This window comes from Salvelinus fontinalis, chromosome 4 (assembly GCF_029448725.1).
Source record: "Salvelinus fontinalis isolate EN_2023a chromosome 4, ASM2944872v1, whole genome shotgun sequence".
Taxonomy (NCBI): Eukaryota; Metazoa; Chordata; class Actinopteri; order Salmoniformes; family Salmonidae; genus Salvelinus; species Salvelinus fontinalis.
The window spans coordinates 32,881,056-33,025,234 of record NC_074668.1 but is presented as its reverse complement, the minus strand read 5'-3'; the positions used below and the strand labels follow the sequence as shown (position 1 = coordinate 33,025,234).

At 43.5% G+C, this 144,179-nt stretch overlaps 4 protein-coding genes and 1 long non-coding RNA gene across 12 annotated transcripts in view; 4 read left to right on the top strand and 1 right to left on the bottom strand.

Annotated features, from left to right (window-relative positions):
• Positions 1-1,486, top strand: part of LOC129853573 (uncharacterized) — a 3,434-nt gene extending 1,948 nt beyond the window's left edge. For both annotated transcript variants that reach the window (XR_008759155.1, XR_008759154.1), the window contains exon 2: positions 1-1,486. This exon is cut by the window's left edge. This is a non-coding gene — a long non-coding RNA (uncharacterized LOC129853573).
• A 698-nt stretch (positions 1,487-2,184) lies between these two features.
• LOC129853572 (homeobox protein Nkx-6.3-like) lies at positions 2,185-5,514 on the bottom strand. The gene is made up of 3 exons (XM_055919745.1): positions 4,654-5,514; positions 3,687-3,856; positions 2,185-3,545 (listed from the first exon to the last, which is right to left on the bottom strand). Exons 1-3 carry the CDS (start codon positions 5,060-5,062, stop codon positions 3,315-3,317), a joined length of 810 nt encoding a protein of 269 aa, XP_055775720.1. The 5' UTR covers positions 5,063-5,514; the 3' UTR covers positions 2,185-3,314.
• Positions 5,515-8,655: 3,141 nt separating this feature from the next.
• Positions 8,656-11,855, top strand: LOC129852780 (E3 ubiquitin-protein ligase NEURL3-like). Its single transcript, XM_055918437.1, has 4 exons — positions 8,656-8,761; positions 9,765-10,265; positions 10,753-10,938; positions 11,316-11,855. Exons 1-4 carry the CDS (start codon positions 8,701-8,703, stop codon positions 11,468-11,470), a joined length of 903 nt encoding a protein of 300 aa, XP_055774412.1. The 5' UTR covers positions 8,656-8,700; the 3' UTR covers positions 11,471-11,855.
• A 12,549-nt stretch (positions 11,856-24,404) lies between these two features.
• On the top strand, positions 24,405-76,906 carry LOC129853570 (vinexin-like). 4 transcript variants are annotated; one of them, XM_055919741.1, is made up of 20 exons: positions 24,406-24,768; positions 51,726-51,803; positions 52,796-52,990; positions 53,345-53,423; positions 53,947-54,083; positions 54,325-54,388; positions 56,538-56,573; positions 56,676-56,757; positions 57,116-57,230; positions 59,405-59,533; positions 62,655-62,765; positions 63,630-63,688; positions 66,272-66,360; positions 69,791-69,852; positions 71,625-71,671; positions 71,961-72,075; positions 72,170-72,295; positions 74,108-74,694; positions 74,833-74,939; positions 75,121-76,906. In XM_055919741.1, exons 2-20 carry the CDS (start codon positions 51,792-51,794, stop codon positions 75,180-75,182), a joined length of 2,214 nt encoding a protein of 737 aa, XP_055775716.1. In that variant the 5' UTR covers positions 24,406-24,768; positions 51,726-51,791; the 3' UTR covers positions 75,183-76,906. The 4 variants fall into 4 exon arrangements, with proteins under 4 accessions (XP_055775719.1, XP_055775716.1, XP_055775717.1 ...); XM_055919742.1 differs by lacking the exon at positions 24,406-24,768 and adding an exon at positions 28,874-28,977; XM_055919743.1 differs by lacking the exon at positions 24,406-24,768 and adding an exon at positions 30,658-30,761.
• A 10,258-nt stretch (positions 76,907-87,164) lies between these two features.
• Positions 87,165-143,066, top strand: LOC129853569 (PDZ and LIM domain protein 2-like). 4 transcript variants are annotated; one of them, XM_055919738.1, is made up of 11 exons: positions 87,165-87,557; positions 104,753-104,821; positions 104,919-105,050; positions 110,544-110,695; positions 118,239-118,305; positions 120,683-120,834; positions 123,187-123,256; positions 136,695-136,813; positions 140,090-140,238; positions 140,772-140,886; positions 141,279-143,066. In XM_055919738.1, the coding sequence occupies exons 3-11, from the start codon at positions 104,958-104,960 to the stop codon at positions 141,475-141,477; spliced, it is 1,116 nt and encodes a 371-aa protein (XP_055775713.1). In that variant the 5' UTR covers positions 87,165-87,557; positions 104,753-104,821; positions 104,919-104,957; the 3' UTR covers positions 141,478-143,066. The 4 variants fall into 4 exon arrangements, with proteins under 4 accessions (XP_055775713.1, XP_055775714.1, XP_055775712.1 ...); XM_055919739.1 differs by lacking the exon at positions 104,753-104,821 and having other exon boundaries at positions 140,093-140,238; XM_055919737.1 differs by lacking the exon at positions 104,753-104,821.
• Positions 143,067-144,179: the final 1,113 nt, after the last annotated feature.

The following is a 144,179-nucleotide window of genomic DNA, read 5'->3' as shown; positions in this document are numbered from 1 at the left end:
AAAGTATAACATCTACATGCTGCTGAATACTGATGATCACAGCTCTGCCTGCCTGCTACCACACTCTGCTGGGTATACTCTCTGGTGGCTTGTACGTTGACATATTATGGGGTGGGCCTATGTAATGTACAAACATATGCTTCAACTGTAAGGTTAGTCTACTCTATCGGACATCAGAGCAGACATGGGTGGCTAAATACTGTTCCACATTCAGACAATATCAGCACAAAAAGACACCAAGCTTGCTAGATCAGTCACTGACAGGAGTTGATTTTGCTGCTCCCTTATAAGGACATCACGATTATGTAGTCTATTTTCATTTCTGATGCGTATTGCCGGTGGTACAGTAGGTAGCTACGTTCTTGTTACCACGAAGTGGTTTATTCCACAAACTATGACTGGGTCCTTTAAAGTAGCTCCTAAGAGATTCATAAATATGCTTTCATTTGTTTTTAGAGAATTGAAGAGTGTACTAATAGAGATGTCTATTGTTTAAGGGAGCTGACACAATGTTATTCTGTTTTTAATAATGCATCCATTGTTTTACAAGGCAGCATCTTCTGGACTGTTTCAGTTACTGTGATCAATTTGACTGTTTTACTAAACAATAACTTGTTTACCATCCCACTCTGTAATTTGAATGTGGATGTGTCTGGAATGGATGTTTGATACCACAGTCACACATACGCACACACATGCACACCCACGCACATGTTCACACACGCAAAGTTCAAACAATTTGAAGCTTGACACCTATGTATTATTTTGGTTTCCGTTATTTTATTGAGTATCTCTCTTTTTCTATGTTTTATTTTTATTTGTGCTGTAGCAACCTCTTCAGATCTTTGTTCATTGTCCATGTTCTGTTTTGTATGAAATGGATGCATAGTTTGCATCATTTTGCTTTAATAAGAACTATTTCAAAGACTTTTAAAAAATATAATCATGGATTTCTTTATAGTTAATAGTTGTATCAGTGATATTCAGAATGCACTTAAATGATCAATGCCTATTAATGAAGTTATTCAAATGTTGTACTCTTATTTTGATGTAGAAAATGCATCATTTGTAATCGATCTTCCTCTGTAGTATGTGTTGATTGACTGACACTCAATCTGCTGTGAAGAAATTATAGACTGATATGACAAGGATTCATTAGTTCAAATGTATAGATAGATTATCCTTGTAATCTGTACCCTGTCAAATGTCCTTAATTAGTTTACTATCAATAATGTATGGGTCTGCGTGGAAAGTGCAAGGCCCACTCAATAATATACTTATACTAGTTGATTTATGGTATTGTCAACATATTGTAATGCCCTCCAGGGATTGCTCTTGGTTTAGAGTTCAACATGAGGCCAGTAGTATTGTTAGATGGAGTGGACTAATGTCGTTTGTCAAATTTTCTGGTCGAACACACAAAAAAAACACTACACTCTTGTAATGTTTCCAGTTTTGTAAATAAATGTTGACCACTGCAATTACATTACCGTATTATTCTCCCTTAATGAGATTCTGCCCACTGGACACACTGGTTAAATCAACTTTGTTTCTACGTCATTTCAATGAAATTCTGCTAAACCAACGTGTAATATACTTTGAATTGACTTCTGTGCCCAGTGGGTACCTTGTAAAACCAATGTCATTGTTATTGCTGCGAGCTTGATTCTTCTCAGTTGGCATTTTACTTGCACCTCTCGCAGGGTCATGCAAGTGTTTTCTTTGGGTAGGTATCTATGATCGCTATTTGTCTTTCGCTTTCTGTTACACCAGTAATGGCATGCCCTGCCTGACACAAACATTGCCATAAGATTTCAGATTAAGTTCTTAAGAATTGCTTCACTCCAATGTTTACAGCCAGAACTGGATGCACCTGAAATGTAACATACATTACCAGTTTTGGCTGGTACTGTATTTTCGGAGGTTTCGTTTCCCAACCATGGCAACACTGACATCAATATTGCTTTACAGCTTTTCTCCTAGCTTCCTTGTCTCTTCTGTTTACAGTATATAACTTTCAGTGGTAGAAAGTTATCTGATACATTATGTATTATTCTGGGAATATTTCTAATAGTTTGTAGTCTGTAAAGTGTGGCTGTTAACATATCCTCTTTGTCTGGTGATGTAGACATTGCTTGATTGTAGAGCGACCTAACGCTTGATGTTTCATTATCAACAATAGCATCATTGTTTCATCATTGCTGATGAGTCTGATTTATTGGTCTTCAACACAGAACACTTCAGCCAGTTCAGTCACAGCACCCTGGTAACTATATAGATCACAGTGGGATTGGCCTTTGACCCCTCTCTTCTACTCAATGATTGTGCCTCCCTACTGCCGATCTGTCTTAATTGTCACTTGTAATCTCTATTGCTAATATAGACTTCAGTGCCTGTTTTAATGTCAGATCCAGTGTGCTATTAGTCGTTTGTTTTGAGATTGTTGTCTTTTATCTGAAAACAATTACAGAAAAACCGAGGCATGACACAATCCTTTTATACCATTGTTTTCAATAAATAATTCGCCATTTATTTTACAATTCCAAATTTCATTATTTATTTACACTATACTTATGGGACTTATTTTGGATGCGCAGAAACCCTCAAATGTCATGAAAGCTTGCCAACACATTAGTCGAAATAGAATGTTAAGACTTATTTTGAGTTATGTGTGCCCTCAACGCCAGTATGAAAAAAGCATTGCCAGGCTCTCAAGTTAAATGAATAAAGGTTAATTATATAAGTATTCTGTGTTCATAGTTACTGTACAGCAGTTGACTGTGAACAAATTCAAATGGACATTGAATGTTAGGAGTACAACAAGCAAATTCATTTGATAAAACAAAATAGTGTTTGTGTTTGTTCTGTACAAATAAAAGAAGTACTGCATTATCAATGCCTTACAAATCATCTATACAGTTTGTCTCCTATAATGTGTCTTTATACATTAGAAGCAATTTCCTTTCACGTTTGATACAACCATCAGAACAGATTATCATGATGGATTTCCCACATAACAGTAAACCAGTTTCCACATTGCAACTCATTGATATGTTCAATTCTCAATTGAACTGTTTCACCAATCATTACAGATGTAACATCTCTCTGTTTTCATTATACAGTACTGTACGTCAAGGCAACAGTTCAAGTGAACTATTACCCCTTTTTCTCCTTAAACTTACTCTATTGTAAATGTGTCTTTTTTAACATGCTTGAATATTAAATTGTGGGTCTATACTACAAAATGATTTGTTTCATGATACCCCTTGCTAGAACATGCACATCTGATTTGTGTGTGCGCTTGTGTTAGTGTGTCAGACGTGGTGTGGTCCAAGGTGGAGTACAGAGAAAGCCCGGCGGTGTTTACGCAGCAGCAGTCGTATCTTCTCGTCGTCTGAGTCAGGGTCCAGAGGCTTGTTGTACTCCTCATCCTCCACCTCGTTCTCCGAAATCTCCCCTCCATGCTCACCCTGTGTGGCCTGGGTGGAGCTAGGCTCTGAGGCACTCTTCTTCCTCCACTTGGTGCGTCGGTTCTGGAACCACACCTGATGAAATCATTTATTTACTTAGTGGGATTTCTTATTTTAACCAGCTTACGTTACATTATACAATATTGTAATACTTTTTACAACTTGAATTAAGATGAAGTGTATAATTGTTAGTGCATGCATGTAGATCTGTTTTACCTTGACTTGTGACTCTGTCATGCCCAGGGAGTAGGCCAGTCTAGCTCTCTCTGGCCCGGCCAAGTACTTGGTCTGCTCAAAGGTTTTCTCCAGGGCAAATATCTGATGTCCACTGAATGTAGGTCTGGTGTGCTTCTTCCTGCCTGACATATCTCCTAGATGCCCACTGTCTGGAAATAACGTATATATTACAGTTAAGTATTTTTTTTTAAATTGAGTCATTTGGGGACTTCATATTAATAGTGAAGTAAATAATGATGACCTGGTCAATTACATAGATATGAATCTCCTAACTGTAAAATGTTAGTAAAATATTCTTATATTGGAGGAATCAAAATGAATGAACAAAACATAGGACATATATACAACCAATTGTCCTGTATTTTTAAAATGGTTGTTTTAAAGATTATCAGATATAATAGTAGAAAGAATACATTTCTCAATACCTAATTTTTTCACATATATATATATATGATATTTTAAAAGCAATCTTGAAAGGTTTTATGTGACTTGCACAGCATTATAATTGGATATAGCATGTAATCAGGTTCCAAATATTTGTATGTATGTCAAGTGGACGAATTAGTTTTTAAACAATGACACATAAAATAACATTATAGATTACAATATCTAATATTGAGAATTTCAAAGACAACAGTACACTCTATCAACAATATATTTACACCTTTAACTAACAGAACCTTGAATTAAAAACTTGAATGAGATAAATTAAGTTATTAAAATGTTTTAACTAAAATGTTTTTGAATTAAACTGCAATTACAGAGTAATTTACACAATTACATTTATTAATTAGTTTGAGCTTGTAGAAAAACATGATAATAATCTAGCTAATAATACAGTTCTCTGAATATCATGGATGATTGATAAGAGCCAATGTCCTGCCTCAGGCAGTTGGTTAGTGAGTGGTGTGATGTTAAGCTGACTACAGTGTGGAGTTAGACTCACTGTCTGTGCACTGCTGCCTCCCTCCTCTCCACTCGCACCCGCTCTCTGCCCAGCAACTGCCACTGCGACCCTTCATGGGGCACTCAGTGCCAGGCTTGGTGAAGCTGCCCAGGGAGGGGTTATAGTCTGCACAGCTGTAGTAGACCCCTGGGTCCACAGTGCCAAAGCCCCCCATGGTGGGGTATCCAGAGAGCAGGGTGGTGGTGCCTGTAGCGCCCATCATGGAACGGCTGAGAATGTTGCTAATGCCTTGGGCTGTGCCCGCTGCCTGCAGCTGGCTGTTCAGGCCTGGGTTGAGCTTGCAGAAGGAGTTGGGCACTGAGAACTGACACACAGGTGTCTTTAAGTCCGAGGAGAATTGGTTCAGGCTGTTGTTAAACAGGAAAGACCCCGGTATGTTGGGATCCATGGGAAGTGGTCCCGCCTCCAGATTTCACCAACTCACCTAACAAGGTCCAGTCATGAAAAGACCCAGTGTGGCCCACAAAGGTTCAAGTTCACCTCTCTCACCAAGCTGGATGAATACAGGTTTGTTGATTGTGTTCTTATTTCTTAATCCAGTCTTTTGATGTTCAAATGATGACCTATGATGCAAATGCCAATGTCCCCTAACTGAGGACCAGATTACTCCAGGTCACTGGTATCTGCAGAGGTGTCTCTCTAGCTGGCTATGACAGCAGAGGGCAGGTACCAGCATAAAACCTCTTCACTCTCTTCCTTCACCTGTTTTGTGCCATTGCACTGTACGTGGTAATTCCAAAATTAGCATCAGGTGTTGTGGCACCTGAGAAAGAGTGTTCACAGTTGCTCCTCAAGACAAATATCTCCTCCCTGCTCTCTCCTCGGGGGTCATAAATAAGCAGTATCTTGAAATGGAGTGGCACCTTGATAAAGATAGGCCACATTAGAATCCTGCTTAGGATTGGTCAGGGTCTCACAGCTCTCATGTCTTTCTATTGGCTCCCTGGTCAAAGGCAACTATTGGAAAACAGCAGATTAATAGTGTTTTGAAAAGGTGGAGTGGGAACAAGTTGCTTTTTGATGGCCTGACATGCCTGGCCCTCTGTGGTGCTGAGGAAGAAGTAGCTTCGGCACACAGATTTATATTTCCTCTGTTTTAGTCCATTGCATGTGTTGTGATGTTGTGTTGCTGCCATGTTGTGTTGTCATGTTGTGTTGCTGTCAAGTTGTGTTGTCATGTTGTGTTGCTACCATGTTGGGTTGTTATGTTGTTTTGCTGCCATGTTGTGTTGTTTTAGGTCTCTCTTTGTGTAGTGTTGTGGTGTCTCTTGTCTTGATGTATGTTTTGTCCTCCATTTGCCGTCATTGTAAATAATAATTTGTTCTTAATTGACTTGAATAGTTAAATAAAGGTTAAATTAAAAAGAAAGTAAAACAACTAGCTTTTTCATAAGATATTTTGAATAGTGGTTATTCTTATGAAGCTGGATTTCTCTTTTGATGTAAGTTTGGTTATTATGTTGCTGCATTCTGTGACTATTCTCTGTCCATTTTATGCATCATCTCTAATGGAGTCATTGTTCTGTATCTATTCATACTCATTCCATTAATAGATAAAAATCCATTTGTATTTCCCACATCTTTATTCAAATGTATTTAATACTCTATGGAAATATAAATGTAAACAGTGAATTGATTAAAAAAATACATTTGAGTTATTATTTAGGATAAAAAAAGAAATTAAAATCGTCACGGCATGTAGAAGGGTATATTTATTACAAAATGTAAACTCACAAATTATTAGAGAATAATAATTATTATTATTATTAACTAGTCTATTTGTAATATGCACACATATTGCTCTGATTTCTATAATTGTGTCTATATGTGCACATTTAGCAGAAGTCAAATGCATAACACTGGTATTGTTTGCTCTTGCCAGGACAGATTGATAGCAGTCTACGGGAAACGCCAAGAGCGTTGCATAATCTTGTGTAATCCTGACCTGGAGTTTTCCTGAGACAATTTAGTGGGGGGAGGGGAGATCTAACATGTGACTATTAGCTCACTTTTCTCCTTACTTTTTTTATGGTTACTATCAATATGTCCAGTAACTTTCCAAAAGTGGTGACATGATTTTGGAATGTAAATTGGGATGGTCTGTATCCTGTCACATGATGCTGAACCTGCTGATGCCGCAACCTCCAACAGAGGGCAGCCAAATTCACCTTTTTTTCCCTGGCCAATTTGAGCAGTGGGTGACCAGCAGTTTGATTTGTAACCACAAATGGTTGACATGCCTTGTTCTGAATGACCAGCCTGGTCTGAATGACCAGACTAGAGGTAACGTAGTAAACATAAACCCGGGACACTCAAATTAGTATGATATGTTATGTTTGGTATGGTTACATAAGACAGAAAGTTGGTGGTTGGTTGGGGTCTAGCAGCCCAAGGTTGCGTGTTGAATCTCACCATGAACAACTTTAGCATTTTAGCTAATTAGCAACCTCGCAATTACTTACTACTTTTTAGCTACTTTGCAACAACTTTGCATTTTAGAAAAACCCTTCCCCTAACCTTAACCTTTTAACCTAACTCCTAACCCTAACCCCTAGCCTAGCCATCTAGCTAACGTTAGCCACAACAAATTGGAATTCCTAAAATATCATACATATTGCAAATTAGTAACATATTGTATGAATTGCAAATCATAAGATAACATACGAATTGCAATTCATAACATATCATATGAAATGGATGATGGACATCCACAAATGAATACATAACATGCTAAACGTAACATATCCTACTAAATGGAGGGAGACAGATTTAGATTTACTATGTTACATCTACCCATGAGTCCAGGTTGGAATGACATAGGCTTTTTGAGTTACCATTGCACATTTTCAAGATAATTTCAAAAACAACAGTTTGAAAGGAGGTAGAGTTGAGAGGGAAGTGATGCCATTAGCCTATTTTGCAATGAGGTCAACTCACTGCCACCATGTCAAGTCCCCTGTGAGATACCTCACCCTGGCCCTGGCCCAATAGAGACTACTTTATCATATTACCGTCTCACTGAATCAATCATGGATGTTTGAGCTGATGCAACGGTTCAAATGTAGAATTTCCACAGAGTTTTGTAGTTATTTTTTAGACATTTGAAATGGAAAACCCCAACTGATGCTCAGTAACTCACGAGGCAGGTAAGATTGTATATACTTTTTAGGTGGCTACTTCTTTTGTTACTGTTATAAATTATCCTCTCCCCATGAAAAAAAGATGTGGTGCATATAGCGATGGTTAGAAAGTGGAACCTACAATTCTTGGATTAAAAAAAGATTGAAAGAAAAGTTTTATACACAACTTAACTTTTCACAGGAGCTGAACAAAGAAATGATCCAATATAGATAAACATAACCCCAGAAGAAGACAACATTCTTTACCTGTCATCTATATAATTGTATTGCTCTGTTAATGGAAATTCCAACTCCTGATCATCTCTTATCCCCTACAGTATGTGAACCATGTACTGTATGTGGAATATTCTCCAGGCATACAACATTCTGCTGTTTGCATTGTAGGCTGTAGCTACCTGCTTTACATGTGTAGTCATTGAACATGGGGGAATTCCTTATTGCTGAAAGAATAATGTAATTTCTGGTTTAGCAGTGATTATCTTCACATTATATATACCTACTTAAAGAACCTGGTTTATTCATAACTTGAATAATGTAAAATGACAGTGAAACCACTTGGGCGTGATACCTCTGGTTGATTTCCCACAGTTTAGTTGTATCATGCTTTAAAAATATAAAATGTTACTGTTTTCAAAGATCTCAAAGTGTTGGATAAAACAGAAAATGGTGTTAGATAAAGCAAATGAAAACATGGTCTCTTCTGTTAGAATCTAGGTACTTTTCCAGAGTACAGTCCTGCCCCCTAGCCCTCCCCTTTCCTTTCCTTGTGATGAGTAATCTTGTGTGTATAAACTACAGGCACGTGGGCAGACAGAGGAGTATAAAGCCTGCGAACACACCCACCACCTCAGAACTACTCAACCTACTGTAGGTGTACTATGTGGCTATGCATTACATTACAGAGGATACGAAGAGCAACATGTATAAGATGATCAGCAGAAGCCTTGGTAAGGATCGTCTCTTCATTGATGAATGGTGACAACTGTGTTGTAATTGTAATAGGAGGGAAGTCTCCTTCTAGTATATTTTCAGAGATGTAGACCAACCACTTATATTATAATGGTCTTATGTAAAGTGAATCTTTATATCTACAAACATTACAATATTTTTCTTTCAATGTATCATGCACATTTACGTCAAGGGATTCTGGTAGGCACAGATAACAGTAAAGCTTGTCATTCACAACACTGACATACTATACATGGCAGTTACCCATGGATATGGTAGATCCTAGAGGAAGACCAATCTGTCATTTACGATATGCAATTGAATAAGAGATTTTCTGGCAACCAGCCATATAATCTGTTTTATTTAAAAAAATTGTTATTATGGCTTGACTAGGAATTAGATTTACTAGTGACAAGAACTCTGCTATCCAGAGGCTTCTCTGGTCCAGGGTGAGAGGGGGCTAAATTATTATTAATGTGAATGAAAGATTTAATTTGAGACACAAGTTTAGAACAAGTTAATGGGGAGATACAATTTAATGTAAGGCAAATCAGATAATTGTTTAGGGCACTGTAAACAGGAATGTGATGTAAACAAGACTCTTCCTTAATATTTATCTATCAACATAGTGTAACTGCCTTTCTTGCTGGCAGTGTTAATGCAAAACTAAAATAATAATAACACTAATATAATCTCATCTCCTCTTTTGCAGTAACATTCAGTATTTGTATTGATCAGTGAATGAGAATTGCTGTCATTTAAGATTATTTGACAAAAGCCTTTCCTATACCGATGCAATCTACTTTGTTGGCTTGCATAGAATCAATTCCATAAAGCAGTAAAGCAGTTTCATTCTCAGTCACATTCAGATATTCATTTCTATGTTGTTTTTATCATTTTAATCATTATGTCTGTCAACAACAGCTATCTATTTAATCTCTGACTGAGGTACTGTAGCATTCAAATGATTAGCCCTACTTCCCCTTTTCAAATCTTCTTTAGAGCTTGAGCCAGCACATGTTTGTGGACCTCGCTGCCTGGGTCCCTTGACTTTCCATAGGGAGGCGGTGGGGGCTTTGGTGAGCCTGAGCCAGGGGGCTAGACGGGCAGACAGGACTGGGGACACCTTCAGACATGGCCTGGTGTTCAGCAGCCGCCCGATACGGCCCCAGGAGAGGGTGCGTCTGCGAGTGGAACAGTGTGGGCTGAACTGGTGTGGAGCCATGCGTATAGGCTTCACCACTGTACCTCCAATTGCCAGAGCCTTGCCCTCCATGGCCATCCCAGACCTCACAGACATCCCTGGTCACTGGGCCGCTCCTGTGCCTGAGATGTGCTGCCTGGCAGGCTCAGAGCTGGAGTTCTGGGTCTCCTATGGCGGTACATTGTATTTCAGGAATGCCAACGGCCGACAACACAAACTGCTGGAGGGAGTAGACCTCAGCTGGCCCCTGTGGGCCATGTTTGACGTGTATGGGCAGACCTGTTCTGTGCTCTTACTGGGTAAGTTCAGAAATCAATGGAACATGTATGAATGAACAGTCTGTCTGTCCTTCTCTTTTGACCTATTAGTTTAACTTATTTCTGCAGTTGGCTAAATCATTGTCACACAGAGTGATTCTTGGTAGTCGTAAACAAATCTACTTGAAAAAAAAGTATACACCTCACACACATGATTATGGGCTTAAAAAAGAAGACACGTACCATGTCAGTTATAGAGTTTAAAAGTTACATTTTGAGTTTGCATCCCAATATTATGCTATATATACACGTCACAGAAGACTGAAATATAACAAAATTGTTTGGCATAGAAACACTGGATTTTCGTCAGGTTTTTAATAATAATCTTTATTAATGATGAAATTATGAAAAATATTAATAACATTCCACCCATGAGGCCAAAGAGGGCGCTTTTGGTCATTGACTGCAGGAAGGAACTACTGATGTCCAACTGTCAGTGACTAACCGCACATCTGGTTATCTCTTGTAGGTTCGGAGAAGAAATACCTTTTGTGTAATCGGAAATCCTGTCCTGCTCCTCAACGGCATTCCTCTTGTTCTGCTCATCAGAGACATGCCTCGCTCAATGTAGACACATATGTGAATGTGAAGCAAATTTGTCATGACAGCCATGAGAGATATCTTCTTCCATGTCCAGCCAATAAGCAGACATCAAGTAAGTGTCATGATACAACAAACTCTATCTTGTTTTAAAACTTTTAAATGAAAAATATCCTTCATTTGAGTGTAATTACTTGATTTCTCATCTAGCTATTCTTAAAATAATAATGTTCCATACTATTTCAAACCAAACATTTTCCCAAGACTAACATTTTACACACATGTACTATTGTGTAGCTAAACATTTATAGAAACATCTAAGCCATGCTGGTTCAATGACATACTGTAGCTACAGTACATATTAGCCTCACATACGAGTGAGCAACCTTTTGGACACCACACCACTAACCACCCTAACTTCAAAGCCATGCCGAGCCAAGTCCCACTTGACCTTACAGGTCATGTAACTGAGCATATCTGTTCTGATTGCAGACTGTGAGAGCGTGGAGGACTGTGCAGTGTGTATGAGCCAGAAGGCCTGTATCAGCCTGCGGTGTGGCCATCAGTGCCTGTGTCTCCAGTGTGCCACCAGAGTGATCCAAGAGTTTGGATCCTGCCCTCTGTGTCGCCAGAACATCAAGAACTAAACACCCCAGGCACAGACCATCACATGACAAACTGATATGATGATATGATCAAATGCTGTTGAGGTACAACCACAATAAGGCTGAGAAGAGGAAGAAATGAAAATGCACAATCTACTGAAAAGATAATGAATGTAACCTGCTGCTATTGGCATAAATTGCACAAAAAGACTTGACTGTGTAAAGCTATATTTTGTTGTACATGTACTTTACTTGACTGTGATCTATTACTCTATAAGAGTGACTTCCTGTGCTGATAACTATTCTGTTTGATATATAACTGTTTTAGGACCATATATCAATCGCTGCCTTTTACCCATACTGTATTTTTATTGTCTACTTTTTGTATCTGTTATTTAAGACATGTTGTCTGTTGTAGAAATATATATGTGTTTTATATGTGTAATAAAATCCATGAATATAACTGCTACTCGGCCTAGTGTGGTCTGCTCACTTCGTGAAGTAATACTTATGCAGCTCACCATGTTACATATTTCTCATTATAAAATGTAATTATAAAGACATTTAATAACACAGAGTTACTGATTATCTGCATGTCAACATATTTTCTGTTTCTGTTTAGGGCCGTACGCTTTTGAATAGCCTAGTTCTAGTTCATGTCCACATCCAGGCTCAACCCTAACCAGAACCCTAACCCTAGCTTCATGTCCACACTCCAGCTCAACCCTAAACCTAATCATTATTTTATTTATACATTCTTTTCTTGGATCTTTAGTGTGTGTTCCTTTTATTTGCATGATACTTTATGAGGGAGGCTTCTACAGCACTTCATTTGCCTATATTAGCACTTACACTTTTATTTTACCTTTAGTTTGTACCTGTTTTATTTGCATACTTTAAGATCTTTGAATGTGTTTTTTTTTATGTGTTTTCCAAATATATGGGAGGTTTTATTAGCATTTACTACCGTTCCATTAATGCAATTGATTTTTTCACATTAGCACATAACTTTATGAATTATAAGACTTGTTGATTTAGTCATATTTATGATCTGTTTCTTTAAAGCTGCAATATGTAACTTATTGGGCAACTGACCAAATTCACATTGACATATCTATATCATTCATTTCTTTCTCATTGAAAGCAAGTCTAAGAAGCGGTAGATCTGTTCTATGTTTCTATACTTCCCATTCTTTAGTTTCAGCTTCAAACAGCTGAAAATACAATATTTTTGGTTATGGAAAAAGTATTTCACAGCGGTTTAGATTGTACGATGACTCTCTACACGATACTTGATTGTTTTGTCACTTAAACCGAAATTAGTCAAACTATTATAGAATTTTAGCAACCAGGAAATGGCGGAGCGATTTCTGCATAGTGCATCTTTAAGGGTCTAGATATTTACAAATTTTGATTCTGTTGTGGTCTCTTCTCCCAGCAAAAAGGCCTTATATTGGACTTTATTTCCACAGCTCCTGAATGTGTACAATATGAGCTTCATGCATTTGGACCACCTGTGTCCATAGGATGCCATCTAGTGGGCTTTTGTAAACACTACAAAGAGCTCTTTATTGAGTCTGGTCGGAGTATGGAGCTTTCTGTAGGATCCCCACCCATGCACTCTTAACAGCTTGTAGAAATGTTCTTTTAACTAGAGGTTTATAAAATGAGTTGGTCAAGTCCCTATGTGCCCGTGCACCCTGTCCACCTTGTGCATAACAGACCTCAGTCCCCTTATCTAACCCTAATTTCTACTTTAGGCAACATGTTAGAAATTATATTGGGTTAATATTTAATATGACCGCAAAGCAGTGTTAATGAAGAACAACAGTCATCATCCACCAGTGCACAATCATGAATGTTGATTTATTCCAACAAATGCCCACATGGCAGGAGACTTAAAATACAGGGAGGTGTTCAAGGTGAGCCAATGATTTGTCATTTTTAGAACAACATGATGTTAAATAGCTTACAAATTTCAATATGTGAGAACTTCTAAATTCAAGAGGTAGCTCACAAACCCATGAGTTTAACAATCGAACAAAGCCACAACCAGTGGCGTGACTTGAGCCACATTGAAGCCAATGCCATAACCCACTAAATAACTCATATACCTTTTTTAAAGTATGGTTAGTGTGACTCGGGTGATGGTCATGTGCCATGATGATGAAAGTCTGGAACAGTGGGCTTTCTCTGATGAGGCAGATGATGTGGAGAGAGGACAACAGAGAGGGATGTGACCTTTGGTTGTTGATCTCACAAGCTGTTAAATATTTATCTTGGATGGCGGTGGGTGCAGTCAAGACAGAGAGAGAGCCAGAGAAAGGAAGAATTCACCAGTCTGATAGGCCTGAGGAATATCTGAAGACTGAGTCAGACGCTGGGAAAGACAGAAGAACCAGCCAGCCACTCAACTGGGTTGACAGGAATACTAACAGAACTAAGGAAACTCTGTGGACAGACACAAGAGCAATAACTTAATAGAGGCATCATGCCCATAGGGGGCACAAGGGCACGTGCCAACTCAGATTTGTCCTGTTTAAAAAACGTTTTGATGTTGAATTAATTACTAAAATACATTTTTAAGCCCATGATTTATTATCATTATTTATAAAAAGATCTGTCAGCTGTATTTTGCAGAGGGGCCACACCGACTGGACCAGGCAAAGAGTATCCCCATTCCCAGCAAACACAGCTGATTAAACTAATTGCATTCTAAATTGAAGATGATGATTAGTTGATTATTGTAGTTAGATGCAGGGGCGCAACTTTGGTTTTAGAAGTGGGATGGATTCATTATTATTATTTGTATTTTTTTATCCAGTCGGATAAACACTCCGAACATCCTACCCAACCGCTTGGAGGCGGTATCACATTCCAATGATAAAACTGGGGGGACTAAAATGCATTTTCAGAATGTGTGTGTGGGGGGGGGGGGGGGGGGGACATGTCCAGTGAAAGTTGCGCCCCAGGTCAGATGTGTTATCTGGGGCTGGGGTAAAAGTGTGACACCAATCAGGTCCCCTAGGAATGGAGTAGCCAATCCCTGCTCTATTGCATGCAGACACTGGTCATGTCCGAATACCCATACTTGCATCCTAAATAGTAGGCTGTTTGATAAGTTCAATAGTATGCAACATTTTGAAAATCGAGTATACTTTAAATGCCCAATGTCACTCTTTTCAGCTTTGACAAAAGATGATCAATTAGATATGGATGCCCTACCGGAATGCCTTACCAGAATCAACGAATGGGAAACAACGCAATTGCGCATTACGCATTCTCATTATGCAAAAATAATAGGTGATTTTATATTTATTTAGTAAGGTTCAAATGCCAGGATGTTATACTCATTTCTAGTAGAATTTGATGCACACTTTTCCACAATGCATTGTCTTGCGGCCGTGGCATCTGCATACTTTTTACTAAACAGTACGTGCTAAATATTATGTGACGAGGAGTACATAGTATGCATTTTAAGTAGAGCCTGGTTCCTCTCTAGGTTTCTTCTTGGGTTGCTGCCTTTCTAGGGAGTTTTTCCAAGACACTGTGCTTCTTCATCTGCATTGCTTGCTGTTTGGGGTTTTAGGCTGAGTTTCTGTATAGCACTTTGTGACATCTGCTTATGTAAAAAGGGCTTTATAAATGCATTTGATTGAAGTACAATACCAGTCAAAAGTTTGGACACACCTACTCATTCCAGGGTTTTTCTTTATTTTTACTATCTTCTACATTGTAGAATAATAGTGAAAACATCAAACTATGAAATAACACATATGGAATCATGTAGTAACCAAAAAAGTGTTAAAAGAAATCAAAATATGTTTTATATTTGAGATTTTTCAAAGTAGCCACCCTTTGCTTTGATGACAGCTTTGCACACTCTTGGCATTCTCTCAACCAGCTTCATGAGGTAGTCACCTGGAATGCATTTCAATTAACAGGTGTGCCTTGTTAAAAGTTAATTTGTGGTATAAATTGTTTCCTTAATGCGTTTGAGCCAATCAGTTGTGTTGTGAAAATGTAGGGGTGGTATACAGAAGATAGCCCTATTTGGTAAGACCAAGTCCATATTATGTCAAGAACAGCTCAAATAAGCAAAGAGAAACGACAGTCCATCATTACTTAAAGACCTGAAGGTCAGTCAATGCGGAACATTTCAAGAACTTTGAAAGTTTCTTCAAGTGCAGTCGCAAAAAACATCAATCGCTATGATGAAACTGACTCTCATGAGGACCGCCACAGGAAAGGAAGACCCAGAGTTACTTCTGCTGCAGAGGATAAGTTCATTAGAGTTAACTGCACCTCAGATTGCAGCCCAAATAAATGTTTCACAGAGTTCAAGTAACAGACACATCTCAACATCAACTGTTCAGAGGAGACTACGTGAATCAGGCCTTCATGGTCGATTTGCTGCAAAGAAACCACTGCTAGAGGACACCAATAATAAAAAGAGACATGCTTGGGCCATGAAACACGAGCAATGGACAGTAGACCAGTGGAAATCTGTTCTTTGGTCTAATGAGTCCAAATGTGAGATTTTTGGTTCCAACCGCCTTGTCTTTGTGAGAGTAGGTGAGCGGAGGATCTTTGTATATGTAGATCCCAACATGAAGCATGGAGGAGGAGGTGTGATGGTGTGGGGGTGCTTTGCTGGTGACACTGTCTGTGATTTATTTAGAATTCAAGGCACACTTAACCAGCATGGCTACCACAACATACTGCAGAGATATGCCATCCCATCTGGTTTGCACTTTGGGGGACTATCAGTTGTTTTTCAACAGGACAATGACCCAAAATACCCCTCCAGGCTGTGTAAGGGCTATTTGACCAAGAAGGAGAGTGATGGAGTGCTGCATCAGATGACCTGGCCTCCCCAATCACCCGACCTCAAACCAGTTGAGATGGTTGGGATGAGCTGGACCGCAGAGTGAAGGAACAGCAGCCAACAAGTGCTCAGCATATGTGGAAACTGCTTCAAGACTGTTGGAAAAGCATTCCTCATGAAGCACGTTGAGAGAATGCCAGGAGTGTGCTAAGCTGTCATCAATTCAAAGGGTGGCTATTTTGAAGGTTCCATATGTATTATTTCATAGTTTTGATGTCTTCACTATTATTCTGCAATGTAGAAAATAGCAAAATAAAGAAAAACCTTTGAATGAGTATGTGTGTCCAAATTTTTGACTGGTACTGTATGTAGTACGTTAGTATGGGTTTTTTGAGACATTATCATCAGTGGTGGAGGTGAGAAAGTGTCGAGTGACACACACAGAGTTTGATTTGATTTTAGCTGCTGGTGATGTGCAGGACTCGCAGGTGCTATGTGTGTAAATGAATTTGATCCAGTCTATTGAATAAATACATCTAAAATGTTTTGTTGTTTGTTTCTAATACCAGCCACCTAGAAATTTTACGAAGTTTGCTTTAGCTAGCCAGCAAGCTAGGTTCCCAATCTCCCAACCTCATAACTAGCTCCCAAGCCATTTCTGGCTATCAATCGAGTTAGAGTAGCTTGTCTAACTATTTTAGCTGCCATGCCTGCTGGCAAGGTTGCTAGACTTCAGAAAATACAAAAATCACTTTATTTATTGGGTTATGATACTATATACCAGTGTGGCATTAATACAAATGACAATTGAACAGGTAAAGATATATGCTTAGACAACCTATGCAGAAAAATATGATTATATCATTTCCAGCAAACTAGGCATAATGATTATTGCTCTAGAATGCAGGACAAAGCTGCAAAAGCTGCACCCCCCGATGTTCTTCGTGCATTCTCTAAAATAATACACCCCTTACTGTGTACCTGAATGTGTTTATTTTTCTTCAGCATTATTGATACTCTAGAATTAAAAGCATTTACCAATGTGTCCACTGCAATCTACATATTACAGTAGTTTCCTCTGCCACACACTCATTTCCAAACTGGGTGGGCAAGTGAGGCTGCTTTTGCAACATGGGCATGGCTGCTTTTGGAGCAGACTGTGGAAACACTGATTCCTCTCCTCCAGCTGTGGGCATGTGTGTATGTGAGTGTGTGACTAAGTCTGTTAGCTTGAGCCCAGGTCTGGATTTTGAATTTGTGTATTTGTGTGGAGTGTAACCCTAGCCGTGTATGTATTGCTCTGTGTCAACCAACATTGTGATTCAAGGTTTATGAAAAAAAGGCTAGCTGGAGCTCATTTGAGCGGTTGGCTTTTGAGCCCTCACCCACTATGTGCTTAATAATGATCGTTAAGGTTCTGACTCACTATATTCTGTACGTCAAGAACAGTATGGATGCTTCTCAGTCCAGGACTTTTATTCACTGGGTGCCAGTTCAAGTAGCCTCTGTGCAGGCTACAGTGCCTCCCGTGTGAATTCTTTTGTGGAATATAATAAATTAACATATTTGTAGGGCTTAGATGTATTTTTTGTTCTTGGAAATCCAATTTTTTAGATCAATTGTTTTATTATGTTCAAAGCAAGAAATAGGCAGAATAAATTATTAGTGGCCTCAGTCGGCATGGGTTCAAATCCGACCCACTGTCCCTTTGACTCCCCCTCCCTCCCTCTCCTCCTATCTTCCCCTTCTTTCCACCACTGGTCTATCTCTTCAACAAAAGGACTGTCACCACTCCTTAGAAAATACCCTTAAGAAAGAATAAATCATTGGACAAATAACAATTACATTAATTGTGAGGGCACATCCAACATAAAACATGATTATAAATAGTACAAGGTAAGCTAAATTGATTCATAGAACATGCACAGACCTAGCAATCATCAATAGATGCTATGCTAACTGAATCCACCATTGAAAGAGAAAACAAACAAAAAAATAGAAAATAAACTCTACGGTATATGCTGAGATTCAGGTTGGAGATTTTGAGGTGAAATGTAAAAACTCCAGAGGACTTTTAAGCCTCGATTACATTGCAAGTTTTCTCTTGGAGTTCCACCAACGGATCTTGAATTTTTTTAATTCATTTAGATCGCCAATACCAGTCAAATGTTTGGACACTGTAACGATCGTTGTTGGAAGGATTGGACCAAGGTGCAGCGTGGAAGGCGTTCATCATGTTTATTAATGTGAACCAGTAACAAAACAATAAAGAGTAACAAAACAAACATGCAGCTTTGTAGTGCAAAAAAGGCTACAATACAAAAACAAGATCCCACAACCACAGTGGGGAAAAGGCTGCCTAAGTATGATCCCCAATCAGAGACAACGATAGACAGCTGCCTCTGATTGGGAACCATACCAGGCCAACGTAGAAATACAAAAACTAGATTACCCACCCTAGTCACACCCTGACCTAACCAAAATAGAGAATAAAAAGGCTCTCTAAGGTCAGGGTGTGACAGACACCTGTTCATTCCATTATTTTTCTTTATTTTTACTATTTTCTACATTGTAGAAGACATCAAAACTATAGAATAACACATATGGAATCATGTAGTAACCAAAACAGTGTTAAAGAAATCAAAATATATTTTATATTTGAGATTCTTCAAAGTAGCCACCCTTTGCCTTCATGACAGATTTTCACACTCTTGGCATTCTCTCAACCAACTTCATGAGGTAGTCACCTGGAAGGTATTTCAATTAACAGGCGTGTTCATTTGTGGAATTTATTTCGTTCTTAATGAGTTTGAGCCAATCAGTTGTGTTGTGACAAGGTAGGCGTAGCAGTGCAGACGTTGTTTGTCATTCTCCAGTGTAAAGTTTAGCTTTTTATGTCTTTCTTTGTATATATTTAAATCTCTTTTTCTATTTTTAAATTAAATATACCTTCTGGCAACCAACCTCACCCAATGTGATATGGATCTGCTATTTTTAGACCTTATAGCCAGAACCTCCATCAGCAGCTAGCCATCAGAAGCTAACCAGCTACTTAGTCATTATTAGCCACTGCTAGCGGCCTTTACCTGTAACACAAACAGCATCCGCTTTTAGCCTGTTTTTCCTCCACTACAACAACGGATTCCTGCCGTAAGCCCTGGACCATTACTCCTGTTCATCACAGCTAGCTAGCTGTTACGGAGTGGCCCAGCCCCGAAGCTAGCTTTGAGCCAGGCCCATCTCCCGGCCTGCTCAGCGGACCCTATGATCACTCGGCTACACAGCTGACGCCTCCCGGACTCTTCACTAACATGACTAGAATCCACAACATCACAGGATTCTTGCCGTAAGATCTGGACCTTTGCAGCGGCTCATCGCAGCTAGCTAGCGGCTACCGAATGGCTATAATGGCTAACGCCCTTGTCCCGAAGCTAGCACCAGATGCTTCCAGCCAGGCGCATCTCCCGGCTAGCAAACAAAATTACTCCAGCTACAATACCTCTTTTGCTAACTGGCCTAGACCCTTTGTCGACACGGAGCCCCGGCGATCCATCATGACTGGTCTGCCAATGTAATTCCATCCGTTGTGCCCTCAACCGGCCTTTGCCGGACATCGGTGAAGACTCTTCTACTAGCCCCGGCCTGTAACTTTTTTTTTTGAAAGCTGTGTCTCCGCTTGCTAGCGTAGTATCGACTACCTAGCGGCTTCCCTGTTTCATCTATTGCTGTTCACTGGACCCCATGATCACTTGGCTAAATAGCTGATGCCTGCTGGACTGTTCATTGTACTCCATTTTTTAAATTTTGTTTATCTGTCAGCCCCAGCCTCGAACTCAGGCTCTGTGTGTAGTTAACTGAACCTCTCTGCCCATTCATCGCCATTTTACCTGTTGTTGTTGTCTTAGCTGATTAGCTGTTGTTGTCTTACCCGTTGTTGTCTTAGCTAGCTCTCCCAATCAACACCTGTGATTGCTTTATGCCTCACTTTATGTCTCTCTCTAATGTCAATATGCCTTTTATACTGTTGTTTAGGACAGTTATCATTGTTTTAGTTTACTGTGGAGCCCCTAGTCCCACTCAACATGCCTCAGATACCTCTTTTGTCCCACCTCCCACACATGCGGTGACCTCACCCAGCATAACTAGTGTGACCAGAGATGCAACCTCTCTTATTGTCACTCAATGCCTAGGTTTATCTCCACTGTACCCGCACCCTACCATACCCCTGTCTGTAGATTATGCCCTGAATCTATCCTACCACACCCAGAAATCTGCTCCTTTTATTCTCTGTCCCCAACGCACTAGACAACCAGTTTTGATAGCCTTCAGCCGTACCCTCATCCTACTCCTCCTCTGTCCATCTCCAGGTGATGTAGAGGTTAACCCAGGCCCTGTGTGTCCCCAGGCACTCTCATTTGTTGACTTGTGTAACCGTAAAAGCCTTGGTTTCATGCATGTTAACATCAGAAGCCTCCTCCCTACGTTTGTTTTACTCACTGCTTTAGCACACTCCGCCAACCCTGATGTCCTTGCCGTGTCTGAATCCTGGCTTAGGAATGCCACCAAAAATTCTGAGATTTCCATCCCCAACTACAAAATGTTCTGTCGAGATAGAACTGCCAAAGGGGGAGGTGTTGCAATCTACTGTAGAGATAGCCTGCAAAGTTCTGTCATACTTTCCAGGTCTATGCCCAAACAGTTCGAGCTTCTAATTTAAAAAATTAATCTCTCCAGAAATAAGTCTCTCACTGTTGCCGCCTGTTATAGAACCCCCTCAGCTCCCAGCTGTGCCCTGGACACCATATGTGAACTGATTGCCCCCATCTACCTTCAGAGTTCGTTCTGTTAGGTGACCTAAACTGGGATATGCTTAACACCCCGGCAGTCCTACAATCTAAGATGATGCCCTCAATCTCACACAAATTATCAATGAACTCACCAGGTACAACCCTAAATCCGTAAACATGGGCACCCTCATAGATATTATCCTGACCAACTTGCCCTCCAAATACACCTTTGCTGTTTTCAGGTTCTCAGCGATCACTGCCTCATTGCCTGCATCCGCTATGGGTCCGCAGTCAAACGACCACCCCTCATCACTGTCAAACGGTCCCTAAAACACTTCTGCGAGCAGGCCGTTCTAATCGACCTGGGAGTAGGGGTATCCTGGAAGGATATTGCCCTCATCCCGTCAGTCGAGGATGCCCGGTCGTTCTTTAATAGTGTTTTCTTCACCATCTTAAATAAGCATGCCCCTTTCAAAAAAATGTAGAACTAAGAACAGATTTAGCCCTTGGTTCACTCCAGACCTGACTGCCCTCGACCAGCACAAAAACATCCTGTGGCGGACTGCACTAGCATTGAATAGTCCCTGCGATATGCAACTTTTCAGGAAAGTCAGGAACCATTACACGCGGTCAGTTAGGAAAGCAAAGGCTAGCTTTTTCAAACAGAAATTTGCATCCTGTAGCTCTAACTCCAAAAAGTTTTGGGACACTGTAAAGTCCATGGAGAATAAGAGCACCTCCTCCCAGCTCCCCACTGCACTGAGGCCAGGAACACTGTCACCACCGATAAATCCATGATAATCGAGAATTTCAATAAGCATTTCTCTACGGCTGGCCTTGCTTTTCTCCTGCCTACCTCAACCCCGGCCAACTGCTCTACATCCCCTGCAGCTACTTGCCCAAGCCTCCCCAGCTTCTCCTTCGCCCAAATCCAGATAGCAGATGTTCTGAAAGAGCTGCAAAACCTGGACCCGTACAAATCAGCTGGGCTAGACAATCTGGACCCTCTCTTTCTAAAATTATCCGCCGCCATTGTTGCAACCCCTATTACCAGTCTGTTCAAACTCTCTTTCGTATCGTCCGAGATTCCTAAAGATTAGAAAGCTGCCACGGTCATCCCCCTCTTCAAAGGGGGTGACACTCTAGACCCAAACTGTTACAGACCTATATCCATCCTGCCCTGCCTTTCTAAAGTCTTTGAGAGCCAAGTTAACAAACAGATCACTGACCATTTCGAATCCCACCGTACCTTCTCAGCTGTGCAATCCGGTTTCCGAGCTGGTCACGTGTGCACCTCAGCCACGCTCAAGGTACTAAACGATATCATAACTGCCATCGATAAAAGACAGTACTGTGCAGCCATCTTCATCGACCTGGCCAAGGCTTTTGACTCTGTCAATCACCGTATTCTTATCGGCAAACTCAACAGCCTTGGTTTCTCAAATGACTGCCTCGCCTGGTTCACCAACTACTTCTCAGACAGAGTTCAGTTTGCCAAATCGGAGGGCCTGTTGTCCGGACCTCTGGCAGTCTCTATGGGGGTACCACAGGGTTCAATTCTCGGGCTGACTCTTTTCTCTGTATATATCAACAATGTCGCTCTTGCTGCGGGTGATTCCTTGAACCACCTCTATGTAGACGACACCATTCTGTATATATCTGGCCCTTCTTTGGACACTGTGTTAACAAACCTCCAATCGAGCTTCAATGCCATACAACACTCCTTCCGTGGCCTCCAACTGCTCTTAAACACTAGTAAAACTAAATGCATGCTCTTCAACTGATTGCTGCCCGCACCCGCCCACCCGACTAGCATCACTACTCTGGATGGTTCTAACTTAGAATATGTGGACAACTACAAATACCTAGGTGTCTGGCTAGACTGTAAACTCTCCTTCCAGACTTATATTAAACATCTCCAATCCAAAATTAAATCTAGAATCGGCTTCCTATTTCGCAGCAAAGCCTCCTTCACTCATGCTGACAAAAATACCCTCGTAAAACTGACTATCCTACCGATCCTCGACTTCGGCGATGTCATTTACAAAATAGCCTCCAACACTCTACTCAACAAACTGGATACAGTCTATCACAGTGCCATCCATTTTGTCACAAAGCCCCATATACCACCCACCACTGCGACCTGTATGCTCTCGCCGTCTGGCCCTCACTACATATTCGTCACCAGACCCACTGGTTCAGGTCATCTTTAAGTCTCTGCTAGGTAAAGCCCCGCCTTATCTCAGCTCACTGGTCACCATAGCAACACTCACCCGTAGCATGCGCTCCAGCAGGTATATGTCACTGGTCATCCCCAAAGCCAGCATCTCCTTTGGCCGCTTTTCCTTCCAGTTCTCTGCTGCCAATGACTGGAAGGAATTGCAAAAATCGCTGGTTGGAGACTTATATCTCCCTCACTAACTTTAAGCATCAGCTATTTGAGCAGCTAACCGATCGCTGCAGCTGTACACAACCCATCTGTAAAAAGCCCATCCAACTATCTACCTCATCCCCAAATTGTTTTATTTACTTTGTTGCTCTTTTGCACACTAGTATTCCCAGTATTTCTACTTTCACATCATCATCTGCACATCTATCACCCTAGTGTTAATTTGCTAAATTGTAATTACTTCGTTACTACGGCCTATTTATTGCCTTACTTCCTTACGCCATTTGCACACACTGTATATAGACTTTTTCTATTGTGTTATTGACCTGGCCTCCACAATCACCTGGCCTCAACCCAATTGAGATGGTTTAGGATGAGTTGGACCGCAGCGTGAAGGAACAGCAGCTGTATAGCACTTTGTGACATCTGCAGATGTAAAAAGGGCTTTATAAATAGATTTGATTGATTGATTATCTGGTTGGCCATAAATCAAGTGCGCATGCGCATCAGGCCGCTTAGAATCTTCCAGAACTTACTTACTAAACTGCCATATAGCACACTCTCTTGCTGTAATAGTAACATGCACATAATGATAAATACAACCAAGCAATGATTAACTGGCAATTCTGTTCTTAGGAGATGGCATGCATTAGTTACACAGGTATTAAGTTATATGTAACAAGATAACTAACACTAGCAAGGTTTCAGTAGCATGCACTAATCATAAACAACCCCCAACAATATAAAGCCCCTTTTAGAATAAACACTTAAAGCTTGGTTGCAAACCAAACTTGTGTCTTTTTCTGTTGATGACTAAAAACTCTTTGAGCTAGAGTGGGCGGAGCCCAAGTCCAAATGTCAATTCAAGCACCCTGATTGGCTGGAAGGAAGGGCCTTTTTTTACAGTTTAGTTTAGCAGATCTGCATATCTTTCTCTCAAATAGACCTCGGACTCTGAATGGAGCACCACACTATTACTGGATTGATCTCAAACACAAGTCTGCATATTTAGGTTGATGTGAAAATGGCCTCCTCTGTTCCTGCTCATGAAAAACAAAAGGGCGGTTCCACTGAGGCTGTGCCTGCATGGGAATTTCTATTATTTCCAGCTGCAGATGGAAACTATTACGGAGTCCCTGATGAGCTGTAGAGTGGAGTGAGGGGTGTTGCACACACACAAAACACACACACACACACACAAGCTGAGTCACTCGCAGAAGATAAAAGACACCCTGTTGGCCAGCAGCAGTGGTTCTCTCCCTCCCTCCTTCTCTTTCTCTCTCCCTCTGTACTATACCAAGAAGACCTCTCTACTCGGCCTGCGCTGCACTGATCTGTAAGTACGACTCTCTCTGTCTGTCTCTGCTGCTCCACGCCAAGACTAAAACACAAACAGTTCATGTCATCAGACTCTCCCGCTCACTCTGGCTCTATCACCTAGAGGGCTGAAGAGATCAGGAGCGTAATGACCGGATTATACACTTGAACTGTGTTAATCTTTAGTTCTCCATGCATGTCAATTACTTTTTGTCTGAACGTTGTTGTGCAACAGTTGAGTTGCAGCCGAATAGTTCTTGTAGGGTTCTAACATTGTCTTAGGAAGGAGCTATCTGTCTTTGGTTGAGCAGATAGGAATCAGACCTCCTCCACGGAAAGACAGCTTTCTGATGTTGTGGCTGTTGTTTTGGGCTGAGAGCTATGCTGAATGTAACCACTTCAGTACTGCACCTCTGGTTATACTGTGCATGTTCATTTGTACATACTGTATACGTTAATATGTTCATTCCTTCAACACATCAGTGTTTTATCATGATACATTTATTACCAAACATAAAGGGAACTGAACCCATCTAAGGGCTTACAAGGACAGAAGTACAGTAGGATCTTCATTTGATCTCTCTTTTGTTGCTGAGAAAAATGTATCAACCCCTACAAAAATGTCTATTAATTTTAATCCACATAATAATTCACACTTCCTGTTGCTGCAGGACTACCTTACTGCTGTAGCAAACTGGCTCAAATGAAGATCCCACATGTGTATTTTAAACCATCCCTGTTGTCTTCGTTTAGCTGGGCTCTTTATACTGGAAGTAGCTAACCTTGATGGGTTAGCTCCAAATGGGTTTCCTCTTTGGGCCAACATCCACGACAAGCATATCTTCATGTGTCCATTCGTCTACTCTGATACTCAGGGTGCATGAGGGCTGTGAGCTCTGGTGCTGAAAGAGAGAGGGTTCTTATCATAGCTTACCTCCCATACCAGAGGAGACAAGCATTCCCCCAGAGGAGAGTCTAATATAGGCAGAGGTACGCATGTGAATGGTTAGCTTCATCATCAGTCTGTATGGCTCATACGGTTGTGGGATGCACCAACCGCTGACCAGAGTGGTGTTTACATGCAAAGCAACAAACAACCCCCATGGTGCTGTTGTGTCCTTCTGAAAGGCATTTTAACAACACTGTCACTGTGTATATCTGGCTGTATGGGTGACGGTGATGACCATGTAGGCCAGGGGTTCCGAGACTTTTTTTCCCAAGGCCCGCCTTTTTATTATTGCTTACTGAGTTAGCCTATGTTAAAAACACCACAAGCTTGATTTTGTTTAATTTGAGGGACCTAGGAAATGTTGTTGTTTTATGGCTAATTTCCTGCAATTCTACATAGTTTAACAAGATTCATTACATCTTTTAATAATAATGGACAAGGAAATTCAAGTTCAGACCCAATTTCTCCAAATAATATTCTGCTACCAAATATGTTTTATTATAATAATTTAAATGAACCTTCAATTTAATTATACATATTCTCTTTTACAGAAAGTGATTAGATCAATTGATAGTGACAGAGTCACACATTATATAAGATTACTTCCCAAGAGTCAAAGCATTTGTTTTACTCCTCGAATTTAGGTCATAGCTCAGCTTCTTAATGATATTTCCAAGTCTATCAGAGCTGTGTCTTTCTCTGGCATTTTACAGCTTGTTTCTAGCCTAAAGCATTGTGGAATTATGCATCGTTTTAGCTCGGTATAAACAATTGCGAATTATTATGATGAGTATTATTATAACATTTTTCTCAAGGAAGGTCCCGCCCCCTAGGTTGGGAACCCCCTGATGTAGGCAAAGGTCACCTAAGAAAGAAAAACAGATGAACTGACAGTTCTTTCACTTTATTGGATGTCTTTCAGTGTTAAGCAATATTTAGTTACATTATACTCTTAGTTATTAAATCTCTCTAAAATCTGAATGCTTGATTGAAACCAAATGGCTTGTTTTATAGGCAGTTTGTTTCCAAATGCATGATGAATGTTCAGATAGTTTAGAGCTTCACTGGGAAATGTTTTCCCCAACCAGTAGAAAAAGTACCCAGCCGTTAGCCATCCTCAAGTTAGGTAGTTGACTGTTATGTAACAGAGCTTTATGTCATGATGTATCCCCTCACTTGGTATGGTCTTTGGTTGTTGCATGGGATTTTAATGACCCATGCAATGGGTATGATTGCTTCATAGAAACATACTGAACATATTGGAACATAGCACAGAGTCAGAACAGGGTTTGAATGTGTTTGAACGTTGCTAGGCGGGATTTACTAGTCTGGCACAGAGCTGAGAGTTGCTAGGGTTGATTCATTAGAATCCCATCACTGTTACAAATACCACACTATGGACTCGGCGGGACAGTGGAAAAAACAGGCTACAGTTCCCATCCCTCCGAATATAATATTTATCACTGGAGGGAGGTACAGACAAAATGACAGTGATGGAAACAGAAATGTGTATGGGAGAGAAGAAGAGAGGGAGGGGGGAGTGTGTTTGTGAGAGAGGTGCTGGGTCCTCGGCCAAAGCAGCAATCACCTCTTGCACCTCATTGAGCCACAGAGTGACAGGGTGTAGGATTGGGTCACAGCGGGGGACTGTGCCTGCCTGACGGCTCTAACTGGGCCCTATAGCCTCTTCCACTACAGCACAAACTATCCAGAAGCGTTCCTTCTTCTAGGGGTGAAAAAACAAATTTTCCTTTGGCAAAAATAATCTCCGGAGCAGCGGTGCAGACTCAGTAAGTGGACACTGCCTGGTATTTGCCTGAGTTTCACTGTCCCAAGCCAGACCGCTGAATTATTAAAAAAGAGCTGACTCCTTCGATTCCAACCTGAAACTGTCCGAGGCATGGGGCTTGCTTACACACACACACACACACACACACACACACACACACACACACACACACACACACACACACACACACACACACACACACACACACACACACACACACACACACACACACACACACACACACACACACACACACACACACACACACAAGTATTTCTAGTTTTTAGCTGGTCTGATTGGTTAAAAGGTTAAAGTGCAATAAAGGTGAGTGTACCTGCAATGTGAAACATGTAAAGGCTAACTCAGTACCTGAGACATATGAGACAGAAACAGTTATGACAGCATGTAAATCTTCAGGTTTTATCCTGTTCCTCTCCATTGGCAAACACTGCAGACAACCTGGAAAACCTAGTTCTAATTTGCCATGTATGGTAGAGAGAACAACTGAGGAATTTGAGAGCATGTGTTTCACTCTGCTTGTACATTAACACTGTGTAGTTCCGTTTACTGTATTCTCTCATGTACTTGTTCTATGGTCTGTGTGCTCCAAGGGCTACATATTATGAAAGGCAATCTGGATATCTGAATACAGAATGTCTGGATTATTCTGTATATCAGCTGTCAGTGGTTGAAGCAAATTCAAATGGATTCACCTCCCCTCACATATAGTTTCTCTCTAGTCATCGTGCCCCTCAGTCTAAGCTGTTGTAGCTGGATATAAATGATCTGGGGAAGGGCAGGGGATGTGAGAAAGACAAGCTCTGTATGTCTATCTGTCTGTCTGTGTCTGAGTGAGTGAGTCAAGTGGTGGGTCCAGTGTCAGTGCGATCCATGGGGGTTGACCCCCTCAAAGACTAATGATGTCAGGGGACCCTCAGAGAACCCTCCTGGACTGAGAGAGTTATTTTTCTCCCCTCCTCTTCACTCCCGTCTCTCTTTAACTGGAAAGAGACCTAGCCTGTATGTGCCCCCAGAAAAGACACAAACAGCAGCACAAAAGAGAGGGAGTCGTGGGAGAGAAAGAGAGAGTGGGTGATAGAGAGAGGGGCAGTGTGGGGTATTGGGGAGGTGGAGGTGATTAACTATTAGCATTCCCCTTTGGTTAACCCTGCACTGTGTGAAATATCACTATGATGAGCACTCTTCATTGAAGAAGCTCCGCGCTGACAAGCCAAGAGGAGGGTGCCTTTTGAACAGGGTCCAGGGGTTGCCATGGCAATGCCTGTCAACCGGGAAGTCCTTCACAGGAGGAGGTAGTCGAAAGAGAGCGAGAGAGAGAGAGCGAGAGAGAGAAAGACGCAGTGAGTGAGTGAGTGAGTGAGTGAGCGAGGTAGTAGAGTGGGACTGCCCACAACATATTGGGCTTACATGCATCACAGAGAAAATAGAACTTTGAGAGGTGTGTTGTTCCCTGGTATTCTTCATCAGAGGTGAGTAGCCTAAACTTTTCCCATGCTGAGGAAGTAGGATGAAATAACTTTAGATACACTTTTCAACATAGCCAGATATTTTACACAGTAACTTACTATGTGATCATGGGGCTGTGGTAGGTTCTGCTTTGCTCTGTTTTTATTGAAGGGTTGAGTAACCTGCCTGTTTGCCTATGTGCTCCTGGCTTATTTGCTTGCTTCACAGGATTAGTGCAGCAGACTTTCCCAGGAATTTTCAGTGTTTTTTTTAAAGAGACGCAAACTGAGAGGATGGCCACACAGCGAGATCCAGTACAGTGTAGTGTACTTGAAGTTGTCTCATTCGGACAGAACAAGGCTATTTTATTCTGCTACCCTCAGTGATGAGGTCTGTGCTGTGAACTGTCCTAGAGAAACAGTCTTAGTTGTGGTTTGTGAATGAGTGGAGGAGAGGGCAGCTCTGATGCACCCCTGCCACATTACAGGAACACAGAGGGTGGGAATGAGAGAAGGGGGCTGTGTTATTATGGTCACTACTCACTGCTCTATCCATGGGTTTGGGTATACTGTACTATAATCATGGGGGCTACCTTATTAACGGTGTGGAAATAGATATCCCTGTCAGGGACAATGCCCTAGGACACTGCACTTAACACAGGGCTCCTTGGCCCTCTGGCTCCAGACATGTTCACCCTTCATCTTGGGGCTTATTGTGGATGTCAGCATGATTTCTATACCCTGTACTGATCCTATTTGAGCTCTCCTGAGATCTGTTGCTCCATCACCACAGCCTATACTCACTCTGCTTTGCATATATACAAAAAGCTACCCATATGGCTGTGTGAGTGTTTTTGTGTGCACTGTGATGGCATATTTGCCTACACTGTGTAAGGTTGTGATTGTTCTTTTGTAGTTGTGTAAGGGCTGAACTACCTTGCATAGCACTGCGTGAGCTCTAATATGAGTACAGTAACCGCCCTGAAATCTCCAATCCCTCTCTAGTCCAGCAGTCATATTATTATTGGCCCCCTCAAAGTGAGGCTGTGTAGGGTCTCTATTGACAAGTAACACGGAAGCCCTGGCTCCCCCAAGCAGCAGGCTGAGGGGAGGGAGCACCATACAAGGAGGCAGATTTGTTTCTTTCTGATAAATGTGTGTATCCCTCAATAAGCGCATGTAATAAACAGGCCGGGTCCAGGTCCTTGTATGGTCTATGGCAATGTGTTCACATGTGCCAAGTTGCAGTCTGGAGACAAGGCAGGAGTGTGTGATTAACCTTTAGAGAACATCTTTATAATAACAACCTGATGATGAGTCAGCCCCCAGGTTTTTGAAAAAGATCAGATTGTTTGTGATTATCTTCTAACATCCTGTTCAAGTAAAAACATACTAATGATCATTTCAGGTTTATTGCTTTCTTACATAATTTATCCCCTGGAATTTACTACATTGTGTGAGATGATGTGATAAGGCATTACCTGCCTCCCACTCATCTGGAGAGTAGTAGTGGAAGGCCAGACATGAGTATGTTGTTTCCCCCCCAAAATGAAGCATCTCCATTAAAGGACAGGGTTGAAGGGATGTTATGCAGCCTGATATTAAGGAAAGGCCAGAAGTTTTTAGGACCTGTATTGCACTACAAACAAAATCACCACCTTAAGCAAACATGTCTGTGTTTTGGTCTGTGTCCTTATTAGTCTAACTCTGAGCAGGACTTCTCATGGCTGGGAACAACATTATGGAGCCAATGATTAACCTGCTCTTTCTGCTCAGCACAGCCCTACACACAGAAACCAGTGGAGGAGGTCAGTCATAGAAATACAATCAATAGAGAGGATGTCACTCGTTTGGCTAGTTGTGTGCACTTTTTTAAGGGTCAAATCGAGTTATCCATAAAGTGACTTTGCACACCAATTCACTATACTGAAGCTATGATACTACCTTGTACTGTACTTTTTGGTAATACACTTCATTATGATGGATTTATGTCACATAACATGTCAAATGTTTGTATCACTGTACCAATTGTTGAGTTCCGCCCATTCTCTTTCAAGCTGAAACATAGTTCCGCCCATTCTCTTTCAAGCTGAAACATATTTCCATGATGTTTGGTATGAGGACAATATAAAGGGAAAGTTTTGCTATTGTTACTTCACCTGGCCTTAGACACTCCCTCTACCCAGGCGGGGCTCTGGCAGGCTGCCTGTTGTGGTGGATACTGTTGGTAGCAGAGGTTCTACAACTCATAAGGTGTCATTTGTGGCTGTCCTGACGACCATACTTCCTGGGATAACAATGCAGTGGAGGAGATTAGAGCTGGACCCAGTCACAGAAAACCTCCTACCACAGACAGGAGGAGGAGAGGTCTGGGTGACAATGCATAGAGAAACATAGAGTGCCAACTCATTTTTCATAAAATCATCCTGATGCAACACTTGACTCAAAAACACAGCTGGTGAGAGAAATCCTGTTGTGAAACACTTTCTTGTAATAAGTTATTTTTAGGGCTTCCAGATTAGAGTTAATATATTAAACCTGATGAGGATAGAGGGCGCTATTTACACATTGGGGGAAAAACGTGCCCAATTTAAACGGCCTCGTACTCTATTCTTGCTCGTACAATATGCATATTATTATTACTATTGGATAGAAAACACTCTCTAGTTTCTAAAACCGTTTGAATTTGGTCTGTGAGTAAAACAGAACTCATTTGGCAGCACACTTTCTGACCAGGAAGTGGAAAGTCTGAAAATGATGCTCTGTTCAAGGGCCTGCCTATAAATGGGCATGACACGTATGAGTATACATGCACGTCATACACCTTCCCCAGGATGTCAAGATGCAGTGAGAGAAGAAATGGAGTGATTATCTTGGTCTGAGATGGAATACGTCCTCTTGGAATGATGTGTCACCCATTTTATGTTTTTAGGAAGGCGCGAAGTTGGTCCTGGATTTGCCATCGGAATAGCTGTCGTTATAGGCGATTACTATCTCCGGCTTTGATTTTATTTGATACATGTGACCATATCATCGTAAAGTATGTTTTTTCAATATAGTTTTATTAGATTTTTGAAATTTATTCGGGACGTTAGGCGTGTTGCGTTGTGTGCCTTTGTTCAGAAAGGAGAGCTTCGAGCCACTTGGCCAGTGTGCTTGCTAAATCAGGAGGGAAAAACGATGTTCTAAATCCAAACAACGACTGTTCTGGACAAAGGACCCCTTGTCCAACATTCTGATGGAAGATCACCAAAAGTAGGACCCATTTTGTGATGCTATTTCATATATCTGTCGAACTGTATACTAGTAGTTATGCGCCCAGATTTTGGGCACTCTCTCGCTATAACGTAAGGTGGATGTCGTAATGAAGATATTTTTAGAATTCTAACACGGTGATTGCATTAAGAACTAGTGTTACTATCATTTACTATATAACATGTATTTTTTTGTAATGTTTATGAATAGCTATTTGGTCAGAATAGGTGAGAGTCTAATAGAAATATCCGTACATTCCGCAGTATATCCGCAGTATAATGGATAACCACTGATTTCAGCTCTAAATATGCACATTTTCGAACAAAACATAAGTGTATGTCTAACCTGATGTTATAGGACTGTCATCTGAGGAAGGTTTATGAAGGTTAGTGAAAATGTATATCTATTGCTGGTTTATTCGCTAACACTAACGTGCCTATTGCTATCGCTAATGTGCCTTGATGAATGAATGCGGTTGTGTGTAGGCTATTGTAGTAAGCTAATATAATGCTATATTGTGTTTCGCTGTAAAACACTTAAACAATCTGAAATATTGGCTGGATTCACAAGATGCTTGTCTCTCATTTGCTGTACACGATGCATTTTTCAGAAATGTTTTATGATGAGTATTTAGGTATTCCACGTTGGTCTCTATAACTACTCTGGCTGCTTCGGTGCTATTTTTGACGGTAGCTGTGATGGTAGCTGCAATGTACAACTGATTTATACCTCAAATATGCACATTTTTCAAACAAAACATAGATTTATTGTGTAACATGTTATAAGACTGTCATCTGATGAAGTTGTTCTTGGTTAGTTTGGTTGGTTCTTGGTTAGTTAGGTTGGCTTTGTGCATGCTACCTGTGCTGTGAAAAATGTCTGTCCTTCTTTGTATTTGGTGGTGAGCTAACATAAATATACGTGCTGTTTTCGCTGTAAAACATTTAAAAAATCGGACATGTTGACTGGATTCACAAGATGTGTATCTTTCATTTGCTGTATTGGACTTGTTAATGTGTGAAAGTTAAATATTTAAAAAATATATTTTTTGAATTTCGCGCTATGCCTTTCAGTGGAATGTGGGAGGAGTTCCGCTAGCGGAGCGCCTCGGCCAGACAGGTTAAAAGTTTCCCTGAAAGTTATCGGCGAAGATGAAAGCTAATATAGTCATGGCTTTGTTGTAAGTTCTATTTTAAATAATTGCTCGGTCATTCAGTAGGGGTAGCGCCTTCGTTGGGCTTGGTCAATAAGGAACTAATTTCACGCAAAGCCGTAGACAGACAGGAGCAACAGCTAATAGGAGGGACTCCGCTCCTTTCTAACGCGCTGTTGCTCCATCTCACCTCACTAGGGTTCTTCCTTATGAGGTCAAAATACTTCTGAATACTCTCTTCAGGATCCGGTACTTCTCCGTTTTGGACTGTTTTGTTCCGGAACCTATTTGGCCGGATCCAGTGACATTATTTAGCAATATACAAATTTGAACGATACAAGTTCATTGGAGTTGCCTCTTGATTAACCCCCCCCCCCCCCCCCCTAAAAAACGTAATATGAAAATGTAGATTTGGTTTGCAACATTGTAACCGCTGTTTGAGACCAATGTGTGGCCGTGGCTATGTTAGAAGTGTGCCTGTATCTCTCACAGAACTAGAATGAGATTCACTTTATATATCTCCCTCCCTCTGCTCTGATAGACATGAGCCTGCAACTCTCATCGCACTTCATCATTTATTTCCTTATACAAGTATAAACGCGCAAAGGGTTCTGGAGGAGCAGCAGCACCACTGATAAATTAAAATACATTTTCTAAAGTTATAGAATCACTGTTGTCTGTTCAGAAATAAATGAAATAATTCAGAATACCTTACTACTCCACGACAAGGCATATTATATAACCACAGACTATCAATAGCTTCTTTAAAACATGCGTCTAGCTGTGGATTGTGTGTAGCCCAATAACAAGGCACAGTTTACAGTTGGGAACGCAAGGCAAATCTGCCAGTGAACAGCATGCAGACAAAACAGGCCTTTGGCAATATTTCAAATACAATCGTGGGAAAAAAAACAGTTTAGAAAGTAAATGGCTCCTGCTGAAAAGAGAAGACTAATCTGTCTGTAGAGGCTGCCAAAATCTTATATCAAATTCCAAATATTGTTTTACAAAGTAAAACAAGAGAGATTGCCTTTTGGCACGAGTGCATCGGCCATCACCCGCGAGTAGTGCATCATCGGGTGAGTCATTGAAACTGGAAAGCATGTTCAGGATTACAATTTCCTCCTCATATTGTAGTTTACAATATGCGTCTCCACACACCTAAGCTTAGGCTAATTATGGATTCAAGACAAGGTAGTTTTTATTGATCTCAGATTCTCAGTTTGTCAGTGTCAAAGTAGCTTGTAATTTCGATCATTTCTGCTGTATTAAAACCTCTTAAGGATTTCCAATTTTCGGCTAAAATGACATACCCAAATCTAACATACCCATATTCTTGGTACCATTTGAAAGGAAACACTTTGAAGTTTGTGGAAATGTGAAAGGAATGTATGAGAATATAACACAATAGATCTGGTAAAAGATAATACAAAGAAAAAAACAACCGTTCTTTTGTAATTTTTTCGTACCATCATCTTTGGAATGCAAGAGAAAGGCCATAATGTATTATTCCAGCCCAGGTGCAATTTAGATTTTGGCCACTAGATGGCAGCAGTGTATGTGCACGGTTTTAGACTGATCTAATGAACCATTGCATTTCTGTTCAAAATGTTGTGTCAAGACTGCCCAAATGTGCCTAATTTGTTTATTAATAACTTTTCATGTTCAAAATTGTGCACTCTCCTCAAACAATAGCAGGGTATTCTTTCACTGTAATAGCTACTGTAAATTGGACAGTGCAGTTAGATTAACATGCCAGCAGCATACCACCCTGCATACCACTGCTGGCTTGCTTCTGAAGCTAAGCAGGGTTGGTCCTGGTCAGTCCCTGGATGGGAGACCAGATGCTGCTGGAAGTGGTGTTGGAGGGCCAGTAGGAGGCACTCTTTCCTCTGGTCTAAAAAAAAAATATCCCAATGCCCCAGGGCAGTGATTGGGGACACTGCCCTTTGTAGGGTGCCGTCTTTCGGATGGGACGTTAAACGGGTGTCCTGACTCTCTGAGGTCATTAAAGATCCCATGGCACTTATCGTAAGAGTAGGGGTGTTAACCCCGGTGTCCTGGCTAAATTCCCAATCTGGCCCTCAAACCATCATGGTCACCTAATAATCCCCAGTTTACAATTGGCTCATTCATCCCCCTCCTCTCCCCTGTAACTATTCCCCAGGTCGTTGCTGCAAATGAGAACGTGTTCTCAGTCAACTTACCTGGTAAAATAACGGTAAAATAAATAAATAAAATAACAAGAATTGAAGCTTTCTGCCAATATCAGATATGTCTATGTCCTGGGAAGTTTTCTTGTTACTTACAACCTCATGCTAATCGCCTATCTTAGCTCCAAAAAGTTTTTAAAAAGATCCTCCCAAAGTCTCCAGTCATGTAAAATTCTGTACAATTGCATGAAATGCGTTTAGAAAAGGCCACGTTTCCCAGACCCTTGGCTACTAAAAATGTTCCCCATGTGTGCAACTTCCATAAGTGCCTCTACTCCACTGCTTTATGCCACTACGCAAATGTGATTATATGCATGCAATGCTATATTTTAAATGTTTAATTTTCTTTGTGCATTCCGGTACCTCAGAGCTCCTCAGGTCAGCCCCTCTCGTACTCACTTTTTGTTCCGGCACCTCCCAATGTACAAATTAAGCACTGAGGAGCAGTTGCCACAAAGCACTGTACCCGTTCCGTGCACAAACACTGCCTTTTCAATAAAAAAATACCACTGTTGCACACAAGATTTTTGCCAAGGGCACAGAACACGAGTATAACCAAAAGGTGAATCCCTATAATGCCACCAGAGGGGTGCTACAGTCCGTAGCGATTTGGCCACAAGTGTGGAGAACTGGTGCAAATATGCAGTCTTGCCCATGGTTACCAAGGTTTAAGATTGATAAAAACAGGTGGTCTCCTGTCAGAGTGGTGTTGTCAGTAGCGACCGCGACTCGGCTCAAATACTAGAGCAGGAAATCTCCTCTCTTTTCACCTAAAGGGCTATCAGAGCAATACCAGCAGAAGAAAGCCAACTAGGCTTCTACACTCGTTACATTTTGGTTCACAAAAGGACCTACGGGTCCCTAGCAGCTATTTTAAAAAGTTCACGTTCCGTATGCACAACGTGCTGTCTTGCTCCATTCGTCAAGGCGAAGGGTTCACTACAGTTGATCTGCAGGATGCCTATTTTACAATCAACATTTTGCCAGCACACAGGAGATTTCTTAGGTTCGCCTTTCAGGGCCAGCCCTATGAGTATCAGCCTTTCACTAGCCCCACTGACTTTCAGCAAATGTGTGGACGTGGAACTGACCCCTCTGAGGTCCAGGGGGCTCAGAATCTCTACCTACATAGACGGTTACCTGCTCTGTGCCCAGACAAAGCAGCAAGCAGTGAGAAATACAGCTATCCTTGCAACCCTCCTCACAGAGCTAGATTTCAGGATCAATCAGATAAAGAGCTGTTTGGTGCCCACACAGCACATAGAATATCTGGGCTGTTTGGTGCCTACACAGATCATAGAATATCTGGGGGGCAGAATAAATTATATTTTGTTCCAGGCCACCCTATTGGAAAGGCGAGTCACTGCGTTTTGCCAGTGCATCTCCATGTTCAGACTTTGGCATACGGTCACGCTCAAAAACGTGTCTCCGTTTATTGGGTTTGATAGCCTCCACCATATCAATAGTCCCGCTGTAGTGGCTGATAATAAGAGACATTCCGCCATGGGTCCTGTTTGTACGTCTGCGTTGCCTTCGTCACCTCCATCACCAGATAAAAGCATCCCTACCATGAGTTTCGGCTCTCCGCCACTGGAGGGATCCCTTGATCTTAGTCAAAGGCACTCCCCTAGGGGTAGTGTCTGCAAGGAAAGGGTGTGACGACAGACGCCTCTGTCACAGGGCAGAGCAGTGAATGGATTGTGGCCTCCACAACTCCGTGTTACTCACATAAATTACCTTGAGTTGCTTACAGTGCTTCTGTATATTGGAAGCTTCAGCCCTTTGTAGTGGCCCAAATATGGGAGAAATACTGTAAGGACGGTCGTCCCTAGATCTCTTCGCATCGCGTAGAAATGCGCACTACCAGTTGTTATTTTCAATGGAAAATGACAATGTGCCACTAGGGGTGGATGTGCTAGCGTACCCATGGCCAAGGGGACAGCTTTACATGTTTCCCCCTCTGAGTCTGTACCTCCCCACTCTAGCCAGAGTTAGGGAACAGAGGTTGTCTTATCCCGGTAGCCCCCAGGCCAGGACGGCTGTGGTTAGCAGAAATTATTTTACACAGGGAGATTTTCCATCCTCATCTAGACACCCTGGCACTCGGGCCTGTCCCATGAGAGGATGAATCTTAATGCGACAGGCCTACTGCTTAGGGTCGTTGAAATTAATCAAAGCACTTGGGCCCTTTCTACGCGCTCACTGTATGATATTAAGTTGTGTGTGTTTGAGAGATGGTGCGAGCAGGAACGGGCCATTCCCTTTCAGTGTTCTGTTTCAGAGGTACTTTGCTTACTGGAGGGGCTTCTGGACAGGGAGAAGGCTTACTCCACTGTTAAAGTCTCTGGCCTCCATCTCTGCCTGCCATATACTGTAGACTTCAACAATGACACAGTGGGAAAACATCCCCTTATCTGTTGTTTTATGAAGGGTGCACGTTACTTACGCCCGTTGTCCAAACAGCTAGTCCCAACTTGGGACCTATCTGTTGTACTTGAGGCTATGTCCCAGTCGTTGTTTGAGCCACTGGAAAGTGCAGATATGAGACTTCTCTCATTCAAAACTGTCTTACTTTTAGCCATTAAATCCGTAAAGCGAGCGGTAGAGCTGCACACACTGTCAGTTCACCCCTCTTGCCTGTTTTACCACGGGGATATCCAAGGTTAACTAGAAACCTAACCCCTCTTTTGTGCCTAATGTTAGTAGAGCTTATCATTGCCTTTATTTGGAGCTATCAGCTTTTCACCCTGCGCCCTTTTCCTCTCTGTCCAGCAGTGGAGGCTCGTGGGAGGAGCTATAGGAGGATGAGCTCATTGTAATGGCTGGAATGGAATAAAGGAACGGAGTCAAACATGTGGTTTCCATATGTTTGATGTGTTTGATATCGTTTAAGTTACTACATTGTAACCATTACAATGAGCCCGTCCTCCTATAGCTCCTCCCACCAGCCTCCACTGCTGTCCAGTAAAGGCTTTACGACAAGAGCCCTGAGAAAAGCGAGCTCTTTAACTCTTGGGCACTCTCCCACGCAGGAAGGCCCATTTCTCACCAGCGTTCATCACATTGGACACAGTGACTGAGTTCATCAGGAATTGTATAGGGGATGTTGTTCCCACTGTGACTATTAAAACCTACCCAAACCAAAAACCTTGGATAGATGGCAGCATTCGCGCAAAACTGAAAGCACGGACCACCGCAATTAACCACGGCATGGGAATATGGTTGAATACCAACAGTGTAGTGATTCCCTCCGTAAGGCAATCAAACAGGCAGACTGTCAGGACAGAGACAAAGTGGAGTCACAATTCAACGGCTCAGACACGAGTGGACACTGACGTCTTGCTCCGGACAAGCTAAACACCATCCTCGCCCACTTTGAGGATAACACAGTGCCACAGACACCCCTGCTCCCAAGGACTGTGGGCTCTCCTTCTCCGTGATAGTTCCAAAGTAAGATATTTAAGCGTGTTAACTCTCGCAAGGTGGCCGGCCCAGACGGCATCCCTAGCCGTGTCCCCTGAGCATGCGCAGACCAGCTGGCTGGAGTGTTTACAGACAAATTCAATCTCTCCTTATCCCAGTCTGCTATCCCCACTTGCTTCAAGATGTCCATCATTGTTCCTGTACCCAAGAAAGCAAAGGTAACTTAACTAAATGACTATCACCCCGTAGCACTCACTTCTGTCATCATGAAGTGCTTTGAGAGACTAGTTAAGGATCATATCACCTCCATCTTACCTGACACCCTAGACCTACTTCAATTTGCTTACCGCCCCAATAGATCCACAGACGATGCAATCGCCATCGCACTGCACGCTGCCCTATCCCATCGGGACAAGAGGAATACCTATGTGCGAATGCTGTTCATTGACTATAGCTCAGCCTTCAACACCATAATACCCTCTAATCTCATCATTAAGCTCTGGGCCCTGGGTCTGAACCCCACCCTGTGCAACTGGGTCCTGGACTTCCTGACGGGCCGCCCCCCAGGTGGTGAAGGTAGGAAACAACACCTCCACTACTATCACCGCCTGGTACGGCAACTGCACTGGCCGCAAACGCTGGGCTCTCCAGAGGGTGGTGAGGTCTGCACATTGCCTGCCCTTCAGCACACCTACAGTACCCGATGTCACAGGAAGGCCAAAAAGATCATCAAGGACATCAACCTCCCGAGCCACAGCCTGTTCACCCCTCTATCATCCAGAAGGTGAGGTCAGTACAGGTGCATCAAAGCTGGGACCGAGAGACTGAAAAACAGCTTCTATCTCAAGGCCATCAGATTGTTAAACAGCCATCGCTGCTACAACCCGGTTACTCAACCCTGCACCTTAGAGGCTGTTGCCCCATGTACATAGACATGGAATCACTGGTCACTTTAAAAAGGAAACACTATTCACTTTAATAATGTTTGCATACTGTTTCTCATTTCATACGTATATATTGCATTCTACTGTATTTTAGTCAATGCCACTCCGACATTGCTCGTCGTAATATTTATATATTTCTTAATTCCAATACAATTTGACTTGATAGCGGATGCTATTATAAATGATTATAAAAGCAAGGGTGTATCATCCCTAAGGGCTCATTCCACCAGAGGTATGGGTGCGTCATGGGCACTGTTCAAAGGCATCTCCTTGCAAGACATCAGCAATTTAGCATGTTGGGGCACCGTCCATACCTTCATGAGGTTCTACCGACTGGACGGCACTGCACCCTCTTTGGCACGTACATTGCTTAGTTTTGGTGCCTCTGAGGGTTGATTAGCTGGTTTTGGAGAGTATACCAATGCTACTTGAGTTTTCCATATCCCATACTGAGTGACCAAATTATTATTTGAAATGATTTACCTAATGTAATCCTAGTTCTATGATTTATATGTGTGAGGTCTGTCTACGACACACGTTGTATGATAGGAGTTCTTTATTGACCACAACCATTGAAGGCTTAACCCATAGTAAGTGACCTCACTCATATTGTCATAGAACCGGGGTTACGTACAGCAACCTTACGTTATTGGGTCGGTCCCTTGATCTTCGCCGACTACACACATCTATTGATGTGACCTATGGACTGTATTTGCGCATCTCCTTTCTATTCAGTTACGCGGTTGCTATTCTGGGCCGTGAGGGAAAAGTCCCATAGATTTCCTGGGAGTCAGCAGCAGGGTGTGGTGAAGTTCAGTGACCCCATGCTGACTAACACTATTCTGACTCACTACATAATCATCCACTGTCCCTGTAACTAACACCAGCTCTGTCTTCCTCTCTCTCTCTCTGCAAAGTAGTGTGTTGTCTCGACACAATCTAATTAGTCTACGTGTCTCTACTGATCTCTGTATCTAACGATCGTCGATCGTCTCCTTCCAAAATCAGGGGCATTATTATGGAGTTGTTCTTCCCTTTGGTGCTATAGCAGCCTCCACTTTTCTGTGAAGGCTTTCCACTAGATGTTGGAACATTGCTGCGGGGACTTGCTTCCATTCAGTCACAAGAGCATTAGTGAGGTCAATTTTATTGGTCAAATACATATGGTTAGCAGATGTTATTGCGAGTCTAGCGAAATGGTCGGGCACTGATGTTGGGTGATTAGGCCTAGCACGCAGTCAGTGTTCTAATTCATCCCAAAGGTGTTCGATGGGCTTGAAGTCAGGGCTCTGTGCAGGCCAGTCAAATTCTTCCACACCGATCTCGACAAACCACTTCTGTATGGACCTCGCTTTGTGCATGGGGGCATTGTCATGCTAAAACAGGAAAGGGCCTTCCCCCAAACTTTTTCCACAAAGTTGGAAGCACAGAATCGTCTAGAATGTAATTGTATGTTGTAGTGTTAAGATTTCCCATCACCGGAACTATATCAAATCAAATGTTTTTTTGTCAAATGTGCCGAATACAATAAGTGTAGACCTTACTGTGAATGCAGTTCAAGAAATAGAGTTACTTACTAAATAAGTAATATTTACAAAATAAACTTAAGTAAACAAATATACATCAAAAAGTAACACAAGAAAACTACATAACAATAACGAAATGGAGTCTTTAACAATTTTTTGGGCCTTCCTCTGACACTGCCTAGTATATAGGTTCTGGATGTCAGGAAGCTTGGCCCCAGTGATGTACTGGACCGTACGCGCCATCCTCTGTAGCGCCTTACGGTCAGAGGCCGAGCAGTTTCCATACCAGTCGGTGATGAAACAGGTCAGGATGCTCTCGATGGTGCAGCTGTATAACCTTTTGAGGATCTGGGGACCCATGCCAAATCTTTTCAGTCTCCTGAGGGGGAATAGACGTTGTCGTGCCCTCTTCACAACTGTCTTGGTGTGTTTGGACCATGATAGTTTGTTGGTGATGTGGACACCAAGGAACTTGAAACTCTCTACCCGCTCCACTTCAGCCCGTCGATGTTAATGGAGGCCCGTTCGGCCCTCTTTTTCCTATAATCCACGATTAGCTCCTGTGTCTTGCTCACATTGAGGGAGAGGTTGTTGTCCTGGCACCACACTGCCAGGTCTCTAACCTCCTCCCTATAAGCTGTCTCATCATTGTCGGTGATCAGGTCTACTACTGTTGTTTCGTCAGCAAACTTAATGATGGCGTTGGAGTCATGCTTGGCCATGCAGCGAGTGTGATAACACAGTCCTCCGGAACAGCTGGTGCTCTCATGCATGCTTCAGTGTTGCTTGCCTCGAAGCGAGCATAAAGGGTATTTAGTTCGTCTGGTAGGCTCACGTCACTGGGCAGCTCTCAGCTGGGTTTCCCTTTATAGTCCATAATATTTTTCAGGCCCTGCCACATCAGATGAGCGTCAGAGCTCATCTGACGCTCATCTAGTAGTAGGATTCAATCTTAGTCCTGTATTGACGCTTTGCCTGTTTGATGGTTTGTCTGAGGGCATAGCGGGATTTCTTATAAGCGTCCGGATTAGTGTCCCGCTCCTTGAAAGCGGCAGCGCTAGCCTTTAGCTCGGTGCGGATGTAGGGAAAAATATATTGCATTTGTGACAAATGTCCAAGGTTGAATAGAGCACTCCAAACTATATGTGACTTAATCATGGTATCCTTAGTACAAGAAATATCTCGGAAGTCAAGTTCACGGACCTTTTCTCGTTTGGGAAAAAGTCTGTCCTCTGTCCTCTCCCCTCCTCGATAGCCTCCTTTTGGCGTGGAAGCTTAAGTGTATCCTACCTCTTCAAAGAAGAGTTTTGAAATTTGCCACAGCCCCTTTGAATCAGCTTGTTTTTTCCGAAAACATTTTAAAATTATATGTTACTTATTCTGTTATCTATAACATTTCTTGCACTAGCTACATTTGTTTTTATCACTTTATACATTTATTTTGGGATTCCACCCTGTAAACACAATTTGCCTGATGATGCGCGATTGGAGAAGGAGAGTCTTTTTTTATACAATCCCATTTTTGTCCAATTTCCCTCTCCTCACCGCCTCTCCTTGATTACCATTGACCTTTTTCAAAAAGAGGCCAGAAAGGACTGAGGAGAGAGGATGCAGGAGTTGAGTAAATGCAATTGCAAAAAGGCCTTGACATTCCTCTCTCATCTCCTCTCTTGTCCAGGCCTTCTACTTAATCCAGCCCTGATCTAGGATTTTCAACCCTATATATGGTTAAAACCAGACATTAGGAGCATTGCAGATATGTATTACTCATATACTGCATATTGCATTTAGATGAGTAAAATTGTGTCTGTTTTTATTTAATTATTCTATAGTTTACTGTTGGAGGAATCCCATCCATGGTGTTTGCACGTTTGTAATCAGATAAGAATGTGTGGGGTGTTCAAAGTAAACATATTCCAGCAAGCAGCAAGGTTCTGGAGCAGGATTTTTCACCAGATATCACAGCTGATTTTGCCTTATTAGGCTGGATTGTGTTTGGCACTCTAGGAGTGGGAATGTGTTCAGCCAGCTCTGGCTGATTTCTGAGTATTTAGTCCTCCATCCTCCATTAGGGAATGAGAACGGTGGAGGCCAAATGCACAGACACAGAGAAAAGCATAGGCTGGAGATACTTTTAGCTACGGTTTTTATTTTAAATGTTAATGTTGCTTTGCCAAAGATACTAAAAAGACCTAGGCTGGAATTCTATGGAAGTGATATTGTTACTGCCGCAATTGGAAGTGCATTTGAATGTTAAAGACATGCCACACTGGATTCAGACAGCAGTTAAATGTCTAGTTTTGATTTACAACTAATGTGAATTCCAACTAATGTGATTTCATCGGGAAAAGAAGTTGGGTGAACAAAAGACGGAATGCCCTTAAATGTAAGACTTTTTGCTAATCCAATCAGTTTTCCACAGTGATACAATGTCATCACAGATTTTTTTGGTTGAGATTAGGTGGAAACAATGTTGATTCAACCAGTTTTTGCCCAGTCGGGCTCTGGTATTTTGGCGACTAAGAAAGTATTTTTTAAACATTCTGCTTTGTGCTGGATGTTTCAATGTGTAGTTTATATATTTTTTTATTTTTTATTTCACCTTTATTTAACTAGGTAGGCTAGTTGAGAACAAGTTCTCATTTACAACTGCGTCCTGGCCAAGATAAAGCAAAGCAGTTCGACACATACAACAACACAGTTACACATGGAATAAACAAACATAAAGTCAATAATACAGTAGAAAAAGTCTATATACAGTGTGTGCAAATGAGGTAAGATAAGGGAGGTAAGGCAATAAAATAGGCCATAGTGGCGAGGTAATTACGATATAGCAATGAAACACTGGAGTGATAGATGTGCAGAAGGTGAATGTGCAAGGAGAGATACTGGGGTGCAAAGGAGCAAAATAAATAAATAAATACAGTATGGGGATGAGCTAGTTGGATGGGCTATTTACAGATGGGCTATGTACAGGTGCAGTGATCTGTGAGCTGCTCTGACAGCTGGTGCTTGAAGTTAGTGAGGGAGATATGAGTCTCCAGCTTCAGTGATTTTTGCAGTTCATTCCAGTCATTGGCACCAGAGAACTGGAAGGAAAGGCAGCCAAAGTAGGAATTGGCTTTGGGGGTGACCAGTGAAATATACCTGCTGGATGCGTGCTGCGGGTGCTGCTATGGTGACCAGTGAACTGAGATAAGGTGGGGCTTTACCTAGCATAGACTTGTAGATGACCTGGATCCAGTGGGTTTGGCGATGAGTATGAAGCGAGTGCCAGCCAATGAGAGTGAACAGGTCGCAGTGGTGGGTAGTATATATATGCATAATCTATGAGCAGAATTACTGTTTTACCTCAAAAACTAATCCCTAGTTTGAAAGCGACAGTTTCTTGAAACTGCGCCATGCCATTTTCCCTACATTTGCCCCCACGTGGGCCAGCCCCCTAGCAATGCGAGTTCTAGGTAATGAGCTTCAGCCCCTCGCATTTGAGTGACAGCTAGCAAGAGGCTTGCCCAGTGGTATCCAATGAGATTGCAGGGCGGGCCCAACGTCTCAGTGGACACAGCAGAGAGAGGGAGAGATCAATGACCTGGTGCACATATCTGCACATATGTGCACAGGAGAATATCTTTATAAATTAGACTTTTCTAATAAAAGCATGCATTTTTGTAGTGGATGAGTTACATGTGCCTATGCAGTATCCATTGGGGATGGGTGTGCCACAGTGGCTGTTTGACTTGATCCCTCCCTCAGAGCAGATATTGTAGTGGTGTTTGGTTGTGAACTGCGAGGATGTTTGTCTCCAACTGTTTTCTTTCAAAGTCTGTAACAAAACAGTCTGCATGTTGATCCCACTCTTAATGGATCATGATTAGATACAGTATGTCTCCTGCGATAACACAATTTATAATATTTATACATGAAAAGAAGAAACAAAAGACAGCCCAATTACTCCAGCGATTGACGTTATGACCTGAATGGCAGCAGTGTTTGGAACAAAAAGGAGCTCAGTTGTTTGCCATTTTGGAGTATTAGATTAAACAGTCCTCCTGTGTGGAATGACTGTCTGTCTAAAATGTCAATGAATCTGAGAGATGGGATCTCAGAGTGAATGTCAAAACACAGAGCATCACAAAGAACCATCCCTGAGGGTCATAATGACCACAGAGTTTCGAGAAACCAACATGATGTCAAACATCTATAATACTGCCTGCCTTAAAGGCCATTGGAAATGTGAATACTTATGTTGAAATACCACAGATACAACAACCAGAAGGCCGAACTAGTTTACACTGTTGGAAAATTTGATATACTGGTACAGTGTCCCTCACATAAACATCATAGTGTTATGCTGATGAAGGAGGACCCAAAAGCGACGAAATAGAAACAGAGTCTTTATTCCAGTCTTAGACAAAAACGATACTCCTGATATATCTAAGGTAAAAACAAAACAGGAAAACTGAAATCCTCTCGTCAGTAGAGATGAACGACTGGAGACGCGACCACTAGACACCTGCTCACACGCAGCATCTGATGAAGGCAAAAACACGATAGGGCGGAACAAGGACACAGAACAGCAAACATCAAACAAGAATCCGACAAAGACAGAAGCAGAAAACAGAGGGAGAAATAGGGACTCAAATCAGAGGGCAAAATAGGGGACAGGTGTGAAAGAGTAAATGAGGTCGTTAGGAGAAAGAGAAACAGCTGGGAGCAGGAACGGAACGATAGAGAGAGAGAGCGGGGGAGGGAGAGAGGGAGGAGGAGAGAGAGGAATAGAAAGAGGGAAAGAACCTAATAAGACCAGCAGAGGGAAGCACAGGGACAAGACATGAAGATCAAAGACAAAACATGACAGTACCCCCCCCACTCACCAAGCGCCTCCTGGCGCACTCGAGGAGGAACCCTGGCGGCGACGAAGGAAATCATCAATCAACGAACGGTCCAGCACGTCCCGAGATGGAACCCAACTCCTCTCCTCAGGACCGAAACCCTCCCCATCCACTAAGTACTGTTGACCACGTCCCTGAGAACGCATGTCCATGATCCTCCGTTCCTTGTAAATAGGTGCGCCCTCGACAAGGACGGGAGGGGGGGAGGGAAGACGAACGGGGGCGCGAAGAAAAGGCTTGACACAAGAGACATGGAAGACAGGGTGGACGCGACGAAGATGTCGCGGAAGAAGCAGTCGCACAGCGACTGGATTAACGACCTGAGAGACACGAAACGGACCAATGAACCGCGGAGTCAACTTGCGAGAAGCTGTCGTAAGGGAAAGGTTACGAGTGGAAAGCCACACTCTCTGACCGCGACAATACCTAGGACTCTTAATCCTACGTTTATTGGCGGCTCTCACAGTCCTCCCCGCAGACGAAGGCAGACCGGTACTAAAGTCTAAGGCGATCTGAGACCATGGTCGAGAAGGAATGGGAAGCGGTCTAAGACGACCGGCATGAGGAGAGTTACCTGACTTAGTCTGCGCGCAGTCCGGACAAGCAGCCACGAAACGGCGCGTGTCCCGCTCCTGAGTAGGCCACCAAAACCGCTGGCGAATAGAAGCAAGCGTACCCCGAACGCCGGGGTGACCAGCTAACTTGGCAGAATGAGCCCACTGAAGAACAGCCAGACGAATAGAGACAGGAACGAACAGAAGGTTACTAGGACAAGCGCGCGGCGACGCAGTGTGAGTGAGTGCTTGCTTTACCTGTCTCTCAATTCCCCAGACAGTCAACCCGACAACACGCCCTTCAGGGAGAATCCCCTCGGGTTCCGATGGCGACAATCGATGAGAAAAGTAAGCGCAGGGATGGACCTTATCGTCAGACTGGAAGCGCTGGGACAGAATGGCTCCCACGCCCACCTCTGAAGCGTCAACCTCGACAATGAATTGTTTAGTGACGTCAGGAGTAACAAGGATAGGGGCGGATGTAACACGCTTCTTGAGGAGATCAAAAGCTCCCTGGGCGGAACCAGACCACTTAAAGCAAGACTTGACAGAAGTCAGAGCTGTGAGAGGAGCAGCCACTTGACCGAAATTACGAATGAAACGCCGATAGAAATTAGCGAAACCGAGAAAGCGCTGTAACTCGACACGTGACTTAGGAACAGGCCAATCGCTGACATCCTGGACCTTAGCGGGATCCATCTGAATGCCTTCAGCAGACAGATAATCATCGAGAGCCTTACGTTCGGAAGCCGACAGAGAGAATAATCTACCCCGAGGAGAAGTGGTCCCCGGATGGAGATCAATACAACAATCATACGACCGGTGAGGAGGAAGAGAGTTGGCTCTGGACCGACTGAAGACCGTGCGCAGATCATGATGTTCCTCCGGCACTCCTGTCACATCACCAGGCTCCTCCTGAGTAGAGGGGACAGAAGAAACAGGAGGAATAGCAGACATTAAACACTTCACATGACAAGAAACGTTCCAGGATAGGATAGAATTACTAGACCAATTAATAGAAGGATTATGACATACTAGCCAGGGATGACCCAAAACAACAGGTGTAACAGGTGAACAAAAAATCAAAAAAGAAATGGTCTCACTGTGGTTACCAGATACTGTGAGGGTTAAAGGTAGTGTCTCATATCTGATACTGGGGAGAGAACTACCATCTAAGGCGAACATGGGTGTGATCCTCCCTAACTCTCTGAGAGGAATGTCATGTTTCCGAGCCCATGCTTCGTCCATAAAACAACCCTCAGCCCCAGAGTCTATCAAGGCACTGCAGGAAGCAGCCGACCCGGTCCAGCGTAGATGGACCGACAAGGTAGTACAGGAACTTGATGGAGAGACCTGAGTAGTAGCGCTCACCAGTAGCCCTCCGCTTACTGATGATCTCTGACCTTTAACTGGACATGACATGACAAAATGTCCAGCAGAACCGCAATAGAAGCAAAGGCGGTTGGTGATTCTCCGTTCCCTCTCCTTAGTCGAGATGTGAACACCTCCCAGCTGCATGGGCTCAGTCTCTGAGCCGATGGAAGGAGATGGTCGAGATGCGGAGAAGGGAAGCCCCGCTGACGCGAGCTCTCTTCCCCGAGCTCGGTGACGAAGATCTACCCGTCGTTCTATGCGGATGGCGAGTGCAATCAACGAGTCCACGCTGGAAGGAACCTCCCGGGAGAGAATCTCATCCTTAACCTCAGCGTGGAGTCCCTCCAGAAAACGAGCGAGCAACGCCGGCTCGTTCCAGTCACTGGATGCAGCAAGAGTACGAAACTCTATAGAGTAATCCGTTATGGATCGATCACCTTGACATAGGGAAGCCAGACCCCTGGAAGCCTCCTTCCCAAAAACTGAACGATCAAAGACCCGTATCATCTCCTCCTTAAAGTTCTGATAAACGTCAGAACACTCAGCCCTTGCCTCCCAGATAGCTGTGCCCCACTCCCGAGCCCGCCCAGTAAGGAGTGATATGACGTAAGCGATCCGAGCTCTCTCTCCAGAGTATGTGTTGGGCTGGAGAGAGAACACAATATCACACTGGGTGAGAAAGGAGCGACACTCAGTGGGCTGTCCAGAGTAACATGGTGGATTATTAACCCTGGGTTCCGGAGACTCGGAAGACCAGGAAGTAGCTTGTGGTACGAGACGAAGACTCTGAAACTGTCCTGAGAGATCGGAAACCTGAGCGGCCAGGGTCTCAACGGCCTGACGAGCAGCAGACAATTCCTGCTCGTGTCTGCCGAGCATTGCTCCCTGGAACTTGACGGTAGTGTAGAGAGAATCCGTAGTCGCTGGGTCCATTCTTGGTCGGATTCTTCTGTTATGCTGATGAAGGAGGACCCAAAAGCGACGAAATAGAAACAGAGTCTTTATTCCAGTCTTAGACAAAAACGATACTCCTGATATATCTAAGGTAAAAACAAAACAGGAAAACTGAAATCCTCTCGTCAGTAGAGATGAACGACTGGATACGCGACCACTAGACACCTGCTCACACGCAGCATCTGATGAAGGCAAAAACACGATAGGGCGGAACAAGGACACAGAACAGCAAACATCAAACAAGAATCCGACAAAGACAGAAGCAGAAAACAGAGGGAGAAATAGGGACTCAAATCAGAGGGCAAAATAGGGGACAGGTGTGAAAGAGTAAATGAGGTCGTTAGGAGAAAGAGAAACAGCTGGGAGCAGGAACGGAACGATAGAGAGAGAGAGCGGGGGAGGGAGAGAGGGAGGAGGAGAGAGAGGAATAGAAAGAGGGAAAGAACCTAATAAGACCAGCAGAGGGAAGCACAGGGACAAGACATGAAGATCAAAGACAAAACATGACACATAGATAATGATCCCCCGTTTCCCTTATTTTCCCTCTTATGTAATCTGGTTTATCCGGAGGTGAGGAGTCAGAAATAGTGACATCGTTGTCTGGAACCAGGAACACTGATTGGCTCTCTCTGCTACATCGGGTCCTGTGTTGTACTACTGTTTACACACAGAGTGCATATATCTGTCTTTGAGCACTGACCATAATGATTACAGTCTCTAAAGTTCAGTTACACGGGCCACATGGAAAACCCATCAACCCAAATACTGTTGGACAGCTCTCAACCTTACCTTGCCAAGGCCCAAATTGGAGAAAGTTCACCTTTAGAATCATGTATCAATTCTCAAGTCCCATAGTATCAGTTGTAGAGGTTTTCAGGTCTTGAGTTTCCATGCCAACCCTGTTATTATGTATGTTTTGAGCCACTGTGGAGGAGAGGTGCCTCCAACGAGAGTCCCTATCTCCTTCATGTAGAAACAGCTCTCCTCATAGGATTTTCCAAGGTGCCGGTGATTAGGACCTGACTTCAGTCTGACATGGCTCACTTTCTCTCCACTGTCCATTCTCACAGATATCTCTTTGCTTTATGTTATGGAAGAGTTTAGGGAGACTTGTGACTCATTGTGATTGTTTTGAATGGCCTTTGCTGTGGTAACAGGGAAAGGAGGATAAGACAAACTTTCCACTTTCAGAATGCCTGGACAGTGGGTTTATGGAACCTCAGTCAACTCTGCTCAGGACAGTTTTGATTTATGGCAGAAAAGGTTGTTCGGCAGATGACTAATGACTTAGAGTGTTAAATCTTCCACTGAAAAATATGGCCTCAATCCCATAGAGACGCAGCAAAGGACGTTACAAGTTATATAAGACATGCAACGTTTTCTAGACAGTAATGCTATTTTCATCTGGAAAGAGTTCACTCATCTTTAGAGAACACATCATTCTGTGTTGAATGCATGCCTGCTCTTCTGCCGGGAAGTGTATCAAAGTTCAGATCTCTGGGAGTGATTCTCAGCATGCATAACGAATTAACCAATAACTGTTGGATGGAGTGAGAAAGTGGAAAAGTTGTTTGTTGCTGGAAATACACTGTGCTAAAAACATTAGGAACACCTTCCTAATACCGAGTTGCACTCCCCTTTGTCCTCAGATCAGCCTCAATTCATCAGGGCATGGACTCTACAAGGTGTCGAAAGCGTTCCACAGGGATGCTGGCCTATGTTGACTCCAACGCTTCTCCCAGTTGTGTCAAGTAGGCTGGATGTCCTTTGGGTGGTGGACCATTCTTGATACACATGGGAAACTGTTGAGCGTGAAAAACCCAGCAGCGTTGCAGTTCTTGACACACTCATAGCTGTCACGCCTGCTCCCACTCCTCCCCTCCTGTCGAATGTCGTTGTTTTGCCCGTGTGCTGACGCTGTGCCTGTCTTGTTTCAGGACTATTCCTTATTAAATGTTGACTCCCTGTACCTGCATCTCATCTCCGGCGTCGGTCCTTACAATATCGGTACACCTGGTACCTACTACCATCCGCCGTTCAAAAGCTCTTCAATCTTTTTTCTTGCCCATTCACATAATCCATGTCTTATTTGTCTCAAGACTTAAAAATACTTATTTAACCTGTCTCCTTCCCTTCATCTACACTGATTGAAGTGGACTTAACAGGTGACATCAATAAGGGATCATAGCTTTCACCTGGATTCCCCTGGTTGAATGACATTCTAAGTTGCTTTCATTATTGCATCTCCTGAGCTTTTTGGTCAGTTTCTTATCAGTCTTCAATACTTCGACGTGACCCAGCTCAGAGGCATAATGCAATTGTCTCTGGATTAAGAGGGAATTGACCATGAATCTATTTGCCTCCTTTGGGGGTGTAAGAGAATATGCTGCCGTGGTGTGATGTGATTGTTCTCTGCGTGTGAGTAAGCATGACATCAATTATAGGTCATGATCTAACCTTTTATGTGTGTTTTGTTTATCTCAGGTGGATACTTTGGCATCTGCACAAAGACTTGGACGTCAGAGACTATCCACGACCATAACAGATGACATGAAGTCTCAGGTACAGGCATTTTGGCATGCTCCCTAACTCACAAATAATTCAAAATGTAAGACACACAGGAAGAGAGCTAGATCCTTAGTAGAACTGAATTCTATTAAATAATATATTCAGGCAGACTCAAAGCATTGACGGTTTGCTAGAGATGTTAAAAACAAAAAGATTTTGCTCTGTCAGAGCCAATAATTCTTATCTTTGAAGTCTGCCTTGGCAGAGTTGGCGTGAACAGCACACAGAGGGAGGCCTTTTAAATATGCTCAACAACAAGGAAAAACACTAACACGTACAAGGTAGAATGAAAATAACAGCTATTTATGGACGGGTTAGAATTTCCATGAAAATGCCCCAGTCCTGGCTCCACAATGGCATCTCTCTGATTTAACTAGATACAGTTTCACCCTGTGTGAGAGGCACAGGAACTTCCCATGACCCCCAGAGTCCACACTGGAGAGCTCAAACGCCCCACTTATGCATTCAAACACACAGGAGTTGGATAGGATGGGTGGTATTGGGCAGCAAGGGGGGCGGACCCGCTACGGAAAGGAAGAGAGCAGGGGAGGGCTTTGGGAGTATCGCTAACGGTGGTGCACTTTCACTGTGGTCAACATCAGCAACCCCTTTCCGACCCCCTCGGCCTGGGCCACGCCCCCTGGTTGGAGAATACGCAGCCCAGCTGAATGGATGGTTAATGGGTTTATAATGTGCCTCTCCTATTTCAGCCCCCTGATTTAGGTCCTGAATGGGCCTTTTCTCCAGCCTCTGCAAGGAAGATGATGAAGTGGATGGAACAGCACTTCCTTCTGCAACTCTGCTTTAGTTAAATTCGAGGCCTTTTCACCATGAGAGAGAGCGAGAGAGAGACAGAAAGACAGACAAATGAACATAAACATTCACAGAGAGACAGAAGGGTGAAGTGATCATCTCAACATGACATGACCCACTGACAACATGACATGGCTGTATTTAGATATAGTGTTCTACTGTCTCTCCTGTAGCATCGTGTGGAAGTCCGGGACCATCTGAACGGCTCTTGTATCGTCTTCTCTGATGATGGTCCCTCCTCCAGTCAGCAGCATCACCTGTCCCCTCCAGACCTGACCCAGGAGGTGGTGGTCATCTCCCCGGGGCTCCCCACCCCCCCTCTCAGCCCCTTCCGTTCCACAAGACTGCCACCTGTGGAGCAAATTAAGGTAAGCAACACTCTGAAGGAGATAAAACTGGTTATTGTAGCACTGCAATGATAACAGCCGTTTGTCTGAGGTTACTGGTTGGGTTAGGGTTAGAGACCACATGTCATATTCATCAGACAGCTGCTTCTCCCTGTGGAATTGTCTAGTATCACAGGTTCAATGTTATGCCACTGGATTGGAATGTACTGGATATTGATAGAGGTCCTGTCTTTGTGTTGGATAATTCAATATATGCTAATGTATCCTGCACTACACACTAAGTTGTTGTTCATTTTCCATTTGACTGCGACAATACTCACAGTCAAATGCTCTCCAACTAATGCCAATATAGGACTGACTGGGTTTCCATCCTAGGTCTCAGAGGTCAATGGGAGTGGCCCTCTTACTGACCCCCTTCGTTTTGGATCATACTATGGCCCTGCTCAATCAAATGGTAAGATTAGAATTGTCTTGAAATTATAATATAGAGCATCACAGTTTGAGTTTGATTTAAATATATATTATGGGATCTTTGGTGAAAGTAGTACCCTCGAGGGTGACATGACTAATACTGTATGTGATGTAGTCTCTTCCCAGTGTTTAGGCCAAGTAGAGCATGGGTTGAATCTTGTGCTAAATTATTTTTTCATAACTTTGTTTCATGTGTCAAAGCTTTATGTACCACTGAAGGACAGATCTTTTTTATAACCAGCTTCAATCAAGCCTTTACAATCATGTTATTATCACCCTAAAATAAATTATATGATGTGGGATATTAACCGCACAATTAACAAAAGTGTTTCATGAATGAAATCAGACTCCATTTCACAGTGGCACTCTGTGGCCACCCAGTGGCAATGATGGTGAAGACAGCTTGAATGTTCATACTGTTACTCAGCTGACATGTAGAAGAAGAATGAGGACAGTTTAAACTGCCTTTGATAACAGACCTGTGCTGTCCTCTCTCTCTGTAACAGGGGGTCTGTCTAATGGAGTCCAGACCAGGGACTCTTTCACTCTGCCGCGGAGGGCTGCTACGAGGGAGGAGCGCCTTATCAAATTCTCTGGGATCGGCCCAGTGGATGAGACAGGGATGCCCATCGCCTCCAGATCAGTAAGATTAACATAGTGTACAGCACCATTCGTCAGTGGAGCTCAAGAGTCACTATACACATATTGTCCTAGGGCCCAGAGTTTTTCCTAAATTGGTCACTCACGCAGAAAAAACTCCTTGGTCTGCTCCTAGTTGTCATTTACGTGGAGCCAAAATGTTCTAATTTATGTACTCTGAAACTTCTGAGTCTACAATGTCTACAAATATGTTTTTGTCATTTTCCCTTCTTTTCTCACACCAGAGTGTGAACCAGCCCAAAGACTGGTACAGGAGCATGTTCAGACAGATCCACAAGAAGCCAGAAGGTATGACCCCTCCTACCTCGCCCCTTCTCTCACACACACCAGCCCACACAGATAATTCCTTTCTGTCAATGTCAGCCTCCAGAAAGCTGATCCAGAGTGCAGATTATTCCAAGGAGAGGAGAGAACGCTCAAGCCATTTTGATATCTATACCCAGTCATTCCAACTTCTCCACATATTTAACTCCATCCTACATCTTTCATACCGGCCCTCATCTCCAGTTGTATATCAGTATTCTATTCATGGTTATGTGTATGCTTGGTGATACTCAGGGTGAGATGACAGGAATGTCCAGGATGGATCTTGGTTTAAAACTGATTCTCAGGCGTCACCACTCTCCAGGCAGTTGGCTTTTAAACCTCAACAGGTATCACAGCCACTGATCTTTCCTCAGAGGCCCAGTCCCACCACTGTGGGAGTGTAATATTGTGTCTGATCAGGCACCAACCTGAAAATTGTGCAGGTGATGGATTCTTTTGGCAGACCACAGAAAATATTTGCACTACTCGCATATCAAAGATAATTGCATTGAATCAACAACTGAATAGAATATAGCATCATAATTATGAGTTAAAGGTTTGAGATGATCACAAATCAACAGAGCAAATGGGTGGATGTTCCTCATCTACATGACTTTGTCACGTATACTCCCTCTCCGGCGCTCGAGTTCATCAGGCTGCTCATTATTACGCACACCTATCACCATTGTTACGGACATCAGCGCATCAGACTCACCTGGACTCAATCACCTGCCTGATTACCTTCCATATATATGTCACTCCCTTTGGTTCTTTCCCTAGGCATTATTGTTTCTGTTCCATTGTTTCATGTCTGAACACTACTCATGTTTCTTGTTTTGTTCCTTGTGTTATTTGTTATTAAAAGTCACTCCCTGAACTTACTTCCCGACTCCCAGTGTACACGTGACAGAATAACGCCTCACCAAAGGGGAGTATCAGAAATATTTTTTTATTTTTTTATGTGAGTGTAGTTTGTGTGCCACTACCGGAGCTACCGGGGATGCCTCAGCTGGCTCGTCAGGCTTCCATGCCTCAGCAGGTTCGTCAGGTTTACAAGACCTGGTTGTCCCGTCAAGCGTCCATTGCCGAGTCTACTGAGGATGCCTCAGCTGGCTCGTCAGGTTCACAAGACTTGGTTGGCTCGGCAGGCTCCAATACTTCAGCCGGTTTGTCAGGCTCCCCCGCCTCAGCCGGTTTGTCAGGTCCCCCGCCTCGGCCGGTTCGTCACGTCGGGCTCCCCTCCTCGGCCGGCTCGTCAGACTCCCCTTCCTCGGCCGGCTCGTCAGGCTCCCCTTCCTCGGCCGGCTCGTCAGCTTCCCTCGGCCGGTTCGTCAGGTTCCCGTGCCTCGGCCGGCTCGACAGGTTCCCGCACCTCGGCCGGCTCGTCAGGTTCCCGCGCCTCGGCCGGCTCGACAGGTTCCCGCGCCTCGGTCTGCTCGACAGGTTCCCGGCCTCGGTCTGCTCGACAGGTTCCCGCGCCTCGGCAGAAGTGACCGGCCTGGTCCTCAGGACCGTCCCTTTGGTCGGCGTCCTGCGGCTGGAGCTGCGCATCAGGGAGGGGGTACTATCACGTATACTCCCTCTCCTGCACTTGAGGTCGTCAGGCTGCTCATTATTACACACACCTGTCACCATCGTTACGCACATCATCAGACTCACCTGGACTCATTCACCTGCCTGATTACCTTCCCTATATATGTCACTCCTTTTGGTTCTTTCCCTAGACTGCTGCGCCACTCGGGAGCCCCAATAACGCCTAAGGCACTGCATCTCAGTGCAACCGGCTGTGATTGGGAGTCCCATAGGGCGCAGCACAATTGACCCAGCGTCGCCCAGGTTAGGCCGGTTTAGGCCGTCATTGTAAATAAGAATTTGTTCCTAACTGGCTTGCCTAGTTAAATAAAGGTTAAAAATATATTTTTTATTGTTTCTGCTCCGTTGTTTCATGTCTGTACGCTACTCTGTTGTTTGTTGTTTGTTGCTTATGTTATTTATTATTAAAAGTCACTCCCTGAACTTGTTTCCCGACTCCCAGCGTACATGTTACAGACCCCTCAATGGGGGGAGGGCTTACTATGATTACTGTTATCTAAATCCCTGTTTCTCTTTGCTGTCTTTGCCCATTTGATAGAAACTGACGAGGACTCTGAGCGATGGTCTGCTGAAAGTGAGTGCAGTGGAAATATCAGGTTTCATGTTCTGAACTGTAACAAATCTACTCTATTTAGATGACCGGTATTTCCTAACACTAATTTCTACTGATCTTAAGGGAGCCGGGCCCTCGCTGCTGACTCAGCCAGTGGGCAGGAGACTCTGACCCACATGGACAATTATGGAGCCCTCCCTGACTGGTGAGACTGAGAGAGACTGATGAAGACGACTGGGCGAGTTCATGTTCAACCTCCTTATTTAAAACAACAGTAGAATTCCTGTTGAGAATGTTAAGATGTGTTTGTTTCTACTACTGTATAACCATGACTAAGTTCACAGAACATCAGATGCATGTGATCAGTCATTGTGAAACACGAGGTACATGCAACTTTTGCCAATCTGGTAATTGGGTGAATGGCTATATGTGTGAATTCCAACCCAGTTGGAGGGGAAGGAGTCGGGGGAGAGACAAGTTTGGATCTGTTCCTACAGGCTCTGACAATGAATCCATGATTTAAGTTGTTTGTGTTTGCGTGTATGTTGGGGATTGTGTTTCAGGAGTGAGCTGGGGGTTAAAGATAAGCTTTCAGACCGATGGGGGCACCCTCCACAGCCCAGGAGCATATTTGACTTTGAGCCTGGACAGAGCACCACATCAGAGGTCCAGAGTCAGGTAAAGCCTCACACTCTTTTTAATTTAACATGCAGCATTACTACACACTGGAATTTAGATGGCACCTGGACATAGTGTTTGTGTTGAACGGTAGCACTGTTGCACATATTTTCTTGGAGTTAGATTAAAAATTCCTGATTGTAAAAACAACTTGTTTTTCATTAAAGTTTTCAAAAGATTTGTGGCTTAGCCTCAGAACTATTGTTGTGAGTTTTTCTATGTGCTGTATTCACTAGTGTGGGGGTGGGCTGCCCTCGAGCTACTTGTGACAGCGTTCACCTAATCTTTTTCCTATGAGGATTAGTTTGTGTCAATACCCTGGAATGCTTCTCAGCTGAGAGCACAATGAAAATAAGCCTCCAGGCGTTTTTATGTAAATGTTTTATGTATGTAATGTTGTCTCAAGTTGGAGCAGCCTACTACTTTTAATGATCTAATGAATTCAATCAATCAAGCATCTCACGCCAGGTAATCAGGAACTTGTTAATGCGATCATTGTTACAATGGCACACCCACACCAGGTGTATTTCCGGTTTCCTTCTTAATTGCGAGAATTTTTTGGAACAAGCAAAATAACATGAAGAAAGTGTTTGTTTACCATGAACTGCCGTGAACTACCGGGTGGTCAACAGTGTTAGTATTGCTGTTTGTGATGCATGTGTTCCCTGGGTAACTTATTATCTTACTAAAATAAATAAGGTAACTCTTTTAACTGCCCATACATGTTTGTGAGTGTGATGCCCTGTGAGTACTGAATGTCTGTTAAAATACCTTGAATGATTTAGTGGACTGTGTTTGTCTGGGCTGAAGTTTTGAATGGCTCTTGTCACCACGTCCCAGATCTGGTACAAATTGAGCCTGGCGTCTCATAATGGGAAGAAAATAAAGCTTTGTTTCCCATCTGCCACAGTAGAGTCCCCCACGGGGCCAGGCGTCTTGTGATACTGATTATGCCTGTTAACCTCTTGTGGTGTGTAATGCTTCACAGCGTGGAGGCTTCTTGTATTTCCTCAGGAGGTCAAAGCCTGGACTCCTCCAGATTAGGTCAAAGTTAACTCACTGATACAGGGTCAGATGTTTTTCTGGACCTGGGTTTTTTCTTTTCTTTTTCGGAGCTTAAAGGTCCCGAAGCTACTCTGGCAAAAGGTGCTTATTTTTCTTTCATGCGGCCACAACTCAATAGTGCCCAGCCCAAAAAAGATGTGCTTTGATTGAAACAAAACACAGGTATGCTACAGTTAACACCATCTACTCTAAAATTCTTCCACTATGCATAATTCGAAACAACACTGTACATAACTGAAACGATCTAAATGCATATTCCTATGTAACTGATTGAAATCAAATGGTTGGCATGCAGACGCTGCATGGATGTGCATGGACATTTCACCGGTAAAACTTGAAGAATTATCATTGTCGATTGACAGTGAAAAACGGGAAAGGAGGGAGACCACACAAATGTGTCCATAAAGTAGAGGTAAAGAAACACATGAGCAGAACGTGATACGAATCTTTCCAAGGGATCCAGGGGGTTGGGACGGGGGCGGAACAGGGAGGTTATCTATGGATCCGCAGCCACGGCCTATTTTTAATCCCCCTAATGGTTAAAGTTAAGAGTGGCGGTACAGTAGTGTAATCTGATCCTAGATCTGTGGTTGGGTAGATTTTCTACCTCCAGCGACTTCTCTCCTTAGACCAGGCCTGCCTGTGTACAGAGAATCACACAATCAGAGAACACCGACCATATCAATTGCTGCACTCCTAACTGACATCATGATTCCAGTGATAACTCCTGGCTGAGAGAATACTTTGGCTATATCTGGATCTCACTCTGCCAAGGTATTTCAAGGAACAGGAAATAGAGTTAGGAAGTTGAAGTTGAAAAAAAAAAGAGTGTAACTTGATGCAATTCTTTCTGGTGTCAGTAACTGGGACAAACAGTATGTCTTCTTAATGAGGGAATGAGTTCTGTTTCGTCTGGCTATTAAATTGTTGATGTGGATGAAGTGTAAACGAAGTGACCCAGTTGGATGAAATGCTAGGGCTATAAGTAACCTATAAGGATGCAACCTCTACAGTCGTTTACTGTTTGATACGTCTACTATAACCAACTGACCAAATCTCTGTTCTCCCTGTCTGACTGTGTGTTCAAAGTCTTTACGTTTGTTTCCCAGCCTCAGGGTCAGCCAGGGCAGAAGCCCCAGCCGCCTCCACTACAGCCGTCCCAGCAGCCGCCCCAGCACAGACCTACAGAGGAACCCTGGTCCCCCATAGAGAAGCCGTCTAAGCCATCCGCCTTCGAGGTGAGTGCTCACAGTGATATGATAGCTGTCATAACCTTGACCATGATGGCCAAGTGCAATGATTGTTTTAATGAGCTAGCAAAGAATAAGGAAAACTTAGAATCTTACCAGGATTGTACAACTATGGAGCCAACAATGTCTTAGAGAATTACTGTATTCAGTGGGTACACTACATGACCAAAAGTATGTGGACACCTGCTCGTCAAACTTATCATTCCAAAATCATGTGCATTAATATGGAGGCGGTCCCCCCTTTGCTGCTATAACAGCCTCCATCCTTCTGCGAAGGCTTTCCACTAGATGTTGGAACATTGCCTCAGGGACTTGCTTCCATTCAGCCACAAGAGCATTAGTGAGGTCGGGCACTGATGTTGGGTCATTAGGCCTGGCTCACAGTCGGCCTTCCAATTTGAGGTCAGGGCTCTGTGCAGGCCAGTCATGTTTTTCCACACCGAAATCGACAAACCATTTCTGTATGGAACTCACTTTGTGCAAAAAAGGGCCTTCCCCAAACTGTTGCCACAAAGTTGGAAGCACAGAATCATCTAAAATATGCTGTAGCACAGGGGTACTCAAGTACTATTTCAGAAGGTCCGGTCACAGAAATTTCCTAGGTGGCAAAGGTCCAGATGGATAATGTAATTTATCGGCATCGTAACAAACCCACACCTCGCAACCCATACGACCCCAACTGTTCACACCCCTCTTGTTGGCAGAGAGAACATTTTGCAGTTGTAAAGCTAATTTCTTGCAATACTACACAGTTTGCATTGGGCAGAGATGTTTTTGTTGTTACTGTTTTAAAGCTAATTTCCTGCAATTCTATGCATTCTTCCATGTCTTATGCGTGTTTATATACTAGTGGTCGAAACACCGACCGACTAAAAAATATATACAGTAGCAGTCAAAAGTTTGGACACACCTACTCATTCTACATTGTAGAATAATAGTGAAGACAACTATGAAATAACACATATGGAATCATGTAGTAAACAAAAAAGTGTTATATTTGAGATTCTTCAAAGTAGCCACCCTTTGCCTTGATGACAGCTTTGCACACTCTTGGAATTCTCACAACCAGCTTCATGAGGTAGTCACCTGGAATGCATTTCAATTAACAGGTGTGCCATGTTAAAAGTTAAGTTGTGGAATTTCTTTCCTTCTTAATGTGTTTGAGCAAGTCAGTTGTGTTGTGACAAGGTAGGGGTGGTATACAGAAGATAGTCCTATTTGGTAAAAGACCAAGTCCATAATATGGCAAGAACAGCTTAAATAAGCAAAGAGAAAAGAGAATAAGCAAAGAGAAACGACATTCCATCATTACTTTAAGACATGAAGGTCAGTCAATGCGGAACATTTCAAGAACTTCTAAAGTTTCTTCAAGTTCAGTAGCAGAAATCATCAAGCGCTATGATGAAACTGGCTCTCACGATGACCGCCACAGGAAAGGAAGACCCAGAGTTACCTCTGCTGCAGAGGATAAGTTCATTAGAGTTAACTGCACCTCAGATTGCAGCCCAAATAAATGTAAATAAAGTAACAGACACATCAACATCAACTGTTCAGAGGAGACTGTGTGAATCAAGCCTTCATGGTTGAATTGCTGCAAAGAAACCACTACTAAAGGACACCAATAATAAGAAGAGACTTGCTTGGTCCAAGAAACATGAGCAATGGACATTAGACCGGTGGACATATGTCATTTGGTCTGATGAGTCCAAATTTGAGATTTTTGATTCCACCGCTGTGTTTTTGAGACGCGGAGTAGGTGAATTGATTAGGGAGGAGGTGTGATGGTGTGGGGGTGCTTTGCTGGTGACACTGTCTGTGATTTATTTAGAATTCAAGGCACACTTAACCAGCATGGCTACCACAGCATTCTGCAGCAGTATGCCATCCCATCTGGCTTGCACTTAGTGGGATTATCATGTGTTTTCAACAGGACAATGACCCAACACACCTCCAGGCTGTGTAAGGGCTATTTGACCAAGAAGGAGAGTGATGGTGCTGCATCAGATGACCTGGACTCCACAATCACCCAATTGAGATGGTTTGGGATGAGTTGGACCACAGAGTGAAGGAAAAGAAGCCAACAAGTGCTCAGCATATGTGGGTATTCCTTCAAGACTGTTGGAAAATCATTCCAGGTGAAGCTTGTTGAGAGAATGCCAAGAGGGTGCAAAGCTGTCATCAAGGAATTAGTGGCTACTTTGAAGAATGTAAAATCGAACATATATTTTGATTTGTTTAACACTTTGTTGGTTACTACATGATTCCATATGTGTTATTTCATCGTTTTGATTTCTTCACTATTATTCTACAATGTAGAAAATAGTAAAAATTAAGAAAAACCCTTTAATGAGTAGGTGTGTCCAAACTTTTGACTGGTACTGTATATATATATTTGTATACTTTTTTTGGGGACCTGCGGTCCGTATTGACCCAGTTCCAGATCTGGTCCACAGTCCGCCAGTTGATTATGGAGGCTGTAGCATTAAGACTTCCCTTCACTGGAACAAATGGGCCTAGCCCAAACCATGAAAAACAGCCCCAGACCATTATTCCTCCTCCACCAAACTTTACAGTTGGCACTATGCATTCGAGCAGGTAGCATTCTCCTGGCATCCGCCAAATTCAGATTCGTCCGTCAGACTGCCAGATGATGAAGTGTGATTCATCACTTCACTGCTCCAGAGTCCAATGGTGTCAAGCTTCACACCACTCCAGCTGACGCTTGGGATTGCGCATGGTGATCTTAGGCTTGTGTGCGGATGCTTGGCCATGGAAACCCATTTCATGAAGCTCCCGACTAAGTTATTGTGCTGACGTTGCTTCCAGAGACAGTTTGGAACTCGGTAGTGAGTGTTGCAAACGAAGACAGTGATTTTTACGAGCTACGCGCTTCAGTGACATTGAAAGTCCCTGAGCTCTTCAGTAAGGCCAATGTTTGTTTATGGAGATTGCATGGCTGTGTGCTCGATTTTTATACACCTGTCAGCAACGGGTGTGGCTAAAATAGTCGAATCCACAACTTTGAAGCGGTGTCCACATACTTTTGTGTAAATATAGTGTATCATTTGACTGATTTAATTCCTTCCAACCACTGCGCTGCATTGGCCAGGAGTCTCTGCTCTCTGAGCTGAGCTGTTTTGAGGCTGAGCTGGACTCGGACATCCAGGGTCTGGAGAGAAGACTTTCCCAGAAGAAGCAGACACGACGAGGCCGGGGTGAGGTACTGAGGCCCTTCTTGTGACTCTGCTGAAGCAACACTCCTCCCTGCTACCCTGCCTGTAACCCCCTCTCTTACTCCTCTAGCAATGAGGTCTGGTTACTTGCATGCATAAGTCAATATCATAAATCCATGTTATCATAAGCAGGGCTTATCCAAAGACAGCGTCATAACTTTTCTTTGTTGCAATACAGTAATAAGACTTCCCCAATGCTATACCAGAACCTTCACCTAGTTTCAATTGACTATATCTGTTGTTGTTGATGATAGTTCCTTCCAGCTATGGAGCATCTCCCCTCCTGAGAACTGTTTGAGACAGACAACCCTGCATGCCAACCCTGACACTGCCCTGTGACCTTACTCACACCCCCAGGACATGCCTGCCTGCCTTGCACTTGGATGTGTCTGACTCAAATCACATGCCTCCAAACCCCCCACAAATCTAAATCTGCTTGTAAATCCAACAAGCATTTGTTGGATTTTTCCCTCTCGCTGTCAGTAGAAACAACTGAACCTCTGTAGCACTACTTGTATGCTTTGTATGCGTTTGATGCTGAATTCAAGGATTTGATTTCACTCTTCAAATGTTGATGCTGATTCTCTTCACAACCTTAATTTGCACCTCATCTAATCATCAGCTGTATGTGGTTGTTACTCCTCAAACAAAGATACCACAGATAAAAATACCATTATCAATCTTATCATTCTATTCAAAGGAGTATCATTGTATTCAAAGGAGTGTAGGACCCAGGGGAGTTTTCTTTTGCTCTGGCTCCTTTGGGAGTGGTCACCACCTCTGCTCTGTCTAAGTATCTGAGATTTCCTTCAAGAGAGAACAACAGCCTTTAATGTGATCTCTGCTTCCAGGGTGCCAGGAATGCTGATCCAGGAACTGCTGCAGGGAAAGGGACAACACGGGACAACAGGTGAGTTATGGGTCAGGAGCGCACAAAGTTGTGGCTCTGTGTGTTGTTGTGATTGTACATACAATGGTTTTATCCCAAACAGTAAAACGATGTCTCAAGTTGTACAGGTTAGGTCATTGGTTGTAGCTGTATCACTTTCCTGTTGTTGTGAAATATGTGCAGGGATTGTTGTTGTTGTTGATACAGGAAACAGTTATAATACTGTTCATTGTTGTATACTGCTCCTATAGTTACTGATGTGTGTCCTCAAAACCATGTAATTCACACCATTATTTGATTTGCTCTGACAAATCTGTTCATAACAGAGGAGACATTTACTCCGCAAATATTTGAGCCTCTCTCAAATCATTCCAGAAATATTTTGGGTGGGCAAAGATCTGCCAATTGGTCTCTGACAGAAACTGTGCTTTGTTTTCAGACTGTAACGGTTTCTCTCCTCCTCTTCGTCTGAAGAGGGGGAGTAGGGATCAGACCAAAATGCAGCGGGTTTTGAAAACATAATGATTTATTAAATGACGAAGACGAACACGAAAAAAACACTTGGAAGGATTACAAAACAACAAAACGAACGTAGACAGACCTGAACTAGAGAACTTACATAATAACATGAAGAACGCACGAACAGGTACAGACTACAAACAAAACGCTACAGTCCCGTGTGGTACGAACATACATACAGACACGGAAGACAACCACCCACAGACAAACAGTGAAACCAGCCTACCTTAACCTCTACCGAGCACCTACCCCGGGTCCGGGAGCACCCCCACCCCCCCCACACTGATTAGCATCGCTAGCATAGCGTCACAATTAAATAGTAGCATCTAAATATCATTAAACCACAAGTCCAAGACACCTAATGAAAGATACAGATCCTGTGAATAAAGCCACCATTTCAGATTTTTTAAATGTTTTACAGGGAAGACACAATATGTAAATCTATTAGCTAAACACGTTAGCAAAAATCAACATTTTTCTTGACCACCATTTTCTCTCAACACCAGTAGCTATCACCTATTCGGCTAAACTAAGATATTGATAGCCACTAACCAAGAAAAAACCTCCTCAGATGACAGTCTGATAACATATTTATGGTATAGGATAGGTTTTGTTAGAAAAATGTGCATATTTCAGGTAGATGTCATAGGTTACAATTGCACCCACCGTCACAAATGGACTAGAATAACTACATAGAGCAACGTGTTTACCTACTTACTAATCATCAAACATTTCGTAAAAATACACAGCATACACTAATCGAAAGACACAGATCCTGTGAATACAGACAATATTTCAGATTTTCTAAGTGTCTTACAGCGAAAACACAATAAATCGTTATATTAGCATACCACATGTTCAAACATTACCAGAGCATAGATTCTAGCCAAAGAGAGCGATAACGTCAACATTGCCAAAATATATTAATTCTTTCACTAACCTTCTCAGAATTCTTCCGATGACACTCCTGTAACATCACATTACACAATCCATATAGAGTTTGATCGAAAATGTGCATATTTAGCGGCACAAATCGTGCTTACACAATGGAAATACTGTCCAACTACTCAAGCAATCTGCCCGGCAGCATCATGATAATACAACTATTTTTATCAAACTATTCATAAACTTGACTAAAAAAATACACGTTGGCCATGAAATGAAAGATGCATTAGTTATTAATGCAACCGCTAAGTTAGATTTTTAAAATTAACGTTAGACATACAGTGTGCGTTAGACAGACTAGTGCCGCAATAACTGCGTCACTATTTACCCCTATTGAGTTTACAGATTTCGCTGTCAATGGACAGCATGGAGCCAGTGTGAGCTGCAGAGGGAGATAACACCAGGGCAAGAAAGGTTAATGGTTGAGTCCCTGGCCTAACTCCCACATTCTTAATCTTGTCCATCTCAGTATTGTTGCCATAAATTAGTCTTTACAGTTGTTGGTTCCCTAGTAGTTAAGACATGAGACAACTTGACAAAGTAACTATACTCTTGCAGCCTAGACACTTATAGATGACTTAAGTTGAGCTATATACCTTTAACAAGTTGCAGTCCAATATTTATCATTTCAAGAGGGCATCTTACCTAGCTTAATACATTCTTGGACAGTTTTTCTCCTAGTTGTTGTTTGCTAAACTGAGCTCATATGTTTTGGCCCAGTGACCTAATGCACTTTCTCAGATATGTTTGTTTTAATAATGACACTGATTTGCTCACGCTGTTATGTTTTGGATATAGTTTCCCTGTCATTTCAACATGGTAATAATGTCAGTGATTATGATGACTAAAAGTTCTCTCCAAAGACAGAAGGTCCACAGAGTCTCCTTGAGTCATCTGATTCTGCATCTGTTTCATCTTTATTTGATCTTTACATGCAAACCAGCAGCTGTGGCCAGAGGCCATGTCTGCATGGCAAATGTGTCTACTGCAGCACACAGCACTCTGTCCTCTCATATTGTGTGGAACTCCACCATGTGGGCTGTTAAGATTTGGAAAATCTCATTGACTGGAGTTTGTGGGAGCATACAGTCATAAAGTAAACATGCCATCTATTTCAGAGATTTTTTTTCTTTCTTCCAGCTCCTTGACTGATGCAAAGCAACCTCTCCATCGTCCCATTGTCCCCACATCAGCTGTTGCTCAGAGGGCAGCCCTCAGTCCCACACATGGTAAGATTAGGAGTTGATCCTGGATCCAAGCATTCAGAAAGAGTGGTGCTATGGCTAGGCCACTCAAATCAAATTTGATTGGTCACATACACGAGATTAGCAGATGTTATTGCGGGTGTAGCGAAATGCTTGTGCTTCTAGCTCCGACAGTGCAGTAATATCTAACAAGTAATATCTAACAAATTAAACATATACCCAATACACACATCTTAGTAGGAATTAATTAAGACTACAGTATATACATGTGGACGAGCGAAGTCAGAGCCGAATGGACTAAGGTATAGAATACAGTATATACATATAGATGAGTAATGTTATTAACATACACTACATGGCCTAATAATTAACACCATTAAGTGAATGAGATACCGTAGAATAGTATAGAAAACAGTGCACTCTCTGCTGTTTCCTGAAGTCCACCATCATCTCCTTTTGTTTTGTTGATGTTGAGTGAGAGGTTGTTTTCCAGGCACCACACTCCCTGAGCCCTCACCTCCTCCCTGTAGGCTGTCTCATCATTGTTGGTAATCAAGCCTACTAGTGTAGTGTTATCTGCAAACTTGATGACTGAGTTGGAGGTGTGCTTGGCCATGCAGTCATGGGTGAACAAGGAGTACAGGAGGGGGCTGAACACTCACCCTTGTGGGACCCCAGTGTTGAGGATCAGCGGAGTGGAGGTGATGTTTCCTACCTTCCCCACCTGGAGGCGGCCCGTCAGGAAGTCCAGGACCCAGTTGCACAGGGTGGGGTTCAGACCCAGGGCCTCAAAGCTTAATGATGAGTTTGTAGGGTACTATGGTGTTGAATGCTGAGCTATAGTCAATGAACAGCGTTCTTACATAGGTATTCCTCTTGTCCAGATCGGATAGGCTAGTGTGCAGAGTGATGGCGATTGTGTCGTCTGTGGATCTATTGGGGCGGTAAGCAAATTGAAGTGGGTCTAGGGGTGTCAGGTAAGGTAGGGGTAATATGATCCTTGACACTCAACATGCAGTCTCAGTAAAATAGTTCAGTAAGACTAGTAACAGTAGTTTGGGTATAATGCTGCTATGTACTTGATTTCTGTAATAGGAATTGCTTAAGTTAAAAGTGTGTAATATACATAATGTAATGTATATATCCCGTAGTGTACGTTATATAATCAATCAGTGAAAAGTCCATGGAAAAACAGCCTCTACTAACGGAATACAGTAATTCAATACGGGACTATTGTTGAAGTCTTTTGATTCCTTGTGATTTCCTGTAGTCTGTTACCTGATCTGTCTGAACAAATTTGATATGAAACTGATCTGGGTTAGTGAGAGGAGAGGTTTCTTACTTTTAGTATGGAAAGATCTGTAGTGTCAGGGTGGGGAGGAAGCACAAGCAATAGGAACTTCGGGCCAGAAGTCTTAATTATATATTAGCTTTATCCAACTGTTTTTCTTGGAGATTAGTCCAAGAGCCAGCCCAAAAGTTTGGCTTCTTTTAATAACCTTTACTGCAGTGGGGTAAATCAGGGTCACACAGAGTGTTTCTTGGTTGTCTTAAACAAATCTGGAAACAAAATAAAAAAGAAGACACCTGTACCATGTCAGATATAGAGTTGAAATGTATTCAATTTTGAGTTGACTGATGACTGAAATATAACAAAACTGTTTGACATAGAACACTGGATGTTTTATTATGAAATCATGAGAAATATGAATAATTAATAATAAGGCCACTAGGTCATTTGACTACAGGAAAGGGCTACAATAACATGCATTGAACAGGAGAGAGTCCATTGAATGTTTACATATCTTTCCACTGACTTGATATAATTATACTCTTAAAGAAACAAAAGCTGGATTGGTAGGCTTTACAACAAATCTTGATAAACATTGTGATTCTGCTACAGGTCATGTAAAAGGACCCATGAGCACCAACGTGAAGTTCATATGAGCATGTCAAATTGGATGTCAAATGAAAGCTAAGAGTCAATATTTTAGAGAAATTAAGGCATATATACAAAATAATCCATTCCAAGAATCAAAGGCTTTGATTTATTTTCAAAAAGATGGAAAGGGGGTCTTAGAAAACATCTAACAAAAAGTATTTCAAGGTACTAGATATACATCAAAATTCAATAATTTTGAAGTAAAGACGACTGCCAACTAATACCAACACTTATAATTAGTTTAGAATATATTTTTTCTGCCTTCTGTAAGTTTAAAAAACATTGCCTTGTGCCTTCAAATTCCGTTACCAAAAACCCACAATCTTGAAGATAATTTATAATGTATCTCCCTCATGAGGAGGGAGGGCAATGGAAGTTCACAGAAGTAACAAGTAAAGATATACCTATCAATTGGTTATAGTGTTTTTACTGATATCAATTTTGTTTATGAATTAAGTGATTAAAACTCAAAATGCTGTTACCAAATCTGTAACAGAATTTCTGAAAAATCGGTAATGGAATTTCTGCAATTTGAATTGGCTACAATGGGAAGTCATAGTCACAAACCACAGTTGGGCCACCTGCTACTGTCCTCCCTTTGACTGGCATTCTGGTATGTTCAGCTCATAAATGTTTTCTTTGTCTTTCTGTCATCTGGTGGTGACAGAACTCTCTCTCCAATGATGTCTCCTCTCCCGGCTCTTACTCACATCTACCCATGAGCCCCCTCTCTTTCCATTTACTGTAACAAGCATACTCACCCACTGAGCACCGACCAACACTGAACATCCATGGACATTGAAAAGTAGTTGAAATTTGGTCAGTCCGTCCTGGCCTTGATTTCAATGTCCACAGACGCCATGTTTTTGTTTTAATTTGCCCTGACATAGATGTCCATGATTGGTTTAGATTTTGTCCGTACCAGACCAAATCTGAACCAATCATAGACGTCTGTGTTTCACAAGTTTGGACAGCACAGCACAGCACCGTACAGTAAAGAAAATAAGTTTAGTACAGAAAAGTAGAGTATAGTTTAGTACTGTACTGTAGAGTAGACTAGAGTGAAGAGTTCACTACATTACACAGTAGAAAACTAGAGTTGAGTACACTAATGTACTGAACTATACTCCACTTTACAGTACTGTATTGCACTACTCAACACTACTCTACTGTTATGTGCAGTAGTTTTTGGAAAACATGGTCATATAAAAAACTGAGGGAGATTTACCAAAATTCTGTTACCAAACGTTGTATCTGCACAGTTCTTCCAGTATATGTTTTTGTCAAATGTTAAGTGTTAAGTGTAAATGGTTAAGTGTAGTCCTTGTGCATAGAGTTATATGGTTTGTTAAACTTTGAAATCTATGGTTTTTGTTTGGCATACATTTTAAATAAAACATCTGAGTCTCAGTGCAATTCGGTTACCGTGGAATGCCCTATACCAGTTTGACCCATCTGTCTTGTTTCCTCACTACCCTGTTTTTCTCTCCACCTCCTCATGCTGTTCTACAGTAGAACACCTCTCCCCTGCACCTGAAGCCATGGAGTTCCCACCCAAGAGATTGGAGAAGCAGGTAAATGTATTTCTCTTTCTTGGTTATTGGGATATCCAACCTCTATAGGTAACTGTGTTGTACACAATGTCAGAACATTTTGTAAAAGTAGCGATTATATTTGAGGAGTGAGGTTCCTCGCAGTAGGCTTTTGTGCTTTATCTTTTGTGCTCTATAAGGAATCTGTATTTATGAACATACTTTTGGCCATGTAGTGTATGTGGATACCTGCTCATTGAACGTCTCATTCCAAAATCATGGGCATTAATACCCCCTTTGCCGCTATAACAGCCTTCACTCTCCTGGGAAGGCTTTCCACTAAATGTTGGAACATTGCTGTGGGGACTTGCTTCCGTTCAGCCACAAGGATATTCGTGAGGTGGAGCACTGATGTTGGGCGATTAGGCCTGGATCGCAGTCGGCCTTCCAATTCATCCCAAAGGTGTTCAATGGGGTTGAGGTCAGGGCTCTGTGTAGGCCAGTCAAATTCTTCCACACCGACCTTGACAAACCATTTCTGTATGGACGTCGCTTTGAGCACAGGAAAGTGCCTTCCCCAAACTGTTGCCACAAAGTTGGAAGCATAGAATCATCTAGAATGCCATAGTGTTAAGATTTCCCTTCACTGGAACTAAGGGGCCTAGCCCGAACCATGAAAATCAGCCCCAAAGCATTATTCCTCCTCCTCCAAACTTTACAGTTGGCACTATGCATTCGGGCAGGTAGCGTTCTCCTGGCATCCGCCAAACCCAGATTTGTTCGTCGGACTGCCAGATGGGGAAGTGCAATTCCTCACTCCAGAGAATGTGTTTCTACTGCTCCAGAGTCCAATGGCAGCGAGCTTTACACAACTGTAGCCGACAGTTGGCATTGCACATGGTGATCTTAGGCTTGTGTGCGGCTCCTTGGCCACGGCAACCCACTTCATGAAGCTCCTGACAAACAGTGATTGTGCTGACGTTGCTTCCAGAGGCAGTTTGGAATTCAGTAGTGAGTGTTGCAACAGAGGACAGGCAATTCTTACTTGCTTCAGTACTCGGAGGTCCCATTCTGTGAGCTTGTGTGGCCTACCACTTCGCGACTGAGCCGTTGTTGCTCCTAGAGGTTTACACTTCACAATAACAGCACTTACAGTTGACGGGGCTTTAGCAGGGCAGAAATTTTACAAACTGACTTATTGGAAAGGTGGCATCCTATGACAGTGCCTTGTTGAAAGCCACTGAGCTCTTCAGCATGGGCCAGTCTACTGCCAATGTTTGTCTATGGAGATTGCATGGCCAACTTTTATACACTTGTCAGCAACGGGACTGGCTGAAATTGCTGAATTGACTAATTTGAAGGGGTATCCACATACTTATTATAATTATAATTATAGCAGGCCAGGAGTCTGCTCTCTGAGCTGAGTTGTTTTGAGGCTGAGCTGGACTCGGACATCCAGGGCCATTTCATTTTTTCCCCCTTTCATTTTTACCTTTTATTTAACTAGGCAAGTCAGTTAAGAACAAATTCTTATTTTCAATGACGGCCTAGGAACAGTGGGTTAACTGCCTTGTTCAGGGGCAGAACAACAGATTTTTACCTTGTCAGCTTGGGGATTCGATCTGGCAACCTTTCAGTTACAAGGCCAACACTCTAACCACTAGGTCACTTGCCACCATGTAGTGTATTGTTTTATTTTCTGTTAGCTGATCTTGCTATAACTATCAGCAACTGCAAGGAGAAAGATGCCTGTGCCCTTGTGAAAAGCAAACTTCCTTTCAATCTTGCTGATAAACTGTTTTGTGTTTATGTAGATGAAAGCAGCACGAGCCAAGTTCACTTTCCAGGCTCAGTCACCCAAGTGAGTTATAATGCCTACCGATCGCCTGCAAACCATTTGCTCTCTCACACATCTGTTGAACAATATTGTCAGTAAAAAGAAGCACACACTGTAATTATATCACATTTAGGGCGGCCAAATGTAATTGTACTAAACCATTTTTCTCAGCAAGCCCAATAACGTAAATGTTAATACAGAGTTACTAGAAACAAACCCTTGTAACAGAGGATTACAAAAAAGCAGACCTCTTCCTTTAAACTAATGGATGTCCATCGTGCCATAGTTTGACCTTTTTTTCTCTTCTTCCTAGGGAACTGTCTCTACAGAAGGGGGACATAGTTTACATCCACAGGCAGGTAGACACCAACTGGTTTGAAGGAGAGCATCATGGGAGAGCCGGTATCTTCCCCACAACCTATGTGGAGGTTGGTGTGCATCCATCTAACTTCTGAGCATGGATCATATATGAGGTGCTCCACATGTCATTCTGAGCCTCACCCATCTCATTTCTGCCCCCAGATTGTTCCTCCTACAGAGAAGCCCACACCCATCAAGTCTCCAACCATCCAGGTGCTGGACTATGGAGAGGCAGTGGCTCTGTTCTCCTTCAATGCAGACCTGCCTGTTGAGCTGTCCTTCCGCAAAGTGAGCATCCTACTATGTACTCTTTAGGACGTTGATTCTCATTTACAATCTTTAATCATTTCCAGTATTGTACCTATACCGTATTTCTCACATTGCATGGGTTAAATTCACAGAGATACCCTGCAACATTGACACAGAGTTTCCCCTACAAAACCACTTCCCCAGCAGTGGTGGAAAGGGTAGTGGTTCCCATAGACTTCCAGTCAACGAGCCAACGATTATCCATTTAAAAGCGCGTCTCTGCAGAAATATACAGTGTCTTTGGAAAGTATTCAGACCCCTTGACTTTTCCACATTTTGTTACGTTACAGCCTTATTCTAAAATTTATATTTTTTTCTCAACAATCTACACATAATACCCAATAATGACAAAGAGAAAACAGATTTTCTGAAATTTTGCACCCCCCAAAAAATGGACTTTCAGTGTTTACTTCAGACCCTTTGCTACGAGACTTGAAGTTGAGCAAAGGCCCATCCTGTTGTCATTGATTCTACAACTTGATTGGAGTCCACCTGTGGTAAATTCAATTGATTGGACATGATTTGGAAAGGCACACACCTGTCTATATAAGGTCCCAGTTGGCACTGCATGTCAGGGAAAGAAAACAAGGTATGAGGTCGAAGGAGTTGTCCGTAGAGCTCCGAGACAGGATTGTGTCCAGGCACAGTCGGGGAGGGAGATGACCAGGGAGATGACCAAGAACCCGATGGTCACTCTGACAGAGCTCCAGAGTTTCTCTGTGGAGATGGGAGAACCTTCCAGAAAGACAACCATCTCTGCAGCACAACCCCAATCAGGCCTTTATGATAGGGTGGCCAGACGGAAGCCACTCCTCAGTAAAATGCACATGACAGCCCGCTTGGAGTTTGCCAAAGGACACCTAAAGACTCTCAGACCATCAGAAACAAGATTCTCTGGTCTGATGAAACCAAGATTGAAATCTTTAGCCTGAATGCCAAGCGTCACATCTGGAGGAAACCTTGCACCATCCCCACAGTGAAGCATGGTGGTGGCAGCATCATGCTGTGGGGATGTTTTTCAGCAGCAGGGACTGGGAGACTAGTCAGGATCGAGGGAAAGATGAACGGAGCAATGTAGAGAGATCCTTGACGAAAACCTGCCCTGGAGGACTCAGGACCTCTGACTGGGGCGAAGGGTCACCTTCCAACCTTCCACCTTCCAACGACCCTAAACAGACAGCCAAGGCAATGCAGGAGTGGCTTTGGGACAAGTCTCTGAATGTCCTTGAGTGGCCCAGCCAGAGCCTGGACTTGAAGCCGATCGAACATCTCTGGAGAGACCTAAAAATACCTGTGCAGCAATGCTCCCCATCAAACCTGGCAGAGCTTGAGAAGATCTGCAGAGAAGAATGTGAGAAATACCCCAAATACAGGTGTGCCAATCTTGTAGCGTCATACCCAAGAAGACTTGCGGCTGTAACCGCTGCCAGGGGTGCTTCAACAAAGTACTGAGTAAAGGGTCTGAATACTTATGTAAACCTGCTTTTGCTTTGTCATTATGCAATATTGTGTGTAGATTGATGAGGGAAAAATACAATTTAATACATTTTAGAATAAGGCTGTAAGGTAACAAAATGTGGAAATCATCAACGGGTCTGAATACTTTTCGAAGGCACTGTATATACAGTATGCAAAACATTATAACATATTTCGTGCAGCAGTGGCAACAGTTTAGCAGCGGTAGGCCACCACTACTAAATTGATAAAGGGGAAACATTGGATGACTACTGTACCTGATATCTGAATGATACTTATGTCATGAACCATATCTGTGCTCCCCTCTTGTCTAAGGGCGAGGTGATCTGTGTGACCAGGCGTGTGGATGACAGGTGGCTGGAGGGCCGGATCCCAGGGACCAGCCGGAGTGGCATCTTCCCCACCAACTACGTCCAGGTTAACAAGTTACCCCGCACCAAATCATCCTCTGATGACTACCCTGCATGCCCCATGTCACCCACATCCCCAGAGCCAATGAGTCCAGGACGCCCTCTACACTCACCTTGTTCGCCTTTGACCCGCTCGCCTCTGAGTCTGACCCCCTTGTCCCGCAGCCCCGAACCAGGATATCCCCCCCTGAAGCCGTCCTCACCCATACCCCATGGGACTGTAGCTTCCCATTCACGTTCATCCCCCCAGCCCACACTATCCAAAAAAGCACCCAATCCCTGGCCACACCCCGCTTCTGGGCCTGCATTCCCCACCACCCAGAACAACCACTGGGGAGGAGCACACCCGGCTTTGCACAACTCCATTGGCAGAGCTGTTTCACCATCCAATCAGATATCACCATCTGCCCACAGGGGAGGAGCAGCCCCGACCAATATCCCCAAACCACAAACGACCAACAATGCTGGCTCAACAGTGATGCAGCACCAACCGTGAGTAAAAAATTGTAATCGATCAAAATGTGATTTTATACTACGTGATTGAGGTACTGTCCCTCATTCTTCATTGCCACAGTCTATTACCTTGCCCAAAATCAAATCCAAAACCCTGGCCTGTGCTCTCTCACTCAGATACAAAGCAGTTTACAACTACAAACCACAGAACAAAGATGAGCTGGAACTGAGAGAGGGGGACATAGTACAAGTGATGGAGAAGTGTGATGATGGCTGGTTTGTAGGTAAGGGATTTACACAAACCTTACATTCAGAAGACAAATGAAGTGCGCCCTCTATTGGGCATCACATGACATTACAAGTATGACTTTAGATGACTGGGTTTAATTTTCATACAGTATTTGTAAAGTGTACAGTATGAGAGAACAACTTTTTGGTTTATTATGTGCTCTGCTCTTTCCTTAGGTATGTCAAAAAGGACACATGCCTTTGGGACTTTCCCAGGGAACTATGTGACACCAGTGTAACTGCTTCACTCTGCCTGTCCACTTCACAACCACTTGGGTGCTGGACATATTTAGACCAGCTTGCTTTAACCAGCACATCAAATCACTCCAGCAGTCATATGATCAACCCCTGACCCCAACACTCCCTGTCCTCCCCCTTTCACCAACCTGGTTAAGTCAGGTCTGCATGTTCACGTCAGCCAGTGACCACAGCTGTTGGCCAGTGTGGCGATGGAGGCAGGAAGACCGTGTTGTTTTGACACCTCACCCCCAGCATGTGTGTTTCATCACTGAATAGACTTGGAGTTTTCACAGACACTGTTTGATTCGGATAGAATGAATGCTGATGATGATACTGTTCCAGGTGTAAAGAAATAACTTTGTCCTCATTGACTACAATCATTTATTATGGCGACAACTCAAATGACATTCCTCCAGTACATTTAAGCTACTGCTTTTATACAGCAATGGACCTCCTGCTATCCTCTTACGGAGTGTTCTCCTTAGCACGCACCTGCTCCTCTTTCTGTCACCCAAGTGCCATCACAGACGCAAATGCCAGAGAATATCATTAATCTGATGTTCTCTATAGCGTAATGACAGCATGAATGTTGCCTTTGAAATGTCTTCCTCCACTTTGATTTCAGATCTATAAAAACGTCCTGTGTGTCCAAGGCTCCACCACAACACTGATATGACCGTCCAATATTCATGAAGTGATCACTTACTCTATTATTTTGAACAATGCCATAAAATATTTGTTACTTGGTTCTGTTAAAAACAATTGTTAAAGCCTGTATAAGTACTGTATGCAGCAGAGCAAACAATGTATTCATGTCCTTCAGTGTGTTATTGTTAGCTACTTACGTATTTAATGAAGCACACAGGTAATGATTCAGCCATTTGTGCAGTTTGTATTTCTGTTGAGAACAGGAAGTGTTGAGTGTCAAAGTGGAAGTTGAATAAAATGGAAGAGAAGAGGAGGTATTTTTATAAAATCTGTAGACATAACCCTCAAATGAATGCCACATGGAAAGTCTTGACAAAACAGAAGTGGAGCTACAGGGAAAGTCTTGACAAAACAAAGTGGAGCTACATGGAAAGTATTGACAAAACAGAAGTGGAGCTACATCAATTGTATCAATTCAGTGGAACCTCTGCCATTTTTAGGCCATGACCCATGAGATAACAAAAAGAGATGCCTCAATTTGCTTCACTTTGGAGCACAGATCTTTTCTAAAACAAGAATCCTACAACTTCAAACCCACAATGGTGTTCAAACATTTCAGAAGGACAGAACAGTAAAATGGACCCATAGATTGATTCCTAGGCCTACTGTACATTTGATTTGGTAGTTCATTTCCACTGAAAACTGTTTCTATAATCTGCCGCTTTGCAAATTAACAAACTTGCTTTTACCTATAAATTAAAAGAGCTAATCGGATGTGTGCATACAGTACAAGTGTAACCAATGGAAAATATAATATGGTAAGCAATTAAGCAGTCCTTTCATTTATGAACTTTTACAAACCCCTATTATGATGTTGCCAACTGCAATATTGCTCTGCTTTGTTCATTCTTACCATTGTAAAACTGCAACATACTTTTTCTAGCAACAAAATGTACAGGGTTTTAACTATGTATCAGATAAATATAATATATTTCCTTTAATACCAAGCAATTTTCATTAACTATGATACACACTATATAGTTCAAATAAACCATACAGAATGATGATAAAACTGTTTTGATGTGTAACTCAAATTGATTCCCAAGATGTTTGACATTAGTGAAGTAGCGTAACTTAGGCCTACCTCTATTTAGTTCATAAACTCAGGATGGTGTGGAAGCTCATAACTGGAGGACTATCATAGAGATAGATAGACAGCTAGAGGACCCTAGCTGGATATAACCCGTTTTAGCATGGACATTGCCATTGAGGGCTTCCACCATTTTAAAGTAGTCAACTAGGTGGGGATTCCTATGGGCTGGGAACAATCAGCCAGTGATCAGAGCATTGTGTTCTTCAAATTGTGTTGCCTATGGTTTGTCAATGGCTTTAAGCTATATCACCGCCATCTAGTGGTTACAATACATGAATGACACACAAGTTTAGATTCAGGACGCCATAAAGGCACAGATACAAAGATGAGTCCTCTATCTCTATGAGGACTTTCTATTTTATTGCAAAGTGTGTCCAAAGAGGAAGAGGTGAGAGGGTTTACTCTGCCCAAGATCTGTCCACATTAAGCAGATCATTCATTATTAATCAAGAGAGGTGTTTTTGTATGGGGGGCAATGAGAGAGTGTCAAATCTAGTCAAGATAAAAATGAATTGCTATTTTGATACGTGAGACTTATTTGATATAATATACGTTTTGAAATGGTTAGGTTGCTAGGGGTGTATTGATGTGTGTGATGCACATTACATCCTGGCAACGTTGAGAAAAAATACTTTATATCGTTGTCTCTGTTGAAATTCGAGACGGTCTATCCATATTCATTAGGCTAGCATAACATCTCACTCTCCATTGAATACATGCGGTTGACATTAACACCCCTAATAGAATATTGAAAAATTTATTCAATCAACGAGATGTATCCATCAATCCAAACGAAGGAACAGGCAGGACTTTGACAGCCCACCGTTTCGCTCTGTGGACAACGAATCCCATTGTTGGGATGGAGACACAAGCATCTCGCCATTATATCCAGTATCTCTGGTGTGATGATGAGCCCAGAGGCGCACTTGACTATCGCACCATTTCCTCTTCTCGCGTTGTGAAAGACAGTTGGACATTCTCTGATAAAATGTGTAGAATACTTTATGCCCTACACTGAAAACACTGAGTGTTTTACATTTGAGTTATTTTGCAGACACTCTTATCTAGAGCGACTTTTTTTCATATTTGTTCATACTGCTCAGTGGTGGGAAACACACCCACAACCCTGCCGTTGCAAGTGCCATGTGCTACCAGCTGAGCCACACGGGGTTTGCAGCCTTTGTTGCCATTAATGTCCATTAGTTGATTAAGCCTACATGCATTAATTGCAAATGCTGTTTGCAGTGGTGATTTTGCATGTAATCACCACTGCATGTAATCACCATTGCATGTACATTGTTGGGGCAAACCACAAAAAAATGTTTTTAGATGCATGCCAGCAAAGCCACTATACAACACTAAACAATACATTAATTGCACTATAACGGTGACAAACGGTGCCCACAGGGCCTAGATAAAGCTCTCCCAAAAGCAGAGCTTTCTTTTCAGCACCATGGAGTGAATCCTTACAGTAACACTGCCACACCTGGCTATCATCAGAGTCTTGTGTGGCAGCGAAACAGTTCATTCAGCCTCATTTACTGCCTTTTAAAAAACATAGCTGATATGGCTGACTTGCTCAAACAAATGTTGTTTCGCTGACAATTGAGATGTACAAACTATGGCATAAGGGAACAACAAGCGAATAAGAGGCCATCCGTAATTTCGACAGAAATGAGCGAGCTACGATGGACGTAGTCAATATAACTATTTGCTCAGCACTTTGAAACGTACAGCGACAGCGATATTGAAAATATCAGTGAAGACACCTGCCCGGAGCACATGTCCTGGTAATCCGTCTGGCCCCGCAGCCTTGTGTGTGTTGACCTGTTTAAAGGTTGAGAAAAATTGAGAGCATCCTGTCAGGTGGTACCACCGCCTGGTACGGCATCTGCACTGCCCGCAACCGCAGGGCTCTCCAGAGGGTGGTGCAGTCTGCCCAAAGGATCACTGTAGGTGCAAACTACCTTCCTTCCAGGACAACAACCACCCGAGCCACTGCCTGTTCACCCCGCTATCATCCAGAAGGCGAGGTCAGTACAGGTGCATCAAAGCTGGGACCGAGAGACTGAAAAACAGCTTTTATCTCAAGGCCATCAGACTGTTAAATAGCCATCACTAGCACATTAGAGGCTGCTGCCTAAATACATAGACTTGAAATCACCTGCCACTAACAATGGAACACTAGACACTTTAATTATATATATTTTTTTACATATATTGCATTACTCATCTCATATGTATATACTGTTTTCTCTTCTACTGTATTTTAGTCTAAGCCGCTCCGACATTGCTCGTCCAAATATTTATACATTCTTAATTCCATTCTATACTTTAGATGTGCGTGTATTGTGTGCATTTTTTTAAATTCTCATTTTTAATATATATATATATATGTATATCTTTTTTAACCTTTATTTAACTTGGCAAGTCAGTTAAGAACAAATTCTTATTTACAATGACGGCCTACCCCGGCCAAACCTGGACGACACTGGGCCAATTGTGCGCCGCCCTGTGGGACAAATCACAGCCAGATGTGATACAGCCGAACCAGGGACTGTAGTGACGCCTCCTGCACTGAGATGCAGTGCCTTAGACAGCTGCGCCACTCGGGAGTATTGTGTGTATTGTTGTGGAATTGTTAGATATTATTGCACTGTTGGAGCTAGAAACACAAGCATTTCGCTACACCCGCAATAACATCTGCTAAACATGTGTATGTGACCAATACAACTCTTGCAGTTAGTCACTGATTCCTTCCAAACCTCTCATTGATGAATTTATTGTGTAATGTTTAGTGTACTAGGGGGTAACTAGGGGGTAACTAGCACCATGGGGTAACTGCCTCCCCCCCTCTGTAATTCATATTAAGACCACAAGATGTCACCAAATTATTTCCCCAACACTTTTCCTGGCTGCCACTGCTCTTGCTCAACAAAACATTTCCTATGTGTTATCACAACTTTTGGAAATATTTCAACAACGATTATGTGGTTAATTGATCCAATTTTTTGAAATTTTGAAAATACATTCCAGTGAAATATTTTTTTTATATATACAAGTAGGCAAGCTTTAAGATAAAGATAAAGATAAATAATCCACTTGTAAAATAGTAATATTTTGGATGAGTGTAATGGGGCAACCCACTTACTGCCTGCTGGGGGCTAGTTGCCTCTTTATGGTTGTGAATGTGTTTCTACCTGTCATTTAGACAATGACTAGCCCAGTTAGCGCTAGTTTATGCTAACTTGCTAGCTAGCAAATTCACTAACAGTAAATGCTAGCATAAGTTGCTAGGAGTGCTAGCTAGCAACCTTAACTACCAGATCGTCTGATGTAAAATACATTAAAAAGATAATGTAACTTAATTGCAGTTGTAAATGTTTCCACTAGTGACTGACAGCTTTAGAGTTAATGTGACTTCATATCCTTTTAGCTGTTTTACGCAGCATTTTATGTCATATAGCTAGATAGCTTGCTACGTTTTTAAGAGAGAGCTTTTCAATTGGCATCTCTCCCCGTTTTCAGTCACAGGTGGGGACTGGATTAGGTGTGAGCAGTGTAGGAGGTGGGCTCATGAGTTGTGCTCCAATTTTACTGGGGACAACTTTATTTGTGACCTAATGTACAAATTAGAATTGTGCAATAGCAGAGCATAAGAAAGTTGCCACATCAATGTTGCACTGAATTAATTAGTTAAGTTATTGTTATTAAATGTTATATTATAAAGTTAATGTTATTAGTTCAATTCCATTTCAATATTATATTCCAATGAATATATTTTTTGATGATAAGAAAATATCTATTGAACATCTTTTGCTGCTGAATGTCATTTTAAAGACTGATGGAATTTAAAATATTGTATTATATATTATATATACAGTACCAGTCAAAAGTTTGGACACACCTACTCATTCAAGGGTCTTTCTTTATTTTTACTATTTTCTACAATGTAGAATAATAGTGAAGACATCAACACTATGAAATAACACATATGGAATCATGTAGTAACTAATAAAAGTGTTAAACTAATCAAAATATATTTTATATTTGAGATTCTTCAAAGTAGCCACCCTTTGCCTTGATGACAGCTTTACACACTCTTGGTATTCTCTCAACCAGCTTCACCTGGAATGTTTTTCCAACAGTCTTGAAGGAGTACTCACATATGCTGAGCACTTGTTGGCTGCTTTTCCTTTACTCTGCAGTCCAACTCATCCCAAACCATCTCAATTGGGTTGAGGTTGGGTGATTGTGGAGTAATTTATAAACGTTGTGTAGGCACAAAAGGCGTATGCCACTTTCTAAGCAAACTTTGGGATATATAAAATACAAACTTGACGGGAGAATGTGCGGTCCTCCATGGACACGTTGACCCATACGTGTGCACATAACCTGGGGAAATGAGAAACTGCGACTCTGATGGCAGAAGATGAAACTCGAGAAACGCTTTGAAATTGATACCATTGTGTATGGTATCAAATATGTTGTACAGTTTAATCAGGAATCATATGTAAATGGATCTGTAATTATTAAACAATACTTGCTGTAACGACAGATTTCCTCCTCTTCGTCTGAAGAGGTGTAGTAGCAGGGATCGGACCAAAACGCAGCGTGGTAAGTGTTCATGTTTTAATAGAAACAACTGAACATGACACAATACAAAATAACAAAGAGAATCTAACCGAAAACAGTCCCGTGTGGCACAAACACTGACACAGGAAACAAACACCCACAAACCAACAGTGAAAACAGGCTACCTAAATATGGTTCCCAATCAGAGACAATGAAAAACACCTGCCTCTGATTGAGAACCATATCAGGCCAAATGACAAACCTAAACATAGAAACACAGAACATAGACTGCCCACCCCAACTCACGCCCTGACCATACTAACTAAAGACAAAACAAAGGAAAATAAAGGAAATAAGGTCAGAAACGTGACACTTGCATGTTATGACATTTATTCTCATAAATAATAAGGTGAACAGTAAGACAATTTACGTTTAAACTGATGCCATTTTCGATGCCTCAGTTGGGCAGATACGCGTGCACAGTTTCATATATTGTTATCACTTGTTCGTTGCGCAGAACTGTCAATGTGATAATGGCCCTGTCATTGTCAGTTACAATCAGGGTAATTACCACACTTGAAGGTGTACGCAATTGGGTAGCTTGGACAATCAAATGGATGGGTATAAAAAGGCATGCAATTACAATGAGTAATGACGCACAATGGTTGCTTTGGCACTGTTGGAATATTTGAATGGAAGAATTCAGAGAGAGCGAATTTTCAGAGACCAGCAAGATTTACTGGCCAATGATGAGGAGTGACTTATGAGCCAGTTCCAATTACCAAGAGCTGTTCTTTTGGATCTCTGTGTTGTAGTGGGCCCAGCTTTACAGAGAAGCACCCACAGAAACCAAGCAGTGCTTGTCCCACTTCAACTCCTTGGCAACCTCGTTAATAGCGTCAATGTGTTTGCAGGACTGCATCTGTGAGGACACGGCCACTGGAGGGTTGTGACGCACAAGGTGCAGTGGAGACACCAGGGCTGAGCGCACTCAGCTCCTGCTCAGCTGCAGCACCACCGCCCTGGTGGAACACTCAGCTCCTGCTCAGCTGCAGCACCACCGCCCCAGTGGAACACTCAGCTCCTGCTCAGCTGCAGCACCACCGACCCAGTGGAACACTCAGCTCCTGCTCAGCTGCAGCACCACCGCCCCAGTGGAACACTCAGCTCCTGCTCAGCTGCAGCACCACCGCCCTGGTGGAACACTCAGCTCCTGCTCAGCTGCAGCACCACCGCCCCAGTGGAACACTCAGCTCCTGCTCAGCTGCAGCACCACCGACCCAGTGGAACACTCAGCCCCTGCTCAGCTGCAGCACCACCGACCCAGTGGAACACTCAGCTCCTGCTCAGCTGCAGCACCACCGCCCCAGTGGAACACTCAGCTCCTGCTCAGCTGCAGCACCACCGCCCCAGTGGAACACTCAGCTCCTGCTCAGCTGCAGCACCACCGACCCAGTGGAACACTCAGCCCCTGCTCAGCTGCAGCACCACCGACCCAGTGGAACACTCAGCTCCTGCTCAGCTGCAGCACCACCGCCCCAGTGGAACACTCAGCTCCTGCTCAGCTGCAGCACCACCGCCCCAGTGGAACACTCAGCTCCTGCTCAGCTGCAGCACCACCGACCCAGTGGAACACTCAGCTCCTGCTCAGCTGCAGCACCACCGCCCCAGTGGAACACTCAGCTCCTGCTCAGCTGCAGCACCACCGACCCAGTGGAACACTCAGCTCCTGCTCAACTGCAGCACCACCGCCCCAGTGGAACACTCAGCTCCTGCTCAGCTGCAGCACCACCGCCCCAGTGGAACACTCAGCTCCTGCTCAGCTGCAGCACCACCGACCCAGTGGAACACTCAGCCCCTGCTCAGCTGCAGCACCACCGACCCAGTGGAACACTCAGCTCCTGCTCAGCTGCAGCACCACCGACCCAGTGGAACACTCAGCTCCTGCTCAGCTGCAGCACCACCGACCCAGTGGAACACTCAGCCCCTGCTCAGCTGCAGCACCACCGACCCAGTGGAACACTCAGCTCCTGCTCAGCTGCAGCACCACCGACCCAGTGGAACACTCAGCTCCTGCTCAGCTGCAGCACCACCGACCCAGTGGAACACTCAGCTCCTGCTCAGCTGCAGCACCACCGACCCAGTGGAACACTCAGCCCCTGCTCAGCTGCAGCACCACCGACCCAGTGGAACACTCAGCTCCTGCTCAGCTGCAGCACCACCGACCCAGTGGAACACTCAGCTCCTGCTCAGCTGCAGCACCACCGCCCCAGTGGAACACTCAGCTCCTGCTCAGCTGCAGCACCACCGCCCCAGTGGAACACTCAGCTCCTGCTCAGCTGCAGCACCACCGCCCCAGTGGAACACTCAGCTCCTGCTCAGCTGCAGCACCACCGACCCCGCTGGAACATGCAGTGACTAAAAACAATAGAAAATGTCAATTGTTTGTACATGTTTAAACAACTTGAATGCATTTGGTTTACTCTTTTCTGACGAGGGAATACTAATTACATACTTGGATCATCCCGTGTGTCTTGCATGTCCGTGTCCCCCTCCACCTCCATCGCTACTCCACTCAGGAGGGATTCCCCTATAACACTGGTAAGCTCCGGTATCCCCTTTCCCCCGCCCGTGGCACAAACACTTTGTCTGTGTAAGGCTATGTGCCTTTTGGCCTCCACTTTTATGTCGGACCACGTCTTCTTTTTTTTCTGAGAGGGTCCGACCTTCTGAGCCAGCAGCATTCACAGCTTCCGCCACATGCTGCCACTAACGCCGTTTTGGCATTTGTAATGCCCACACTGTGTCCACCCCCCCCCCCCCCAAAACAATGTCTTGCTTCAACCTCCCCTACAAGAACTTCCATTTCACACTGGGTGAAATGTCTTTTTTTTAGCCTTTCTGTCGGGATTTGCCGTCACTGTCTTCGTGCAGTCAGTATGGATGAATATTAATTATGGGCGTTTCACTGACTATTTATAGGCAACTATGGGCGTTAAAAGGGTGGGACAAGACGCTCGCTCACGTGTGCCACATTCCATGTTGATTGTGATTTATAAAGGGAAACGTGCGTGCGCACTGTGTTATACATCTGAATATTTTTGTGCATAAGCACTTTCTGTGTTTTGTCCGTACGCCACCTTTTGAGGTGAATCCTCCGCACAGTTTTATAAATGAGACCCCTGCTCATCTGATGCAGCACTCCATCACTCTCCTTCTTGGTCAAATAGCCATTACACAGCCTGGAGGTGTGTTGGGTCATTGTTCTGTTGAAAAACAAATTATAGTCCCACTAAGCACAAACCAGATGGATGCTGTGGTAGCCATGCAGGTTAAGTGTGCCTTGAACTATAAATAAATCACTGACAAAGCACACCCACACCTGCTCCTCCATGCACATGCAGATATCATCCGTTCACCTACTCTGCGTCTCACAAAGATACGGCTGTTGGAACCAAAATTCTAACAATGGGACTCATCAGACCAAAGGACAGATCTCCACCAATCTAATGTCCGTTGCTCGTGTTTCTTGGGCCAAGTAAGTCTCCTCTTTTTGGTGTTCTTTAGTAGTGATTTCTTTGCAGCAATTTGACCATGAAGGTCTGATTCACGCAGTCTCTTCTGAACAGTTGATGTTGAGATGTATTTGTTACTAGAACTCAGTGAAGCATTTATTTGGGCTGCAATTTCCGAGGCTGGTAACTCTAATGAACTTATCCTCTGCAGCAGAAGTAACTCTGGGTCTTCCTTTCTTGTGGCGGTCCTCATGAGAGCCAGTTACATCATAGCGCTTGATGGATTTTTAAAAAATGTTCGGGATTGACTGACACAGAACCCAAACCGGCGGTGCGCGCCTGCGCCACCATGCATAAATGTATTTTGTCCCCCCACACCAAACGCGATCACGCAGGTTAAAATATCAAAACAAACTCTGAACAATTATATTAATTTGGGGACAGGTCGAAAAGCATTAAACATTTATGGCAATTTAGCTAGCTAGCTTGCACTTGCTAGCTAATTTGTCATATTTAGCTAGCTTGCTGTTGCTAGATAATTTGTCCTGGGATATAAACATTGAGTTGTTATTTTACCTGTAATGCACAAGGTCCTCTACCCCACCAATTAATCCACACATAAAATGGTCAACCGAATCGTTTCTAGTCATCTCTCCTTCTTCCAGGCTTTTTCTTCTCTTGACTTTATATTGCGATGGGCAACTTTCGTAAATTGGGTGCATTAACGCCACCGACCTATTTCGCCTTTCAGTCACCCACGTGGGTATAACCAACGAGGAGATGGCACATGGGTACCTGCTTCTATAAACCAATGAGGAGATGGGAGAGGCAGGACTTGCAGCGTGATTCTATTTTAGCCCTTGGTAACGCAGACGCTCGTTGGCTTGCGTGAGCAGTGTGGGTGCCTGGAGCGGTGTAGTCTGCCTGGAACTTTCATGTCTTAAAGTAACGATGGACTGTCGTTTCTCTTTGCTGTTCTTGCCATAATATGGACTTGGTCTTTTACCAAATAGGGCTATCATCTGTTTACCACCCCTACCTTGTCACAACACAACTGATTGGCTCAAATCCATTAAGAAGGAAAGTCATTTCACAAATTAACTTTCAACAAGGCACACATGTTAATTGAAATGCATTCCAGGTGACTACCTCATGAAGCTGGTTGAGAGAATGCCAGGAGTGTGCAAAGCTGTCATCAAGGCAAAGGGTGGCTAAGAAATTGAAATATAAAATAGATTTTGATTTGTTTAACACATTTTGTTTACTATATGATTCCATAAGTGCTAGTTCATAGTTTTGATGTCTTCACTATTATTCTACAATGTAGAATGAGTGGATGTGTCCAAACTTTTGACTGGTACTGTACATTTACCGGTTGGCTGCGTGGTTGGTCTTTTTGTGGTTATGAATTTGAGACAATATATACACAGGAAAGTATAATTTAACCAAATTTTCAACAAGTTGGTTTCAGCCATTGGAGTCAGACACGTCATGTCAAGTTTGGGCTGACTTAAATAGTAGCTAAATAAATCGGCTTAAGTGTGAAATGACACTAAGCCAAAGTGTATTTTCTTATTTTTTTCTTGGATCTTGATGACATGAATGCAGTTGTGATTACTCTCTCCACCTTTAAGCTATTCAATAAATCCCACACCAATTGCAAATCATCTAGCCTCCTGTGACTTGACCTTCTTATCACCTCCCTTGGTACTGAGACACAGTACCCTTTGACACAAAGCCTGCTGCTTCCCATCTATTCACAGAGCTAGATACCTGCTTTACCATCCTCACCCAGGCCTCACCCATGTACTAGCCTACAACAATCCTTCATTGTTTAATCAGGCTTCGAATTTAATCATAAACCTCTGACAATTACACCAGCCCATCCTGTAGGCATGTAGGCCCATTGTCTGTAGTTGTGGTCCCTATCATTGATCAGTTACATTTTCTAATGCAATTTTTTGTCTGCAGATGGCGCACTAAGACACACTTGCAAGGCCCTACTGCCATTCTGTAATATCTCAATTATCGCCCACCCTCCCTGTATCCCGACACGCCCATGCCATTATTTTGATAACAGCACGTGTCACTGTGAGCTCATTCCACAGAGCGGGTGTCCACAGGTGATTTCATATTGGTTCTTTATCAAGTAGTCCCCAGCAATAGAAGTGCAGTTCAGGTGGCCAGAGCATTTGATCTAATAACATAGCAGCACGAATCGCTCTTAGAGGCATATGAGATTCCTGTGGGCGTTTTGGGAGCAGAAAGAAGGAAACATTAACTTCATTCTGCTGTATTTTTGGAAGCGACTCGCGCGCAAAGGGTGGAGTGTTTCTGGTCCTGCGCTCTTTTCGGGTATTTTGGTGCTGTCGCTTATGAGTTTTTCACTTGAGATATTCTTCAGGAGAGCACCGTTGTTGGATCTGCAGGTGTACGGACACAATTCGACTTTTACTGATTGCTGATCAACTGCATTGATTTAGGTAAGGTTTAGGTAATTTCTATAGGCTACTTCTGTGAGTCTCCCATTTACCTGTAAATTCACGCTAATAATATTCATTTCATTCAATTATGTGGTAATTCACATTATTTACTCAAACAATTAAAAAAATGTATTTGAATTTCTGCAATTTTTAAAGGCCTATACCTATGAACATTGGATACAAGGGTTCTTGGTGATGCTGTCAAATTGTCTGTACACCCTGGTTGATGTAATTATTCGCTTGATTGCTACTTCTAGTTGCCCCTAGCCATCTGAACAGGAACAATTTTGTTTTGTGTATCTTGGATTTATACCCAAACTCATAACAGCCTTGCCTCTGTCTTAGACCCTCATCAGTTGGTTTGCCAGGAGGAATAGTTGCCACCAACATCATTATATTTCATTATGGCATGGAAACACATTTAGGTGGGTGAAACTGTGGATGCAGTATGATCATGATGGATGCTTGGTACAGTAGGATCATGATGGATTCTTGGTACAGTAGGATCATGACGGATGCTTGGTACAGTAAGATCATGATGGATGCTTGGTACAGTAGGATCATGATGGATGCTTGGTATAGTAAGATCATGATGGATGCTTGGTACAGTAGGATCATGATGGATGCTTGGTACAGTATGATCATGATGGATGCTTGGTACAGTAGGATCATGATGGATGCTTGGTACAGTAGGATCATGATGGATGCTTGGTACAGTATGATCATGATGGATGCTTGGTACAGTAAGATCATGATGGATGCTTGGTACAGTAGGATCATGATGGATGCTTGGTAAAGTATGATCATGATGGATGCTTGATACAGTATGTGTTCAATGTAGCATAATGTACTTCCATGTTGACTGATGATTACGAAGGGAAATTAACTTTAACTTAAGATCCCACGCTTCACACAGTCAGCATCCTTTACTTCTACAGGCATCTCTGTGAACTAAAGGCTTGGCTGCTCAAAACATTCACATGGAACATAGTCAATATGATTTGTGGATTTCCAGGCCAGGTGAAATTCCAGACAAACAGGTCTGTGTTTATGTGACATTAACATAATTGTTAACTGGCTAGCTGTAATTTGTGACTGTTCACTCCTCCCCTTAAAGTGGGGTTTTCACTGGTGAAGCCTCCTGAAAGATATGGGCCATTGTGGGGTCATTACACTAATTAGGTGCCTTTTGAGTAATGTAATTTGGTCAAAAAATATACTTTTTATTTAACCTAATTTTAATAAACAGCAATTGTTCAACTTAATAAAATCACTCCGCCATTTCCTGGTTGCTGAAATTTGAATAGTTCACCGAATTTCAGTTTATGTGACAAAAAAAGCAGTTATTGTGTAGATAATCATTGTTCCATTTAAACCGCTGTGAAATATATTTTCCATAACCAAAAATATATGATGTTTTCTGCTATTTGAACCCAGTGTACAAAACTGAACGTACAACACGCAAAAACGAAACTTAAGAACGGGAAGCATAAAAATAGCGCACATAGAACAGAGATACTGTTTCTTACACTTGCTTGCTGAGCATGACATATCTATAACTCACCTTTCTATGTGAATTTGGTCGGGTCGCCCAAAAAGTTACATATTGCAGCTTTAAGTGACAAATAAAGTAACAGGGTTGATCGTAACAGGGTTGAAGACTTCATGTTTAAGGATCCATAAATCCCGTTGTGACCCGGGGAATTTGTTATGTGCAACAGGGAGGAGCAATTGAACGCAAGCTTCACAAAATATTATAATTTGTAAAAACATTTCTAGCCCGTCTATCTTTTATTCCACCTGGACAAAAGGAACACCTACGTGAGAATGCTATTCATTGACTACAACTCAGCTTTCAACATCATAGTGCCCTCAAAGCTCATGACTAAGCTATGTATCCTGGGACAAAACACCTCCCTCTGCAACTGGATCCTGGAATTACTGACGGGCCGCCCCCAGGTGGTGAGGGTAGGTAGCAACACACGCTGATCCTCAACACTGGAATCCCTCAGGGGTGCGTACTCAGTCCCCTCCCGTACTCCCTGTTCACCCACGACTGCATGGCCAGGCACGACTCCAACACCATTTAGTTTGCAGATGACACAACAACGACAACGACGAGACAGCCTATAGGGAGGAGGTCAGAGACCTAGCTGCGTGGTGCTAGAATAACAACCTATCCCTCAACGTAATCAAGACAAAGGAGATGATAGTGGACTACAGGAAAAGGAGGACCGAGCACACCGCCATTCTGATCAACAGGGCTGAAGTGGAGCAGGTTGAGAGCTTTAAGTTCCTCGGTGTCCACATCACCAACAAACTAGAATGGTCCAAACACACCAAGACAGTTGTGAAGGGGGCACAACAAAACCTATTCCCCCTCAGGAGACTGAAAAGATTTGTCATGAGTCCTCAGATCCTCAGCTGAGGATCCAAGGTTCTACAGCTGCAACATCAAGAGCATCCTGACTGGTTGCATCACTGCCTGGTACGGCAACTGCTTGGCCTACGACCGCAAGGCACTACAGAGTAGTGCGTACGACCCAGTACATCACTGGGGCTAAGCTGCCTGCCATCCAGGACCTCTACACCAGGCGGTGTCAGAGGAAGGCCCTACAAATTGTCAAAGACCCCAGCCACCCCAGTCATAGACTGTTCTCTCTGCTAACGCATGGCAAGAGGTACCGGAGCGCCAAGTATAGCGCCCTTTTTACTATTAGATGTTCAATGTTTCTTTTGAATAATAATGAGAGTTCAGTTCATGTAACAGGGTTGACATTAAAGGGAAATTTCACAATTATATTCATCATCTCCAGCAAAACATCAACATATATGAAAATGGTGCGTTTCTATGTTTTGTAATAAAAAAGACAAAGATAAGTGTTTCCAATGACATCATCAATGTGCATTATGTGATGTGTCTACTATTTGCCTTACTTATTGCCGACTAATTGGTTTATGATGTCATGGAAACACTTATCTTTCTCTATAATTGTTACTACAAAACATAGAAACGCACCATTTTCACATATGTTGAGGTGGTGCTGGAGATGAAGTTGAAATGTTTAGAAATTTCCGTTTAAAATGTGGGACAGGGTGCCCTTTTCAGTCGGTCAACTAGGAACAACACAGCTATGAGGGAGTTTGCATGCTAGTGCCCTCTACTGAAGAATATTAGAATCATGCCTGACAAGGCGAGTGAACAGCGTGCATCACTGAAAGCCCTGCCTTCCACAGGTGATAAACCCGAGGCACGGATACATTCATTCAATTCTTCCACTCTTCACCTCGAGCTGGGCAGAAGAATTCACACATTTCTTCAAAAACAAACATTGGAATGCAAAATGTGCCAGGCTTTACTCCAACTTAATTGTCCCACTTAAGGAGGGCATGTTCACCCTTCTGGACGTTGTGTGGTAAAGTTTGGTTACTATTTTTGTGAAGTTCCCTACAAATGTGTTAGTTATTCGTTTGCCTGTTTAGCCACTCTAACTGATTGTAAGTAAGATGACTAGCACGAATGAAGGCTGTTAAGCCGGGGTTCGAGTTCACAACCTTGCCCACAGTCATGCGGTTTCACCATATCTTTGAATAATATTCATTTTAATTTATTTACATTTTTTTATTTCACCTTTATTTAACTAGGTTAGCTAGTTGAGAACAAGTTCTCATTTACAACTGCGACCTGGCCAAGATAAAGCAAAACAGTTCGACACAAACAACAACACAGAGTTAAACATGGAATAAACAAGCATACAGTCAATAACACAATAGAAAAAAATGGCTATATACAGTGTGTGCAAATGGCATGAGGAGGTAAGTCAATAAATAGGTCATAGTAGCGAAGTAATTATAATTTAGCAAATTAACACTGGAGTGATAGATGAGCAGATGGTGATGTGCAAGTAGAAACACTGGTGTGCAAAAGTGCAGAAAAGTAAATAAAAACAATTTGGGGATGAGGTAGGTAGATTGGGTGGGCTATTTACAGATGGGCTATGTACAGCTGCAGCGATCGGTTAGCTGCTCAGATAGCTGATGTTTAAAGTTAGTGAGGGAAATATAAGTCTCCAGCTTCAGCGTTTTTTGCAATTCGTTCCAATCATTGGCAGTTGAGAACTGGAAGGAAAGGCGGCCAAAGGAGGTGTTGCCTTTGGGGATGACCAGTGAGATATACCTGCTGGAGCGCATGCTACGGGTGGGTGTTGTTATCGTGACCAGTGAGCTGAGATAAGGTAGAGCTTTACCTAGCATAGACTTATAGATGACGTGGAGCCAGTGGGTCTGGCGACGAATATGTAGCGAGGGCCAGTCGACTAGAGCATACAGGTCTCAGTGGTGGGTGGTTTAAGGGGCTTTGGTGACAAAACGGATGGCAATGTGATAGACTGCATCCAGTTTGCTGAGTAGAGTATTGGAAGCTATTTTGTAAAAGACAATGCCGAAGTCGAGGATCGGTAGGATAGTCAGTTTTACGAGGGTATGTTTGGTGGTGTGAGTGAAGGAGGCATGGTTGCAAAATAGGAAGCCGATTCTAGATTTAATTTTGGATTGTAGATGTTTAATATGAGTCTGAAAGGAGAGTTTTCAGTCTAGCCAGACACTTAGGTAGTTGTCCACATATTCTAAGTCAGAACCGTCCAGAGTAGTGATTCTAGTCGGGTGGGCGGGTGCGGGCAGCGAATGGTTGAAAAGCATGCATTTGGTTTTACTAGTGTTTAAGAGCAGTTGGAACCCTTTGGTACCCCATAGAGACTGCCAGAGGTCCGGATAACAGGCCCTCCGATTTGACACACTGAACTCTGTCTGAGAAGTAGTTGGTGAACCAGGCGAGGCAGTCATTTGAGAAGCCAAGGCTGTTGAGTCTGCCGATAAGAATACGGTGATTGACAGAGTCGAAAGGCTTGGCCAGGTTGATGAAGACGGCTTCACAGTACTGTCTTTTATCGATGGCGGTTATGATATTGTTTAGTACCTTGATCGTGGCTGAGGTGTACCCGTGACCAGCTCAAAAACCGGATTGCACAGCGGAGAAGGTATAGATTCGAAATTGTCAGTGATCTGTTTATTAACTTGGCTTTCGAAGACTTTAGAAAGGCAGGGCAGGATGGATATAGGTCTATAACAGTTTGGGTCTAGAGTTTGGGTCTAGAGTATGGCCGCGGCAGCTTTCCAATCTTTAGGGATCTCAGACGATACGAAAGAGGTTGAACAGACTGGTAATAGGGGTTGCAACAATGGTGGCGGATAATTTTAGAAAGAGAGGGTCCAGATTGTCTAGCCCAGCTGATTTGTACGGGTCCAGGTTTTGGAGCTCTTTCAGAACATCTGCTATCTGGATTTGGGTGAAGGAGAAGCTGGGGTGGCTTGGGCAAGTAGCTGCGGGGGGTGCGGAGCTGTTGGCCGGGGTAGGGGTAGCCAGGAGGAAAGCATGGCCAGCCGTAGAGAAATGCTTATTGAAATTCTCGATTATCGTAGATTTATCGGTGGTGACAGTGTTACCTATCCTCGGTGCAGTGGGCAGCTGGGAGGAGGTGTTCTCATTCTCCATGGACTTTACAGTGTCCCAGAACTTTTTGGAGTTAGAGCTAGAGGATGCAAATTTCTGTTTGAAAAAGCTAGCCTTTGCTTTCCTGACTGACTGCGTGTATTGGTTCCTGACTTCCCTGAAAAGTTGCAAAACGCTGGGACTATTCGATGCTAGTGCAGTCCGCCACAGGATGTTTTTGTGCTGGTCGAGGGCAGTCAGGTCTGAAGTGAACCAAGGGCTATATCTGTTCTTAGTTCCATTTTTTTTTAAAGGGGCATGCTTATTTAAGGAAATTACTTTTAAAGAACGACCAGGCATCCTCGACTGACGGGATGAGGTCAATATCCTTCCAGGATACCCGGGCCAGGTCGATTAGAAAGGCCTGCTCGCAGAAGTGTTTTAGGGAGCGTTTGACAGTGATGAGGGGTGGTAGTTTGACCGCGGACCCATAGCGGATGCAGGCAATGAGGCAGTGATTGCTGAGATCCTAAATGAAAACAGCAAAGGTGTATATGGAGGGCAATTTGGTCAGGATAATATCTATGAGGGTGCCCATGTTTTTAGATTTAGGGTTGTACCTGTACCTTCATGAGTGTTGTCTTGTATGTTTTTGGCTGGGTGCATGCTCAGGCAGCCCTGGATCGAACCAGCTTGTGCGACCACTATCGCCTGCAGTGTACAAGCTCTCTCAAGAGGCGTGTGGGACTGAGTTTGACTTTCCTCTCCTGGGTGCCTGTACCTTGGCGGAGTCTGAATTGCAGGATACGGGGTTGGATCTGGGCTCGTGGTTCAATCCCATTGAGCTATCCTCCCAGCATGGCGGTAGAGAGCTGTCTGATATCGCGTCTCCTTCGGTGTACTGGGCCCAGGGGGTGGCGGCCCGGTCCCTGAACACAGTCACAATGCTGCAGGTTTACCACACTGAGCTGTTAGCTGACCTGGCCACGATTCTGTGGAGCCCCACGCAGAGCTCCTAGATGAGATTCGTGCTACGGCTGATTCTGTCTCTTGCATGTCCCGTTGTATCGTCTCAGAGCTCGGGAGAAGCATGGGGGCTGACTTTGGTTCACTTTGTTGCAGGTGCCGGAGAGAGACAGGCTGTTGTAGCCGATTTCTCCTACGGGGTTGTTTGGCTCGGCCCTGAAGTCTGTGCAGTCAGAGGCCCAGGACGGTTGGTACAGCCAGTATTTCCTGGTTCCCAAAAGGGGCGGGACTTTGCATCCCATTTTAGACCTTGTCCCCTAAACAAGAAGATCAGGGTCTAGAAATTCAGAATGCTCATGTACAGCCGGTTGTTACAATCAGTGCGCCCGGGTGATTGGTTCCCCTCCATCAACCTGATGTACATGTACTTTCATGTGGCCATATATCCCTCTCACAGAAAGTTGTGGAGGCGGTTTTGGCACCTATGAAGTGTCTGGGGCTCAGGATAATGGACTACCTGGCCGAGTCGAGGGAGCAGGTGGTGTTACACACATCCATGCTGGTTTCCCATGTTAAGTCTCTGTTTGACTCCATCTCAGTGGAGTGCGTTCCCAACACGGGTGCAGCTCTGCTATCCAGGGTGGGGCCTGCTCTCGGGAGTGGAGGTTGCACCCCTAAGTGGTCTCCTAGATATGGGAAATGTTTGGCAAGTCCGACGTAGATCTTTACACATCGCGAGAAATGCACAATGCCAGCTGTTTTTCTTGATAAGGGACCTGAGTACTGCGTTGGGATGGATGCTCTCGTGCACCAGTGGCCTCAGACCCTTCTTTATGAATTTCCCCCTGTGAAGCTGATTCAGTCCATGCTGGGGAGGGTACTTCGAAAGGGCTTGTCCTTGATCCGTGCGGCTCTCTGTCTCTCATCTTATAGTTGGCGACCCGTGGCAACTCCCGTTGCACAGGGACCTGTTGACCCAGGAGCACGGGCAGGTCTGGCACCCTCAGCCGGAGATTTGGAATCTGTGGGCTTGGCCCCTGAAAGGTCCAATCTGATTGCAATGGGTCTACTGAAGTGGCGGGCACTTGAGTTTTGGTGCCAAAGTAAAGTAATTGTTCCTAATCAGAGCTCTCTGGTGGACATTTTAATGTTCCTACAGGGGGTTTTCGAGCAGGGTCATTAATTTTCCACCCTGGAGGTGTATATGGCAGATATTTCAGTGGGAATTGATGGTGCCACTTCAGGGGCTCATCCCCTGGAGGTGTGTTTTTTAAAAGTTGTGTGCCGTCTCAGGCCAGTTTCTAAACCTTTTGTGCCCATTTGGGATCTGGCTTTGGTTTTGAATGTGCTGTTTGAGGCCCCCTTTGAACTAATGGAGTCGGTGGATCTGAAGATCCTCTCCTACAAGACCGCTTTGCTTATGACTTTGGCTTCAGCTAAACGCATTAGAGATCTCCACGCGTTATCTGTTCACTCCTCCTGTATAAGGTTCGCCCTTGGCGACTCTAAGGTGACATTGTGTCCTAATACGGTCTTCACCCCTAAGGTCATGACTATGTCCTACAGGTCTCTAGCTTTTGAGATTTTCCCCTTTTTGTCTCCTCCTCCTTCAGAGGAGCAGCGGAGGTTACATTCACTGTGTCCGGTACAAGCATTACGCATTTACTTTGAGCAGACCAGGGGTGTCTGTTTGTGTGATCAACTTCTTGACTGTTTTGCTAATTCTGCTTGTGGTAGAGCGCTTTTTAAGCAGCGTCTCTCCCACTGGCGTATGGCAGAAAAAGGCAGGAATGATCTAACGGTGTACACGCCCACTTCAGCAGGGTTCTGGCAGTGTCTTGGGCATTGTTTTTTTTTATTTTTTTTTTATTTCACCTTTATTTAACCAGGTAGGCTAGTTGAGAACAAGTTCTCATTTACAACTGCGACCTGGCCAAGATAAAGCATAGCAGTGTGAACAGACAACAACACAGAGTTACACATGGAGTAAACAATAAACAAGTCAATAACACAGTAGGGGGAAAAAATGAGTCTATATACATTGTGTGCAAAAGGCATGAGGAGGTAGGCAATAAATAGGCCATAGGAGCAAATAATTACAATTTAGCAGATTAACACTGGAGTGATAAATCATCAGATGATCATGTGCAAGTAGAGATACTGGTGTGCAAAAGAGCAGAAAAGTAAATAAATAAAAACAGTAAGGGGATGAGGTAGGTAAATTGGGTGGGCTGTTTACAGATGGACTATGTACAGCTGCAGCGATCGGTTAGCTGCTCAGATAGCAGATGTTTAAAGTTGGTGATGGAAATAAAAGTCTCCAACTTCAGCGATTTTTGCAATTCGTTTAAAGGGTTGCCTGTAGGATATATATGTGCTGCTGCGATTTGGGCATCACCACACACTTTTGTGATGTTTTATCAGCTTGGATGTCACTGGCCCCAGTGTAGCCCACAGTGTGCTTACGGCTGGGGCAGGACAGGGTCGTTAGGCAGTGCGTAGATTGCGCAATTCCCGGGTACCGCAGGTTTTCCTGTCAGGTTCGAACTCTGGGTGGTGTGTCATTTCATTCGGTGTCCGCTGGGGTCGGCATGGGGCGTGATTTCATAGACTGAAAGGGAACGTACAGTTATGATTATAACTACTGCTCGGCTGAATGAGCAAAACAAGTTACAACACCTGTTCAGCCCTGCGCCGCCAGCTCGGTGAAGACTGGTACTGAATTGAAGGAATTAATCTGTGCCTCGGGCTTATCACCTGTGGAAGGTGGGGCTTCCGGTGAGGGCTTTACCATGATGGTGAAAACTTGGATAAATGAGGATGCGCAGAGGCACATATCAAAAAGCTGAATTTTGGCACTTTAGCAAGTCTTTATTCATATTAAAAATCACATGTATTGAATTTTTATGTGATCTATATTAAAGAGAACTTCATGTAATATAACAGGCTTTTAAAGTGCAATATTTGTGCACAATTTCTACTTGAAATATCAAAGGGACACAAGGCACTCATTTCCAAAATTAAATCTAGAATGGGCTTCCTATTTCGCAACCAAGCCTCCTTCACTCATGCTGCTAAACATACCCTCATAAAACTGACTATCCTACCGATCCTTGACTTCAGCGATATCATTTACAAAATAGCCTCCAACACTCTACTCAGCAAACTGGATGTAGCCTATCACCGTGCCATCCGTTTTGCCACCAAAGCCCCATATACTACCCACCACTGCGACCTGTATGCTCTCGTTGGCTGGCCCTCACTACACATTCGTCGCCAAACCAACTGGATCCAGGTCATCTATAAGTCTATGCTAGGTAAAACCCCACCATATCTCAGCTCACTGGTCACCATAGCAAAGCATGCACTCCAGCAGGTATATTTCACTGGTCACCCCCAAAGCCAACACTTTGGCCACCTTTCCTTCCAGTTCTCTGCTGCCAATGACTGGAACGAATTGTAAAAATCACTGAAGCTGGAGTCTTATATCTCCCTGTAACTTTAAGCATCAGCTGTCATAGCAGCTTACCGATCACTGTTCCTGTAACACAGCCAATCTGTAAATAGCACACCAACTACTTCATCCCCATATTGTTACTTATCATCTTGCTCTTTTACACCCCAGTATCTCTATCACGCCAGTGTTAATGCTAAATTGTAATTATTTTGCCTCCATGGCCTATTTATTGCTATACCTCCCTACTCTTCTACATTTGTACACACTGTACATAGATTTTTATATTGTGTTATTGACTGTACGTTTGTTTATGTGTAACTCTGTGTTGTTGTTTTTGTCGCACTGCTTTGCATTATTTTGGCCAGGTCGCAGTTGTAAATGAAAACTTGTTCTCAACTAGCGTACCTGGTTAAATAAGGGTGAAATGTTATTTTTATTTTTTGTGGACGACCATGTGGCTCAAGTTCAAGCCAGCATCTCAGGAATGTTTCATCTCTAATGTGCCCAAACCAAGCCATTCAGACAACTTGGATTGAACCTGTAATGTGCAGACTATTATTTGGTATTTTGAATCTGCGGGAAAAAATTGGATGTGTTTCCAAGGACTCATGTGTTGCTTACAGCCCAAGCACCATTCAGATCCTGGCCCCATACCCGCCACCCCATACCCGCCACCCCATACCCGCCACCGCATACCCCCCCCGCCCCCTGACTGCCAATTGTGCTGCACTGTACCAGTACCTCCATTGTTTTTGTTCTCTGCAACCTTCCATGTGCCTGCTGTATCCCCCCCCCACTCTCGTTTTCAATTGTGTCTGTTTCCTGATGACTCTGCTGTTCTGGGTGTGCAGGGCCGTGGCACCACAAACAATCCGCAGACTGAAACAGACCACTGTAATTTTGGACAAGTAGTAGCGTTTTAGAGAATGCAGGACAATGGCCAACGAATTTACCTGCTCGCGACTTTGTGGAAACATTTTATTTGTTTGGCCATTCCTCTTGTTTTTTCAAAATGCTAACCATGCCTCTATATTATTTGTATGGTTTGAATAAGGACGTTTTCTCCTGAGCCCTTACTCAGTTCGTTATATGCTCTATTGCATAGGGCTTTTTCTCTGAATCACAAGGAGAAACATTAACTGGTATGCTGTTCTGCAGGAAGTTACACTCAGATACAATCTGGTGGAGTTTGTATGAGGAAAGCTTCACTGTTGCTTCTGTTCTTGTTTCTGATAGCTTTGTGGTTTTCTCAGTTTCTGTCTTTGCTGAGACGGATGCGTGTCACAGGATGACTGCCTCATGTTGAGTCCTTTTCACATCTAGTTTCAGTTCAATATAAATTCATAGACGGTCTGTCTGTCTGCCTCCTTTTAATAGCACAGTTCCTGTTCTCTGTAAGAGGTCTCCCAGTAAGAAAAATAACATTGAAAATACGTCTTTTAGAGGTATTTTCCAGATGTTGACATCACGTCCATTTCAAGCGCTCAATGAAAGGCTGGAAGATGTTTTTGCCGGACGTCGAAGAGACGTCTTGTATCCGGACTGCACCCCCCCCAAAATCTTGAATGCGCTGTTAGTAAATGCTTAGTGGGCAGTCATGATGTTTCACGGTCATGGCTGCCATCCCATTTCTGATACCAATGTAGTGGATGACAAATCCGGGTCATGGCGTGAAAGGCAAACACCCTACTGGACCAATTATAGGATGTCTAAATTTGAGCCAAATCAAGGTCAGACCGGACCAAATCTGAACCAATCAAAAGGCGTCTTTTTTGGGGTCAAATTAAGGCTAGCACGGACTGGACCAAATCTGGTTCAGATTTTGTCCGGACCTGATCAAATCTGAACAAATCATAGATGTCTGTGTTGAGTCCAAATCAAGGCCAGACCGGACTAAATCTGAACCAATTATAGATGTCTATGTTTTGGGTTTGTGGATGTTGACATGAAGGCCGCCCCAGCCCAGGTCAAATCTAAGCCAATTATAGACGGACCAAAAATCAACGTCCGTGGATAATGCCTGATGGTAAATGCTTAGTAGGCTGCTCTGCTCAGTGTGTGACCATTGGGACCATTGCCTGAGATGGCTTTAGAGTTTGAATGGGCTGCGGAGACACATCATTGCAAAACAATTTTGAAAACTTGCACGTGATGAACATGATAAAGCAGTGGTAAACTTTCCTGTGTCTTCCTCAGTGGATCAGAAGGCTTAATGGCCCGTGTAGGGGATGTGGTAAGGTGGCCTGATTGCTGTGCGAAGTGGGGAGTCTGTCTGAATCTGCGTAGTGCTAACACCAGTAACATGATCCTCAGATGATGCTGTTGAGAGATAAGTGGAGCCAGTTCTTTCTGAAGCCACACCACTGACATAACCATGGCTAATGTACCTAGTAGTAACAACCGTAACAATAGCTGCTGTTGTTTTGACACTATTGCCACAGTTTTGATGACAAGATATAAAGAACATATTTGATCTAATAATTAAGTCTCTTTCATAACAGGTTCAATTTATGATTACATTGAAATCAATGAAATTCCAGAGCTAATTTATTAGAGAGATATATTAGCGTAAACATTTAACCTGTCACTTTTTCCTTTTAAGTGTGAGGAACCTGCAGCTCATTCTTAGGCGATAATAGTAGTCTCACAACCTAGGAACGTCTCAGTCACTCATCTTCCTTCAACAACACCCCATTCTTTTAATATCGCATCTGTTATTGTCATCACCTTAGTGATGGCAGTTTTACTTGATCAAATCACTGTGTGTGGTTAGTGTGAGAATGTTATTCCACGTCATTTAACATGGGGAGAGGCTTTCCATGGCATTCCTCTGTCTATTCAGTGAGTGTGTGACCGGGCATGCAGCAGGACAGGTGTCCTATCAACCACATTCCTCCTCACGAAAAGGAGTGTGCTTGGAAACATTATAGGGCATAGACATCAGCCAGACAAGAGCACTCACAAAAGCTATTGAAGTTCACAGAGCTAAATGGCCAGAAGCAAGAGATTTGTAAAGTGTGAATCATACACAGAGCATTCCGCTGCAACCACAACAGTGGATGGTGTGTGTTTCCTAAAGTTCAGGTGTGAGCTGAGTATGGTACATACATGTTCATATCCAGGCCTGGCATCTTCTCTGTGCCAGACAGCAAGACTTCATAATCAGAATAGAGCAACCCTGCCATAATTGTGGTTTAGCGACACACGCATGAAACCCAAGACTCACCCAAGAGTGTGTTAGAGTAATCTTACTGTGCTTACCTATGCTAAACTGTAGATGATTTCACCGACCTGTTTTAGCAGGTCTCACACACACATTCACAATTACGTAGTTTGAAGTGACGGTTAACAAAGAAGAATGCACAGCGAGATGAGGCTAATTGACTTTAATCTGCTTGTCTGTTGAACACTGCTGGCACCATGCGTGTTTGAGCAGTGAGCAACAGTCTGGAACCCAACACCTGGATACGAGAGCTGTTCTACACTCTCCTCTGTGTTTCTCCTACCTTTACCCGAAGGGGCTGCTCTCTCAAAGACATGACAAGTGCCTGGGGGCTTTTTCATGTAGAGTATGACAGTTTGAACTCTCCATAGAGATCATTCTCCACTTGGAAACTGAATGCAGCCTTCAAGTCTGTCTGTGCAATTGATTTCAACAACCCAAATCAAAGTCATTATTGCTTCATTCACCTTTGATACTCTAGATTTCACAACTGAAACTCTGGATGATACTGCATATAAAGTGCTGTAAAGTAGACCATGGCAACATACGGTATACCATGATCAAATATTTATGGTATTTGGTAGACAGGTATAGCACAGCGGAAGTGAGAGTATTTGACTGGACCTACCAGTTTCTAGTTCTTCTGAACTGTGGTTACCTGATGAGTGGAGACATGTGAGCCAGATGGAATACCTCCTTACTAGAATTTATCCTCATTGTGTGGGTGTGTTTTATTGTGCTGCCATTGCTGCTTGGTAGCCAAAGCAACGAGTTGTCACCAGAATATAATCCACCACTGGGCTCAGTTTAAAAATACAAAAAATTATGCATTTGAAATGTGTACCTAAACTATTAATTATATTGTGTTTCATCGCTTAATTTTTTAAGCTCCATTTAACACCTGGTGCAAATGTATTATCATAGTGATCTGTTTGGTAACAACTGGAGAATTTCAGGTCAATAGCTCTCTTCCAATAGTAAGCAGCTATTACCCTTACACTGCCTGCCAATAAATAGCAAGCAGCTTTCCAGTGATAACAGTTGGTCCATAAATCATAAATTAGCGCTGTGCCTTGTTGATAATGGTTCCAGTTAAGTAGGAGACCTGCTGATCCTGGCCCATCCTGGCCCATGATCCTGGCCCACTAATTAAACAGCCCAGAGACTGAGAACGTTAGGGTGTCTGTCTGTCCCCAGGGATTACAGCAGGAACAACAACTGGCGCCCCGGCTGTTTCTCATGTCCACAGCAATTAAGGGCTGTTAATGATGGTGAGCCTGGTAACCACGCTAATTGTCTGAATGTGCTAATGACTGGGTGGGTTTGTGCTGATTGTCCCAGACCCTTGTGGAATGTACAGACAGACGGCTGTAGATGGCTGAAATGGGCCAGTGTAGGGAGGGAGAGATGTCCCAGATCCTGACTGGGTTCACTGTTTGCTCTGTTTCTGTATGGATAGCTGTGGAACCAGCCTTGGGGCCTAACGATAGATGATCCCTTCAATTCTAACACTATGGTATATGGAACTAGACGGATCATATTTACAGGAAGATTTAAGACCAGTGAGAGCATGTCCAGTCCCAGTGCATTCTCCACCAATGATCAGTTCTTATTCCAGATTCTTTGCCTATGACGATAAGATTAAGCCTGCGGCCATGTGGTGCACCAAGGTTCAGTTATTGATCTGACCAAGTATGTTTTGTCTCAAACTCTGACCTACATACACAGTAATGCTGCATAGTTACATAACAGGGGCTTGTGAAGACAGAATTGGGAAACATCAGCTTTTTGTTGTAGGATCTGTCAGCATTTTCTTCTTGGTCAAACATGTTTTGTCAGAAGTTCACAGATTTCAACAGGGACTCAAACCAGATAACGTCTTCGTTTCTCAATACATATTTGCGAGACTGAGCATGCTTTCGTTTCTATATTTACTTTGATGTTCTGCAATAAGGCTGCTGTCAGATTTGTGAAGTTGAATTAATTGAGCCTACACTAAATATTCTTAATAATGACACTATTTCCCTTTCTGTTTCTCCATTTTCTGCCACAGTGCTTCCTCTTATTTTATGGTGTGATGTGATTAGTTGTATGGTCGTGGTAGCACTTAACTAGGTATTAAGAAGAGCATTGCTGTGTAGTTGAGGTGCCTCTCTACTAAAGCAGCAGCAGTGTGTGTGTGAGAGCAAGAAAGAGAAACTATGCTGTGCTGTGGTGGTGTCTGCCGGTTGGGCCGGAGTTTCCACCTCCTCCTCCTCGTCTCCTCACCACAGCATGAATTACCGAAGAGCAGGAGAGCTGTCAGTGTCTCAACACAAGCACATGTGCAAATGAAAAACACTACAGTCCACACTATGCATGAGAAGGGCTGAGTTATGGGGTCAAACTGTATACTGTACCCAGCTGACGCATAGACTTTACTGTGAAACAGACACATCCTAGCAGCATCCTGTGCTATGATCCCAATTAAACTACGAGGGAAGAAAGTCCATGGTTACAAATTAGAGTTACACTATATATACAAAAGTATGTGGACACCACTTCAAATTAGTATATTTGGCTATTTCAGCCACACCTGTTGCTGACGGGTGTATAAAATTGAGCACACTACAATGTAATCTCCATAGACAAACATTGGCAGTAGAATGGCTTTAGTGAAGAGCTCGTTGACTTTCAACGTGGCACCAACAAGTCAGTTCATCAAATTTCTGCCCTGCTAGAGCTGCCCCGGTCAACTGTAAGTGCTGTTATTGTGAAGTGAAACGTCAAGGAGCAACAACGGCTCAGCCACAAAGTGGTAGGCACAACAAGCTCACAGAACAAGACCGCCAAGTGCTGAAGTGCGTAGCGCTTAAACATCGTCTGTCCTCAGTTGCAACACTCACTACCGAGTTCCAAACTGTCTCTGGAAGCAACGTCAGCACAATAACTGTTCGTCTGGAGCTTCATGAAATGAGTTTCCATGGCCGAGCAGCTGCACACAAGCCTAAGATCACCATGTGCAAAGCCAAGCGTCGGCTGGAATGGCGCAAAGCTCGCCATCATTGGACTCAGGAGCAGTGGAAACATGTTCTCTGGATTGATGAATCACACTTCACCATCTGGCAGTCCGACAATCTGGGTTTGGCGGATGCCAGAGGAACGCTACCTGCCACAAAGCATAGTGCCAACTGTAAAGAGGAATAATGTTCTGGGGCTGTTTTTCATGGTTTGGTCTAGGCCCCTTAGTTCCAGTGAATGGAAAGCTTAACGCTACAGCATACAATGACATTCTAGACAATTCTGTGCTTCCAACTTTGTGGCAACAGTTTGGAGAAGTAACTTTCCTGTTTCAACATGACAATGCCCCGTGCACAAAGCAAGGTCCATTCAGAAATGGTTTGTTGAGATCGGTGTGGAAGAACTTGACTGGCCTGCACAGAGCCCTGACTTCAACTCCATTGAACAACTTTGAGATGAATTGGAACGCCGACTGCGAGCCAGGCCTCATCGCCCAACATCAGTGCCCGACTTCACTGATGCTCTTGTGGCTGAATGGAAGCAAGTCCCCGCAGCAATGTTCCAACATCTAATGGAAAGCCTTCCCAGAAGAGTGGAGGATGTTATAGCAGCAAAGGGGGACCAACTCCATATTAATGCCCAAGATTTTTGGAATGAGATGTTTGACTAGAAGGTGTCCACATACTTTTGGTCATGTGGTGTATGTGGATCTACTCAACAGAAATGTTTGAATGTTATTTTACTGTGGTATAATACAACTTTTTTGGGGTGGGGGGGGGTTCTTTTTCTCATTTGGACTTCATGAAACTGAGGGTTTGCAAGAACTTCAATGTTGCGGCAGGTAGCATAGTGGTTAGAGCATTTGGCCAATAACCGAAAGGTTGCTAAATCAAACCCCTAAGCTGACAAGGTTAACATCTGTCGTTCTGACTCTGAACAAGGCAGTTAACCCACTGTTCCTAGGCCGTCATTGTAAATAAGAATTTGTTCTTAACTGACTTGCCTAGTTAACAAAGGTTAAATATTTAAAACAATTCTAGTCATGTGTCGTTGGTTTTCAGATTCCTCCCATTTCTTTTCTATCAAGAGGATCTAATCAAGTAGAAGGAGATAAAAGGCAGACGTTGCAGGTGACCGCAGTTCTAACGTATTTACCTTATATAGTCACTGCAGCAAAAAAAAGCATGACTGATTACAGAATCTCTCTCGCTCTCTCTATCTTTACAGGGTTTGAGCAGGCAGTGGGTGGCGACCTCTGGTCACGTGATGGCGCTGACAGTAAACCTGATTGGTCCGACTCCATGGGGCTTTAGAATATACGGAGGAAGAGACTTCAAGAAGGCGATAACAGTTTCCAAGGTAATTGCTAATGACCTTACTGCTCAGTCACACCATATCCTATGTAAAGGAAAACATGCAATGCCTACTCAACTTCCTCAGTCTCTGCTGCACTTCTCTGCTCCTCTCATTGTTTCTCAATTGGCTGCCTTCTACCTGTTTCCTTAACAATTGTATCCAGTCAGATTGGAGTAAAAGCTACATCAGGAAGAAACCAGTTATTACAGTTAGGGTTGAGTGGTGTGCCGTGAGTGTTGAACCAGTGTGTGTGTGTGTGCACATGTGTTTGTGCACATGTTGTTTTACAATTCTTGATTTTCTAAGCTTGTGAGGATACAACAGCAAGATCGAGCTGTAGAAGGCAAGACATTAGCAGAGTTCTACTCTGTAAACAGACTCAGGATATCCAGGGCAGACTGCTCCCTGCCACAGCCACTCTGAAACCCAGGGAGACTGCTCCCTGCCACAGCCACTCTGAAACCCAGGCAGACTGCTCCCTGCCACAGCCACTCTGAAACCCAGGGAGACTGCCCCCGCCACAGCCACTCTGAAACCCAGGGAGACTGCCCCCGTCACAGCCACAGACAAAAATAGCTGTTTTCTTGTGATGATGGGCATTCCTTCTCATTCACTCCCTCTACCATGTAGCCAACAACACCAGCATGCAGGAAACACTGGGAACTGTGTCTCAAATATCAAACAGTCTCATAGAAGAAACAGGGGTCCATTCTGTGCGGGAGACCTCATCAGTGAAAGTGGTTGTAAAACCCACTTGGAGAAGCAGCATGTTTCCCTCCTCCCTCCCCCTCCCTCCTCCTCTCTGGTTAAGCAGCTATGGCTTTGGACTGTCTGAAGTGGTTGCATCTTGGCACTGAAACAACATGGATGCCCCCGCTTTTCCCGTTCTGTTGGCCTGAAAAGAGAGCTTCCCCCTGTTTCTGCAGGGCATAGCCTCCTGTAAAAATCTGCACCCTTAGTGTATGTGAAGTGAGGCGTGCCCTGATCAGAAAAGGCACGCATCATTGTGGGTTGCCAGAGCAACGCTTAATTGCCACTGGAGTAGACCCACAGACATGACACCTCTGCCATCTTGCTTCGCAAAAGGGACAAACACCTTGTTGCCTGGCATTCTCTCCGCAATCTGCCATGTTTCTGTTGGAGATGTATGAAGGAGACCTCTTCATCTTCACTGATTGTGTGTCTGTTTAATTTTACTCTTTCTGTTTTTAATTTTGGGCCAGCCTTGTTGATTCTGCTCTTAAAGGGTAGGTAGCATAAACATAACCACATGTAATATTTGGTTTTGCATTAGAATACATATCAAAAGTCCCAATGCAAAGTTATACCACACTATTCTATTTTTGAGTTAGTGCATAAAACTGATCAGTTTCAATAAAATGTTCAGCCAACTTACAAGCAAATACTTTGAATGTATTGTTACAAGTCAGCTTGCAAGGTTGCTAGCCAACTAGTCTGCTAATGTTAGCCCTACTGGCCTGCTAATGCTATGTTAGCAACTGGCTGACTCACGCAGTGCCATCAACACCTAGCTTACAGCTACATTAAATTAAACCAAAGTTTTGGAAATACATAACGCCATCTAACCAAATAATATTACCGGTATATGCAATTATCTTAGCCAGCCAACTAAAGTTAGTTGGCTAGGCTAGCTAGCAGGATAAAATAACTAACTCGCCAACCACCACGGTCTGCATAGCTAAGTAATAAGCCAGAGAACAACTAGTCTAGCATAGGCAGAAAGCCACAGAACACACACCACAACAAAAAAGCCAACGACATAAAGTAGAGAGAGTGGAAACTTACCGATTGACGGCTGAGTTAGCTACCAAAGTCAAAGAAGAGACAATGAGAGGCCTTCAGAGGGAGAGTCAGCTAGCTAATCCAATGCGATATAGTGAGGTACATCCACATTGAATTTACCCGGTTTATGTCCATCACTGGTGACAATTACGATCTACCGGTAGGTCGGTAGAAAATAGAGGTTGCAGGTTTTGCGTTCACGTTTCGCACAGCACCTGGTTTGAGTCTCATCTCGAATCCTGCCTTCCACTGGCCTAGTGGTTAGAGTGTTGGGCCAGTAACCGAAAGGTTGCTGGATTGAATCCCTGAGCTGACAAGGTAGAAATCTGTTGTTCTGCCCCTGAGCAAGGCAGTTTAACCACTGTTCCCCGGGCGCCGAAGACATGGATGTTGATTAAGGCAGTCCCCCGCACCTCTCTGATTCAGAGGAAGACACATCATAAATGTGAAAGACATTTCAGTTGAAGGCAATCAATTGTACAACTGACTAGGTATCCCCCTTTCCCTTAAACTAAGCTATCGAAGTCCTCCAGGGTGAAATGAGCATCGCATACAGTAGACATGCACATGGTTCCCATTCTCCAATCTGCTTGCTTCAACTGGACAAACCATTCCAACTTCAAAGCTGGCTTCTCGTTTTTGGGCCACAAAGGATTGGGCCCGAAATTAGTCATGACCTTGTCCTTGTGGGTATTACTGCACTATCTACAAATGACGGAAAATGACTACAACACTGACTCGCTCTTTCAATTACCACTACCAAACGCACAGGAGAAAAAGAGTTGCCGTTTTTCACAAATTTATATGGTTTCTTTATCGTGGATGTACATAGTAGTTCACCAGTGCAAACACTTGGTTTGAAATGCATTTACATGCTAGCATGGCTAGTACCTAACATTAGCCAGCTGGAACTAGCTAGGTAGCACCGGTTCTCCATATGACGTTGAGAAATAGTGCATTGTGGGTAGTTTCAATATCCAGAAATAAGTGAATAAACATGCAAAAATGCTAAAACATAACTGTTTGTAGTTATAGGTAACCAGATCGTGACTACAATTAAGTTGCTAAGTCTTTGACCACACTGTGTCAAATATAATGTTATTGGTCTCATACACGTGTTTAGTAGATGTTATTGTGGGTGTAGTGAAATGCTTGTTTTTTCAGCTCCGACAGTGCAGTAATATCTATCAATTTCACAACATATACCCAATACACACAAATCTAAGTAAAAGAATGGATTAAGAATATATAAATATATGGATGAGCAATGTCAGAGCGGCATAGACTAAGATACAGTAGAATATAATACAGTATATACATATGAGATGAGTAATGCAAAATATGTCAACATTATTGAAGTAACTAGTGTTTAATTTATTAAAGTGGCCAGTGAGTTCAAGTATATGTATATAGGCAGCAGCCTCTAATGTGCTAGTGATGGATATTTAACAGTCTGATGGCCTTGAGAAAGAAGCTGTTTTTCAGTCTCTCGTTCACAGTTTTGATGCACCTGTACTGACCTCGCCTTCTGGATGATAGTGGGGTGAACAGGCAGTGGCTTGGGTGGTTGTTGTCCTTGATGATCTTTTTGGCCTTCCTGTGACATTGGGTGCTGTAGGTGTCCTGGAGAGCAGGTAGTTTGCCCCCAGTGATGTGTTGGGCAGACCGCACCACCCTCTAGAGAGCCCTGCAGTTGCGGGCAGTGCAGTTGCCATACCAGGTGGTGATACAGCCTGACAGGATGCTCTCAATTGTGAATCTGTAAAAGTTTGTGAGGGTTTTAGGTGCCAAGCCAAATTTCTTCAGCCTCCTGAGGTTGAAGAGGCGCTGTTGCGCCTTCACCACACTTTCTGTGTGGGTGGACCATTTCAGTTTATCAGTGATGTGTACGCCAAGGAACTTGAATCTTTCCACCTTTTCCACTGCGGTACCGTTGATATGGATAGCGGGTGCTCCCTCTACTGTTTCCTGAAGTCCACGATCAGCCCCTTTGTTTTGTTGATGTTGAGTGAGAGGTTATTTTCCTGGCACCATCCTTAACTCCTCTCTGTAGGATGTCTCGTCATTGTTGGTAATCAAGCCTACTACTGTTGTGTCATCTGCAAACTTGATTGAGTTGGAGGTGTGCATGGCCACGCAGTCATGGGTGCAGGAGGGTGCAGGATTGCAGGAGGGTGCTGAGCACTCACCCTTGTGGGGCCCCAGTGTTGCTGATCAGCAAAGTGGAGGTGTTGTCTCCTACCTTCACCACCTTCACCACTGGGTGGCCAGTCAGGAAGTCCAGGACCCAGTTGCACAGTGCGGAGTTCAGACCCAGGGCCTCGAGCTTAATGATGAGCTTGGAGGGTACTATGGTGTCGAAGGCTGAGCTATAGTCAATGAACAGCATTCGCACATAGGTATTCCTCTTGTCCAGATGGGATGGGGCAGTGTGCAGTGCGATGGCGATTGCATCGTCTGTGGATCTATTGGGGCGGTAGGCAAATTGAAGTGGGTCTAGGGTGACAGGTACGTTAGAGGTGATATGATCGTTGACTAGTCTCTCAAAGCACTTCATGATGATAGAAGTGAGTGCTATGGGGCGATAGTAATTCAGTTCAGTTACCTTTGCTTTCTTGGGTACAGGAACAATGGTGGCGATCTTGAAGCATGTGGGGACAGCAGACTAGGATAGGGAGAGATTTAATATGTCCGTAAACATACCAGCCAGCCGGTCTGCGCATGCTCTGAGGACGCAGATAGGGAATGTCGTCTGGGCTGGCAGCCCTGCGAGGGTATACACGCTTAAATGTCTTATTCACGTTGGCCATGGAGAAGGAGAGCTCACAGTCCTTGGTAGCGGGCCGCGTTGGTGGCACTGTGTGATCCTCAAAGCGGGCGAAGGTGTTTAGCTTGTCAGGAAGCATGACGTCGGTGTCCACGATGTGGCTAGTTTTCCCTTTGTAGTCTGTGATTGTCTGTAGACCCTGCCACATACAGTACATCTCGTGTCGGAGACGTTGAATTATGTTGTTACATTGATGAGTAGAAACTCATGCTTCCTACCCTTTGCTTCCTACCCTTTCCTACCCTTCACAAGTGCTCAATTATCCTGATTTCAACTCCTAATTTGGGCTTTTGTGTTTGTATGGTTGAGTGTTTGTGTGTGCCTGAGAGAGACTGAGTGAGTGTTGCTGGTATGTTTTTGTTCCATTAGGCTGGAATTCCCCCTAATGCAGGCAGTAGACTATTGGCATGTGGTGAGGTTGGAGGCAAAGGTCAGGCCAGAGTAGTCAACCGCACAGTCTCACTGATGACTTTTCCCTCAAGGTGTCATGAATCCTCACACTGTTGAGGTGTGCCATGTGCGTGAAGAGCTGTGGTGTCTGTTAATGTTTATTGCAACCAAAATGTAATGTAATCACCAGCTAGTGCCCTGTAAGAACTGATTGACACCTGGCAGGCAAACTGAGGAAAACAACCCATCTCTTCATCACAGCCACAGTCTCATGTTATTACAATCATGTCTTCACTGTTTTGTCATAATGATTGGTCATCATTGTATCTGTCAGCCCTTGACAAGAATTCCAACACTCAATATGCAGCATTTCGTTCAGGCTTGCTGGTTATTTACGCTGCTGATAGCATCATGTCTGCACCAAGTCCACAGGCCGTAGAGAGAGTCTGACTGCATCTCTTACCTCTGGCCCACAGGTCAATGGGGGCAGCAAGGCCGAGTTGGCTGCCCTGCAGCCTGGTGATGTCATCCTGGAGATCAATGGAGAGAACACAGTGGACATGCTCAATGTGGAGGCCCAGAACAAGATCAAAAACTCCAAAACTCAGCTGCAGCTGCTGGTGGAGAGGTAGGGTTCACTACAGTGCACAGTTCAAATCAAATTGTATTGGTCACATACACATGGTTAGCAGATGTTATTGCGAGTGTAGCGAAATGCTTGTGCTTCTAGTTTCGATCCTAATGTACTGTATCTAAACTCAGCAAAAAAAGAAACGTCCTCTCTATCAACTGCGTTTATTTTCTGCAAACTTAACATGAGTAAATATTTGTATGAACATAACAAGATTCAACAACTGAGACACAAACTGAACAAGTTCCACAGACATGTGACTCAGAAATTGAATAATGTGTCCCTGAACAAGGGGGGGACAAAATCAAAAGTAACAGTCCGTATCTGGTGTGGCCACCAGCTGCATTAAGTACTGCAGTGCATCTCCTCCTCATGAACTGCACCAGATTTGCCAGTTCTTGCTGTGAGATGTTACCCCACTCTTCCACCAAGGCACCTGCAAGTTCCCAGACATTTCTGGGAGGGAATGGCCCTAGCCCTCACCCTCCGATCCAACAGGTCCCAGATGTGCTCAAAGGGATTGAGATCCGGGCTCTTCGCTGGCCATGGCAGAACACTGACATTCCTGTCTTGCAGGAAATCACGCACAGAACGAGCAGTATGGCTGGTGGCATTGTCATGCTGGAGGGTCATGTCAGGATGAGCCTGCAGGAAGGGAGGAGGATATCTTCCCTGTAAAGCACAGCGTTGAGATTGCCTGCAATGACAACAAGCTCAGTCCGATGATGCTGTGACACACCGCCCCAGACCATGACGGACCCTCCCCCTTTCAAATCGATCCCGAGTACAGGCCTCGATGTAACACTAATTTCTTCAAACGTAAACGTGAATCCGACCATCACACCTGGTGAGACAAAACCGTGACTCATCAGTGAAGAGCACTTTTTGTCAGTCCTGTCTGGTCCAGCGACGGTGGGTTTGTGCCCATAGGCGACGTTGTTGCCAGTGATGTCTGGTGAGGACCTGCCTTACAATAGAATTATAAGTCCTCAGTCCAGCCTCTCTCAGCCTATTGCTGACAGTCGGAGCACTGATGGAGGGATTGTGCATTCCTGGAGTAACTCAGGCAGTTGTTGTTGCCATCCTGTACCTGTCCCGCAGGTGTGATGTTCGGATGTACCGATCCTGTGCAGGTGTTGTTACAAGTGGTCTGCCACTATGAGGATGATCAGCTGTCCGTCCTGTCTCCCTGTAGCACTGTCTTAGGCGTCTCACAGTATGGACATTGCAATTTATTGCTCTGGCCACATCTGCAGTCCTCATGCCTCCTTGCAGCATGCCTAAGGCACTTCACGCAGATGAGCAGGGACCCTGGGCATCTTTCTTTTGGTGTTTTTCAGAGTCAGTAGAAAGGCCTCTTTAGTGTCCTAAGTTTTCATAACTGTGACCTTATTTGCCTACCGTCTGTAAGCTGTTAGTGTCTTAACGACCGTTCCACAGGTTCATGCTCATTAATTGTTTATGGTTCATTGAACATGCATGGGAAACTGTGTTTAAACCCTTTACAATGAAGATCTGTGAAGTTATTTGGATTTTTACAAATAATCTTTGAAAGACAGGGTCCTGAAAAAGGGACGTTTTCTTTTTTTGCTGAGTTTATAAGTTTATAAGCAAATGAGCTGCGACGAGGTAGGCCTATTCGTTCAGCACTTTCTAAATGGACACACACTTTACTCTTCTTTAAGTCACCATACAGAGAGAGACGCGGTTAGTCTACCATTTTAAGTATTCGACACACAGACAGCACATTGCCAAAACCAAACAACCCTTGCAATATCAACTGGAATTGCAGGGGTCTATTACTGAACCTTTTGTAGAAAAAATATATTTGAATGGGAAAAGACTGTCACTGGCAAACATGGTTACAGACCAAAAACATTATATAGAATCCCCTCCTTGTGGAGAAAAGCATATGAGCTAATTATAATGCACAAAGTAAACAGAATAATGGAATGCATCATTCCAACATTGCCTAAAATTATTAATAAGATGCTCATTATATAGATCAATATAACAATGGAGATGTACATACTATGGCATAAGGGAATGATAGCGGATGAGAGGCAAGCCGTAATTTTGTTTAGGACATCAATGAGTGAGCTAAGAGGGACGTAGTCGATAGGCCTATGTCGATTTGTTCAGCACTTTTGAAATGTACAGCAACAGAATTCAGAATATGGGCTGTTCTTACACTATTCTCCCTGTACACCAAGTCAGAACCATAGGATAATAACAGGGGCATATAAACAGGCAATGAAAGCTCTTATCCGATGATGACATTTCTCTAAAACAAGCTATAGGCTACATGTGCACCACCAAGTATGAACAGTAGGCTATGTTCTGAGGGGAGAGGGACCAAATTCTTAGGGTGAGACATGAGCTACTAACAGGTTACTACACAACATACTTAGTATTACTTTCTTGGCTACAGTATACATATCCTGGTATATTACATCATTTATGTAGCAGCAGAAAGACCATTGTTGTGCTGTGCTCACTTGAACAGGAAAGTGGCGCGTTGGTCCTTCTTGTGGGTAAACTTTGTCATCAAAGTGTGGCATTCTGTCACGTTGGTATGAAGAGATTCGGGAGACAGACGCAGGAATGCGTAATAGGGTTTTCTATTTCACCCAAATTACGGCGTGCCGTCTAAAGGCACGGGGCGAAGACCAAACAAACACTATACAAAAACACAGGGTTGAAACCCAAACAAAAGAGTGGGGAGTTCCTCAAATAAATAACACGCGCACAATGATTTAACAGACGGGACGAGACCCGTAAGCATCTGCGCAATCCACAATGGCATGAAAGCCAAAACACACAGCACAGGTGCTCACACGCAACAACAGACATCGTAACAATAATCAACAGCCCAATGGAAACCAAAGGACACACTTATACAAGTACTAATCAGTGGGAATATGGGACAGGTGTGCGTAATGAAAGTTCCGGAGGGATCTGTGACATATTCTCTGGATTTAGGGTGCTTTCAAGACAACTGGGAACTCTGGGGGGAAAAGTACGAGGTCGAATCATGACGTCAGTGATCTTCAGGTTGGAAAGTCGTAGCTCTAGAAAGAGGCCAGAGTTCCCGACTTGAATTCACTAGTTGGATGACTATTCAAAACATATTTTCCCAGTTGGAAATGTTTTCTTCTGTTCCCAGCTGTCTTGAATGCACTATCCACCGAATAGCAGGCAGGGGAAGAAAAAACAGTGATTGCTTTGCAATTCTTGCAGTTAGGCATTGATTCCTTCCAAACCACTCATTGTTGAACTTGCGATTTCCGACTTGTTGGAAAGGATTGTCAGTAGATTGCTGACATGATTCATGATGATGACTGCTTGTCTAGCTAGCTAGCTTCCTAGCTAAGATTTAGAAAGTATGATGTTGACATGATCAGTCCAATGAAAGCTACGGTAGATACTTGGATGTTGATTAAGGCAGCCCACGCACCTCTCTGATTCAGAGGGGTTGTGTTAAATGCGGAAGACACATTTCAGTTTAATGCATTCATGAAGTTATCCAACAATATGTGCTCTGACATGTCTATGTCAAGTCTTCTCACTCATTGATTGAGACAGGTCCCAGTTGTACAACTGACTAGGTATCCCCATTTTCCTTTCCCTTATAACGTAATTTTATCTGTGGGTGGCCAATGACCTAGAGCCTTCTTGGACGGACACTTCTAATGTAAATCTATGACCGCACCCAAGGGACCTAGAACTGCCAAGCTCTCCCTGTAGAATCTGCGATGATGTAGTGTCCACATGAGTGACCGAACACTGAGCAAATCATGGCGCAACTAGAGAAGATTACCAACGCCTACGCTCAGCTTTCGCTGGCTGCCCCTCCACCACATAAAGCACAAGCTAGGCTGAAACACCTGCATTTTGTAGCTGCCTTACTCAAGAGAGTATGCGGCTTTATTTACTCAAGGATATTTTTTACATTGTTTGCAAACTGATATGTAACAAGAATTAATGTCAAAATAAAATGCGAAACAGACCTTTTTTTAGCTAAACATTTGGAGCTCTGCCTCACCTGCCCTGAATGACGGGTCGCCACTGAGTTGGGGTCACCACACCGTGGCATACAGACCACATCTGTGCTCTTAGATCTGCTGATTGCTTGTATTTGTGCCAGTTCCACAGTTGCCACATCCCCCCTCCCACTTTCCACGATTATAGTGTTTGTTATTAATGTCTTAAGATGTCCCATCTCTCTCGCCCTACAAAGGGCCTGTGGCTTCATTCTGGTGGAGTACCAGAATGTGTCATAATTATCTTGCCAAGATGAACTGTTTGTTCCATTTCCCATGTTAATAAACATTGTTTAAAAGTTAACTGAGAACTTTTTAGGGTGGCAGAGAATTGGCTCCACATTGGACCCTTTCCTGTGAAGTGAGGCTATTGTTTGGCGAGTCCTTGCTTTGTCTCTGTCTTTCTGTCTCTGCCTCTCTCTTAGTGAATTCTCACACTCATTTCTTCATACACACACACACGCACGCTTCCTCTTTGCATGCCCCAGGTCCATGTGAGTGGATTTTTCCCTGCTGACCTCATGTCTCCTTCCGAGCCAGAAACAACTCTGTGACTCCCTGGCTTCCCAGGACAATGGCACTCTGTAGCTCCACCAGCCACTCTGCTCCATCTGCCCCTAGACCCACTGTTCTACTGGCAGAGGCAAACAGGATAGGCAAGGTAGTGAAGGGTGGTTTGCACTATCAAGGCCCTACTGTCTTTAGATGACAGGCAGTACCATGTCTCTCTTATCAATCCTAGTCCAGCACCCCTCTAGCCACCTCCAATCAACTACAGTATTTCCCCCATTGTTGGTCCATCTGCAGCATTATGCAATGTGTTGTTCTAAACAGTAAATTAACTCCCATGAAGAATCATGAAAACTACACACATATTATGCAGTGTAATGTCTGATGATCTGAAGTATAGTGTAAGAGAGGAACCTGGTAAATGGGTTTACAGCCCTGCAGATCACAGCGGCTGGATTACAGCTGGGTTTGCCCATGGGCAGAGGTTGGCATCAGCTTACCTTTTAGAGTAGGAGTGTTGGTTAAGGCCCATATGTACAATAACCTGACTTGTGCACTCTTTGAGGTACTTTTTGATTTCAGATTGATATCTGCAACTGAGTGGAGATTTTACTGTGACACTAAAAAGAAAAACACCAGCAGTATCTTGTCATTCATACTGTCATTTATCCTTCATTGTCCTCAGCTGCCTCTTAATGAATCCATTGTTCACTGACCATGTGGGCATGATGTCATGTCCCTCTGATTTTATTGGTCCTTGTAATGCAATGTTACTGAGCAACTGCAGATGGGCATCCGAATATTGCCCAATGGCACTTATATACGCTACTATATAGGCAGCCCTATTCAGTCATGTTTCTTTCTAATCTTTGGCACCACATTCAAAGTCTCAGGTCTGTGCATTGTGTACAAGTGAGAAGTGACGTGCCTTGGTCAATATGAACAGTGTGTGAATGGAATTCAAGATAGCTATAAGACAAGACAGTGGTATGTTTATCCTAATAGTTCACTGTATTGTCACTGTTCCCTTCTATTAATCTGCTCTGTTTTGTTTTCATCATTAATCTGAGGGCAGACAGAATAGATTGCATAGATTCCTATCTGTCTGAACAATGCTTGACAGGCAAACTCCCAGGTCCCATATATGACAAAGATCAACATGCTGTTCCTTTGCTGATCGGTGATGTTACGCCCCTGTTCCATGCAGAGATCAGACAGCTCTCTAGAGGAGAGACAAGCATCTTCACCTCTCCATGGCTTATGACAACAGCCACTCCTCTCTGCCCCTGCTCATCCATCTACTGCTGTACATGAGGCCTGTGACAAAAGGCAAAGGTTAGATTACAGGTCACATTATATAAGGCCTAGTAGTTAACCTTGTATGCCTCTCATTGTCTGAAGGACATAAGTTAACTTTATCCTCATCTCTCTCAACCAGAGGAGCTGAACTGGATACACATAGCGGAAATGTTACTTTAATTTGTGAATTCCAAGTGAAAACACAGTCATTTCCTTACAGGGAACTTATTTTGAAGCCCAATTAACCATCCATTATGTTCTGTTTTATCCATTTAAGTTTCACATCTTCTCACTGCTGTGAGGAGCCTGTTTTCCTTTTCCAGCCGTTCTCCTGGTTGGATGTGCCCCTGCATGTGGAATATTCAGATACTGTGCAGCAGGGCCAAGGTCTGGGCTGTTAGAGGTGTGTTTCTGGGCGATTTACCACAGGCATCCAGGGCCTTCCTGTGCGCCTCATTACCCTGGACTGAGGCTCAGCTGAGAGGAGAGGCAGGCAGCCCTACAGTGAGGGGGGATACTACTGTAGTTGTTTACATTGGGTCATACAGTCCAAAATGTTCCACTCAGAACTGGGTATAAGTTTTATTAAAGTGAGCACAGTGAAAGAGCTTTGACCGATGAGGCTCTACTAGGAGAATCATGGTAAAGAGCTTGAGAATTGTTTTGAAGGTTCTCTTGAGATACCAGTGCTTGTACTGACAGTAGTTTGACGTAGGGGAACCAAAGTAGGGGTAAAAATACGAGGTGTCTGATTCGAAGATTCTTTAGACTTTTTCTAGTGTGCACTTACACATCAGTACTTTCTCACTCTCAGGTTTTCAGTCTCACTCTTATCTCTTGTGATTTGATATACTGTATACACACACATACATACACACCACACACACATGTCCTCCGGCACTCACATAATATCTGAATTGAAAAGTGTATGTGCATATGCATATTATGTCAGGAGATCTAACAATGAGACTGAAAACCTGAGAGTGAGAAAGCACCGATGTGTAAGTGCACACTAGCAAAAGTCCAAAGAATCTTCGAATCAGACACCTCATTTTGGTTCCCTTACGCCAAAGTACTGTCAGTACAACCACTGGTATGTCGTTTTGATTAAGAAATAACCTTCAAAACGATTCTTAAGCTCTTTAAAATGATTCTCCTAGCAGAGCCTCATCTTTCCAACTCTTTGACTGTGTATAGTGCTATAGCTATAGCCAAATCAAATCAGACCATTCTACTCAACATGTTAATGAATAATATGAGACATTACAGAAAATGACGTTATCGGAGCTTCCAAGCTATCATTGTAGGGAATACTTTGGCATGGTTCAAGTCATCTAAGAGACCTGATTAGAATCACTGGTGTAAGTTACTGTAGTTGACCTTGGTCCATGTCTTTTGAAGTACAGGTTGGTCTAATGTGGGGTTTTGGCTTGTATCCTTTAATGCAGTAATGTTTGCAAGCTTTCTTACTCATGCTGTTAACAACAAATTTTAAGCAATCATGGTTTTGAGTATTTGTTTAGGGTGTGACATAGGTGAATTATGTGGTACTGAAGACAGTGTTTCTCTACTGGGTCAGTCTTGCCCTCTCCTGGGAAGTTGCGACCATTCTCCTGCTTGATTAAATGTTAGGTATACGTTTGTCCATGTGTGTGGTCCATTAAACTCCAGTGTGTCTCTTTCTACAGGCCTGAGCCCCCCAGCCCTGAACAGACCAACGGAACCACCACAGAACAGCTCACTGGACGCTTCCAGGTCAGCCGCTCATGCTCTCTATCTATGTCCTTAAGCAGGAGCTTCCATCTTTGGTCTGTAAATTCCCTTTAGGACAGCTTTCATGCTGAAAAGCTTCACTATAATGTAATTTAAACACTTAATTTGTGAATCAGCACTTTGTTGATGGGCATATGATGGATGTAAGGCCTATTAAAAGTCCTTGGGCCTTAATTGAGTGACCTTTGGAGACATTCTTTGCTATGGTTTTTATCCCAGTATCCTCTAGTATCTTGTTACATCAGCATCATATCTCTACATGATTATTCCTGTCCTAATGTTTTGTTTCATGGCTGATGCCTGAGAGCCATACGGACGTTGGGTCTGCTTCATATCCACAGATTGCATGGTGTCTGCTTATCAATGATTTATTAGAGGTCTAGATGAGCTGGAATGAGACATCCTAGTGTGACTGTAGAGATATTCCATAACTCTAGGGTAACTCCGTGTGCCCTGTGACAGTGGAAACATGGGAGAGGAACCAGAGGATGCTGTAAATCAGCTGATGTTCCTGTGTTTTATAGGGCGACAGAACTACTGCTGGGTCTCCGTGGTAACACTGGTAGAATACAAGCCCATGCCGGGCCCAAGGCTTAGGAAAGAATACTGACTGTCATCATTCTAACATGGGGATATTACATATCTGATTTCCACAAACCTGTATTTCTTTACCTCAGGATGGGCAGCTCTAACATGACTGTACATTATACCTTGATGTGTATTTCCCTCTTTTTTTTAAGAGTTTTATGAAGCATATACAGTACCAGTCAAAAGTTTGGACACACCTACTCATTCAAGGGTCTTTCTTTATTTTTACTATTTCTACATTGTAGAATATTAGTGAAGACATCCAAACTATGAAAAGACCCATATGGAATCATGTAGTAACCAAAAAAGTGTTAAACAAATCAAAATCTATTTTATTTTTGAGATTCTTCAAAGTAACCACCCTTTGCCTTGATAGCTTTGCACACTCTTGGCATTGTCTCAACCAGCTTCAACAGGAATGCTTTTCCTGAAGGAGTTCCCACATGCTGAGCACTTGTTGGCTGCTTTTCCTTCACTCTGTGGTCCAACTCCCAAACCATCTCAATTGGGTTGAGGTTGGGTGATTGTGGAGGCCAGGTCATCTGATGCAGCACTCCAAAACTCTCCTTCTTGGTCAAATAGCCCTTACACAGTCTGGAGGTGTGTTTTGGGTCATTGTCCTGTTGAAAAATCAAATGATAGTCCCGCTAAGCGCAAACCAGATGAGATGGCGTAGACAAAGACAAGACCGTTGGAACCAAAAATTCGCAAATTTGGACTCAGACCAAAGGACAGATTTCCACCGGTCTAATGTCCATTGCTCGTGTTTCTTAGCCCAAGCAAGTATTTTCTTCTTATGGGTGTTCTCTAGTAGTGGGTTATTTGCAGCAAACCGATCACGAAGGCCTGATTCATGCAGTCTCCTATGAACAATTGATGTTGAGATGTGTCTGTTACTTGAACTCTGTGAAGCATTTATTTGGGCTGCAATCTAAGGTGCAGTTAACTCTAATTAACTTATAATCTGCAGCATAGGTAACTCTGGGTCTTCCTTTCCTGTGGTGGTACTCATGAGAGCCAGTTTTATCATAGCACTTGATGGTTTTTCGACTGTACTTTCAAGTTCTTGAAATGTTCCGTATTGACTGACCTTCATGTCTTAAAGTAATGATGGACTGTCATTTCTCTTTGCTTATTTGAGCTGTTCTTGCCATATTATGGACTTGGTCTTTTACCAAATAGGACTATCTTCTGTATGCCACCCCTACCTTGTCACAACACAACTGATTGGCTCAAATGCATTAAGAAGGAAAGAAATTCCACAAATTAACTACTTTGAACAAAGCACACCTGTTAATTGAAATGCATTCCAGGTGACTACCTCATGAAGCTGGTTAATGCCAAGAGTGATAATGCCAAGATAATGTCAAGAGTGTGCAAAGATGTCATCAAGGCAAGGGTGGCTACTTTGAAGAGTCTCAAATATAAATATATTTTGATTTCCTTTAACACTTTTTTTGGTTACTACATATTCCATGTGTTATTTAAATGTAGAAAATAGTAAACGTAAAGAAAAACCCTTGAATGAGTATGTGTTTCCCAACTTTTGACTGATACTGTATCTCAAACACCTTATCAACAACGTCTGAACACCCACTAAAAGTGCAAGGAGACACATGTTTTATTTACATCGTGAATCAATTTCTTAAACATGGTTGCAAGACAAGTTATTTTAGGGATATGGATTAGCAGTTTGTCACAGTTTTGTGTGGATAAATACATTACATGTTTTGATCATGCAGACTGTCTGTCATGCTCTGTTCTGTTGTAGGAGGCGGTGCTGGTGAGTCGAGATGAGAACCAGAACTACAGAGAGTACTCCATCTCCAGCCCAGCCTCCCTGTCACCTGGACTCTACTCCCCAGAGGCCCCGTCCAGTCCTGAGGGGAAGAGAGAGAGGCTCACACCCACCGGCACCAAGAGGTACGCTACAGCATCCACCAGCACCACAATCTGACCTCCCTCTAAAGGACCTGGACTGGAGATACATGTGTTGCTTGAGAATAGAAGAGTGAATACCTGAATGGATAGTCAGTGATAGTAGGTTACCACAGTTTTCCCGGGTGCTTTTAAATAAGTTGGGGTTGGAGATGGGGGTAGGGTAGACAACTTATTGCATCCACTTATTGTAAGTGCTCCTTTGAGTCCTACACAGGACCAGAGTGAATGGGTACAAGAGTAACTGGCAGAAAATGGAGCCATGGGATAGTGTGGTAGTAACAAAGGATGTGCACAGCATATCACATTCCCCCCTGTTAATTCACAGCAACAAAGGGCCAGGCTGTGGAACATTCACCACTCTGTTCTGCTCTGTCTGTAGGCCTAGCTGCTATTCTCCTGAGTCACTTTGTAGGTCACAGTTCAAACCTTATTTTGCTCTGGGTCAAAACTACCCAACGCCTTGACATCTTCCCCCTCTCTCCAAATGAAATCCTGCGACTAGTGAGGTCCGGCCGCCCGACCTTCCCGCTCGACTCCATCCCCTCCTCCCTTCTCCAGACCATCTCTGGAGACCTTCTCCCATTCCTCCCTCTGACTTCAAAATGGCCTGAGCCACTCCCCCACTCAAGAAACCAACACTTGACTCCACTGATGTCAAAAACTACAGACCGGTATCCCTTCTTTCCAAAACACTTGAGCGGGCCGTCTCTGACCTACTCTCTCACTATCCCCCCGAGACTTATCTTCTTGACCCTAATCAGTCAGTCTTCAAGATGTGTCACTCAACTAAGACTGCTCTTTTCTGTGTCATGGAGCCTCTCCGCAATGCCAAAGGTGACCCTACTCTGTTCTCATCCTCCTAGATCTATCCGCTGCCTTTGACATGGTGAACCATCAGATCCTCCTCTCCACCCTCTCAGGGCTGGGCGTCTCAGGCTCTGGATTGCATCCTTCCTGGCAGGCCCGCTCCTACCAGGTGATGTGGAGAGGATCTGTGTCTGCACCAAGTACTCTCACTACTGGTGTCCCCCAGGATTCGGTTCTAGGCCCTCTCGTCTTCTCTCTATTACATAGTCACTCGGCACGTCATATCCTCACATGGTCTCTCCTATCATTGCTATGCGGATGACACTCAACTACTTTTCTCCTTCCTCCCTTCTGACCCAGGTGGCAACACGCATCTCTGTGTGCCTGGCAGATATCTGAACTTGTATGTCGGCCCACCACCTCATGCTCAACCTCGACAAGACAGAGCTGCTCTTCCTCCCGGGGAAGGCCTGCCTGCACCAAGACCTCTCCATCATGGTTGACACGTCCACGGTGTCCCCCTCCTAGAGTGCAAAGAACCTTGGTGTGACGCTGGACAACACCCTGTCCTTCTCTGCAAAAATCAAAGCATTCTCTACAACATCAGTAGAGTACGACCCTACCTCACACAGGAAGCGATGCAGGTCCTAATCTAGGCACTTGTCATCTCCCGTCTGGACTACTGCAATGAGCTGTTCGCTGGGCTCGCCGCTTGTGCCTTTAAACCCCTGCAACTTATCCAGAACGCTGCAGCCCGCCTGGTGTTCAACCTTCCCAAGTTCTCCCATGTCACCCCGATCTTCCGCACACTCCACTGGCTTCCTGTCGAAGCTTGCATCCACTACAAGACCATAGTACTTGCCTATGGAGCAGCAAGAGGAACTGCCCCACCTCTGGTCTTTTGTCTCGCTCAGCCCAGTCCAAGCTCTTCTCGGTCCTGGCACCCCAAAGGTGGAACCAGCTTCCCCCTGAAGCTAGGATATCAGAGTCCCTGCCCATTTTCTGAAAAGATCTGAAACCCTACCTCTTCAAAGAGTATTTTAAATAATCCCAAAGCCCCCCCCCCCTAAAATACACGTAAAAAGCCTTTGTGAACAAACACTCGCACTTTACTTTTTTCCCCCTCACTCGCACTTTTATTGGGGAAAAATGTACTTCATATCACTGTTCACTGATATGTGAACACACCAATGAACACATTAACTGTAAGTAGGCTCTGAGTAAGAGTGTCTGCTAAATGACTAACATTTCAATGTAAAAGAATTCTAGGGCTGTTCGACTATCCTTATCTTTTCCTGTTCTAGTAATCTTGAGACCTAGTAAATATCCCATGACACTAAACACTCACATTTTATAAATTAATATGAAGGGTAATGAGAAGTGTTGTACCATGTTTATGATATCCATTTTGAAGCACTTTTTATTACATTTTGGTCAAGTGAAGTATTTTGATAGAGACCATTATGGTTATTTTGGATGAGATGGCAAACACCATTATCAGTGTAATCTTTCTCTGTCATTTCATAGCATCCAGCTGCGTTCGTGGTCTCCAGAAGAGAAGACATCTAGTCACAGACTGTCCAGACCACTGTCACAGGTAGGTCTGTCTCATACTCAGGGACAAGGTCCCATAGCAGACCCTTTACTTCCTATGTTATTTCAACGTACGTAACCCATCAGTGTAAACGTAGACCTCTAAAGAACTGCACAGCTTGATGATTGAAGTTTCCAAGGCCATTGTACGTTACAATGTAGACGCTTCACAGCGAGAAAGACAGGATGCAGACATCATTTGATATTTTCATTGCCGGGGAACTGAAAGGTCACTTTTTTAAAGATCTGACATTACGTTGGAATACAATCTGGAAATGGTTTGTTCAAATATCAATGTAAGGAAGAGAATGATTAGCTCTCAGTAAAACAATAGACTTGACCTTTTAGTGGTTTGCTACAGTATATTAGACTCATTAGTGCAATATTCACTTGTCTCACTAGCAGTAAAATATGGGGTTGGGATATAAGCTGATTTCTTCATGAATTCACTCTGCTTATTTACTATTCCAGCAACTAAAAGAGGAGTCTGGAAAGTGAGCCAAAGGAGAGAAAATGTTGTGGGAAAGTTCATCATGAGATATTCCAGCTATGTCTAACGGCCACAGTCCCAAGCATTGGCCCTACAGAAGACACAACATGGGAGATGACAGAGCAGGAAAAACAGACAAGACCTTTAATGGCCGGGAGACAGGGAATGGAATTCCATTCATTTTATAAGTTCTGTGAATATTACGTGGAGCTAGATAAATATGGCCTCTTTGGCCTGGAAAATGAAGATTGAACTCAGCTCTTCATCTAATGGGCAGATGACTTGAGCAGAGGCCACTCTGAAATTTCTGGTCTGATATGGGATATTCTCTTGAGTTATTTTAATGATGAGTCTGGTCCCATCGCCGCCAGCCAAGTAACTTGTACTCTTCAGTATACTCTAATGATTTCTCTGAGAGCACATAGCTGACAGATGTTACAATTATCATCACTATCAAGCTGTCTGTCAACACTCCTTTGGGGGTCTGGTCAATCCCCTCCCCTTTGTGGTATGTCTGTCCTATTTCTAGAACAGGAGTTTTTGACTGGGAAATAAATCAGCATATGTAGCAAGCTGCATTCCTTCAATTTCAGTCAAATGTATTCCTTCAATTTCAGTCAAATTCAGTCACTCTATCTTATGTGATTTAAGAGTATTAGCTGTGCATGTTGGCATACTCCAAAAGGTTGTCCTGAGCCGGGGAGGGTGCAGAGATGCCTGTCTGTGCAGACATGAATCAGTTTCCTGATTGGATCACTGTGCAGAGCAGACCGTTCCTAAGGACTCTGTTGTGTTATGAGATGTTCTTTGTGAACTTCTGAAGCTGTGTATCACAGGCGCACCAGGCAGACTGGAGTGTTGACTATTTAGTTGTCTGAGAGCTTTATCTGCAGCCTTTAATGAATGCACTGACTTACATGCTCCTCTGTCATTCGTGGCTCTCTGAGATGACCTTACATGTTTGTGGTATTTATGAAGGCAGGTGGGCCAAAGGGTCTGGAATCTTTGCTCACAACTTTTTCGGACAATTTCAGGATAAGCTCACCCTTTTCCCTCATTCTTCATCTCAAGTTTGGAATCCATTTCCCCTCTCTCACCCCCTCTGGGAGCCATCACATTCCTTCTGTCTCACTCCAGTATCAACTTGTTTTTTTTCTCTCCCCTGTTTAACCAAATGTTTGGAGTCACACACTACCGTGTTTTTGAACTGAAGAGACATGACATGCTAGATACATGTTTTTGGTTGTTTGTCAGACCTGTACATCTAACACGTTAACAGTATTAGTGTCCTCTCCTTGCTGTGGTTTGACAGGGCTGACCTACTGTTTACAGACAGTACCTTGGGAGCCCTCAGTCACCACTTCACCCACTTCACCTCCACTGTGACTTGGCTGGAGCCCGTCTTGTAGAGCTCTCTCTGTCCTCTCCTCAAAGCCTGACAGCTTTGTGTTAACTAGGATCCACACCGGTGGATGAGGAGGGATTTTGGTGGGGCTCTTCTCTGGTCTGAAAGAGGAGACGAGCCTCCCACCCAGGATGTGGGATTAGTGAGGGGAGCCCTTTCAGTATGCTCGGAGGGTATACGGCTGGGAAGAGGACTGCCCTGCCTGCATGGACACACTGTGCTGTAGTGTTGTGCTGCTCTCGACTTGCTGGCAGGAACACTGCAGCCCTGTGAGCAGCGGGGCCTCCGCTCCCCTCACAAGGCCCTCTGTCCCGCCTGAGAGGTGCAGAGTACTGCTGTATCAGGTGATCAGCCACTCTGAAAAGCGTCTAAAAGGCTTTTCCACCCATGTTTTGGCTCTCCAAGTGAGGAAACTGGGATGTGCTGGATCGCCCATTTACCGGAGTGTTGGATATCCTGAGAAAATGCCCTGTACAATAGTGGCTCTGATGGCAGGGCCTCTGGGAGGCTGGTGTTTGCTTTCCCCAGCCTTACAAGGCCTGCCGTTGTGTGATGGGGCGCTTGGGGAGCTCTAGGAGATGGGCAAGGAAGGTGGAGAGGGGCAGAGGGATACTTGGGACACGGGAGGGCCTCTGCCATTCCCAAACAACTCCCCAGAACCATCACTCCCCTCCCTTATAAGATACAACCAGCTCCAGCACAGAGATACCCATTGTACCCGACCCAGAAACCCACACTGGAACGATGAGGAGACTGAACAGAGTTGACAGCACCATACGTCACTCATGCACAATGGATTCAGAGATCTGGCTCCTGCAGAAACCAGAACATACAGTACAGTAGCTGTGTATATGCCCATATTCAGCCACCATTACTGATGACAGTGGCCTTCCATTGGGCTAGATAATGGGCTTGATAAAGATATCAAATGTCCAGTAATGTTAATGCACAAAAAAGCTTAATTTTGTTTTGGGTTGGATGGTTCATTAGCCTGGCTCACAAATTGATGGGTGGAGATCATTTCCATGTATTGAAATACAGAACATGGAAAGTTGTTCCTGCAATCTAAGTAGGTTTAATAGTAGTATCTTATTTTGCCACATTTTGTCATGGCTCATGACTGCTTTTGCCCTGTGCTAGCTACTAGTTAGCCAATCTGCTGGACCGGCACACCATGACAAAAGGAAGAGGCCAGCCTACTAAAGACAACAGTTGGATCAGGTCCCGGATTCCTCCCAGGATACCCTGAGCCAAGCCTGGAGCTGTAGTTGAGTTGGCCCCGCTGCTGGCCACCTCCAGGAATCAGTAGGAAGCAGCGCGTCTGTTCATAACATCAAGTGACCACAACAGCATCCCTGTTGGGACGAGCCAGGCCAAAACCAAGCTTCTTTTTCAGAAGACATGGCTCGTCATTGGGCCATTAGGGGCAGGATCACCGGTCTGGGTTTCCAGTTCTACACTCTGCGGTTCCTGAGGGTAGCCTTGGTGGGCTGCCTCATCCTGTGTCGGGGACGGGATGGTTACTGTATAAACCATCATACTGGGGGATGGCCAACTGCACTGTGACACTCACCATGGTCCCCACTAAACTCTTTATCCAGGGGAGGACAACCCCTGCATCCACCCATCCCTCCATCTATCTGTCTATCCCTCCTTCCACCCATACTGTACGTCCCGATGGGCAGGCAAGCTCGCAGCAGGCCAGCCTTCACACAAGCCGCTGGTTTCACCCCAGTCTATTTTGGGGGGTGTGGTAGGTTGGAGTGCAATGTTGTGGTTGTTGCTGTGGAGCAGAGAGATGGTGGCTTGGCATACAGCAGTAGGAATGTCACTAGATGTTGTTCAAGTCAAGTCAAAGGTTTTTACTTGAAATTGCTCTCTCTGCTTTCTTTAGCCTGAGATAAAAAATATTCAGAAAGCGCTCTTCCAGATCAACGTCTAAAATATACCTTCGCCTTCAATCAGTCTCCCCTCTCCTCCTTGCTGTCTCCCCCAGTCTCCCTGCTCTTCCTCCTCACCACCATATCCAAACAGATTGAGAAAACATCGCTAGGACTGATGTGCTATTTCAGGTCTGACATGAGCAGAGCTGCTGTCTGGCTTGGCAGGCCTGGGGTGTGCTGTCTGATGGGCAGGCTAAAGCCAGTGTGGGGGTGGTGGAGGCAGGAGAGTGGAGTGCGAGGGACGGGGATGTTTTCTCTTCTCCACAGAGTGAGGGCTGTGAGCTGACAGAGCCAGGCCTTTTCACGTGGGCTCTGGCCGCTCTGCCCATTAAGCCAGGGTCCATTGTGGCCCCTCGGCGGGCAGCATGCCTCTCCACATCCCCACTGATTGATCAGCACCATTGTTTTTCTGTCCCCTGAAGTGGAAAAGTTAACTGGGACACTTCAGATTTCCCCTGCCTGCCTCCCAGGCCCCTGGGCTTCTCCACCGAGCCGGGGACGCTGCTGGCCCCACTCACTTTATGGGGGGATTTTGGCCAGGAGAGATGGACCTTTTTATTAGTTAGTGCGGTTTGCTCAGGCGTTCAAATAGTATGTGAACATTCCGTAAGTTGTTGTCAAGGTAACCGTGTGAATAACTGCCCCTTTCTCCAGCAGAAACTGACACGTCAGCATATATTCTCTAGTTTACGCAGGATATGACCTTGAGTTTGGGATAAGGGTTGTCATGGATCCATTTGTTTGTCATAAATCATAATTGTTAGTCTGGTAAAAGTGTCCCTCCAGGTACAAATGTAAAGCAAAACGTTGCTGCAGTCAGTCATACTGCAAATGTCCGTCCAGTTAAATACTAGCCATGGGATTAATGAGGAAACAGCAGAAATATTGATTTATGAAGATTGCTCCAAATTCTCCACTCATTAAAATTGGTTATTTTAGAAATAATGGGATATAGAACAATATGAACATTTCTTCAACTAAAACATTCAGCGCAATCTCTCAATACATGAGCACAATTCCCTTTTTCCAAGTCTTAAATTGGTATGTACATCTTGTTTTTTTTCTTCAGTGGTGCCTCTCATTGTTATGCAATGTACAATTGTTTTTTCCCCCCCTCATCAATCTACACATAATACCCCATAATGACAAAGCAAAATAATTGAAATATAACATTTACATAAGTATTCAGACCCTTCAATCAGGACTTTGTCGAAGCACCTTTTGCAGCAATTACAGCCTCATGTCTTATTGGGTATAACGCTACAAGCTTGGCACACCTGTATTTGGGGAGTTTCTCCCATTCTTCTCTGCAGATACTCTCAAGCTCTGTCAGGTTGGATGGGGAGTGTCACTGCACAGCTATTTTCAGGTCTCTCCAGAGATGTTCGATCAGGTTCAAGTCCGGGCTCTGTCTGGGCCTTTCAAGGACGTTCAGAGACTGGTCCGAAGCCAGTCCTGCGTTGTCTTGGTTGTGTGCTTAGGGTTGTTGTCCTCTTGGAAGGTGAACCTTCGACCCGGTATGAGGTCCTGAGCGCTTTGGAGCAGATGGAATGCTGCAGAGATGGTTGTCCTTCTGGAAGTTTCTCCCATCTCCACAGAGGAACTCTGGAGCTCTGTCAGAGTGACCATCGGGTTCTTAATCACCTCCCTGACCAAGGCCCTTTTCCCCCGATTGCTTAGTTTGGCCGGGCGGCCAGCTCTAGTAAGAGTATTGATGATTACAAACTTCTTCCATTTAAGAATGATGGAGGCCACTGTGTTCTTGGGGACCTTCAATGCTGCATAAACTTTTCTTTACCCTTCCCCAGATTTGTGCCTTGACACAATCCTGTCTCTGAGCTCTACGGACAATTCCTTTGACTTCATGGCTTGGTTTATGCTCTGACATGCACTGTCAACTGTGGGACCTTATATAGACATGTGTGTGCCTTTCCAAATCATGTCCAATCAATTGAATCTTCCACAGGTGGACTCCAATCAAGTTGTAGAAACATCTCAAGTATGATCAAAGGAAACAGGATACACCTGAGCTCAAGTTTGAGTCTCACAGCAAAGGGTCTGAATACTTATGTAAATAAGAATGCTGAATACTTATATATTTCAGTGTTTTGGGGGCAAAAAATAATAATAATTGTTTTAACTTTGCGTTTATGGGGTAGTGTGTAGATTGATGAGGATGTTTTTTTATTTAATCAATTTTAGAATAAGGCTGTAACATAGCAAAATGTGGAAATAAGGGGTCTGAATACGAATGCACTGTATATGAAAGGGTGGATTCTGCCGATCAAAGATTGCCGATCATAAATTAAATGTCCGACGATTTAACAAAACCATAATGAACTCCAGATGAGTTTGATATGCAGCTTCAGTTGGAGCCTTGTGGGGAATTTAATAAGGTTGAGAAATGTGTTGCCCATAGCTCCCTCCAAGGATAAATAAACTCTCTCTCGGCCTGCCTGGCATCAGTTTTCTCACTGTATCTGGGCCTGTTGGTGGCAGCCTGGCTGATGGCAGGGAGGGTGGGTGGACTGCTCCCCTTATGAGACCAGTTACAGTATATGAGACCACCTATGATCTCACCATAACATGAGTGGGCTTTGCCTAGAAACAAGAGTTTAGGGGAGCTCAAGTTCTGTGTGTATGAGAAGCTAGCCACAAAGTTGGGGGCAATGTTCCTATTTAAAGTAATCATCCCCATAAGGACTCTGACTATGATCTGAAATGCCCTTTCCGCATCAGAGAGTCTAATGATGCTACTTTGCTGGTGGTAATGGAAAAACATACACTACTACAGCTCACACAGTCTCTGCTAGAAAGTTTGTTGGCCCAGAGAGATTGCAGTGCATCACTCAGGTGGGTGTTAAGCTTTTGAGTCCATCAGCCTCTTAGACATGTTCTCATTGTGACCAAGCAGGGTCCTGTCAGAACCAATTATGTATATTAACCCTGGTTCGCTGATGCTATGTATTGACCATTGAGAGTCTTTGAAGCCACCATGGTGACTGTGATATTGGAATTGTCACCCCACAGTGTCCGAGCACAGCCAGAGTCAACCAGAGTCAACCTCCTACTGAGACAGTCAGTCCACCAGCGCTCAGCAGTCAGCACCCGCCATTATCACTAGGGAATGTCTGACCCTTAATGTATGTTATTATATGTAAACATTGAGAAAAACGACCTTTCTTTCAAATACTTAGGAGTATCATATATCTTATTTCGCTCAGTATGGTGTTATGGTACAGTAGTTCACCTCTGAATACAGTAACCGTAATAACAGAGTTGAGGCAGCGTTGATGGAGTATAAAGAGCAGGTTAGTCTGCCTCAGGTGTTTACAGGAGACCTCCATGCATAGACAGTACACATACTGCAGGATATATACAGTACGCATATATCTCCCTTCAAACCCGAGGACTCCTGCCATCCCCTGGATAATTGTCCCATATTTATGTTCATGTAAAGTGTTTTCATACAGCAGTCCCAAAAATATAGTTGTATCGTCTTCTGTGTGTCGTCTACCCCTGTCTGCTGGCCCATGCCCTGTATTTGAAGCTGCATGGTGGTAATAATGATGATGATGCTCAGTGGCCCCGATTGGAGCCAGACGGAGAGCTTCTCCGCTCCCAAAATGTAAAAGAGATGCCAATGTCCCGTGTCTCCCATGGGCCCTGATCTGAAACAGCTGCCCCCGCTTCCAATTCTCCATTTCCTGTTTGTTTGTGTCTCCAATCCCAGACTGAGGCATGTTTGTGTGTCAGATTCAGAACTCTCTCGTTTGTGCTCTCTCTCACTCATGCCTTTTCTTCCTCTCTCTGTCACTCTCTCTCTTTCTCTGTCTGTCTGTCTCTTTCATTTATGAATTAATTCACTCACTAACTCCATCCTCCTTCCATGTCCTGGGATTGAGATATGGCTTGGACCGGGATTGTCTTTCTTCCTTAGGTTTTTCCTAGAGCATTAGGAATAAGCACAACTGTATTCGCTGCAGTTGATTTCTTTAATCAAATATGACAGCAGATTTCAGTGGCAAAATTGAAAATAGCAGCAAGACGAGAGTGGCATCGTCTGAGTGGCATGTAGATTCAAAGTTAACTTCAAGTTCAGAGTTTGGCTTTGAAGTGTAATTTGTCCTGTGCACACCTCGCTTTGTGCAACAGGCAGGCAGGCTCTTTGATGACCCAGAGCTCGTTAAGAGCTTATGATTACAGTTCAGAGCAGGTGTAATCAGGGAGGGCTTCCTCCCCAAATGTTATGGCTTTTGACATTCCCAACACCATTCACATTCTCCAAGACAAACGGCCATTGTGCCCGGCTGGCGGTGCCCCTCTGCCAGTGAGTGGCATCCCCTGGGGCATCCGCAGGGGGATTTTCTGCAATCTGAGGTGACATGGCTGCTTCTATAAAAGGTCAGGAGAATAGAGGAAAATGGAGTGGTGTTGTTGATGCCGAAACTCCACTACTTCTCCATACCAAGCTGCTGAGCCCATCTATGGTCAAACTCAATCACAGCTGCTTAGTCCCTGTCGTCGTCCAACCTTTGTTTTTCCGTGCCTGTTTGTTACTTTTGTTTAACTTTTTTTCTTTATTCCTTCTTTCCTCTCATGCCTCATGGATCACAGCTGTAATTAAAGTGCTCACTCACTTGACTAACTAAAAATTGTTTCTGAAAACATGGCTTCAGTTGGTATCTGATACTGACAGGAGACTTCATCGAATCTCAGAGGAAATAAAGATGTTCTCTAAGATGTAACGCTCCTAGATTTGGACTCTTACTTCTTCATTGGCAAGATGTTTATAAAAGTACAACTACAGGTTAGCCTAAGATGACATGTAGCCGTTAGAAAGGATTTCAATAGGAAAAGACTGACATTTTGACTACTGTAGCCAATAGCAGGAGGAGAAGGGAGAGGTTTTCTGCACTTATTCAACAATGATATGGAGAAAGTGATAACTAACAATATCTGGCCCTTGTTTCTGGGGAAATAATGACCCTGAGAGGAATTACAGTGAGGAATGCCACTGATCGTTCCGGGTAAAAGCTTCCTGGCATAGAGCAATGAGCAGTGATCTGCACAAGCACTGGAAAAATAAATGGAAAACTGGACCGATTGAGAGCAGAGCCATTGTTCAAAGGGCTGCTGAATTGGAAGCGGGTGCTGGTGGTTATGGAGACAGAGAGTCCCTGGCTCCTCCAGTGCCCATGCCTCAGTCAGCTTCAGGCCCCAGGCCTGTTCTGTTGCTGGGAGCTGGAGTGGAGAGGGGTGGGGTGGAGACACAGCTTTTCCTGGGATGGGCTTGTGGGGGCATTGATGCCAACTGATGACGAGACTGGAAAGGGAGTCACATAAATAATAATAATTAGGTGGGCGCTTATATTTGTCCTATTTCACATTATACAGTGCTTTCGGAAAGTATTCAGACCCCTTGACTTTTTCCACATTTTGTTATGTTAGCCTTATTCAAAAGTTTTACGAAATTGTTTTTTCTTCATTAATCTACACACAATACTCCATAAGAAAAAGCGAAAACAGGTTTTTAGAAAAAGGTATTGAGACCTTTTGCTGTGAGCTCAGGTGCATCCTGTTTCCATTGATCATCCTTCAGATGTTTCTACCACTTGATTGGAGTCCACCTGTGGTAAATTCAATTGATTGGACATGATTTTGAAAGGCACACACCTGTCCATATAAGTTCCCACAGATGACAGTGCAAGTCAGAGCAAAAGCCAAGGCATGAGGTCGAAGGAATTGTCTGTAGACCTCAGAAACAGGATTGTGTCGAGGCACAGATCTGGGGCAAGGTACCAAAACATTTCTGCAGCATTGATGTCCCCAAGAACACAGTGGCCGCCATAATTCTTAAATGGAAGAAGTTTGGAACCACCAAGACTCTTCCTAGCGCTGGCCGCCCTGCCAAACTGAGCAATCGGGGGAGAAGGGCCTTGGTCAGGGAGGTAACCAAGAACCTGATGGTCACTCTGACAGAGCTCCAGAGTTCCTCTGTGGTGTTGGGAGAACCTTCCAGAAGGACAACCATCTCTGCAGCATTCCACCAATCGCACCTTTATGGTAGAGTGGCTAGATGGAAGCCACTCCTCAGTAAAAGGCACATGACAGCCTGCTTGGAGTTTGCAGGCACCTAAAGGTCTCTCGGACCATGAGAAACAAGATTCTCTAGTCTGATAAAACCAAGATTGAACTCTTTGGCCTGAATGCCAAGCGTCACGTTTGGAGGAAACCTGGCTCTATCCCTACGGTGAAGCATGGTAGTGGCAGCATCATGCTGTGGGGATGATTTTCAGTGGCAGGCACTGGGAGACTAGTCAGGATCGAGGGAAAGATGACCAGAGCAAAGTACAGAGAGATCCTTAATGAAAACCTGCTCCAGAGTGCTCAGGACCTCAGACTGGGTCGAAGGTTCACCTTCCAACAGGACAACGACGCTAAGCACACAGCCAAGACAATGCAGGAGTGGCTTCAGGACAAGTCTCTGAATGTCCTTGAGTGGCCCAGCCAGAGCCCGGATTTCAACCCGATCTCTGGAGAGACCTGACAATAGCTGTGGAGTGAAGCTCCCCATCCAACCTGACAGAGCTTGAGAGGATATACAGAGAAGAATGGGAGAAACTTCCCAAATACAGGTGTGCCAAGTTTGTAGTGTCATAAGACTCAAGGCTGTAATCATTGCCAAAGTTGTTTCAACAAAGTACTAAATTAAGGGTCTGAATACTTATGTAATTGTAATATTTCAGTTTTTTACTTTTAATATATTTGCCAAAAAAATCTAAAACTGTTTTTGCTCTGTCATTATGGGGTATTGTGTTTAGATTGAGGGGGAAAAACTATTGAATACATTTTATAATAAGGCTGTAACGTAACAAAATGGGGAAAAAGTCAAGGGGTCTGAATACTTTCTGAATGCACTGTTATTTATTTTTGCTCTGAAAAATTGAGGGGCCAAATAAAATCAGCCATGGGACAAATTGGCCCCGTGAGCCGCCTTTTGGTGAACCCTGCCCTAATCCTTATTCTAAACCTTACCCTAACCATAACCTTAGCAAGCAGTTGCTTATCAGCAGATAGTTTGAGGATAGTATGACCATCTGTAGAGCCTAAATAAAGTGACTGATCTTTTTTGTAATGTTCACTTTTCAAGCTTCATTTCACTTTTGATTTAGCTGAATACCCCAAAGAAAATAAAGATTTTGTTGCGTGTCTGAGAGACTTTTAGAATTGGATCTCAGGTGGTCACAGTTAGATGCAGTGCATAGCACTGTAATAAAATCTATCTGTTTTCTGGGATTCCTGACAGTAAAAGTGTCTGCGCTGAGTTATGAGTTGCTCAGAAGTGGACCAGGTGTGCTCTGTGTTCTGGGTGCCCCATTTCCCTGGGGTGAAATTCTCTTTGAACCGACACCACATAGGAAACACATAATAGCATTAAACTTGCACACATGTGTGCATACCAAATGCACGCTCAAACTCATGCATACACACACAGCCATTCAGTCCCATGTTTTCAGGATCTCTAGGGCTCTACTGCTTGGCTGTAACCAATGATGTCACTCTAGCTCCCTCTTGTGACTTAATAAATGCAGTAGCTAGAGACAGAAGAGAAGGCGAGACATCTCTCAGGCTCTTTTTTGGGCAGGTGTTATTGGGCAGTTTCACATTGAAAATAATCCTGTCTGTGCCAGTGGGCGTTCCCTTTCTCGAGTGCGCTTGCTACAGATTATGAAGGAACTGTATGTTCACCCGAAGGAAGGATAGACCGCTTACTCAGACGGGAACCTTGACCATTTTCAATGGTAAACGGCCATAATGAGACATATTCATTATCCGCCATCATTGGCAGTAGCTTCTTGCCAAGCTGGTAGTCTAGCAGTGAGCAGTTAGGTAATGGAAGTAGGAAGCATTGCCAGTAAACCATAGCATGCCGAGGTGAATAAGTTGCTCAAGTTTGCCATTTGCTCTTTCCCAATGCGGTATAATGGTTTATAACTGCCATGCATAATTGTAGGACATCTGGCATCCACGATGGAAGTACACGTTGGCTCTCCCCTTCTATTCAAACAAACAAGCGAGCCAATGCCAAACATCTGTTACCATGCGAACAGCATCTCCGTCATCAGGCCTGGGGGCTGAGTCCCAGCTGAGATATAAATAGCAATCAAAAGCTAACAAGGTTGACCCAAGCGGGCAGGCAGGCAGGCAGCCTGCACGTGGAGTTAGGGCTGGGAGATAAATGGGAGCTTGATAAGGAGGGATGAGTTAGTAAAAGGACAGGAATGCTGGGAGTGTCTCATGATCATTGAAACCCGCAGTATGGGAAGGGCAGGAGCAAAACCATGACAAATCAGAGCCTTTATTAGCACCAGTCATTATGACTGTAGCAACCGTCTGCCATGGCCACCAGAATTAGAACTGTTAGTTCATTACTGTACACAAATAAGATTGAGGAAGTGAAGGCTTACAGGTGTGTGTGTGTGTGTGTGTGTGTGTGTGTGTGTGTGTGTGTGTGTGTGTGTGTGTGTGTGTGTGTGTGTGTGTGTGTGTATTCTGAACATCTGGGGTGTATTCAGTAAGGTAAAACTTAACAGATACTTAAGAATGAAATTAATAGAGCTGACTTGATTCTACATGACAGACAATCATATTGGTTCGAATCCACACAATACATTTCATCATTGTATTTTCTATCAGAAAGTAAGCTGGCCCTCCTTGAAGTTTTGTAGATCGATGCATTGCGCTCTTTTTATCTTTAAAGCCCTCTTACGTAAACTTCTGCCATAGCTTTACCTCATTGTTAACCTTCAGATGTATATGTTACCAGACCCAGACTCAGGGATGGCGAACCCTGGAGATCCCTTCAATTTCCACCAAGTTAGGTAAATCTGCTTTTGTGGATTGATCTCCAAAAGTCCTTAAAGTCGGTGCCACTAGCGCAGGGGTCATCAACTAGACTCAGCCGCGGGCCGATTTCTTTTCTTGAGCGGATGGTCAGGGGGCCAGAACATAATTATAAATCATTTGTACCCTGCAAATTAACGCAAGAAGCCCAAAAATAGATTGTATTTGACAAAAACATAATCATTTCAAACCTTGATTACATTGGTACATGATCATTGCACCCAACTGAACTGGCCCCGGGAGGTCATTTCTGTCACCTGTTCACATAGAGCCCTTCCTTTCTGACCTTGACTCTTCCTATTCATGTGGACCTGTCCAGCTCTTTGTCTGTCTATTGGCTTAAAGAACGTTTTCCCCATCCAGGCTCATCTCTTTCTTTAGTAGTTGTGATTTTTCAGAACATTCTCTTCAATGCCAATCCACCCTTGATGAAGCAAAGTTTTTGAAACAACATTAAATAAAATCCAGTAAGTAAAAGGAATATAGTTCTTTATTTATCTGACTTCTTTATTGAGTTATTGCATCACATGGTGCTTTCTTTCTCATGGTCTCATCAGGTTTCTCAACTCTATAAACTCGTTCCACTCTATAAAGTGTATGTCTGGGTTTCAGCATCTGCAGGTGGTTTGATCGAGCAGAAGAAGATGATCCATGCAGATCAGACCAGTCTGACCTGTACATCTCTTTGTCTCCACAGGAGTTCTCCTCTCCGGACTTCAGGAATAACTCTGTGACCAGTCGAACCCCCACCCCTCCAGGACATTACTCGCCCCACAGCCCTATTGATCGCGAGCTGTCTGTCTCCCCCAGACGCAGGTAAGAACATTCTCAATCCTCGGCTCCTCTACAGATCTACCACGATGTACAGTACAAATTTACCCACTCTAACGTATGTTGTTATTGCGTATTTTGAATATGTGATTATGACTTACTACAAACAGGCTTAGGGTAAAACAAACTCCTGTAGCAATTCAGCGTAATGTGTAAAAACGCATAACGCAGCACTTAGTTAACCAAAACAGATGTGGTTGATCTTGGAGCTACAAGTCAGACTATTTTAGTGTGCATTGAAGGATTCAGCTGTCTTTATCAAACATTGACTTAATTGATTAGACATTTTGATTGTACCTTACTCTGAGAGTCAGTGCTCTCATACTGTAGTGCTATTTACTCATCAGCCAAAAAGACCAGAAATAAGAAAGTTGAGATTTTTCAAACATGTTCAACTGTTCCTTACAAAGCTTCTCAGGTAGTCTTTTAGCCGTACTCAGTGTTCCTCCCTCCTGGAGAGGTTGGGGTGTGTCTGTGTGCAGTTCTTAAAGAGCCTCTCCTTTCTGCCTTTCATGTGACATGTCAGAATATAGCATCAGACCCAGCCACCTCAGGCTTTTACTCTTATCCCCCAAAATGTCTTATTTCACTTCTTCCCCTAATTGTCCCCCCACTCTGTAGGCCCCAGGCTTCACATCAAGCCCCCCCCCCCCCCTCTGACTCAGCCAATCACAGGCTAAGAGACACCCCCTGAGATGCTTCTTTTCTCTCCAGGCCAATGAGTGACAGCCGAAAGGCTCAGCTGGGACTCAGCACACTTTTCAGTCCGAAACTCAATCTTCTCCTGCGCCTGTTTGGTGTATATATATATATAGGTGTGTGCCTCTGCGTGTGTGCTTGTGTTTTTGTGTGTTTGCTGGGTTTCCACAGCTGAGGATAGACGTGCAGCCAAGAACAACTGTTACATCTGAAAGCAAAGATTATCTAGTTGTAAAGGAATTCTCCTCTTTGTTCCCTCTTTGTTTCTGAGGTGAGTTATTTCTGACTTTTATTGTGTTTGGTAATGAGTTTAGGGGCAACTGGCTTGAATTAGTATGGCTGTGTTTTTGAATGAAGCAATGCAAACAACACCAACAGCCCTATTGTTCTCACATTGGAGAATGCTGTTGGAGCTGGGAGCAGTGATAGCATCTGTTTGGACTGAGGCTTGTTTAAAGACATGTATTTTCACTAAAGGAAGATCAGGTGTTCTCTGTGCCAAGTGTGGCTGTGGAAACATGAAAAGGACACTTTTTCCATGTGCACATTTCTAGAGTGGTTTCTTAAAAACATTCTGACTGTTGTGGAGTCCACAAAGTACTTACTTGAAAGCCAACTGACAATATTATTTTCAAGATACTGTGGGTTATGTGTAGCCTATTCAAGTTGTACTCTTCTTAAGAGTATGCATACATACAGTATATTATGATATAGTTTAGGCAATTTATGGCCGTTTTTGTAACAGATTTCCCTCCATCTGTATGTTTCTGCCGTTCACTGTTCTGCCGTCATGTTTGCTTTGCTCCCATGCTTTTGTGCTCTTAGTACATTTGACCCAGTATGTCCATTGGTTTGAAGATGTAATGTGAATGAGGGGAAAAGGGAAATGGATTGAGCAGGGTGGAGTGGAGCGTTTGAAGACTTGGAGGGTGTGTTGGAGAGTCTGTTTTCAATTTAAACCATGTTCTTTAATGCAAAGGAAAGAGTTTAAGCATTGGGTAAACTTGGAGGTTTGTCTCATCATTTTGCCATCTCCTGTTTCAGCCGTGTTACATCAGTGGGAAGTAAGTTCTAAATACTGATGAAAGGCAGGCACGAACTCCAGTCCACATGAAGGCATGCACACACATCTCTCCATTTCCATAGTGACAGGATTAGCCATGTGAATGATTCTTATTTTCCATGGTATTGTCTTAGATTAGATCAGCACAGGGGGAATTTATACAGTCAGTGTTTTGACAGATGTGCTGTAACCTGGCATATGATATCACAGAGAGAGATCCAGATGATGAGAATTGGCAGACATTTACTGACAGTTTAGCAGGGATGTTCTGCTCAATTCGCTGCAGGTGAATGGCAATACACCGCACCTGTGGACTGAGGGTCTGTCTGACCGGTTTCACACATAACCTGACTGACTGAAAGGCTCCCACAATGTTGACTACAGTATTCTGTGCATAGGTCCGTGTGTACATTTGACTGTCATCTTTCTGTCCATTTTTTTTCTCTCAGAGTTGTTGCTAGGCTAGGAAAATATAACAATGGCAACCACACACAGTTGCTATTGAATGAACAATAAAGTGAACCACTTTTTCATTCCACCACCCCAGTGGCTAAGAATGTGCTGCTCATAAACCTGTAAGTGCAGTGCTACTGTGCTGCCTGCTAATCTGCTAATTAGCTAGGCAGCAGAGAAACTACCCTGAGGTGTTCACTCTTAAGACTATGTCCCATCACAAGCACTTCCATTGGTCCAAAATGGCCACAAACCATGCATTGGCTTGAGTTGCCTCATAAGTTATCTTGCCTCAAAGCTAAAAGGTGTCCATTGGCTCCAGTGGGTCATAAATGTAATGATGGCGTGAGAGAGGGGTAGTGGAACATGATAGAAATGACACGTCTCTGTGATTTTCCATCCAGGAATGCCTGGAGTCAAACAGCAGGATTCCCCACTTTATTTGGCCAATCATGGCTGCTGTGGTGGTGGGTATCTGAAAAGCTTTAGCCACAGTTCTACTTTACTAGCCATAAGCTAGAATGTCTTCACCTTAATACCCAAACACTACACCAATAATGTATGCTACTTAGTTGATAACATGGTACCGTCTACTCTACACAGGCGTTTTCAATGTGTTCTTTACCTTGCCTGCAGGACATTTTCAGACTAGAGCAGTTGCTGCTGTAAGTGGATAGCAAGGTGATCCAGTTCAGTTGTGAGTGTTTGGACTGAGATTGGAGGCTGGCTTTGGCAACTTTCCTGGGGGTATGCAATGTAGACTTTGGGCTAGAAGGTCAGTCACAAAGCTGACTGCTGCCCCTGTCTTAATTTCCTCTGGATTCTCTCAAACTAACCCCACATAAATCCTCCACAATGTACACATCGCCTTGAACATATATGGACATTATTACACCGTCGACCATACACGGAATGTACATATGTACAGTACGTAGATAGAACATAGATTGTACATGGAATGTATATAGATATGGATTGACTGATCAGTCTATTTATCAGAGAGGTTACGTAATAGGTAATAGCTACATCCCCTCTCTCTCCCACAGCAGTTCTGGCTCGGATTTTGCCATGCAGAGGTTTGACCGGGATTCAGAGGTCTACAAGATGATCCAGGAGAACAAGGAGTCTCGCACGGCCCCTCGGCAGTCCAACACCTTCCGCATGCTGCAGGAGGTTTTGGAGTCTGATGAGAAGGGTGAGCAGAGCCTCCCATAAACACACTGTCTTCACTCTCTCTCTCTCTCTGTGACACGCTGGTCTAATAAACAGGTGTGTACGATGTACTGTCCCGTTTGAAACCTATTTGATGGGTCAACTGGATGTCAACTCCGAGGTCGATAGAGGATATTGTCCGATAACAGATATTGTCCAATTCAGCACAATTTACCACAATTTTACTCAATTGTTTCATCAACCTTGTATTCTGTCTGGCTACTCAGACAGAATATCAGTACATCCCCTGGTCCAAAGCAGAAATAAAGTCAGATAAGGAAACTCTTGCATACATACTCTGACCTAGAGCATTGTTTTCAATGGACAGCAGAGTGTGAGTGTTGTTGTTTTTACTTTTACAAGCGGAGATGGTAATAAGAGCTTTATAAAGTGATAACAGCAAGCATGTGTCATGAAGTGTGTGTCCCGGATCATAAACTGGTGGTGTTCAGACAAACGGTGTCGGCTCTGACTGACTCTGCTCTCCTCTGTTGCTCTCTGGTTTGTTCTATGCAGAGGCAGCTGTGCGGTTCCCAGGACTCTCTCCCAAACCCACACCTCCCAAACCCACATCACCCGGGGGCGGAGTCCCCAAGTACCACACCTGTGAGAAGTGTGGCACCAGCATTGTGTAAGAGTCACCTCATGTCACATGCTGCCTCCATGTCCACAGGGGTAATTGTGACATGTTCTCTCTGTCCACAGGGGTAATTGTGACATGTTCTCTCTGTCCACAGGGGTAATTGTGACATGTTCTCTCTGTCCACAGGGGTAATTGTGACATGTTCTCTCTGTCCACAGGGGTAATTGCGTAACTAATGACAAATAATAAGTAATAATAAGCTGCTGACAAACACAAGCCCTGACATTGATACGTTTCCTTAAGGTGCAGGTTATTCCTCATAAATACAGAGGAGCTGAGTTAATAAGCCTTTCTACAGTGTTTGTGTGCGTAATGTACAAAGATTCAAATATGCAGAAACAATGTTGGTGTTGAGTACGACTGTGTCCATCTGTCTGCAGTACACAGGCGGTGCGCATCATGGACGATCGCTTCCGCCACCCAGAGTGCTACACCTGTTCTACACCAGAGTGCGGTCTCAACCTGAAGATGCGAGGTCACTTCTGGGTGGGAGAGGAGATGTTCTGTGAGAAGCATGCCCGCGAGAATTACCAGGGCCTTGGCACCGCCCCCCGTGCCACCGTCTCACCTCGCCACTGAGGCTCAAAGCAATAGACCATGGGCTGGGGAACGAGAGTGGGAGGGCCAACACATCAGAGGTTGTGCCTTTTCTATAGCATTTAACTATTCTCTCCAGTTTTCTAATTCAGTTACTATGAGATTTGTATGGAACTTTTCTTTTCCCAGGCCCTCCCGGTTTAGCCCTTACAGCTATACATTAGCGATAACAATACACCTATATCGGGCGGCAGGCAGCCTAGTGGTTAGAGCGTTGGACTAGTAACCGAAAGGTTGCAATCCCCGAGCTGACAAGGTAAAAATCTGTTGTTCTGTCCCTGAACAAGGCAGTTAACCCACTGTTCCTAGGCCGTCATTGAACATAAGAATTTGTTCTTAACTGACTTGCCTAGTTAAATAAAGGTAAAAAAATAGATATAATAAAGTAAATAAACAGCTCATTCAGACAACTTACTTGGCTACACTTGCCACATTTACACCAACTTATTACACAACAGAACTGGTATATGAATCAGATCAATGACAGACATTTTAATCCTTTAAACAGCTTTGAGACTCCTGCTGACCCGTTCGGAGGAAGGGAAACAAACTCTTAATTTGAATTCCAAGGCATTTGAAAGACAGAAGACATACACATACAAAGGGAGAACTTTCATCCGTGTCAAAGTTTGCACTGTATTTGTGTGTGTGCTTGCGTGCATGTGTTTGTGGAATTCAACTTGAGCAAGAGTTTCGAGGATTCCTTTTGAAGGGATGGTTTAAGTGTCTGCGTTGCTGCCATCTCCCTCTGCTATTGGGATCACTATTGAAAGGTTTCAGTGGATTCAGCTTTAGAATGTCAGGCCGAGACTGTTGTTTGCTTTTGCCTCGTGGTAGCACATCAGTTTAGTTGGAATTATGAAATGTGTATTTGCTTTATTGCTTTTTTTTTTTTAAATAAGGGAATATAAAGATATGATATAAATAAAAACATTTTTGTGAATGTTTCTTTTATAGAACAATATATAGTACCGTATCATATGACGTCTGATGGCATGTGTATGCACAGGGCTGCATGACTTGTAGTACTATTTTAGTGTGAAGAGGTTTGCTGATGCTATTGCTGTATATTCTGTTAATTCACAGCAGCACCCACAGAAAGACACAGTGTCACACTTCATAAAAACACATCAACATTTTGGAAAAATATGTAAGGGTAAAACTACATGTATCTTGGTTGACCTTTTGTACAGTTAGCTATGCTATGCAATTGTACCATCAACAGCTTATGTTGTTGATAATGATGTCATGTAGGCTAAACCTTCCAGCTCCCTGGACAATAAACCATGTGGACACCTTCTCCTCATCCTGTAGATCATTCTATAGATAATCCTATAGATGGGTACATCTGGCCTACTGGTCCCACCTCTGTCTCTCTACCAGGGAAATAATTGTGGACACACAGTCAGGTTCATTTGTGCTATAACCTGGCTGTTTTGGGAGCAACATTCAGAATTTATAAAATGAGCTTGGAAGTAGGTCTTCTATTCTCTGTAAATTGGTGATGAGTGGATTTTTTCTGCATTATGTTTTGTAAGAATAAATTGTATCTTTAATGCTCTTGAAATTGGGTTTTGGGTTGAATTGGTCATTTTGTGTTACCTACAGCTCTTAAAATGGATCTCATGCTTGTAAGATTTCTTAAATATGTAATGCATGTAGACTCAAATATCCTTAGACCTTTTGCATGAACCATGTGGCCAAGTAATTGTGATTATATATAAAAAGTGATGCAAATCTAATGGAAACACACATATTACCTTTCCTCAAATAAAAAAGTACATCTCAGTGAATCAAAATAAAATGTTAGCTTTTATAATCCCACACACAACGTGAAGGCAGTATGCTTTAAAGCACTCATTTGGGTGCTGTGAACACAGAGACTGCTCAGTCTGTCATTTACAGAGATGCGGGAAGTAGTTCATTATCTGTACAAAACAGTTAATCTGATAATACTTGTTGAATATGTTTTACGTTTTTTTTTTAATACTTTGCAAATGCGACTTATTTCTATGTGAAAACTGAAATGGTCTATTCATTCCTTTTCAGTAGACGCTCTTATCCAGAGCAATTTACAGTAGTGAGTGCATCCATTTTCACACTGGTCCCCTGTGGGAATCAAACCCGAGCACCATGCTCTACCAACTGAGCCACATCATCACAAAGCCCTTGATGTCTCACTGTACTCAGTTACTGTCTTGTGCATTGTTCTTCTTCATGGTGATGGAAAGTCTACAGGTACAAACCTAGATGACCAACCTATGAACAATACAGTAATGTACATTGAGTGGTTGGTAAGGATGGTCAATTAATACTGTGCAAAAAGTGGATGTTTTCCATGTTATTTGATTAAGAAAAATATTTTATTTGATATGGATGTTTTGTGTCTTTCCCATAACTTTGCACCTTTCGACGTTTGAGGACAGGGTTTTGTTCTGTCTGGATTCTATTAGAATGACATCACAGAGAAAGGGACAGGGCAACAACGCTTACATTTCCAACTATTGAATCCTGCAATATATTATACTACCTTTTTTTGCCAAAGCAGAGATCATGAAATATAGTTTTTTTCCGAGCTTCAGACATCTATATCGATCCGCTAATACTAGCGAAGGCCAAGTGCACTACTTTTGTGAATACTTTTTAATCTTTTTTAAAAATATATTACTTTTTTTCTCATTTTT

Excerpts from the sequence above, each read along its gene's own strand:
- LOC129852780 (XM_055918437.1), top strand. The coding sequence starts at position 8,701 with ATGCATTACATTACAGAGGATACGAAGAGCAACATGTATAAGATGATC. Across the intron at positions 8,762-9,764 it reads GATGATCAGCAGAAGCCTTG|AGCTTGAGCCAGCACATGTT; the intron begins GTAAGGATCGTC and ends AATCTTCTTTAG. Across the intron at positions 10,266-10,752 it reads CTGTTCTGTGCTCTTACTGG|GTTCGGAGAAGAAATACCTT; the intron begins GTAAGTTCAGAA and ends TATCTCTTGTAG.
- LOC129853572 (XM_055919745.1), bottom strand. The coding sequence starts at position 5,062 with ATGGATCCCAACATACCGGGGTCTTTCCTGTTTAACAACAGCCTGAAC. Across the intron at positions 3,857-4,653 it reads GAGGCAGCAGTGCACAGACA|ACAGTGGGCATCTAGGAGAT; the intron begins GTGAGTCTAACT and ends CGTTATTTCCAG. Across the intron at positions 3,546-3,686 it reads TGACAGAGTCACAAGTCAAG|GTGTGGTTCCAGAACCGACG; the intron begins GTAAAACAGATC and ends TGATTTCATCAG.
- LOC129853570 (XM_055919741.1), top strand. Across the intron at positions 54,084-54,324 it reads TGCCCATCGCCTCCAGATCA|AGTGTGAACCAGCCCAAAGA; the intron begins GTAAGATTAACA and ends TTCTCACACCAG. Across the intron at positions 56,758-57,115 it reads TATGGAGCCCTCCCTGACTG|GAGTGAGCTGGGGGTTAAAG; the intron begins GTGAGACTGAGA and ends ATTGTGTTTCAG.
- LOC129853569 (XM_055919737.1), top strand. The coding sequence starts at position 104,958 with ATGGCGCTGACAGTAAACCTGATTGGTCCGACTCCATGGGGCTTTAGA. Across the intron at positions 105,051-110,543 it reads AGGCGATAACAGTTTCCAAG|GTCAATGGGGGCAGCAAGGC; the intron begins GTAATTGCTAAT and ends TCTGGCCCACAG. Across the intron at positions 110,696-118,238 it reads CTGCAGCTGCTGGTGGAGAG|GCCTGAGCCCCCCAGCCCTG; the intron begins GTAGGGTTCACT and ends CTCTTTCTACAG.